Consider the following 130,654-nt stretch of genomic DNA (forward strand, 5'->3'; position numbering starts at 1 on the left):
GCAGTCATACTGTTGGTTGCACTGACGACTTCCGTGGATGCAGCTGCCGTCACCGCACTGAAACTCATCAGGGCGGCAGGTGGGACGAGCTGGAGATTTGCAACATGCAGAGGGTTAGGGTTAGTTTGTTAATGAGTCCAAGAGATGACTGGAGATGAAAAGATGGTGAAAATGCTGATATCGTTCGTACCACAGTCAGTTTCATCTGACCGATCGAGGCAGTCGGCTCCTCCGTCACACTTCCAGCTGCCGTGGATGCACTCTCCGCTGCCACACTGGAACTCTAGCGATGAGCACTGATGAGTGGCAGCAGAGGCCGGCCTCTTTGTTCCACAGGTCTGTGCCCACTCATCGGAGCCGTCGGAGCAGTCAACGTCACCGTCGCATAACCACAGACGAGGAATACAAACCGTGCTGTTGCACTGGAAAGACATAGAGCTGCAGGTGACAGGTGGGCAGGAAGCTTCGTCACTGCCGTCGTCACAGTCTGCCTCATCGTCGCACACGAAGGAGGACGACACGCACTGACTGTTCCTGCAGCTGAACTCTGCAGCTGTGCACTGCTTTGGTGCTGAAATGAGGAGACATGATGACGAGGAGATGAGTACCACATCAGACCAGGAAGAAAGCTGCAGATTTCTACGATGAGGAAGTAAATCCAGTGTGTTAACTCACCACAGTTCACTTCATCAGCTCCATTCTCACAGTCAGCTTTTCCATCACAGCGCCAGGAGCTGGGTATACACTGGTTCAGACGGTCTGCACAGCTGAACTCTGTCGGTCTACAGGTTTTGACCGCTGGAGGGGAAATGAACAGAAAACAGATATAATAGTGTGAGATGTGAGTTCCCACAAGAAAAGTTGGTCTAACTGATTAATGCACATTGATGCAAACAAAAACACATGTGCTTCATTATTTCCCAGGTTATTAGTTTAACAGTGTCGGCACTTTGGGTCCATTCAGTGAGGTACTGAGTCTTGAACAATTAAAAAACTATATTCTTATATAAAGTGACACTCAAACTCACAGCAGGTACCAGGAAGTTCGTCTGTGCCGTCTCCACAGTCGTCCGTACCATCACACACCCATCTGACCGTGATGCATTTCCCATTACCGCACTGGAACTGGTTGGTTCCACATGTTGTCAGTGCATCTGTGACACACGATATAAACACAGCGTTCAGTTACTGGAATAGTCTCTAAACACAGACACGGCTGCAAATGGAAAGAAGTGAAGACACATTGAATATTCTACAAACAAAAAGTCTGCAGCAGAGCCAGCAGCTCCGTGAGGTTCTCTGCAGAACAGCTCTAAACAAACAAAAGACAAAGGCACGGTTTGATTTCTGCATATATCAGGTAATCTGATAAAACACAGACGTGATCTTTCATGTCTTTAAACATAAATAAATAAGAATGGAGGTGTGGTTTAGAGCTACCTTAAAAAAGAGATCTCTGTGATCAAGAGTTTTTAATTTGCATGTAGCTGAGTTTAGTTCATCAGTCTACAGTTTGACAAACTGTCTACGAATCTGATCCTTGATCCTGTGAAGTGGGCGTCAAGCCGAGATCCTCAATGTTCAATGAGATAAAAAAAAGAGTAACGGAGCTGGTGAACGTCTCTGTTAATGAGTCAACGATACATTAACCATTGAACAGGTATGGACTCCACAGAGGAAGCCATTGCTCTTCAAACAAAACACTGCAGAACAACTGAACTTTGAACTTTTTATACCCATCATGAGACAGACATGTCCAATAACACGACATAAACTGTCAAATATTAAGCACAGTTTCATAATGAACCTGCTGGTGGCACTAGAGAGTATTTTGAATAGAGCAGATAAATGATCTCCCAACCCCCCACTGGCCCCAGTGAAGCCACTGAACTGGAAAGACCAATTAAAACAATTAGACCAATCAGACCAACTCATGGAGACAGTACTTCATGAAAACCTACTGGAGGCTGTTTGTCCACCACCTGTTTCTGATGCAGCCAGAGGGAAAAGTTTGACGCTAACAGGACGAGCGGGAGAAAGAAAGGCAACGAGTATGATAATTATACCGACCATTCAGGACACAGGTGCTTACAAAGTTAAGAGGGAAATCAACTGTATTCCTCGGGGTTTTCCTGTAGCTGAAAAATAATCTGAATAATCAAATATTTATGTGTTTACAAGTTTGTGCTCCATGAAAATAGATGAATATATTTGTTTATGGGTGAAGTCAATGGGTTCACACTAAATGGTTGACACTAAAAGACTAGTTAAACAATGAGAGGTTTAATCTGCAGGTTGGGGAAATGGTTTTTACTGCTGGTTGTAGTATTTTATATGAGCCAGCGGTGCTCGAGGCTGCTGCCATAAAGATAACGAGCAGATTCTTGTTGTCAGACCTGTTTTTAATCTGTTTAAAAGAAGAAAAACTTGATTTTCCTCGAATGTGTTGAAGAACGAGAGCTAGTTCCATAGATTACTGAATACAGCCACTAATTAACAGATGACTGATGAAACCAAACCTCTTCCTCAGTCTGGAGATCCTCTAAGAAGAGTGGGAGCCATGAAATATGAAATAAGTCAGAACAGTTCCTTTTCTCAGATTATTCAGACTTTAAGACTGATTATAAACTTTATTTTTCTGTAAATGCACCTTGTGTGTGTTTTTACTTAATACATCAGTTCAGCTCTTACTCCCTGGAACGATGACTCGTCACCCAAATGTAAATTCATGCTGGTTATTTACTTATTGGGCTTAAAGTTCAGACCATGAACGACAAACTGGACCAAATGTACAGATCAGTAACAGAAAATTAACAGATTCTCTGCTCTCTGGCTGTTTCATTGATTGACTGAAACAGGACAGGACGTAACTCAGCTCCCAGATATTTGGGACAAGTTTAAAATAATGACACTAAAACGTTTTCCTGCCCAAACATGCACGAGAGACTATTTCACAACACAGTTACAGAAGCATCACGATACGACCGGTTCCAACACGTTTCACCCCTGGGAACAGGTCTGACAGAGGCCGTGAGTAAAACCCAAGGAAGCAGGACTACGTCTGAATTAGCTGGGGGCTCACTGACATTTATCAAACATTTATTACATTACATCTGTTTTATAGTCATTAACTTGGTTTTAGTATTAGTTGTAGTATTTGATATGCAGCAGGTATTTCAGTGGCTCCATGTGAAAGGCTGCGTTTGTTACCCTCATCAGAACAATAAAGATAAATTCATGTTAACAACACTTCCACACAGTAACTTCCCTGTCAGTGATATAAAGGAAAAATAGTTTTTAAATAGTCTTTCCTTAAAAAATATTTTTTTCTGTAAATGTTACACTCTTTACATTAAAATATTGTTTTTTGTCCTTAAATAATTATATTTGTACAAAAATAAACTATGTTCCTTAAATTAATCAAATTTTTGTCCTTTTTAAAGATTAAATCATCTTTTTCCTCTCAAATAATTTTGTCAAAATATTCAGATGTTTTTTTTCTTTCATATAAATATTAAAACTTATATAATTATATAAATAAATATATATAAATATTCTGACTTAATATAAGTCAGAAATATTTGAACTCATAATATTTGTAGATTATCTGGAAACACTCAGTGTCAAAGCCTCCAGTACAGGACCGTGAAAAACCAGGACTGGAACTGGTTTTGGAACTGTCCCCCTTTGCGGTGCAGGTTCAGGTTACGGGTTGGAAAACGCCTTCTGCAAACACGCTGCATGTTGCATCATGTGGGACAAACATGAGGCTGTAAATCTGGAAACTGTGTGCAGGGATTTAAACGCAGGCTGCAGCGGGTCCCACACGATGAACAGCAGCAGCTCCAGAAACCGGCTCTTCAGAAACCCCGCTCGGCCCCTTTCAGCCTCGGACTGTCTCCTCATTGGCTGCAGAAGCTGCAACGAGCAGCTTCATTCAAACTCAGGCAACAAGACAAAGGATGAAATGCACAAAGAAAACGTGCAGCACACGAAGTTCAGCTGTTGAACCGTGGTGGAACAGGAGGGACCGTCCAGACCTCAGAGACCAGAGACCAGAGCTGACCTACATTATAGGAACATGAGCCCCCTCCCCCATAACTTACATCCGGTGCTGTCAGAGGAGTTTAAACCCCCCCACACTCAACTCTCTGCTCAAATACATATTTCAAAATAAAGAATCAATGTTTTCCTTTGAAACTTCACCGCAGCTCGGGTTCAGTTCACAACCTGGACTCAGTAAACTGGAGGAACTCACAGGTCTGAGGAAGGAACCAGGTGAGAAGCAGAAGGAGCCACAGTCCCATGTTGGTCAGTGTCACTGGAAGATGCTTCTGATGTCAGTGATGTAGCTGCAGCACCAGGTGGAGGAGAGGCTCCGGGTGGATGCTCCGCTCACTGTACTGTTTGACAACAACCATCAGACCTACTTCAGTGTGGTCCAGAGGAGGGTGGCGCCCAGAGGGGCCCCGGAGGGGTGGAGGGCGGGATCTGGAGTGGTGTGATTTCTGAGGCACACCGCCTCGACAATTGGGAGGTGGAGCTGCCTGCAGATGGAGTTCCCTCTGACTTTAACCCTTTCAGAATCCTGCACATCCAGTATTTAGACACATCCAGTATTTAGACACATCCAGTATTTAGACACATTCAGTATTTAGACACATCCAGTATTTAGACACATCCAGTATTTAGACACATCCAGTAATTGGACAGATCCAGTATTTAGACACATCCAGTATTTAGACAGATCCAGTATTTAGACACATCCAGTATTTAGACAGATCCAGTATTTAGACACATTCAGTATTTAGACAGATCCAGTATTTAGACAGATCCAGTATTTAGACACATTCAGTATTTAGACACATCCAGTATTTAGACACATTCAGTATTTAGACACATCCAGTATTTAGACACATCCAGTATTTAGACACATTCAGTATTTAGACACATCCAGTATTTAGACACATCCAGTATTTAGACACATCCAGTAATTAGACACATCCAGTATTTAGTCTTAGACACATTCAGTATTTACACACATCCAGTAATTAGACACATCCTGTTTGACTCCCTGGAGGCAACTGTGACCTTAAAGAGCCTCAAACAGGAGCCAGAAACCTGGAGACCTGGATCAGGTTTACTGATCTTAACACCAGGAAAATGTGAGGAGAAGAAGAAAACTCTGTAAAGAAGTTTAAATACTTCAACTACATAAAACAGGATTAATAAGAGTAATAACTCATATTCTGAATTCTAAATGTAAATGAACTATTTAAATAATTAGTTTTAAAAAGTTTATTTTTAAAATTAATGTTGATGTTAGAGAAAATTTGTTTTAATTATATTTTAATAATAAACATTTCAGGAATATATCAAATATTTAAATATTTATAGAATTAAGATATCCTAGAAATAAATATTCCCAAACAAATTTAATTAGTTAAAACTTTTTTTTTCCAAATTTTACATAAAAAATGTAATATAATATAAAAAATAAACAAAATTATAAAAATAAAAAATAAAAAAGATTTTTCACTTCACTTCATTTGTACCAGGGTGTTTTTAGTTTTCCTTGAAATATTCACATGTATCTTTCTTTAAAAACATTTTAAACATTTCTTTTTCCTCATAAAACTACTTTATCTTAAGAATAAGATAATGTGATTTATTATTAATTATTGTCATTAGATCCAAAGTCAAGACCACAAACTAATTCAATGAATGTTCGTTAAAGACTGACGTCCTCAAACAGGCTTGAAGTGAACAATCTGTTTAGTTTGTGTTGTATTTATTAAACCACGTTTCCCCAAGAAAACATGACGTCCCCACTCACCTGGTCTGAAGTCCACACTGTGTCCCACATGTGTCCTGGGACGGTTTGTATGTTTGGCAGCTGGCCGAGTGCAGCAGAAACTTCATAACGTTCATTAAACAGGAAACTGGACTTTTTACTCCACAACTTATTATTTTATCACTTCAACTTCAGTAAAGATTTAAAGTGTTACTTGTACTTTTATGTGAGTTTGTGTACTTTTACCACCTCTGACTAGAAACTGTGCAGTATAAGTACGTGTTCTAATAAAATACTACAGCAGGTAATGAAAGTCATTAGCACAGCTTTTATTTTCCCACCACCACTTCTTGAATGGAGGTTTGTCACCTCTCATAAACACACACACATTATTTCAGGCTGAAACTCGTGGGTCTATAACATAATTTACAATGAGGCGAACGATGAAGCAACAACCTGAGCCGACAGGGAACGTTCCAAACACCTCAGAGACGGGAACTAATCCAGATGTGTGACTGAAAACACATCTGCAGGTATGAACAGAAAAGAAGCTTTTTCAGTTCTTTAAGGGACACTGGTCGTAGTTAGTGTTGAAGTAACTCAGTTAACCAAGTTACTTTCTACATGCAGGTAAGATGAACCCCTGCTGTGCGACCTTTAGTATCACTCTGATAAACGTACACAAACAACTGAAACGTTTGAAGTATTTGTACTTCAAGTGACTGCAGTGGCTCCTTCCTGCTCAGTAACTTGAAGTAACTTACATCCATCCACACACCATAATCCATGATGACGAGTCTCTAGTAGCTTCTCACACTGTATTCAGACAGTTTGTCCCGGTCTTCCTGACAGATCCTGTCAAACTGTTTGTTATTATTAGTTATTAGGTGTAGACTGACTTTTTTTATTCATTAAATAAATATATTCAATAATAAATAAGCAAACAGTGAATGAAGACACTACAGGAAGGAAAAACAAAATCCTAGAGAAACAAGTGAAGATAAAAATTTCTCCATCTGTTCTTATTTTTAGCAGATAAACACGTCTTTACCTGAACCGACCGTGTTTCAGCCTCTGGAAACTGTTTCTAGTTAAAAAAGTACTTTCACTTTTGGTATTTTGATGTAATGTTTTGAAAGCAGGATCTTTATATTTTAATAGATGTAATTTATATTGTGCTAAAATGAACTGAAAATAAAAACGATCTATTTTAACAGAATAGTTAAAAACCTGCACGTCGTCTAACAGCAACAGTAAAAAGCTGCTGATACATTAATGCAGTAGAAATAAACAACTCAGTACATCAGTAAAATTTCTGTGAATTATCAAACATTGTTTATTCTGTATTAAATTTTCCTATTATATCTTTTTAAAACTCATTTTACTTGATGAAAGTATTCAGTAAAGAAGTATTTCTATTCAACTTTGGTTACACTGTGCTCTCTCATTTTGCACTCGATTACTTTATGTTGTTTATTCAGTTTTAGTTGTTTACTTTTATTTTGTAATTTGAGTTAAATTAAAAAACTCAGACTTTTTTTTATCTTAATGTATAACAGTATGACGATACATTTCAATTACAAGATGAAATCTCCATTGACTGGAAAAATTAAATTACAGTCTATTCAAGTTTATTCAACTAAAAGTCACAAAATGCAAAACAATGTAGGTGCATTTTAATTATCTTGCAGAGAATATCACTTCAGTTCTACTAGTAAGAGTCATCATGTCAGTATCAGAGTTAAAGACAGGACAATGTTCACACACTGTGTAACGCTGGTTTCTCTCCAGTATAATTTCTCCTGATTCTGTGAATGAACTATATCATTATTCATCTACACAACATGTCAAATCTGCAAAATCTATTATACATCAAATGTAATTGTGTGACCTGAGGAATGAATGTGTCATAATAAGAAATAAAAGTCCTCCTGCAGGAATGATGTTCTGTATCGTTCATTATTACAACAGAGCTGCTCCACTGTTTGATCAGCAGGTTGGGGAGAGGGAGCTGTTCTCCGTGATGATCAACAGTTTGTGCAGCATCCTGCTCTCAGAGTTCCAGTGAAGTCCCAAGAACAGAGCAGCAAAGAATATTTACTGCCTGACACAAACCTAACTACACGTGTTCTGACAGCCACTACTACAGTTAAAGTTTGATAAGAGAATTAAGTAATAATGTTGAAACTTGTGTCTTTGCAGAGCTCGTGTTAACTTCAATGTGTGGAACTATTTTCTCACATATTGTTCATGTTTCTCTGTCGTCATTTGTTGTTTTCATCAATCCATCATGCATTGAAAATACCAGCTGCCAGCTCAAAGACACATTTCTGGATTTCCCAGCTGTCATTGTGGCTCTGTGGTCAGAGAGTGCAGCTCAGGAAATAACTTGTTTCTTGGGGAGAAACTACATTTACAGCTTTTACCTTGGACCTGAAGAAGAAGATAAGACTGACTCTGTGTAGAAAGGAGATGGAACATGGAGGTTAGGACTGGGAAGAGGAGTGGGGCTGCAAATCCTCCTGTCTGTTAGTTTCAGTTACTTAGTTTCCTGACCGTCCAGTGTTCTGGGTCAGTGATACAAACAACAATACACAAAGAGTTGGTTATTCATGATGAAACCTTTTCATTTAGAGCTATTTATGTGTTGTTATCTTGTGGATGAACGAGATGTTTGTCATGACACAGAAATAAAAAAACACCACACAATAATAATAAACATAATATTAATGAGATAAACTGTCACTGGGTCCTGAACAGTACACACACAAGGTGAGTCAGAGTCAACATGAAGAGACTCAGTACAGAGACTGTTCTCACTGAGTACTGAGGAGAAACAACATTAGATTTAGGTGTTTGTTCATTTTGACTGAACTATCTCAACCACTACTAAACTGATTACAGTGACACTGTGTCTGCTGAGTTTTTATCTAGCGCCACCATCTGGTCAAAAATTGAATTGTTTTCTTTGTTTTATGACCAAAACTGACTTCATCCAAATCAGCCTCAGCTGTCGCTAACGTTTACGGCTAATTCACAAAGGATAGTTCCTGTATCTGTGAAGAGTCTCATCCAAGTGGGATCACAGTCCGGTTCATAAGTAATGGAACAACATAAGATTGTTTTGTCATGTCCTGAGCATGAAACAGTCAAGACATGAGCAAAAACATAAAACTTTAATTCGAGGAGTTTGACAAATATGTTGCATTAATCATTTACAGTGTTCAAGATTTAAGACTTTACAAAATACAACTATATACAGAATTATATAGAAAACCCAACAACCCCACTGAGCAGCACCAGGAGACAGTGGAGAGGAAAAACTCCCTTTAGAGGAAGAAACCTCCAGCAGAACCAGGAACAGGGTGGGCGGCCATCTGCCTCGACCAGTTGGGGTGAGTAGAAAGAGGAGAAAAGAAAAAAAAAAAAAAAAAAAAAAAAAAAAAAGGCAACAAAAATCAACAAGCAGAAAAAAAATTTGGCTGGTCAACTGGACTCTCTACATTTGGAAACTCTACAAGTAACCCTGCAGTCTGAGAACGGAGAGTTCTGCAGGGAAAATGTGGAACTATGAGGTCTTTAAGATAAGATGGAGCCTGATTATTAAGCGATTTATAAGTGAGGAGAAGAATTTTAAATTCAATTCTGGATTTTACAGGGAGCCAATGGAGAGAAGCTAACATTGGAGAAATATGATCTCTCTTACTAATTCCAGTCAGAACTCTGGCTGCAGCATTTTGGATTAACTGGAGGCTCTTTAATGAGTTATTGGGACAAACTATTAATAATGAATTACAATAGTCCAGTCTGAAAGTAACAAATGCATGGACTAGTTTTTCAGCATCACTTTGGGACAGGATGCTCCTAATTTTAATGTTTCTAAGGTGAAATAAGGCAGTTCTAGAGATTTCTTTGATGTATGAAGTGAAGGAGATATCCTGGTCGAAGATAAATTTCTTCTGATTAATCGATAAGTATCATCTGCATAGCAATGGAATGGAGTGTTTTCTAATAATATTGACATGTATAGAGTGAAAAGCACAGATCCCTGTGGAACTCCATAGCTGACTTTGCTGTGCATGGAAGACTCACCATTAACATGTACAAAGTGAAATCTATCTGATGGATGCGTCGAATAGGATAGGTCAAATGCAGCACTAAGATCTAACATGACGAGTATAGAGAGTAGTTCATTATCTGATGCTAATAGAAGATCGTTAGTGATCTTTACCAGTGCTGTTTCTGTACTATGATGTACTCTAAACCCTGACTGGAAATCTTCATACAAGTTATTGCTACATAGGTGGTCACATAATTGCTTAGAAACTACCTTTTCAAGAATTTTAGAGATAAAGGGCAGATTGGATATTGGTCTATAATTGGCTAAAACCCCTGAGTCCAGAGTAGGCTGTTTGAGTAGAGGTTTGACTACAGCAACCTTAAAAGCCTGTGGTACGTAGCCCATATGTGAATGTTGTACCCTACAAAGTGGTTTAGAATTCCAAATGTTAAATGTTAACTTCCGGATCATCACCATAACTGTCTCTGCTGGTTCTCTGAATCTCCACAGCAGCTCACACGCAGACCTCCACACTCACCTGACGCTGTCTCCTCTCAGCTGGTGTCTTGCAGAACTCATTTATTCCATCACTTGCTCTTTTTGTTGCAGGCAATGGGTCCCAGTGTTACAAAGCGGACAGACAGGACTGACAGGGACCAAACAGGTACGAACAAAAGTAAATTTATTAGTAAAAGGCAGGGCAGGGGACACATGGGACTAACAAACACGAACAAAGTACCAAACGAAAGAGACCCGAACACACGGTGGCAAGTACAAAGTGACAAACAAAAAACTGCAGCGACGCAGGCAAAAGACAAACTAATGAAACAACAAAACATACAAAGTACCAACTAAGAAAGGACTAGACAAAAATACAAACTACAACTCACTAAAAGAAATACAAAGTGACAAACGAAAATCACTGCCGAGGGCAGGAAAACGAGAACAAAACATACAAAACTAACAGGACAAAGTATCAACTGAAAAACACTGCATGAGCGCAGACCAAACAACTCAAACCAACAAACCAAAAACAGAACAGTGCCTCACAAACAAACCAACAAATAGACAGACAGACTAACTGACCAGATTGTGGAGGAGTAGTGTGCTGCATGAATGAAATCAGGGTGACAAACCAGCACCGAACTGAGGACTGAGGGGTGCTTTTAAAACAGAGGGATGCACAGGTGAATTGAGTCTGTAATTAGTCTGGTGTGTGGAGTGGAGGCAGTCCATACAGGGGTGTGGCAGGAGAGTGAGACTGAACAAAACAAAACCAAACCAAAAGACCAGGCCAGAGGGAGGAACTGTAAAACCCAGAGACTTGAAAAGACGTCATTATAAGTTAAAACGTTGAAGATTCACACAATTATATCAAAATAAAACAGCTTTTTAAATCCAGGTAACACCTTTTTATTCAGCGTGTGCAACACATGAAAGACTGAGGCTTCAGCACGGTCCACCCATAAAAAAATGACTCCATTTTTGTTGAAGGCCCTTTGACCCCTGCCTTTTCCTCCTGTATGCTGGAAAGGTCAGACACTCAACCCAGTACAATCCTGCCCAACTACACCAAAAAGTTTCCCAGAGTTGAGTGTTGACTTAAAAGATGAACTCAAAACCTAATAAAATCGACTGAGGAGTTTATGGACCCAAAGCAGCGTTCAGGTGCAAATGTAGTTTCATGTTTGACAGAGAAAAACTTTTGATCTGAAAGATCAATTCAAATAGAGTAAAATGAAACACTTAAAATGATAATTATAATATTAAAAGCTACCAAATAAAGATTAAAACCAAATAAAAACAGAGTCCCCAAATGTCCAAAGTGTAGAACTCAGTGTTTCAGGAAAATAAGTGTATTCAGTCCCACAATTTTCTTGGCCTTGTCCCACCAGTAGTCGTTCAATCTGAAGTGAAAAGCACAGCGACATTCAGCAGTAACTTTGTGAAACCCAGTTCCACCAGGAAGCGCTGTGGGCTAAATAGAAAACATACAAGCATGCAGTTAAACAAGTCAAACATACATGAAACTAAAGTATCAGTTCTAAGAAACAAAAGAGAAACAGCTCTAACCTTGGAATAACTAATTCTGCATAAGGTTTTCATAAGAACAACCTGCAAAAGGTTGTTCACCTTTAAATAAGGTGGAACAAACAACACTGTCAGCAGCAGCTCCTCACACTGTTCCCACCACATGAACAGACATCTGCTGAACACTCAGCATCAGTATTACCAAAGCTTTTATTAGAATTACTTTAGAAATATAGTCATCAATATTTTATTTTCCCACTAACACCTATAACTATAATTCTTCTCTCTCTTTGAATTGGCCTCCCTCTCTGTCTCCCCCTCACCCCCATTGATAAAGTACTGTAACATGTAGATTTGTTTTTTAGAAACATTCTTCTCTGTTCCTGGTCTATCTGATGTACGTATATCAGCCTGATTATTAAAATGCTGAAATCTGTCATATGTATATTAATAAAGTGTAAAAACAGGCATCATGGTTCATATTTCCAGTTGTTACTCAGGACGCTCTCCTTCATGTGGTGTCATGGACAGTTTGTCTTTTCTAAGGTATATTAATAAACATGAAGCACATGTAGAGTTGTTCTTTAGAAAATCTGTTTTTGCCACATACTGATTCACATTAGTTAATAACCTGCAAAATCCGCTTTTAACTATTCCCTGTTTTTATAATCATTACCTGTAATTTATCACAATGTGAATTTAGTCTGGTCGACAAACTGTCAGTACTGCAACAGACCATACATGACACCCAATATTTACCACTGACAGAGGTTCATGCAGTTCTAATCACTCAGGTGAGGTATTAGTACTTGATCTGCACCATATTAACAGTAGATAGTTACTTATCATAAACACCTGGAACAACTCAGCATTTCAAGTAACAAGTGTTCAGCGCTGCCGGTGGTTTATTGTTGACATCATATAGTGTAAAACGAACCATCAACTTCCTCTAAGTCATGTCCTCGGGGAAATCTCAGAGAGATGTTTTACTTTCAGTTTTTCTCATAGTTTGTCTGTCACGCCATCTTTACGTCACCTGATCTCTATAAATGGATGAGGACTGACAGGATTTGCAGTGAGGCAGCCACATCTGTACAGAAGAAGCAGAGGATAGAAAATACTTAACAGGTGAGTCTCACCAACATTTTCATACTTTCATGTGTTACTGACTTAATTCTTACAGAAACTGTTTTATTTTGTGATATTTCATCTTTAAATCCCGATGACTCTGACTTATGGAGAAGAGGTTTTATTACGTTGACTGTATGTCCATGTTTTACAGAGAAACAAATGTAATTTGATGTATTTATGTAATTTTATTATATCTTATGTTGATATAGGAGGAAAGTGTTCAAACATGCAGTATTAATAGTAAGTTTGTTTAAACCAGGGATACTTCAGACATTATGTCTAAACATACAACTTACAGTATTAAACTAGGTAAAAGTCAGTGAAGTACTTTTTAAGCTCTAACTGTCTGGTGGTGGTTTTCCTGCTACTGTCACTTCATGACACAGTGATTCAGTGCTCAACATGTTTCACTCTCGTAGCCCTGAAAGACCCAAATCATTTCCCCAGTTTCTTTTACTGTTATTAAATTTCAACATTTAACTTTATTTTAAAGATTGAAATGAAATTTTAAATGTAATAAACTGATCATGAGTTTTTCCAAAATGTCCTATAAATTAGATACTTTTACATAAACCAGGTCTGTTGACTCTTCTTCTACTGTAGAGATGTGAATAGTGACTAAAACAAGATGAACAGCAGATGAGATGGAAATGGAAAACCAAGATAACACTGAAGAAGCAGGAGAAGAGTCTGCAATCAAAGCTGTAACACCATCTGTGACATATTGCAAAGGCAAATGTCCTCTCTGTTTTCCAAAATGTTCTGGTGTCTTCTCTGACGTTCCAGTAAAAGAGGAACGTTCACCTAAAGCCAAGGTAAAATCTCTCCAGTCTATTTATTCTATTGAGTTTTTATAACTATGTCAGCATTTGTCATAACATTAAATGTAAAATTATTAATATATTGGGGGCAGCAGTAGCTCAGGTCGTAGAGCAGTCGTCTATGAACCTCCTGTCTTTGGACAAGACGCCAACACCCCGTAGTAGCACCGACATACCATCTGGCAGCTGTCCAACCACAATTTCCAATCAATAAAGATCAATAAAGTCTTCATTATTATTATATGAAATGTTCAAACTCATTATAAACACCCTTTTAAAATTATTTTTTTCTACAACTGGTTTCTTATTTTGCAGCAGATGCATTAGTAAGTAAAATAGTTTAACAGCAGTTTAACATGTTGGTTTCATGTCACTAAGAAACCTCATAAATTCTACACAAAGTCACAGCATCAGTCTGACTCGGTGGGACCTGAATGTTTCTGTAACGTTTCTGTAACTTGTTCAGCACAAGTCAGAAACTTGAACAGAGAGAGAAATGACGTGTGTCCTGTTCCAAGTATAAGATAAATTCTATCTCCATCTATTACAGTATACATGAAGAAATTAATATTAATGTCCTCACAGTTCTTCCTTTTTGATTACAAGACAATATTAAACCAGCAGCAGATCAGTTTAGTTTCTGCTGAGGTTAAATTACAGAATTGGAGCAGAAATGTTTGTGTATGTGTGTGTGAACTGTGAGACGTAGTGGGGTTGTTGGTTTTTTTAGTATAAATCTGTATACAGTTATATTTTGTGAGGTTTTAAGCCTTTAACACTGTAAAGTCTTGTAATTTGGCGCCATACAAATAAAAATTGATAATGATTAATTGATAATAATAATAAATGAATAGTACTAAAAATAAAATGAATCTCCTGTTTTCTCAGTGTGATCCATTAAATAAACCTGGTGATATTGAAAACTCACATAGTAATGATGAAAGGACATCAATAGGAGGTGAGTCTGAAATTAAATCAGTAAAACCATCTGTAACCAGAGAGATACTAAACATTTTAACCCTTTGTTTATTCTACAATCCCAGGACCAGGATGGACAGCATCTGTCATGTTCATCATTGTTCGAATCATGTCCACATTTCTGAGATGGATGTCCAACATGTTCACTTCTCTTTGTAAAGGTCTGTTATTACTATTAGCTATCTAATCTATAAAACTATCTGTAAACATCTGAGAAACTAAACATTTTAACACTTTGTTCATTCTACAATCACAGAGCCTAAAGCAAATGAAGTTCCAGTGATAACAAAAGAAATTTTGATCAGGATCAACAGAATTGAACTAGTCCTGGTCAACAGCTCAGAACTAACAGGTCAGTGCCACAAAGTATTTATAATACATACAAATATGTACAGTACATAGTTTTACTTATGCTAGTTCTAACCTGTCCTGTAGCTATAAGCTCTAAGAAGCTACTTTATAGTTACAACACTTTGAGCTCATATAGCAGCATGTTCAAAATGAGAACATTAGCACGATGATGGTCTGAATATAATATATATTATCTATCTATGTTTAATGAGCTGACATCTTAACATTTGCTCGTTACTGAAGACCAGTGTTTTAGAGATCAAGTGTTTTGATCCTGAATTTTCTATAACTGTGTTTTCCCAATGAAATATGTCTTTATTATATGACTCAATGCCAACTAAACTGTGTAATAAATTATTTGTATCAGATTTTAACATTTTGCAAAAAGATTTTTTTAATTTAATGGATCTTTTTAATGGATAACATGTAGACCACCAGTCCAACATTTGGACACATCATGTTGAATTATAATGTTGTTCATGTCTCATTATTCTAAAGATCAGTTCTCCTTTTATATTAATAAACTGTCATTAGCAAACACAACACTGGAACACAGTAGTAATTTTGCTGATGATATTCTTCTGTACATTTATGTAAATATTTATTTTAAAAAACAGCTGTTTTCAGCTACAAAACCCATTTACAGTATGAACAATGTCTACAATGTGTTTCTGATCAATCTTAAAGCCAAGAAATCTATGAAAGTTCATCATGTTTGGACTGTTGAGATGTGAATAAACAGATTCACACCAAGAGAAAATAAAAAAAGACAAACTAAAACTAACTTTTTTTTCCAAAACATGTTTATTTCCATTCTGTGACCAAACATTGGACTGGTAGTGTATGTAAAGAATCAAGGGACCAATCAGGTTCTTTCAAGATTCTTTATTGTCATTTCAATTCTATTATTCTATATACAAACATCAGCAACTTCAAATAGTTGATCAGTAGGTAAAGAAAGCCAAAGACAGCCAGATAATTTACATGGAAAATATTAATTAACACATAAAAACCTTTATAAAGAAGAATATCTGTTGACTGTATGTCCCTCCAACCTGAGAACTGTCTTCAACTGTCCTTCAGCCAAACCAGGTCTTCATCAGTGTAGTACTTTGTACTTTGTACTCGGTGTAATTGTACTTAAATGATGCTCCACATTCAACCACCAAGTAACATCTGTAGCAGGTACATCAGGAACATGAATTCATCAAGGTTCTTTATGTCGCAGCCTGTGTAGGAAAGTTTACAGACTCTGAGAACATTCATTATCACAAGAAAACAAAGTTCTTCTGTTTACAGATAATGAAACATCAGAATTAACAAAATTAACTCAACATCATTACACTTATTGTCTTAGTGAAAACACTGGAAAGTAGTTGACAAAGGCTTCTCACATGTACTTGGGTTCAGATGACTCACAACCAACCATTGAAGTGACTGAGAGATCACAAAGTTCACTCAGTAGCACAGTCTGGTTCATTGTTGTCCTGCAGGTGCCACAGAGATGGATATGATTGGAGGAAAGGATGAGGTAAAGAACTCTTTACGATACAAGGACTTTTTACTTTATCACACTGTACAACACATTAACATATGCTACATGTTTACTGATTTATTAACAGCAGTTGGTGAAGATTGAAGAGATCAACACAAAGAACCAACGGTCAAGAGAAACTAAAACACTGTTCAATAGACTTCATCTTCAAGACAAATTTCCACAGAAGTTGTCTCCTGCAGATTTTCTTCAAATATCTTCAACTTTGAAACAGGATCATGAAACATCAGAGAAAGATCTAGCTCATAGTTTTCTGCAGAGGTTGATGATGTTAGACTACAGAGCCAGATATATTCCTGTAAAACATGAGAATGCAGAACCTGATCCACTGTTTCACAATGTTGACACAGAAGACATTGACTTTGAAGATTTTTTCAGCACCAGTAAAAACAACGACCAATCAAAACACAGTCACGTGCATCCGATGGATGTTCAGATGGCAGTATTCCACTGCTCAGACAGTTTCCTTAAGCAGAACATGATTACAAAGCTGTCACAGTGTCAGTACGCCTTACCTTTGCTTGTCCCTGACCCAGTCTCCAAGGATATTGAGTTTCCTCTGTGGACATTCAGACAAATAATTAAAACATGGAAGAAAACTCAAACCAAAGACAGTTCAATCACTGTCACCATGAAGAGTATGCCCATCTACAAAGCTCAGACTCCCATGGTGTCATTTTTCCGCCTGGGTTCACTGTCAGTGTCTAAATCTCAGCTGATGAACACTTTGATCAACGACCGTCACAGCACCTTCTTCCACAGAAACTGTCCAGGTAGCACCAAATCTCGCCTTTTGATGGATGGTGTGGCAGAGATTGCCTGGTACTGTCCTGCTGGAAAACCCAATGATGCCTTCACTGACTGCGTGGCCTTCTGTAATCTTCATGGTGATGCTCTGTTGTTTGAACAACAGCGTGACATACTGACTGAAGGATCTTCCATCAATGTTGTTTTTGTACCAACTCTGGAAAAAAGAAACAAAAACTGGGCAGTTATCTCAGCACTTCTCAAGTCTCCAAAGCCCTTAATTTGTCTCATTACTGATACTGATTGTGATGCAGGTCAGATAAAAGAGGGAAAATACGGAATGGGCTTAAAAGATAAAAGCCAAGCACATGTTTCTGAAGAACTAAAAAGAATCATTGTAATGATTTTGTCTGAACCACATAAAACCTTCCAGCTTGAAGCCATGGCTGACGTCTCTGGAATCAGAGTGGATGAAAATGATGAAGTCTGTCTAGACGGGAAATCTGCTGCAATGAAAATAGTGAATTTGTTTCAGGGGATGGACGTGTCAAAGATCAAAGACACATTTCTCCCTTGTCAAGGCAAACTGTGGCACGACTGGTGCAGAATAAATAAAGAACTGTATCAGCTCAAAGGACACATTGAGAAGGAGAAATGTAAAAAGAAACAGGAGATGATGAAAATAATTTAATTCAATTCAATTTTATTTGTATAGCGCCAATTTACAACAGAAGTTATCTCAAGGCACTTTACAGTGTAAGGTTTAAGACCTTACAGAAAATATTTATACAAAAAATTATAGAGAAAACCCATATGAGCAAGCTTTAGGCAACAGTGGAGAGGAAAAACTCCCTTTAGAGGAAGAAACCTCCAGCAGAACCAGGCTCATAGTGGGCGGCCATCTGCCTTGACCGGTTGGGGTGAGTGGAAAGAGAAGAGAGTCTGCAGGATGTCCTGCAGACTGTTGTTCAGGCTTTTATGAGGATGAAGAAAGTGAAACTTTCTCCAAGTTGTGTGTTTGTTCACCAGAATGTTACAGATGTTGCAGCTGCAGAGAAAAACATGGACGGAAAAAGACGCCTGCAAGAAAAACTGGACCAGATGGCTCAACTAGCAGCTAAAGAGGAGGGTTGTGACGCTGAGTGTTTCAGTGACGTCATTGCATTTGATGTTCAGAAAGATGTGAAATACTTTGCCCAACTGTGGGAGGGAAGTCCACCTATGGCTCCTCCAAATCCAGGTTACAGTGACAGTGTCCAAGATCTGAAGAACTTCATCCTCTGTAAAGCCTCCCAGTCTGCTGGGGTTACTCTCTCCCAGTTCAAAGGTAAAATCCAGGACCTGTGGAATGCCCTGATGAATAAACACTTTGTTTTGAGCTTCAAAAACACACTGGAAATCTCAGTGTACAGAAAACTTGAGGTCCAGTATGGTAACTGGACCTGGACCCTGAGGACCAACATGTTAACTATTGAAAACCAACTTTATACCAAAATAGAAAATGGAAAACTTGAAAAGGTTAAGCACAGTTATGTTTTAAATAAAATGAGAAAAACAAATATAGTAATCCAAAAAGATATGACGACGTACTTTGATGAGGACAAAGATAAAGAAATGTTGGTCCAGTTGGAAGATCAGAAAACAGAGTTTGAGAACAAGCTGCTAGAAAAGAGCAAAGAACTCGCTCAGCAGTTAAAAGACAAGAACAAAGATGAAGAGGAACTTGAAAAGCAGTTCAGCTCTGTTTGGAGACACTGGGTTAGTGAATTAACTGCAGATATTAAACCTACTGAGGACATCAACTTGGAAGAGGATCAGTCAACAATTGTCCAAGAGCTCGGTTTTAAATGGAAACTGATAAATGACAGAAAAATCCAAAAAACATACAAAAACATGGCACATCTGACAGATTATAATGAATATGTAGGTAAAGTCTGGTGGAACACCAGCTGTCTACCGCAAGAAGAATAACATCTGATCAATGACTTCATTAAAGATGTTAAGAAACAGTCCATGGACACATTCAAAAGCAAACCTGTAGCTACAAAAGGCTACAGTCCAACTTATTTACAAGAAGTGGCCAAAAATGTCAAAGATAAAGTGACAGAATTTGAATCAGAGAGGAAATGTACTCTGAAGAAAGAGTTTACAGTTGATCTCTTATTGTTCATATTTGACAGAGCAGGAAGTTGGTTTTTAAAGTCCATCAAAAAATTCAAGATGAAGAATGATCCACAGATGTTTTTAGAAAACAAGAGAGATCAATATTCCAACATTTTCAGAAGCTTCTGCAGAGGAAGTTCATCTGCTGTTGTTCTTGGAGAACTGATCTGTGAAAAACTGAAGGTTTCCACTGTTGAGGCTGTTTGTAACAAGACTGCCATTGATCTGGCTGGAGAGATGAGGTGCAGTTTCCCAGCATTCAGTGGGAACAGGCTGAACTTGGAGAAACACGTGTTGAAATCACTGGCAGAGAAAGAGAAATTTAGTGGTTTCATGAACTACATCCAACATCCAAGGAAACATGTGGAGAGTTTTATAAAAGAAGAAGTAAAGAAATACATCTTCACAGAACACAAAGATAAAACTCTGAATATACTCAAGAAAAATGTTGAAGACATTAAAGAACTTGTGAGTCGAGCTTTATTTACAGCAACAGAGAAAGTCAAAGTCCAGAGAGGAGACACAGACATGTGGCTGAAGGAATTCTCCAGTTTACTAAAAGACAAGATGACATTTGATACCATCTGTTCTCAAAACTTCAGTGACATCAATGATTTTGAGCTTCTTAAGAAAGAGGTAGAGAAAGGTCTGGTGTCCATCGTTACAGAGACGAGCAGCTTCTCACTGGAGAAGATGAAGGAATTCAGGCTGCAGCCTGATCAAATCCTCATTGATCAGCTGTGTAGGTGCTGCTGGGTACAGTGTCCGTTCTGTGGAGCTGTTTGTACCAATACTCTGGAAAATCATGATGGAGATCACAGTGTTCCTTTTCATCGAGCCACTGCAGTCTATGGTATGCACTATAAAGACACAGTGGAAATGAGCTTTGAGTTTTGCACGACAAAAGTTGCAAGTGATGGACATTTTTACCGTAGTCAGGATTCAGTTAAGTCCATTCTTTTTAAACAGTACCAAACTGCTGGACCAGAGCTTGCTAACTGGAGAATTACTCCTGATGGATCTAACCTACCATACTGGAAATGGTTCATATGTCAGTTTCAAATCAACTTGGAAGATTACTATAACTTCAAATTCCAGGGTGTTGGTGAAATTCCCAGCGAATGGAAAACATACTCTAAAGAAGAAGCGATTAAAAGTCTGGATGAAATTTAAAATCTGTGAATCAGCAACTACAGCTGAAAATCATGATAGTTCTTTAATTGAATTTGATTCCTTGATTCAAGTTAACACTTTCTGAAAATAGTTTTCATGAAGGTAAAACAGAACATAAATGTGTCAAACTGAAAATGTTGCATGAGTAATTTTGAGTAAATTAAAAAATGTGAACTTTAATCGTCTGAAGTTTAATGAACATGGAAAAAGTTTTAAAAAAAGTGGAGAAGAACATGTGGTCTGATCTTTTTACTTTTTTATAATAAGTAATGGAAGATAAAGTTCTTTATTAATATTATAAATACTAGAAAGATCACGAAAAGAAAATGCCTTAAAAACCTTTAAACCTTTGCACAACTTCTTGTCTAGAGTCAGATCAATTCTGATCAGTCTTCAGATTCAGTTATTTACTGGATATCCGTTATAATGAAAACACTATCTAACACACTTCTATCAAGTTGAGTTTCTGTCAAACTGAAGGAGTTGTTTTTACACAGCTCAAAGCTTCAGCTCTTAGCATCAAACAGAATTAGTAACTGGTACTGGTTTGTTGGCCACTTATCCACCATTATCACACCATGGCCATTTTCCTCTGACAGTCTGATCAGAGTAGTTTCTCAAAAGGCAACAAAGGTCAAATCACTGTGTTGAAGGTTGAGGGAATCTGACAAACTTTACTATTTCTCTTTCCAAAAGATCACCAATAAGACAATGGTTAGTGAAAATCCAGAGGGACATCGGGCCACCTTTTAAGGTTTAACAGCATTTTTGACAACCTGTTATTGAACATTATCTTGCTAAGTGACGGCATAGCACTTGATTCATTCTCCTCTGTTAATATTCCGAAGTGACACGTTCCCTGTTGTTTTATTTAATCTGAATCTGTAAATTCACATCAGTTTTTTTATAACTTTCTCCGCAGTAAGAAAAATAAATGGCTTCAGTTGATTTGTTAAATTCATGTAAAAAAAATTGTTTGGGTGCCTCATTATAGATAGATAGATAGATATCTACAGGATTTTACTACACAGTTCGATGCTGTGAGCACTGAACTATGGTGCCTCTGTCCACTTTTACTTTTTAATGAGACTTTTGGAAGTCTCAATGGGCAATCTCTGAACATTTAGTACACATTTTGTTTATTAAGAATCTAATTAATTTTATGATTCATTAATTTAACACTTTAGTGTTAGTTTTGATGTTTCCCCGATCAGAGTCCTGTTCTTGCTACATCACACAGGTACTAAAGTCCATAATGACTCAGAGAAGAAAAAACTGTGACAATAGTAGTAATTAAGTAGTAATAAACTAAAAATAACAAAATAACATTTGTTATTAATGTGCATTTTAAGGAGACCAGGTCAAATGAAGAGGTCAATGGTGCTTTCACTGACAGCAATGGACAATTTATATTCTGGAACCTCTGCCTCTTGTGACTTGCTAATGAAATTAAATAAAACAGTTAAGATGTGAGCTAAGACATTCAGCTTTAATTAACTGTTGGATTAACCATGCAGGATATTACAACATACACACACCTGTGGCTGGCAAATAATAGAACAATTGGCTAAAAGGCAGTTGCATGGTGAGCAGGTGTGGCCTGTTCCCTCATTACCCCATCACTAATGAATCAGATAAAATGATTATGCACGTGAAGGAGGCCATGATTAGGCTGCAAAAACAAAATAAACTCATCAGAGAGATGTCCAGAAAAAGTTTTATGATATTCTCCTGACTGGAAAATTTCAACAGGTTGTTTTTGCACAGGTGGTCACAGAATTACTTTGAAACTACTTTTTCAATGATTTTAGCGATAAAGGGCAGATTGGATATTGTTTTATAAATTACTAAAACCCCTTTTTGAGTAGAGGTTCAACTACAGCTAACTTAAATGCCTGTGGTACGTAGCCTGTTAGTAAAGATTGATTGATCTGATCTAATATGGATGTACCTATATATTTCCTAAATACCTATAACTACAACTCTTCTCTCTCTTTGAATTTGCCCCTCTCTGTCTTCCCCTCACCCCCATGATAGAGCAATGTAACATGTAGATTTTAACCAGCAATGTGAGACACAACTGACACAAGTTGATCCTTGTGTGTCACTTTCATTAATGCTTCTGTATTTAATACATGACCAATACTAGTTGTATCTTCAACCCTCACTCTAGCCAACCTCATGTCCTCTGTTAACACATTATTTACCACTGACAGACGTTCATGCTGTTATAATCACTCAGGTGAGGTATTAGTACTTGATCTGCACTGTATTAACAGTAGATAGTTACTTATCATAAACACCTGGAACAACTCAGCATTTCAAGTAACAAGTGTTCAGCGCTGCCGGTGGTTTATTGTTGACATCATATAGTGTAAAACGAACCATCAGCTTCCTCTAAATCATGTGTTCGGGGAAATCAGAGAGAGAAGTCTTACTTTCAGTTTTTCTCATAGTTTTTCTGTCACGCCATCTTTACGTCACCTGATCTCTATAAATGGATGAGGACTGAGAGGATTTGCAGTGAGGCAGCCACATCTGTACAGAAGAAGCAGAGCATAGAAAATACTTAACAGGTGAGTCTCACCAACATTTTCATACTTTCATGTGTTACTGACTTAATTCTAACAGAAACTGTTTTATTTTGTGATATTTCATCTTTAAATCACGATGACTCTGACTTATGGAGAAGAGGTTTTATTACGTTGACTGTATGTCCATGTTTTACAGAGAAACAAATGTAATTTGATGTATTTATGTAATTTTATTATATCTTATGTTGATATAGGAGGAAAGTGTTCAAACATGCAGTATTAATAGTAAGTTTGTTTAAACCATGGATACTTCAGACATTATGTCTAAACATACAACTTACAGTATTAAAAAACTAGGTAAAAGTCAGTGAAGTACTTTTTAAGCTCTAACTGTCTGGTGGTGGTTTTCCTGCTACTTTCACTTCATGACACAGTGATTCAGTGCTCAACATGTTTCACTCTCGTAGCCCTGAAACACCCAAAACATTTCTACAGTTTCTTTTACTCCCTTAGATCAGGCTGAATACTTTGAGGAACTGAAACGTTTTCAAATTTCAACATTTAACTTTATTTTTAAAGATTTAAATAAAATTTTAAATGTAATAAATCATGAGTTTTTCCAAAATGTCCTATAAATTAGATTCTTTTACATAAACCAGGTCTGTTGACTCTTCTTCTACTGAAAAGATATGAATAGTAACTTGCTTTTCCAGTAACAGGTAATTATGTCATTTTGTCTTTTTCTTGTGACAAAGTAAAGATGAACAGCAGATGAGATGGAAATGGAAAACCAAGATAACACTGAAGAAGCAGGAGAAGACTCTGCAATCAAATCTGTAACACCATCTGTGAATTATTGCAAAGGCAAATGTCCTCTCTGTTTTGCAAAATGTTCCACTGTCTTCTCTAACTTTCCAGTAAAAGAGGAACGTTCACCTAAAGCCAAGGTAAAATCTCTCCAGTCTATTTATTGTACTAAGCTTTTATAACTATGTCAGCATTTGTCATAACATTAAATGTTAAATTATTCACATCTTAGATCATATTCTATTAAATTTCCAAACTCTTCAGAAACATCCTTTTAAAATGATATTTTGTTACAACTTGTTTCTTATTTGGCAGCAGATGCATTAGTAGGTAAAATAGTTTAACAGCAGTTTAACATGTTGGTTTCATGTCACTAACTCTGTAACGTGTGAATCTCTCACTAAAAACAGAGTAAATCAAATCAGCAGGTTAATCTGTTGTTGCCCTTTTCAATGAAATCAGAAAAACACGTAGAAACAAGGAATTTAACAGTAAAACTAAAAATGTTGATCATTTTTCGCTGCTGTTGCAAACACACAACCTACATTACCTACCTCTCTTATATGAGAACAGTCTCTGGTGTTAAAGGGGCCTCCACCATAAAATGTCAACGACATATCCAGTTTTACTTTTTTTATTGTTCCTTGAATATGGACATTGCTGTATGGTGTTGATACATTTTTACAATGATCTTGATGCTTTTTCTTGGATTTGGTTCCAAATTAAAAAGATGTTCTTGACTTCACTGGCTCCAACCTGGAGAACTAATTGTTAAATTAAATAATTTTTAGTCTGAGTCACTGAATAAACCTGGTGAAGCTGAACAAGTGGAGCAAAACAAAGTGTTTGAAGTAACATCTACCACCATGTTATCTACCATCCTCAAGAAAGGTAATATTATAATATAATTATTAAAGACAGATTTTATACTGTAGCCTATTTAGTAGAGTTTTAAAAGAATCAAGGGAAAGTTAGACTTAGACAAGAACACTGACAATGATGTGTCAGTTATTAGAAAAGACAAATTACAGTAAAACAGTAGAATGTGAGTCAGAAGTCAAATCTGTGGGACCTGCTGAAGCCAGTTAACAAGGTCATATATTTATAGGACAATTGTATACTAATATACATTTTACTCTACATGCAATGCTGAACTAATGTCTGATATCTGTCTGACTTGAATCTGCCAAAAGAAGAGACTACTGGAGTAATAAAAGTCACCAGGAAAAGCAGCAATAACATAATTAATGGCTAAATAGAGGAGAGTCACACACTCCAACATCTCAGACTGTTTCAACAGATCTATGAGAAAGATGAATATGAGAGAGAGAGAGAGAGAGAGAGAGAGAGAGAGAGAAACTAAATCTATTATCTCTATTAGGTGTACAGGAGATGAGTGGTTGAACATTATTTGTAATTCTAATCAGATTGACAAGGAAAGACTTTAATTGATTAAGGGTCCTGGATAATGATATATAACATAATCAGATACATATAAAATGAAAGCACAGATTTTATTATTTGAAATCTCTAACCAAGATATGTATTGTTAAATTACTCTGCAGCAAATGAAGAGGAGAAGTGTGCAGCTAAAACAGAGGTGAGATATTTTCCTAACTCTTTGTCATCAGTAAACCTTTTTCAACTCGACCCTTCTGCCCATTATAAATAATACAACATTACCTACTGTATATCACCCACGGACTAGACTCAACTGACAAGGGGAAAAATTTTAAGAGCTTTACTTTTATTATTTACTATAATACAAATGAAATACTTAATTTTAGTTTGTCTTCTTTTATTCTATTCTATTTTTGTATTCTGAATTGGTGTAAAATTGGTGTAAATCTGTATATTCTTCTGTGTTCTTAGTTTGGTAAAGTGAATGAACCTGATCACTCACATAAGAATGATGACAGCACAACAGTAGGAGGTGAGTCTCAAATCAAAGAACAGCAGCTGCAACCAGTGAGAAATATAGTTCATAGATCATTTATAAAAACAGACTTTTCTAAAGGTTTTTTTTTTCTCTGAGAGCATTTAAATATCAGCTCTATGAGAATGAACCATGTTTAATATCTGACTTCAGAGTCTAACCATTCAACAAGAGAAAGTGGTGTTACAGAGGTCAGCAGTGAAAGCAGCAGAAACATCAGTGATGGCTCCGTGGAGAACAGAGATACAGTGGAGACATCAAGTCTAACATCTCAGACTGTTTCAACAGAGGTACAACAATGTGAGGAAACAATAAAATGCCTCCTGTTTTTGTTTTCTTTATTTCCAAGGTACAGTGAAACATACAGACGTGGACAAAATTATTGGCACCCTTCTATTAAAGAAAGAAAAACCTACAATAGTCACTGAAATAACTTCAAATTGACAAAAGAAATAATAAATAAAAATGAACTGATGAAAATCAGACTTTTACTCAGGTCGCTAAAAAACTAACTAATAACGAACTAATAAAACAGGTCTGAACAAAAATGATAGCACCCTTAACTTAATATTTTGTTGAACAACCTTTTGAAGCAATCAAACGATTTCTGTAGCCGTTAATGAGACTTCTGCACCTGTCAACAGGTATTTTGTTTTGCTCCTTGTGAGCAAACTGCTCCAGCTGTCTCAGACTGCATGTTTCAGCTCTTTTCTATTCCACAGATGTTCAATGTGATTTAGATCAGGACTCATAAAAGGCCACTTTAAAATAGTCCAGTGATTTGTTCTGAGCCATTCTTGGGTGTTTTTAGCTGTGTTTTGGGTTATTATCCTGTTGGAGGACTATGACCTGTGACAACGACCAAGCTTTCTGACTCTGGGCAGCACGCTTTGCTCCAGAATGACTCAAAAGTCTTGAGATTTCATTGGACTCTGCATAGATTTAAGAAACCCTGTCCCAGGTGGAACAAGGCAGGCCCAGAACATGACCAAGCCTCCTCTGTGTTTCAAAGTAGGTACAGTTTACTTTTCTTGCATTTGTCAACATAGAACTGATTAACTTTGAGGGACTTGTCTAAAAGTTCCAGTTCTGTCTCATCTGTCCAAAGGACATCCTCCCAGCATTTTCTTTTTTTTAACCATTTGCTTTCATCAATGGAGTCCTCCTCGGTCGTCTACTATTTAGTCCACTTTGGCTTAAACAGTGATTGATGGTGTGACCTGACTCCAATGTACATTGACCTTGGATTTCACCTCTAATCTCTATGGAAGTTGTTCTAGGTTCTTAAGTTAACATTTGTAACATTTGACTTCAATTTGTCATCACTTTTCCTCTTATGGCCACGTTGTCTCCTGAGACATCTCTCTCTTTAGTTTTCTGTGGTCCACGTTCAGTGTGGTTCACACCATCATACCAAAGAGCACAGTGACTACTTTTCCCCTTTAAATAGGTAGACTGACTGATTACAAGTGTAAAGAAACCTGTGATGCTAATTACAGGACACACTTTAGTTTAACATGTCAAATTATTTTACATGTATTCCAGAGGTACCATAATTCTTTTCCAGACCAGTTTGTTTTTTAATGTTGAACCACAACTCAAAAGCTACGTCTTTTAGTAAATTTTTATTTATTAAGACTTTTGTCCATTTCAAGTTATTTCAGTGACCTTTGTGGGTTTGTCTTTCTTTAACAGAGGGGTACGAAAAATTTTGTCCATATGTGTATTATGTCTAGCATCAATTTTTTTATGAAGAAGATAATAATGCTGTCAAACATAGCAGTTTTTAATGAAACAGAATAGATTCTGTAATAAGTCCAATTTCTCTGGAATGATAATATGATCAGAAACACGTTGTGTTATGTTTGATCTGTCTGTTGTTTCACTCTGCAGCAGATGAAGTGAAGGAGAGTTCAGCTACAACACAGGTAAATAGGACATCTTTTCATCCTCAGTATTGAATGTCATCCAGTAGATTTTTACCACCAACCTTAAGTCAGTCTGACTGTTTCTTACTCATTTTACAACATCAGCTACATCACAGCTTTAGATTTATCTGAAAATATGAGATGTTTCCATTTTTTTTTTTTTTTTTTGCAGTTATTTAAACCTGTGTCTCCTTCACTCTTTATTTGTAATAAAGAGTTGGAATTATATAAATATTTATGTTTATAAAAAACACTTGTTTGCATTATGCTTACATTTGTAGGTGTTGGTCTTTCTGATATCTAACACTTGCATTCACTCAGCCAATTAGGCTTTTGCGGAAAAGGCAATATGGACTCTTAGGTTTAGGTTTCTTAACCTTGAAAATATTTTGATTTTTTTCAGCAAGCCACAATGGAGCCAGGGGTTGTTCCAGAGAATGTAGACGAGTTGGGAGAAGAGGAGTTCAGGACCTTAAAATTCTATCTGAAGGAAACTGACATCATCAAAGGAAATAAAGGCATCCCACAGAGTCATTTGGAGGCAAACCGCATGGACACAATGCAACTCATGACATGTGTCTATAAAGCCAATGAAGTTCCAGTGATAACAAAAGAAGATTTGATGAGGATCAACAGAATTGAACTAGTCCTGGTCTACGGTTCAGAACTAACAGGTCAGTGCCACCAAGTCTTATAATACATACAAATGTGTACAGTACATAGTTTTACTTATGCTAGTTCTAACCTGTCCTGTAGCTATAAGCTCTAAGAAGCTACTTTATAGTTACAACACTTAGCTCATATAGCAGCATGTTCAAAATGAGAACATTAGCACGATGATGGTCTGAATATAATATATATTATCTATCTAAGTTTAATGAGTTGACATCTTAACATTTGCTCGTTACTGAAGACCAGTGTTTTAGAGATCAAGTGTTTTGATCCCTAATTTTCTACAACTGTGTTTTCACAATGAAATATGTCTTTATTATATGACTCAATGCCAACTAAACTGTGTAATAAATTATTTGTATCAGATTTTAACATTTTGCAAAAAGATTTTTTTAATTTAATGGATCTTTTTAATGGATAACATGTAGACCACCAGTCCAACATTTGGACACATCATGTTGAATTATAATGTTGTTCATGTCTCATTATTCTAAAGATCAGTTCTCCTTTTATATTAATAAACTGTCATTAGCAAACACAACACTGGAACACAGTAGTAATTTTGCTGATGATATTCTTCTGTACATTTATGTAAATATTTATTTTAAAAAACAGCTGTTTTCAGCTACAAAACCCATTTACAGTATGAACAATGTCTACAATGTGTTTCTGATTAATCCGATCTTAAAACTAAGAAACTTATGAAAGTTCATCATGTTTGGACTGTTGAGATGTGAATATACAGATTCACACCAAGAGAAAATAAAAAAGACAAACTAAAATAAACTTTTCTTTCTAAAACATGTTCATTTCCACTCTGTGACCAAACATTGGACTGGTAGTGTATGTAAAGAATCAAGGGACCAAACAGTGATTTTCAAGGTTCTTTATTGTCATTTCAGTTCAATACATTTTTGTAGAGAGTTAAATGAAACAATGTTCCTCTGGGATCACGGTGATACAACGATGACAAAAAAACAAAACAACACATTTACACAAATATACAGTCTTATAGAGATTAAGGTGCAAGAATTGTTAGCAACTTCAAATAGTGCAGCAGCAGACAAAGAAAGCCAAAGAGAGCCAGATTATTTAGATGGAAAATATAAATTAACAAAAAAAAAGTCCCTCCAACCTGAGAAACATGCTTATAAATTTAGATCTCATCCCTTAAAAGACTCAAACTGTCCTTCAGCCAAACCAGGTCTTCATCAGTGTAGTACTTTGTACTTTGTACTTGGTGTAATTGTACTTAAATGATGCTCCACATTCAACCACCCAGTAACATCTGTAGCAGGTACATCAGGAACATGAATTCATCAAGGTTCTTTATGTCGCAGCCTGTGTAGGAAAGTTTACAGACACTGAGAACATTCATTATTTAAATTCACTATAAAACAAAGTTCTTCTGTTTACAGATAATGAAACATCAGAATTAACAAAACCAACTGAACGTCATTACACTTATTGTCTTAGTGTAAGAAAATTGTCTCTCAAAAACAAACAGAATGATGATCTGTTCAGAAACACGTTGTGTTATGTTTGATCTGTCTGTTGCAGCAGATGAAGTGAAGGAGAGTTCAGCTACAACACAGGTAAATAGGACATCTTCTCATCCTCAGTACTAAATGTCATCCAGTAGATTTTTACCACCAACCTTAACTCAGTCTGTTTCTTATTCATTTTACAACATCAGCTACATCACAGATGTAGATTTATCTGAAGATATGAGATGTTTCCATTTTTATTGTCCAGGTTAGACAAACTGTGGCTCCATGATCCTCCTAGTTTTACACTGGATGAATGAACATTAACAGAGTTTTCGTTCTTCTCGCTAAAGTATAAACCTGTCTACATTAAGTTTCCATCCATCCTCTTCTGCTTGTCCGTGGCTGGGTCGCAGGGATTCCTTGTCTGCCCTAGACACCTCCTCTAGTTTAGGCCAGCCGAGAGACATAGTCGTCCAACGTGTCCCGGGTCTTCCTTGGGGCCTCCTCCTGGGCACATGTTACTGACCCGTAAATCAAGAGCTGAGCCAAAGGGCGAAGCTCCTTCTTCACCACGACAGGCGCGTACATTAACCTCATTACTGCTGCTAATGCGGCACAAGACCCCGTGATTAAGACCCCAAAATACTTAAACTCCTCCACTTGAGGCAGGATCTCTCCTCCAACCTGGAGAGAGCAAGCCACCTCTTTCTGGATGAGAACCATGGCCTCAGACTTGAAGGTGCTGATTCTTATCCCAGCCACTTCACATTTGATTGCAAACCGCCCAAGTACACACTCAAGGTCCTGGTCTGATATAGCCAACAGGACAATATCATCTGCAAAAAGCAGGGTGGAAATCCTTTGGTCCCCAAACCTGACTCCCTCCGGCCCCTGGCTGTACCTAGAAATTCTGTCCATGAAAATAGAGAAGAGAGAGAAGAGAGAAGTCCAACATGCACTGGGAACAGGTCTGACTTAATGCCGGCAAAGTAAATCAAACTCCTGCTCCAGTCATACAAGGACTGGACAGCCCCCAACAGAGGGCCCCAGACCACTTACTACCAAAACATCCCCCACAGAATACCATGACGGACACAGTGGCGGTTGTCTTCTGCAAGTCCATAAGGCAAATGTGGAAGCCAAATTGTTTCTCCTGAATCCAAGGTTCGACTATCACCCTAACTCTACTCTCCAGCACTCTGGCATAGTAGTAATAGTCCAGGAGAGACCAAGGAGGGTGATATCCCTATAGTTGGAACACACCCTCTGATCCCCCTTCTTGAAGAGAGGGACCACCAGTCCAGTGGCACTGTCCCAGACCACCATGTGATGTTGCAAAGGCCATGACAACCCCACAACATCCAGAGACTTAAGGTACTCAGGATGAATCTCATTGACCCCTGGTGCCTTGCCACCGCGAAGCTTACTGACTACCTCAGTGACTACAGCCAGGCCAGTCATCGTGCTCTGCTTCTCGCAGGATTAAACTAATCCTTGAAATTTTCCTTCTGCTGTCCAACAATGTCCCTAGTCAAGGTCAGCAGCTCCCCACCTCCACTGTAAACAGTGTTTGCAGACCACTGCTTCTCTTTCCTGAGGTGCCGAATGGTTTGCCAGAATTTTTTCAAGGCTGTCCTCCATGGCCTCGCCAAACTCCTCCCAGGTCAGAGTGTTTGACTCCGCAACCGCCTTGCCTGCTAATACTTACAGCTGCCTCAAGAGTCCCACAATACTCTTTCTTCAGCTTAATGGCGTCCCTTAATTCTGGTGTTCACCACCTCTAAACACCGGCAACTCGAGAGTAGAGGAGGGTCCAACCTCTCTCAAGAGGTTGGGTTCCAGAGCCCAAGCTCTGCGTAGAGGCAAGCCTGATTCAAATCAGGTTCAAATCCCGGCTGTGACCTACCTCCAGCAGGGTGTAGCAAGATCTCCTTACACTTACCCCGTCTTTGCCTTGTACTTATACTACAACTGTAAGTTGCATTGGAATTACTAAAATGTGATAATGTTATGTTAAGTTTCTTGGGTTTTTTCATGGGTTGTTTTACTGCTAATTATGTTTACATTAATAATCTCATCTGTCCTGACCTGATGAACTAAAGGTTAAATGGAATCTCCTGTTTTCTTAGTGTAATAAGGTAAATGAACCTGATGATGTTGAACACTTACATAAGAATGATGACAGCACAGTAGGAGGTGAGTCTAAAATGAAATGTATAAAACCATCTTTATCCAGTGAGAAACTAAACATTTTAACCTTATTTAATCTACAATTCCAGGACCAGGATGGAAAATATCGATCAAGAACATGATTGTTCTAATCATGTCCATAAGTTTGACATGGATGTCCAGCATATGCAGCTCTTTTTGGAAAGGTCTGTTATTACTATTAGCTATCTAATCTATAAAACCATCTGTAACCAGTAAGAAACTAAACATTTTAACCCTTTATTCATTCTACAATCCCAGGACCAGGATGGAAAATATCGATGAAGAACATGATTGTTCTAATCACGTCCACATGTTTGAGATGGATGTCCAACATGTTCACTCCTCTTTGGAAAGGTATGTTATTACTATTAGCTATCTAATCTATAAAACCATCTGTAACCAGTGAGAAATTAAGGATTTCACCCTATTTCATTCTACATTTGCAGGACCAGGATGGACAGCATCTGTCATGATTAAGATTGCTCTAATCACGTCCACCAGTTTGAGATGGCTGTCCGACATATTCACTTCTTTTCAGAAAGGTTTGTTGTTACTATTAGCTATCTAATCTATAAAACCGTCTGTAACTAGTGAGAAACTAAACATTTAAAACTGTTTCATTCTACAGTCCCAGGACCAGGATGGACAATATCTATCAAGAACATGATTGTTCTAATCACGTCTATAAGTTTGAGATGGATGTCCAACATATTCACTTCTCTTTGGAAAGGTCTGTTGTTACTATTAATTCAATTTTCCATTCAATTCAATTCAGTTTTATTTGTATAGCGCCAATTCACAACAGAAGTTATTTGAAGGCACTTTACAGTGTTTAAGGTTTAAGACCTTACAGAGATTAATTATACAAAACATTATAGAGAAAACCCAACAATCCCATTTGAGCAAGCTTTATGCAACAGTGGAGAGGAAAAACTCCCTTTAGAGGAAGAAACCTCCAGCAGAACCAGGCTCATAGCGGGCGGCCATCTGCCTCGACCGGTTGGGATGAGTAGAAAGAAAAGAGAGAAAAGAACAGCAGGCAAAAAAACAACAACAAGCAGCAGGAACATTGGGCAGATGAACTGGATTCTGGAGATAACAGCTCCAGGCCGAGGATACCTGCAGAAAAGAGAGAGAGGACAGAGAGGAGGAAACACAACTACAGGAGAGAGAAGACACAAAGTTAATGACATGAAATGGTAGAATTAGAATGGATAGAGGAGAAAGGAGAGAGGAGAGGAGCTCAGTGTATCAGTAGAGGTCCCTCAGCAGACTAACCTATAGCAGCAGAACTAAGAAGAAAGCCTTTAATTATCATATGTCACATTTACATGTTACAATGAAATTGGTCCTCTGCATTTAACCCATCCCCTGGGGGTACCAGTGGGCAGCTAAAAAAGGAAAGCTTTAAGTCTAGTCTTACATGTGGAGAGGGTGTCATCCTCCAGAACCTGAACTGGGAGCTGGTGTCACGGGAGAGGGGCTTGGTAGCTAAAGGCTCTGCCTCCCATTGTCCATACATTTGGAAACTCTAGGAACCACAAGTAAACCTGCAGTCTGAGAACGGAGAGTTCTGCTTGGAAGATATGGAGCTATGAGTTCTTTAAGATAAGATGGAGCCTGATTATTAAGAGATTTATAAGTGAGGAGAATAATTTTAAATTCTATTCTGGATTTTACAGGGAGCCAATGGAGAGAAGCTAACGTAGGAGAAATATGATCTCTCTTACTAATTCCAGTCAGAACTCTGGCTGCAGCATTTTGGATTAACTGGAGGCTCTTTAATGAGTTATTGGGACAAACTATTAATAATGAATTACAATAGTCCAGTCTGGAAGTAACAAATGCATGGACTAGTTTTTCAGCATCACTTTGGGACAGGATGCTCCTAATTTTAACTTTAATGTTTCTCAGGTGAAAAAAGGCAGTTCTAGAGATTTCTTTGATGTATGAAGTGAAGGAGATATATTGATCAAAGATAACTCCGAGATTTCTTACAGTATTACTTGAGGCCAATACTAAGTCATCAAGGGAGAGAATGTGATTAGACATAGTGTCTGAGATTTTTAGGTCCAAACAGTATAACCTCTGTCTTGTCTCCTTTCATCACCTCCTTTCCAGCTTACGTGATTTCTGCTTTAAGCTACAGATTTGTGAATTGTACCATGGAGCTAACTTCCTCTGATTCACTAGCTTCTTTTTTAGAGGAGCAACAGTATCATATATGTATTATTCCGAGTGGAGCAGCATGACTATTAACAAGATAGTCCACTTGTGCTGGAGTAAAGTTAGGAGGACTGCCCTCCTCTGTGTTGGTACATGGCTCTGAAATAAAAGATGGAACCAGTTTCTTAAATTTGTCAACAGCATTTTCACATAAACATCTACTGTAGTGAATCTTATCAGTAGGTTTAGTAAAGTTTGGTACTGTAAATTCTAATGTTATAAAAAAATTGCCGCTGGAGTCTCTAACTTCACGTTTCTCACTATAGAGCTGCAAATGACCAGAGTGGGTTTCTTAGCGGGCGAGTTGTTGAGTGGGGAAAATCTGTTAGAAACGTGAACCTGGTCGTGGTGAACCTTGGGCAAGTGTCTAGGGTTATGCTTCCTACAAACCGTCACCCACCTGGCCTGACTTCCCAGCTGCTCGGGAACTGCTGGGGGACAGCTAACGGGAGCTAGCTGGCACCACGGTGCGCAGCCGAGTCTCCAAATCAGTCAGCCTCGCCTCCAATGCTGAAAATATGAAAATTTATTACAGATCCCCTTCTCACTAAAGAAGGCCGAGGAGAAACTAAACATATGACAAACCGAGCAAGAGAGAGCAGAGGAGAGGGAGAAGCAGCCATGGCTAACAGAGCTAACAGACCTCACAACACAAGAAAAGAGTATTGAGCACCAAGCACCAAACTAGGACAGGAGATCTACTGAATAAGTAAGGGTTGTTTGAAATTTGTTTGTTAGTTTCAGAGGTAGCAGAGTTTGTGTCATTTCTCTCTAGTCTGCTGATTTAGCCTGTTTGTTAGTCTGTTTCAATAAGTATTAAGAACTGTAGTTAGAGAGTTTTGGTCTATTGTTGGTGGTAGTTTCAGCTTAGTAATCACCGAGCATTCACACCTTTGACCTAACAAAAGCACACAAATTAGATTGGTTTCTACCAGGGGGCGGTTTCAGCCGTAGCCCATTCCGACCATATTTACTCTTGCTGGAGTGTCAGCGGACGCGTCAGCCCTTGTGTTCAGCCCTCTTTGTGTGAAGACCGAGCTGGCCGATTCTATTAGATCTATCTGCAGCCTTTGACACTGTGAACCATCAGATTCTCATGACTGCACTCTCAGACCTGGGCATCTCTGGATCAGCTCTAGCCTGCCGTCGGTCACACTTGTCCAAACTAACCTTTAAGGTATCCTGGCAGGGGCGTGTCTCTGACTCTCATAACCTCTCCACCGGTGTACCGCAGGGCTCAGTCCTTGGTCCTCTTCTTTTTTCAATCTATACTTCTTCTCTAGGCTCTATCATCCATTGTCATAGCTTTTCTTATCACTGCTATGCAGATGACACACAGCTCTTCCTGTCTTTTCTGCTGGATGACTTAACTGTCTCATTTCGCATCTCTGCCTGTCTCTCTGACATCTCTGCCTGGATGAGAAAAAGACACCTTCAACTCAGCATACCCAAAACTGAACTTCTAATCTTCCCTGCCAGACCTTCAACTCAACACAACATCAGCATTAACATTGGATCTGCGGGGATTGTCCCTAATAAGTCAGCCAGAAACCTGGGGGTCATCATTGATGACCAGCTGACCTTCACAGATCACATCGCCACAGTCGCTAGGTCGTGTAGATATGCCCTCCACAATATCAGAAAGATCAGACCCTATCTGACGGAGTACACAACCCAACACATTGTACAGGCGTTGATCTTATCTCGCCTGGATTACTACAATGCACTACTGATGGGTTTACCGGCATCCACAACCAAACCCCTCCAGATGATCCAAAATGCGGCAGCACGCCTCATTTTTAATCAACCAAAAAGGTCTCATGTCACACCGCTCTTCAGATCTTTGCATTGGCTTCCTGTGGCTGCAAGGATCAAGTTCAAAGCTCTGTCTCTTGCCTACAGAGTGGTCAACTCCACAGTGCCATCTTATCTCAGTTCAATCATTCAGGTCTACATCCTGTCCCGTCCACTGCGCTCAACCAGGGAACGTCGTCTGGTGGTACCAGCACCACACAGTCGACACCAAGGAAAACTGTTCAGCTCAGTGATCCCACGATGGTGGAATGAGCTGCCTATCTCTGCACGATCAGCCACCTCACTTTAATCTTTAAAAAACTGCTGAAAACAGAACTCTTCATCATCTTCATCATCTTCATCATCTTCCTTTGCACTTAAAAAAAATAAATAAACAAACTTTTCTACTCTCTTGTTCTCACATCTCTTGAAACAGAAACACTTTTTCGATAGCACTTTGCTTTGATGTTGTTTCTTCTTGACTTAGATTTTGTTTGCTTGCCTTGTTCCTCACTTTTAAGTCGCTTTGGATAAAAGCGTCTGCTAAATGACTAAATGTAAATGTAAATGTATTGAGTATTATGAACGATCCTTAAGTAACACAAGTGTATGTTACAACTCTCACGCCAGAAGTGCTGTTCACTAAAATCTATGAATTTAGTTTTAAGTTGGTTAAAGTTAGCAAAACAAACACAGAGCCAGCGTCGACAACAGGAAGTGATGCAATACGCCTACGGTAGGAGGAGCAGCCAACAGGATGAGAAGGACTCCAATTAGCTATCTAATCGGTAAAACCATCTGTAACCAGTGAGAACTAAACATTTCACCCTTTATTCATTCTACATTTGCAGGACCAGGATGGACAGCATCTGTCAAGAAAATGATTGTTCTAATCACGCCCACACGTTCGACCTGGATGTCCAACATATGCAGCTCTCTTTGGAAAGGTCTGTTATTACTATTAGCTATCTAATCTATAAAACCATTTCTAACCAGTGAGAAACTAAACATTTTAACAATTTGTTCATTCTACAATCCCAGGACCAGGATGGACAGCATCTGTCATGATTAAGATTGCTCTAATCACGTACACCAGTTTAAGATGGATGTCCAACATGTTCACTCCTCTGTGGAAAGGTCTGTTATTACTATTAGCTATCTAATCTATAAAACCATCTGTAACCAGGGAGAAACTTAACATTTCAACCTTGTTCATTCTACAATCTAATCTATATTCCTGTTGAAACCAGTGAGGACTGTATCAGTTGTTATAAATTAAATGTATTTATTTAAATTTACAGTTATTCTTTCAATATTCAAAATCACAAAAACACTGCAAACATGAAAAAATGTAGTGATTCAGTAGCACACTCATCAGTCATCGTTCATTGTTGTCCTGCAGGTGCCACAGATATGGATATGATTGGAGGAAAGGATCAGGTAAGGAACTCTTTTTTTTTTTAAGATCTCAAGGACTTTTTACTTTATCACACTGTACAACATATTAACATATGCTACATGTTTACTGACTTATTAACAGCAGTTGGTGAAGATTGAAGAGATCAACACAAGAAACCAACGGTCAAGAGAAACTGAAACACTGTTCAATAGACTTCATCTTCAAGACAAATTTCCACAGAAGTTGTCTCCTGCAGATTTTCTTCAAATATGTTCAACTTTGAAACAGGATCATGAAACGTCAGAGAAAGATCTAGCTCATAGTTTTCTGCAGAGGTTGATGATGTTAGATTACAGAGCCAGATATAAACATGACAATGCAGTCCCTGTTTCAGTGTTTCCCACTGTTGACACAGAAGACATTGACTCTGATGTTTTTTTCAGCACTAGTAAAGACAAGGACCAATCAAAACAGATTTGTGTGCATCCAATGGACGTTCAGATGTCAGTATTCCACTGCTTGGACTATGTTCTTAAACAGAACATGATTACAAAGCTGTCACAGTGTCAGTACGCCTTACCTTTGCTTGTCCCTGACCCAGTCTCCAAGGATATTGAGTTTCCTCTGTGGACATTTAGACAAATAATTAAAACATGGAAGAAAACTCAAACCAAAGACAGTTCAATCACTGTCACCATGAAGAGTATGCCCATCTACAAAGCTCAGACTCCCATGGTGTCATTTTTCCGCCTGGGTTCACTGTCAGTGTCTAAATCTCAGCTAATGAGCACTTTGATCAACGACCGTCACAGCACCTTCTTCCACAGAAACTGTCCAGGTAGCACCAAATCTCACCTTTTGATGGATGGTGTGGCAGAGATTGCCTGGTACTGTCCTGCTGGAAAAACCAATGATGCCTTCACTGACTGTGTGGCCTTCTGTAATCTTCATGGTGATGCTCTGTTGTTTGAACAGCAGCGTGACATACTGATTGAAGGATCTTCCATCAATGTTGTTCTTGTACCAACTCTGGAAAAAAGCCACAGTAGTACTAGAGTCATCACATCCCTTTACAAATGTGAAACACCTCTCATTGTCCTAGTCACTGATGATAGTGATTGTCGTGCAGTTCAGATGGAAAAAGGAATATATAGAATGGGTGTGAAAGACAGAAACCAGCCAGATGTTTCTGCAGAACTGAAGGAAATCATTGTAAAGATTTTGTCTGGACCACATAAAACCTTCCAGCTTGAAGCCATGGCTGGCATCTCTGGAATCAGAGTGGATGAAAATGATGAAGTCTGTCTAGACGGGAAATCTGCTGCAATGAAAATAGTGAATTTGTTTCAGGGGATGGACGTGTCAAAGATCAAAGACACATTTCTCCCTTGTCAAGGCAAACTGTGGCACGACTGGTGCAGAATAAATAAAGAACTGTATCAGCTCAAAGGACACATTGAGAAGGAGAAATGTAAAAAGGAAACAGGAGATGATGAAAATAAGACAAGACCAATGCACAGCTTCCTGTAGTGAACTGATGAAGTTGTTCATTGAAAGTCTCTCATCATTAACATCAACAGACAAAGAGTATTTCCTGAAATGGACTCAGATCCTAATAGATGCTCTCTCCACAGATGATCTTACATCAATTCTCCAAAGTTATGATAAAAAGTCGTCTGAAATCTTGTCTCTGAAGAGGAAACATGACAAATCTGATCCGTTAAGAAACAAACAAACTGAGCTTGAAGAAATATCAAAGAAACTCCAATCAGCAACCTTTGGCTTGGAGCACATCTTTAGAGAAATGGGACAGATCTATGAAGCCCATAAATCTCTGCAGAAACAGCCAGAGAAGGTTCAGACTGACTGGTCTAAATACCCTGAGCTGGCTGCACAACTGATGATATCAGGACACCCGATGGAGCTGATGGATGGTGATGCAGATCATGTACCTTTATCATGGATCTCTAGTCTTTTAGATGAAGTCATCAGGAAACTGGGCGACCGGAGAGTTTTTGTGTTGTCAGTTTTGGGCGTACAAAGCAGTGGAAAGTCAACAATGCTGAACGCCATGCTTGGATTGCAGTTTGCAGTGAGTGCTGGCAGGTGCACCAAGGGCGCCTTCATGCAGCTGGTCAAAGTGTCAGAGGAGATGAAGAAAGACTTTCAGTTTGACTATATTCTAGTGGTGGACACTGAAGGACTGCGTGCTCTGGGGCTTGAAGGCACATCCACTCTTCACCACGACAATGAACTGGCGACATTTGTTGTTTGTCTGGGAAACATGACATTGATCAACATCTTTGGAGAGAATCCAGCTGAGATGCAGGATGTCCTGCAGATCGTTGTTCAGGCTTTTATGAGGATTAAGAAAGTGAAACTTTCTCCAAGTTGTGTGTTTGTTCACCAGAATGTTTCAGATGTTGCAGCTGCAGAGAAAAACATGGACGGAAAGAGACGCCTGCAAGAACAACTGGATCAGATGGCTCAACTAGCAGCTGAAGAGGAGGGTTGTGACGCTGAGTGTTTCAGTGACGTCATTGCATTTGATGTTCAGAAAGATGTGAAATACTTTGCTCAACTGTGGGAGGGAAATCCACCTATGGCTCCTCCAAATCCAGGTTACAGTGAGAGTGTCGAAGATCTGAAGAACTTCATCCTCTCTAAAGCCTCCCAGTCTGCTGGGGTTACTCTCTCACAGTTCAAAGGCAAAATCCAGGACCTGTGGAATGCCCTGATGAATAAACACTTTGTTTTCAGCTTCAAAAACACACTGGAAATCTCAGTTTACAGAAAACTTGAGGTCCAGTACCAGAACTGGACCTGGATCCTGAGAAACAACATGTTGACCATTGAAAACAAACATTATACCAGAATAGAAAAGCTCAGTGATCTTTTTGAAGAAATTAGCAAAACATATGAAGGAATCCAAAAAGATATGATGACGTACTTTGATGAGGACAAAGATAAAGAAATGTTGGTCCAGTGGCGAGGACAGTTTGAAACTAAAATTAAGGAGTTTCATGAAGAACTGGTGAGAGGAGTGAAAAGAAAACTGGATGAAGTTCTCCAGCAGAAGAAAGCTCGCAAAAAGCTGGAAGACCAGAAAACAGAGTTTGAGAACAAGCTGCTAGAAAAGAGCAAAGAACTCGCTCAGCAGTTAAAAGACAAAATAAAAGATGAAGAGGAACTTGAAAAGCAGTTCAACTCTGTTTGGAGACACTGGGTTAGTGAATTAACTGCAGATATTAAACCTACTGAGGACATCAACTTGGAAGATGAGAATGATCCACAGATGTTTTTAGAAAACAAGAGAGATCAATATTCCAACATTTTCAGAAGCTTCTGCAGAGGAAGTTCATCTGCTGTTGTTCTTGGAGAACTGATCTGTGAAAAACTGAAGGTTTCCACTGTTGAGGCTGTTTGTAACAAGACTGCCATTGATCTGGCTGGAGAGATGAGGTGCAGTTTCCCAGCATTCAGTGGGAACAGGCTGAACTTGGAGAAACACGTGTTGAAGTCACTGGCAGAGAAAGAGAACTTTGATGATTTCATCACCTACATCCAACATCCAAGGGAACATGTGGAGAGTTTTATAAAAGAGGAAGTAAAGAAATACATCTTCACAGAACACAAAGATAAAACTCTGAATATACAGAAGAAAAATGTTGAAGACATTAAAGAACTTGTGATTCGAGCTTTATTTACAGCAACAGAGAAAGTCAAAGTCCAGAGAGGAGACACAGACATGTGGCTGAAGGAATTCTCCAGTTTAATAAAAGACAAGATGACATTTGATACCATCTGTTCTCAAAACTTCAGTGACATCAGTGATTTTGAGCTTCTTAAGAAAGAGGTAGAGAAAGGTCTGGTGTCCATCGTTACAGAGACGAGCAGCTTCTCACTGGAGAAGATGAAGGAATTCAGGCTGCAGCCTGATCAAATCCTCATTGATCAGCTGTGTAGGTGCTGCTGGGTACAGTGTCCGTTCTGTGGAGCTGTTTGTACCAATACTCTGGAAAATCATGATGGAGATCACAGTGTTCCTTTTCATCGATCCCAAGCAGTCAATGGATGGCACTATATAGGAACAGTGGATTTTGTTGTCGAGTTCTGCACAACACAAGTTGCAAGTAGTGAAAGTTTTTACTCTCCTCATTATCAAAATAAGTTATTTCCCTATAAACTGTACCGAACTGCTGGACCAGACTTTGCTAACTGGAGAATTACTCCTGATGGATCTAACCTACCGTACTGGAAATGGTTCGTGTGTCAGTTTCAGAAGCAGCTGGAGGATCACCATGATCTAAAGTTCCAGGGCAGAGGAGAAATTCCCAGTGAATGGAAAACATACTCTAAAGAAGATGCTATTAAAAGTCTGGATGAAATGTACAATCTGTGAATAAGCAACAAAACCACAGCTGAAAATCATGATACATGTTTTATATAGTTATTCATGAATCAAACTTGTATAAAATGACATTCAGAGACTTTGATTGTATCATTAGAAAAACATTTAGTTTTAAATCAAATCACATGTCACAACTGGCGTTGCTTTTATCTCGTCTTGACTACTGCAATGCACTACTGATGGGTTTACCGGCATCCACGACCAAACCCCTCCAGATGATCCAAAATTCAGCAGCACGCCTCATTTTCAATCAACCAAAAAGGTCTCATGTCACACCGCTCTTCAAATCTTTGTATTGGCTTCCTGTGGCTGCAAGGATCAAGTTCAAAGCTCTGTCTCTTGCCTACAGAGTGGTGAACTCCACAGCTCCATCTTATCTCAATTCAATCGTTCAGGTCTACATCCCGTCCCGTCCACTGCGCTCAACCAGGGAACGTCGTCTGGTGGTACCAGCACCACACAGTCGACACCAAGGAAAACTGTTCAGCTCAGTGATCCCACGATGGTGGAATGAGCTGCATATCTCTGCACGCTCAGCCATCTCACTTTAATATTTAAAAAACTGCTGAAAACAGAACTCTTCATCATCTTCCTTTGCACTTAAATAAAAAAAAAAAACTTTTCTACTCTTTCGTTCTCACATCTCTTGAAACAGAAACACTTTTTTGATAGCACTTTGCTTTGATGTTGTTTCTTCTTGAATTAGATTTTGTTTGCTTACCTTGTTCCTCACTTGTAAGTCGCTTTGGATAAAAGCCTCCGCTAAATGACTAAATGTAAATGTAAAACTGATCTTATTCATTTAGAAAAGTATTAGAATAAAGGAGAACTCAGTTTATTTCATCTTTGTTGTTGTTTCTTTTTATTTTCAAAATAGGGATGATTTTGTTTTTTAATTCAAACTAAATACATTAAAGGTAAAAATTAAAAATGTAACGGTTCTGGAAGAAGTACAAAATTAGAAAGAATACTATTATCAGAAATTAACTCTCTTACCTTAATTATTTTTAAGTACATGTCTTTGTTTCTTTGTTTACCTTCTTCTTCTTCTTCTTCTCTTTCGGCTTTTCCCATCAGGGGTCGCCTCAGCGAATCATCATTTTCCACCTAACTCTATCATGAACATCTTCTACCCTAACACTAGCCAACCTCATGTCCTCTGTTATAACATCCATATATCTCCTCTTTGGTCGTCCTCTTGTCCTCCTGCCTGGCAGCTCCATCTCCAACATCCTTCTACCAATATACTCACTATCCCTCCTCTGAACATGTCCAAACCATCTCAGTCTGGCCTCTCTGACTTTGTCGCTAACACAGGCAACGTGAGCCGTCCCTCTGATGTACTCGTTCCTTATTCTGTCGTTTCTTTGTTTACCTGTTTAACTAATTTTTAAATAATCAGTCTTTAAATGATGGAGTATTTGTTGTATTTTCTGTTTCTCTGTATTTAAATTATTATTAATCTAATGTTAAGGAACATTTAAAACATACCTGATGAATGATGCTTTATGTTTCTAAAGTTCAGTGTGTGATGTGTTCTGCTTTATTATATTAATCTCAGTTCAATCAGCCTGTTTTTAATCGTCTCATGAGCTTTATTGTTTTAATTAAAATCATGTTTATCTCAACAGTACTGAAATTATTTTACAACTCAATGTGATTAATGTAAGTCCTATAAACAAACTACTGTATCAAAGGAGTTAATGATATTAGAAACTCAATTAATTTTCATGTTATTATTAATCATAATCAGATTTAATAAAAATATCTATACTTCATCTATTGAAAGACTGATTTTTCTTTTTGTTTCTAAAATGACAAAGTCTCAATTTACTCCTTTAGGACCTGACATGGACCGCAGTCCATTTAAACGTATTAATGTATATTCTCACTACTTTTTTCACAGTATCATTAGATATAAAGTACGTACGCTGTAAAATGGGAAAGGTTGAGGAAACTTCAGCAACATGTAGAGTTTGGTGATTTAACTTAATTATCTAAGTTCAGATTTTAAACTCAGAATTTTGTTTCTATTAGAGTTCAAATAAAATAAAAAAAGTTTTTGTGTTTTGTGTCTTAAACATTTTTTTCAAACAAATGAGCAAAAATTTCTATTAAATTCAGTTTTATTTGTAAAGCAGAAAATTGCAATACACACCTATACCAATGCAAGTCCACCATTACGTGTCATTAACTTTGTGTCTTCTCTCTCTTTTAGTTGTGTTTCCTCCTCTCTGTCTCCCTCTCTCTGTACTTTTCTGCAGGTATCCTCGGCCTGGAGCTGTACATCTCCAGAATCCAGTTCATCTGCCCAATGTTCTTGATGCTTGTTGTTGTCTTTATTGCCTGCTGTTCTTTTCTCTCTTCTCTTTCCACTCACCCCAACCGGTCGAGGCAGATGGCCGCCCACCCTGAGCCTGGTTCTGCTGGAGGTTTCTTCCTTTAAAGGGAGTTTTCCCTCTCCACAGTTGCCTAAAGCTCAAATAGGATTGTTGGGTTTTCTGTATTATTTTTGTATATGTATTCTCTGTAAGGTCTTAAACCTTCAACACTGCCTTGAGATAACTTCTGTTGTGATTTGGTGCTATACAAATAAATCTGAATTGAATTTAATTGAACAACGCACAAAGAGTTGGTTGTTCATGATGAAACTTTTCAATTTAGAGCCTTCAGCTTATCGTGCATTTATGTGTTGTTATCTTGTGGATGAACGAGATGTTTGTCATAACACAGAAATAAAAAAACTAACATAATATTAATGAGATAAACTGTCACTGGGTCCTGAACAGTACACACACAAACTCACACAGCAACATTAACACCTCATGTTTCCTCAGGTGACGTGAGGATGAAGGTGAGTCAGAGTCAACATGAAGAGACTCAGGACAGAGACTGTTCTCACTGAGTAGCCTACTGAGGAGAAACAACATTAGATTTAGGTGTTTGTTCATTTTGACTGAACTATCTCAACCACTACTAAACTGATTACAGTGACACTGTGTCTGCTGAGTTTTTATCTAGCGCCACCATCTGGTCAGAAATGGAATTGTTTTCTTTGTTTTATGACCAAAACTGACTTCATCTAAATCAGCCTCAGCTGTCGCTAACGTTTACGGCTAATTCACAAAGGATAGTTCCTTTATTTGTGAAGAGTCTCATCCAAGTGAGATCACAGTCCGGTTCATAAGTAATGGATCAACATGAGTTTTTATGTCAGCACATGAGCAAAAATATCAAACTTTAATTCAAGGAGTTTGACAAAAGTGTTGCAGTAATTATTTAGGTATTACAATAATTTCTCTACACACACCTTGATTTTTGGTGGCTCACAAATAAAGGATTTCTTTTATTATTTGTGAGCCATCAAAAATTAGGGTGTGTTGCATGGTGAACAGATGTGGTCTGTATATGACTAATGAAATCAGGCGCAGGTGCGAGCCTTGCTGCAGCCGATTTACCGCTGTTCTCATCTTGTGTTTCTTTTTCTGTATTTTATCTTATTATTTTTATTCCTTTTGTGTAGATAAGTAACTAGTTTTTGAAATTGAGTTTTACCCTCTCACATCATGTTGTTCGAGAGAGTTTTTATCTCCGTTTTTACCTTTGGATTCATTCTCTCACTAATCCGAAAGACCGGAGCACAACAGCTGCTCCATCACCATGGAGACAGCTCCTTTGTTTACACCCGGGATCAGCTGATCTTACTGAGGACGGCAGGAGTAAAGGATCAAACTTTGTCCGGGACTTTAAACATTCCAGAAGAGATCAGAAGAAGGACAACGAGGGGATGTAGAGGAGGCAAAAAACAGCAAAAAGGAAATAAGGAACGGAGAAGAGCGATGCTCAGAGAGAAGGTGAGAAGATTCAAACCTCATCTCCCCTCTGTGATTATGGGTAATGTGAGATCACTGGACAATAAGATGGACGAACTGACAGCTCTGGTGAGGATGGAGAAAATCTTTACAGAGTGTAGTTTGATGTGTTTCACAGAGACATGGCTGCATGATGGTATTCCTGACTCCAGTGTTAATATAGACGGTTTCAGCACCGTGACCTGGGACAGGAGGAGAGAGGAGAGCGGTAAGAGGAGAGGAGGGGGGCTCGCCGTTCTCATTAACAACAGGTGGTGCCATCCTGGCCATGTCACTGTGAAAGAGCGTGTATGCAGCCCTGATATTGAACTTTTGGCTGTGGGACTTCGTCCATATTATTTGCCCAGAGAGTTTTCTCACTCCATATTAATCTGTTTACGTTCCTCCATCCGCTAACGCCGCTGCTGCGTGTGACGTCATTCAGACGGTCACCTCCAGCCTGCAGACCAGACACCCTGACGCCTTCTTGATGATCTCTGGAGACTTTAATCACGCCACCCTCAATAAGACACTTCCTACCTTTACCCAGTTTGTGAGCTGTCCCACCAGGGGGGAGAGGACATTGGACCTGATGTATGCTAATGTTAAAGATGCCTACAGCTCCACTGCCCTCCCCCCTCTGGGAAAGTCGGATCACAACCTGGTACATCTCCTCCCACAATACACACCTTTGGTTCACAGGCAGCCTCCCACCATTAAAACTGTAAAGAGGTGGACAGAGGGGGCACACCTTGCCCTGCAGGGATGCTTTGAAGAGACAGACTGGAAGACTCTCTGTGAACCTCATGGTGAGGACATCGATGGACTGACAGACTGCATCTCTGACTACATTAATTTCTGTGTGGACACCCAGGTACCTACAAAAACCATTTGCTGCTTCCCAAACAATAAGCCCTGGGTCACTAAGGACATTAAAGCCATCCTGAATGACAAAAAGAAGGCATTCAGATCAGGAGACAGGGAGGAAGCAAAGAGGGTCCAGAGACTGCTGTCTGTCAGGATCAGGGAGGGGAAGGAGGTTTACAGGAAAGAACTGGAACAACGCCTTCAACAGAACAACACCAGGGAGGTTTGGAGGGGCATGAGGACCATCACTGGCTACAAGTCCAGCAGCCAGGAGAATGTGGGGACAGTGGACCGAGCCAATGAATTGAATAATTTTTTCAATCGATTCCAGGCTGATCCACTGAGCCCACTTCAGTTCACCAACTGCTCCTCAGTCCCTCCCCCACACGACTCAGCCACCACCCTAACAGTCTCAGCTGAGCAGGTGAGAAGAGAGCTGAACAGGATTCACCCCACAAAGGCTGCAGGTCCTGATGGAGTCAGCCCAAGGGTGCTGAAAGCCTGTGCTCCTCAGCTATGTGTTGTTCTCCAACACATATTCAATCTCAGCCTGCACCTGGAGAGAGTTCCTCTAGGGTGGAAAAAGTCGTGCCTGGTTCCAGTGAATAAGACGCCACGTCCCAGAGTCCTCAATGACTACAGACCTGTGGCTCTGACATCACACATCATGAAGGCTTTTGAGAGGCTGATCCTGGAGTCCCTCCGACCTCTGGTCAAACCCTCACTTGACCCCCTCCAGTTTGCTTATCAACCCCATATTGGAGTGGATGACGCCATCATACACCTTCTCCATCACACCTACACCCACCTGGACAAGCCTGGGGGCTTAGTGAGGATCATGTTTTTTGATTTCTCCAGTGCATTCAACACCATCCGGCCTGCACTGCTGGGAGAGAAATTAAAAAACATGCAGGTCAACACTCCCCTGATTTCCTGGATCATGGACTACCTCACTAACCGCCCACAGTACGTCCGCCTGCAGAACTGTGTGTCTGACACTGTGGTCTGTAGCACAGGTGCTCCACAGGGGACAGTTCTGTCTCCATTCCTCTTCACCCTGTACACCTCAGACTTCAGGTACAACTCAGAGTCCTGTCATCTTCAGAAGTTCTCTGATGACTCTGCAGTTGTAGGATGTATTAAGGGTGGAGATGTCACAGAGTACCGTGGAGTGGTGGACAGTTTTGTGGACTGGTGTGGACTCAACCATCTGCAACTGAACATCAATAAAACAAAGGAGCTGGTGATGGACTTCAGGAAATCTGGGAGTCCTGTCATCCCTCTCTCTATACAGGGGGAGGAGGTGGAGGCTGTATCTGAGTACAAATACCTCGGAGTGTACTTGGACAACAAACTGTACTGGACCAAAAACTCATCAGCATTGTACAGGAAGGCTCAGAGCCGGATGTACTTCCTGAGGAGACTCAGGTCCTTCAACGTCTGCAGCACCATGCTGCGGATGTTTTATGAGTCTGTAGTGGCCAGTGTCATCTTCTATGCTGTGGTCTGCTGGGGCAGCAACATGAAGGTGGTACACACTAACAGACTAAACAAGCTGATTAGAAGGGCTGGCTCTGTTCTGGGGGTGGAGCTGGACCCTCTACATGTTGTGGCTGAAAGGAGGATGTTGTCCAAACTCCTCTCAATCTTGGACAATCCCTCCCACCCACTGCACAGTGTGTTGGCTGGACAGAGGAGCACGTTCAGCCAAAGACTTATTAACATTAAATGCTCCACAGAGCGCCACAGGAGATCCTTTCTACCTGTGGCCATCAATCTGTACAATTCCTCCCCCCTCTGTAAGGGGTTGGGGAAGTGAAACTGTCATATACTTGTGACCCAATTTCATCATCTATTTTCTATTTTACATATTCTGTATATATATTGAGTTTTTCGGTATTGATGTTATTGTGTATTTATGTTTGTGTATTTATGTTGGTGTATGGATCTTTCCTGGTTGTGGTTCCTTTTCTTTCTGTCTGTTTTGAGAACAATGGTAATGAGGCAAAACAATTTCCCTCTGGGATTAATAAAGTTTTTTGAATCTTGAATCTTGAATGAAGCAGATATAAAACTTAGCTCCATGTGAAGGAGGTCATGATATAAACTAATATACTAATCAGAAAGATGTTCAGAAAAAGTTTTAAGGTATTTTATAAATCTCTTAAAATGCAATAGCAAACACTTATTTTAGGTCATATATTATGACACAACAAGTCTTTCCCTATAACTTTGCAGGCTTTGGTTGCAGGGTCCACTTGGTAACCCTCCTCACACTGACATTTGTAACTGCAGATCTGATTAATACGGATCTGGCTGCAGGTGTCCGGATTGCCACCATATCAATTCAATTTAACTAAATTCAGTTTTAATTGTATAGCGCCAAATTCCAGATTCAAGATTGAAAAAACGTTATTAAACCAAGAGGGAAATTGTTTTGCCTCACACAGTTCAATTCAATTCAATTCAATTTTATTTGTAGAGCGCTTTTTACAATTGACATTGTCACAAAGCAGCTTTACACAACCAAAGAACAGTACATGAACAGTGTATGTGTATGAGTCATAATAATGTGATTGTCCCTGATGAGCAAGCCGAGGGCGACAGTGGCAAGGAAAAACTCCCTGAGAAGGCAACAGGAAGAAACCTTGAGAGGAACCAGACTCAACAGGGAACCCATCCTCATATGGGTGATTACATGCTGTGTAGGCAGCAGTCCAGTATAACAGTTAAAGTCTTTTAAGTTAATATGGAGTCCAGTTAGTTATTGCAGGCAGACTAGTTCCATTCCTTGACTATCGAGCGTTGAGTCGAGACCTCCAAGAAACAGCTTCCGACGTCCGCCGAGGCCGGGACCGACATCATAGTAGCTTGTGACCAATCCAGTCTCCAAACGCGTCCCAAAGGGCAAACGGTGGATTCAGGCGACGAGGTCTCCAGCCAGAAGTTGGGCATCAGGACGAGTCAGACAGGTCCAGAGGGCAAAGGGTGGAATGACGTGTAGCTCGACAGAGAGACAGGAAGAGGGAAAAGAGAGAGGGAGAGGGAAAGAGAGAGAAGAGGAGAGATTGCAGTTAGTTGTATTCACACTCAGATAAAGTTTGAGGTGAATGTATATTTAGTGTAGTGCAGCAGGGACTCCGGCAGGACTAATTATGACAGCCTAACTAAAAGGGTGGGTTCAGAAGGAAACACAGACATGAGGGCGCACTGGGATGTAGAGCAACCAAACACTTCACCATCAACAAACCCGAGTGATCAGTGAGAGTTGGGAAGACAGCATCTAAACATACCAGTTCACCATAATGCTCTACGTCCATGAGTCCTTCCCAGATCTATTTACTCAAATGCTTGACTAAATAGGTAGGTTTTCAGCCTAGACTTAAACACTGAGACTGTGTCTGAGTCCCGAACGCTATTTGGAAGGCTATTCCATAACTTTGGGGCTTTGTAAGAAAAAGCTCTGCCCCCAGCTGTAGTTTTTAGGATACGAGGTACTGACAGGCAGCCAGCATCCTTTGAGCGAAGTAGGCGTGGTGGATCATAAGACACTAGCAGTTCACTTAGATAATGCGGCGCAAGACCATTTAATGCTTTAAATGTCAAAAGTAGTATTTTAAAATCAATGCGAAATTTCACGGGGAGCCAATGAAGTGTAGATAAGATAGGCGTGATGTGATCGTATCTTCTGGTTCGAGTGAGGACTCTCGCTGCTGCATTCTGAACTAACTGAAGCTTGTTTATGCACCTGGTTGAACAGCCAGACAGTAAGGCATTACAGTAGTCCAACCTAGAGGTGATGAAAGCATGGACTAATTTTTCTGCATCATTTAGTGACAAAATATTCCTTATCTTGGCAATATTTCTGAGGTGAAAGAAAGCTGTCCTGGTGATATTATCTACATGAGCTTCAAATGCAAGACTGGAATCTAGAATCACACCAAGGTCTTTGACTGTTGCACTAGATGTAACGGAAAGGCCATCTAGAGTTACGGTGTGGTCTAACATCTTGCTTCTAGCTGCAGATGATCCTATAACTAGTACTTCTGTCTTATCAGGATTTAGCAGAAGGAAGTTAATTAGCATCCAGTCTCGTATATCCTTTACACATTGCTCAACTTTATTAAGCAGTTTGATCTCATCTGGTTTTGATGAAACATATAACTGTGTGTCGTCAGCATAACAATGAAAGTTAATACCATGTTTACGGATAATGTTGCCCAGAGGAAGCATGTAGAGGGAAAAAAGCAGGGGGCCTAAAACTGAACCCTGTGGAACACCAAACTCCACTGGAGAGCATGTGGAGTAATCGCCATTTAGATCTACATACTGATAACGATCAGTCAAATAGGACCTAAGCCAGGAGAGGGCCGTTCCCCTAATTCCAACAACATTTTCTAGTCTGTGAAGGAGAATACTATGGTCAATGGTGTCGAAAGCTGCACTGAGATCGAGTAGCACAAGCATAGAGACACTACCCTGATCAGCGGCCAATAGGAGGTCATTTACTACTTTAACAAGGGCCGTCTCTGTGCTGTGATGAGACCTAAATCCTGACTGATAGAGTTCATGTATGTTATTTCTATGAAGATACGAGGATAGCTGCCCAGCTACTATCTTTTCGAGAATCTTTGAGATAAAGGGGAGGTTTGATATCGGCCTGTAATTTGACAGCTGACAAGGGTCGAGATCAGGTTTCTAGATTAGCGGTTTAATAACTGCTAATTTAAAACACTTTGGGACAAACCCACAGCTGAGTGAGCAATTTATGATTGTCAGCAGGGGTTCTATTATTTCTGGAACTATCTGTTTTAGAAAGTGTGTCGGTATAGGGTCTAATGTACAGGTTGAAGATTTTGCAGAAGAGATGAGTGAAATTAGTTCATTCTCTTCAAGAGGAGTAAAGTAATCTAGGTACTGATCTGCTGTGGTTAGCTCGTCACCTGCGTCAACTAAATTGTCTGGTTTTAAAGCTTGAATTTTCTGCCTTATATTTACAATTTTGTTATTGAAAAAGTTCATGAAGTCCTCACTACTGCACAACGTTGTTGTGGAGATATCTGCAGTAGTTTTCTTTCTAGTTAATTTGGCTACTGTATTAAATAAAAATCTAGGGTTGTTTTTGTTGTTTTCTATAAGAGTGAAGAGATACGTTGATCTAGCTGCACTAAGAGCTTTTTTATAGTTCAGGATGCTCTCCTTCCACGCTATCTGGAATACTAACAGTTTAGTTTGGCGCCATTTACGTTCTAACTTTCGAGTAGTCTGTTTTAAGACGCGCGTGTCATCGTTATACCAAGGAGCAAGTTTCTTATCTCTGATGACTTTTCTTTTAACTGGAGCTACTTTATCTAAGGTATAACGTAATGACGACTCGAGATATTCAGTCGCCTGGTCTAGTTCTGTGGTGTCAGACGGTGATCCAATCAAAGTTGATAACTCTGGAAGATTACTAATAAAGCTCTGTGCGGTAGTTGATGTAAATGTACGTTTAATGCGATAGCGCGGCGCTGAGTATACATTATTAATATGACAGACTGTAGTTGAAACAAGATAGTGGTCTGAGATAACTTCAGACAGTGGGAGCGTAAGTAAATTTCTTATACTTAAACCGAATGATATTATTAAATCTAAGGTGTGACCCGCTTTATGAGTGGGTCCTACTACACACTGATCTACTCCTAGCGAGTCCAATATGGACATAAATGCTGTTCTCAGAGGGTCTTCTGGATTCTCAAAGTGAATATTAAAATCTCCAGCAATTAATGCTTTGTCTACAGAAACAACTAGGTTAGAAAGGAAATCTGCAAATTCACAAAGAAATTCAGAGTAGGGCCCTGGGGGTCTGTAAATGATAATTAGCGGGATCGGCTGAGCAGACTTTATATTTGTATTTATACTTGTTATGTTACTATAAAGACATTCAAAAGCTTTAAATTTGTGTACATGCTTTTGTACGATAGTCAGTTTATCATTATAAATAACTGCGACACCTCCTCCTCTACCAGTCAGACGAGGCTGGTGAATGTAGCTGTATCCAGGAGGAGTTGCTTCATTTAAAGCTACATACTCGTCCTGTTTAATCCAGGTTTCTGTTAAACAGAGTATATCAAACTCCTGATCTGTGATAGTTTCATTAACAGTAAGAGCTTTAGATGTCAGAGATCTAATATTTAACAATCCTAACTTCAGGTCAGAGGTGCTGGCTGCACAATCAGTGTGCTCTGAATTTGAGGTCTGTATGTTAATTAAATTATTAAAACATACTTTCTGGGTTTTTCTAGCTTTTTGTTTAGCTCGAGGAACAGACACAGTCTCAATATGTTGAACCCTGAGTGACGACTCTGTGCAGCTAGCAGACACTTGGTTTAGCCTGTTTGTCTGCTCCCTGGCCTGGACTCTGGGTAGTCAGCGACTAGCTAGGCCTGATCTTAGACTATGAGCTATACTGCAAGAAATGAGAGCAGCACCTTCCCGAGTGGGATGGACACCGTCCCGCCCTAACAGGCCAGGTTTGCCCTTAAAGGTACTCCAATTATCTATGAAGCCCACGTTGTTTTCGGAGCACCACCTGGACATCCAGCGGTTCAGCGACCATAACCTGCTGTAGGTTATGTCACCTCGTCTCATTGGGAGGGGGCCAGAGAAGATTACCACTTCGGACATCGCCTTCGCTAATTTAAACACCTCTTTAAAGTTATTCTTGGTAACCTCAGACTGACGAAGGCGTATATCGTTAGCTCCGGCATGTATCACTATCTTTGAAAAGCTATGCTGTCCTAAGGCCCTGAGATTGCCTTCAATGTCCGGTACCCTGGCCCCCGGGATACACCTGACCACAGCCGCTGGAGCCCCTAAAGGTCTGGCTAATTCCACGTGTCTCATGAATCTCCTATAACCAGAGTTCTTCCAGGTTTCTCAGCGGGTGAATCACTGAGAGGGGCAAACCTGTTGGACACGTGAAGCGCGGGGGTGGTGTGCTCCGGTGGGCTAGCTTTAGCCTTAGCCTTAGCTTTGGCTGCGCGAGTATGCCGCCGAGTCGTCACCCACTCGCCCCGCTGTGAGGGCTCTAATGCCGGAGTCGGGGACTGGCTATCACCGCCCGCGGCACCCAGACTGTCTTCTAAAGAAATAACACTACTCTCACTCTCTCTAACCCTCTCTAAAGTCTGGATGCGCTCCTCTAACGCTGATATCTTCTCCGTCAGAGTGCTAACTAACACACACCTGTCACAGGTAAAATTGTCGCTAACGACGGAGGAAGACGGTCTAAACATCCTGCACTCCACACACTGAACAAGCTGAATATTAGTCATCTTAAACGTACCTGAGTTGTAGAAATGTAGAAGAAATGTTGTGTAGAGTTTAAAAATCCCGCTGTTGTTCTCAGACGAAAAAACACACGCGTGTCCTCCGAGAAGCACAACACAGTTGTTCTCAACACAGACAGAAAGAAAGGGAACCACAACCAGGAAAGATCCAACCCCAACATAAATACACAGTAACATCAATACAGAAAAACTTCATATATATACAGAATATATAAAATATCTAAAATAGATGAATGAAAATAGATCAATATTTATGGCTATTTATTATCTTGGATTGACAGCAAGTATACAACACAACTGTCACTTCCCCCACCCCTTACAGAGGGGGGAGGAATTGTACAGATTGATGGCCACAGGTAGAAAGGACCTCCTGTGGTTCTCTGTGGAGCATTTAATGTTAATAAGTCATCTGTCCAGCCAACACACTGTCATCAGGATTGAGAGGATTGACCCTCCTGATCAGTTTGATCAGCCTGTTCATGTCTGACACCTTCATGTTGCTGCCACAGCAGACCACAGCATAGAAGATGACACTGGAACCACAGACTCATAGCACATCCTCAGCATGGTGCTGCAGACCTTAAAGGACCTGAGCCTCCTTAGAAAGTACATCCGGCTCTGAGCCTTTTTATACAGTGCTGCTGAGTTCTTAGCCTAGGAGACAGTGGAGAGGAAAAACTTACTTTAGAGGAAGAAACCTCTAGCAGAACCAGGCTCACTGGTTGGGGTGAGTGGAAAGACGAAAGAGATACGAACAGCAGGCAACAAAGACAACAACAAGCAGAAAAGAAATTTGGCTGGTCAACTGGACTCTGGAGATGTACAGCTCCAAGGAGGAGGATACCCGAGGAGAGAACAGAGAGAGGGAGACAGAGAGGAGGAAACACAACTACAGGAGAGAGAAGACACAAAGTTAATGATGTGCAATGGTGGACTTGCATTGATACAGGAGAAAGGAGAGAGGAGAGGAGCTCAGTTTATCAGTAGAGTTCCCCCAGCAGACTAACCTATAGCAGTAGAACTAAGAGATGGTTCAGAGTCACCTGATCCTAAAGGCTCTGCCTCCCATTCTACATTTGGAAACTCTAGGAACCACAAGTAAACCTGCAGTCTGAGAACGGAGAGTTCTGCTGGGAAAATATGGAACTATGAGGTCTTTAAGATAAGATGGAGCCTGATTATTAAGTGATTTATAAGTGAGGAGAAGAATTTTAAATTCAATTCTGGATTTTACAGGGAGCCAATGGAGAGAAGCTAACGTTGGAGAAATATGATCTCTCTTACTAATTCTACTAGTACTACTAATTCTCTGGCTGCAGCATTTTGGATTAACTGATTAAATATAGCTGGGTATCATCTGCATAGCAAGTTAAATTTACTGAGTAGAGTATTCTCTAATAATATTGACTAAGGGGGACATATATAAAGAGTAAAAAGCACAGATCCCTGTGGAACTCCATAGCTAACCTTGCTGTGCATTGAAGACTCATCATTAACATGTACAAACTGAAATCTATCTGATAGATACGATTTAAACCATTCTAGTGCTGTTCCTTTGATTCCAATGACATGTTCCAGTCTGTGTAATAACATGTTGTGATCTATAGTGTCGAATGCAGCACTAAGATCTAATATGACGAGTATAGAGAGTAGTCCACTGTCTGATGCTAATAGAAGATCATTAGTGACCTTTACCAGTGCTGTTTCTGTACTATGATGTACTCTAAATCCTGACTGGAAATCTTCATACAAGTTATTACTGCACAGGTGGTCGTATAATTGCTTAGAAACGAAGTCATTATGAGTACAGAAGTTGAAGATTCACACAATTGTATCAAAATAAAACAGCTTTTTAAATCCAGGTAACACCTTTATATTCAGCGTATGAAACACATGAAAGACTGAGGCTTCAGCACGGTCCACCGATAAAACAATTGATCCATCATTACTGAAGGCCCAGCGACTCCTGCATTTTCCTCCTGTATGCTGAAAAAGGTCAGACACTCACCCCTGTACAATCCTGCCCAACTACACCAAAAAGTTTCCCTGAGGTAGGTGATAACTTCAAAACAATTTAACCACTGCAGAGAAGGAAAAGGAGACTGTCCAAAGCGTAGAACTCAGTGTTCCAGGAATCTAAGTGTATTCAGTCCCACAGGCTTCTTGGCCTTGTCCTACCAGTAGTCCTCCGGCCTCTTCTTCCTGAATCTCTCACTAAAACAGAATAACTCAAATCAGCAGGCTAATCTGTCACTGTCCTTTCCACTGAAATCAGAAAAACACACACAAACAAGGACATAAACTATGTGAAACCAAATACAACTAAGAAGTGCTGAGGACCATATAGAAAACACACAAGCATGCAGTTAAACAAGTCAAACATACATGAAACTAACGTTCTAAGAAACAAAAGAGAAACAGCTCTAACCTTGCAGTATCTAACCCTGCACCACTTTTTAAAAGGTGGATAACTTCAAAACCATTGAATCACTGCAGAGAAGGAAAAGGAGACTGAAGCGTTTCTCCCTCCTTCCTCCAACACCCAGCTGAAGTGGAGCTAAGTCCTCTTTTAATTTACTCTGGCTGCCTGTCGATGTCTTTCTTTACCATCTGTTTACTCGTGCCTCAGCCCATCTTTCTGAGCTGCTATGTGTGCACTTCCCCTCGTGGTTGCTCAGGTCAGCTGACCAGCTTCTTCTGTATGTGCCAAAGACGGAAGCTCAGGGGAGACGGGGCATTTGCTGTTGCAGACCCTAAGTTGTGGAATGCATTGCCTCTGCAAGTTAGACAGGCCTCCTCACTGACTGTTTTTAAATCAAAGCTTAAAACTCATTTCTTCTCCTTGGCTTTTGCGCCAGTATGAGCATTTGGCTTTAACATTTTTATTGTATTTTATTCCTTTTAGTTCTTTTACGTTTTCAATTTTATTTAAATGTTTTGTTGGTAATTTTTATTGTGATTGCACTTTTTATTATGTTCTATTTTTTTATTTTAAATTGTTAACAGCACTTTGGTCAGTCTGCTGTTTTAAAGGTGCTTTATAAATAAAGTTGACTTGACTAAAAGATGAACTCAAAACCTAATAAAATCGACTGAGGAGTTTATCGGTTCAAAGCAGCGTTCAGGTGCAAATGTAGTTTCATGTTTGACAGAGAACAACTTTTATTATCTGAAAGATCAATTTAAATGTAATGAAATTAAACAAAACTATTTAAAATGACAATTATAATATTAAAAGCTACCAAATAAAAACTAAAATCAAAGAAAAACAGAGTCCCCAAATGTCCAAAGCGTAGAACTCAGTGTTCCAGGAATCTAAGTGTATTCAGTCCCACAGGCTTCTTGGCCTTGTCCTACCAGTAGTCCTCCGGCCTCTTCTTCCTGAATCTCTAATTCAAGAAGAAGAGGTCTAAGGCTAATCTGTCACTGTCCTTTCCACTGAAATCTGAAAAACACACACAAACAAGGACATAAACTATGTGAAACCAAATACAACTAAGAAGTGCTGAGGACCATATAGAAAACACACAAGCATGCAGTTAAACAAGTCCAACATACATGAAACTAACGTTCTAAGAAACAAAAGAGAAACAGCTCTAACCTTGCAGTATCTAACCCTGCACCACTTTTTAAAAGGTGGATAACTTCAAAACCATTGAATCACTGCAGAGAAGGAAAAGGAGACTGAAGCGTTTCTCCCTCCTTCCTCCAACACCCAGCTGAAGTGGAGCTAAGTCCTCTTTTAATCTACTCGGGCTGTCTGTCGATGTCTTTCTTTACCATCTGTTTCCTCGTGTCTCAGCCACTGGTCGACTGCACCTTCTTGTCAAAGTTCAGTCTTTCTGTGTTCAGGCCGTGGTTTCAGTTCAGGCTCTCTGGATGGTCACGTATCAGCCGTAGACTGTTCCTGCAGTAGCGTCTCTCCATTCAGCTGACAAACACTCGTCTTCTATTCAAACCACAACCTCAGTCTTCCGTGCCTTTTGAATCGCCACATATCAGCTGTAGACTGATGTGTCTACTGTAGTCCTTCCTCCTCGGCTCACTTAGCTCATGGACACTTATATTCACAAACCCCCGGCCTTTGTCTGTGCTTGTCTCCCACTTCTCTCTTCCTCCTCTGTCTTAATTGCTTGGCAGGTACATTAGCCCACTGAGCTGTCTGCTGCTACTAATCATTGCTTAACTCCACCAGGTGTCTCTACAGGTTAATGTCAACTCTGTGAAAATTAAAGGAAGCCCTCTGACACCCACAGTGCCACCGCCAAGCCTGGACCTCATATATGCAGCTGTACCATGGCACCGTGACACTCCCCCCAACCCAAAGTGTTCTAGTCTCTAGAACTACTGTAGGTCAACAGGGCCATCTCTTAGGCCCATGGTAAGTTGGTCCTGTAGCAGATCGCAGCCCACTCCCAACCCTGTGGAGTCCTTCTGCTTTAACCTGTCAGACAGTGCCAAAAAGTTTCCCTGAGGTAAGTGTTGACTTAAAAGATGAACTCAAAACCTAATAAAATCGACTGAGGAGTTTATGGACCCAAAGCAGCGTTCAGGTGCAAATGTAGTTTCATGTTTGACAGAGAACAACTTTTATTATGTGAAAGATCAATTTAAATGTAATGAAATTAAACAAAACCATTTAAAATGACAATTATAATATTAAAAGCTACCAAATAAAAACTAAAATCAAAGAAAAACAGAGTCCCCAAATGTCCAAAGCGTAGAACTCAGTGTTCCAGGAATCTAAGTGTATTCAGTCCCACAGGCTTCTTGGCCTTGTCCTACCAGTTTTTTTTCCAGGTTCTCTCACTAAAAACAGAATAACTCAAATCAGCAGGCTAATCTGTCACTGTCCTTTCCACTGAAATCAGAAAAACACACACAAACAAGGACATAAACTATGTGAAACCAAATACAACTAAGAAGTGCTGAGGACCATATAGAAAACACACAAGCATGCAGTTAAACAAGTCCAACATACATGAAACTAACGTTCTAAGAAACAAAAGAGAAACAGCTCTAACCTTGCAGTATCTAACCCTGCAGCACTTTTTAAAAGGTGGATAACTTCAAAACCATTGAATCACTGCAGAGAAGGAAAAGGAGACTGAAGCGTTTCTCCCTCCTTCCTCCAACACCCAGCTGAAGTGGAGCTAAGTCCTCTTTTAATCTACTCAGAAATAACTTTGTTAAACCCAGTTCCACCAGGAAGTGCTGTGGGCTAAATAGAAAACATACAAGCATGCAGTTAAACAAGTCAAACATACATGAAACTAAAGTATCAGTTCTAAGAAACAAAAGAGAAACAGCTCTAACCTTGGAATAACTAATTCTGCATAAGGTTTTCATAAGAACAACCTGCAAAAGGTTGTTCACCTTTAAATAAGGTGGAACAAACAACACTGTCAGCAGCAGCTCCTCACACTGTTCCCACCACATGAACAGACATCTGCTGAACACTCAGCATCAGTTTTACCAAAGCTTTTATTAGAATTACTTTATAAATATAGTCATCAATATAGTATTTTCCCACTAATACCTATAACTATAATTCTTCTCTCTCTTTGAATTGGCCTCCCTCTCTGTCTCCCCCTCACCCCCATTGATAAAGTACTGTAACATGTAGATTTGTTTTTTAGAGACATTCTTCTCTGTTCCTGGTCTATCTGATGTGTATCAGCCTTATTATTAAAATGCTGAAATCTGTCATATGTATATTAATAAAGTGTAAAAACAGGCATCATGGTTCATATTTCCAGTTGTTACTCAGGACGCTCTCCTTCATGTGGTGTCATGGCCAGTTTGTCTTTTCTAAGGTCTATTAATAAACATGAAGCACATGTAGATTTGTTCTTTAGAAAATCTGTTTTTGTCACATACTGATTCACATTAGTTGATAACCTGCAAAATCCACTTTAACTCTTCCATGTGTTTATAATCAATACCTTTAATTCATCACAATGTGAGTTTAGTCTGGTCGACAAACTGTCAGTACTGCAACAGACCATACATGACACCCAGTATTTACCACTGACAGAGGTTCATGCAGTTCTAATCACTCAGGTGAGGTATTAGTACTTGATCTGCACCATATTAACAGTAGATAGTTACTTATCATAAACACCTGGAACAACTCAGCATTTCAAGTAACAAGTGTTCAGCGCTGCCGGTGGTTTATTGTTGACATCATATAGTGTAAAACGAACCATCAGCTTCCTCTAAGTCATGTCCTCGGGGAAATCTCAGAGAGATGTTTTACTTTCAGTTTTTCTCATAGTTTGTCTGTCACGCCATCTTTACGTCACCTGATCTCTATAAAGGGATGAGGACTGAGAGGATTTGCAGTGAGGCAGCCACATCTGTACAGAAGAAGCCGAGCATAGAAAATACTTAACAGGTGAGTCTCACCAACATTTTCATACTTTCATGTGTTACTGACTTAATTCTAACAGAAACTGTTTTATTTTGTGATATTTCATCTTTAAATCCCGATGACTCTGACTTATGGAGAAGAGGTTTTATTACGTTGACTGTATGTCCATGTTTTACAGAGAAACAAATGTAATTTGATGTATTTATGTAATTTTATTATATCTTATGTTCATATAAGAGAAAAGTGTTCAAACATGCAGTATTAATAGTAAGTTTGTTTTAAACCATGGATACTTCAGACATTATGTCTAAACATACAACTTACAGTATTAAAAAACTAGGTAAAAGTCAGTGAAGTACTTTTTAAGCTCTAACTGTCTGGTGGTGGTTTTCCTGCTACTTTCACTTCATGACACAGTGATTCAGTGCTCAACATGTTTCACTCTCGTAGCCCTGAAAGACCCAAATCATTTCCTCAGTTTCTTTTACTGTTATTAAATTTCAACATTTAACTTGATTTTAAACATTTAAGTTAATTTTTAAATGTAATAAACTGATCACGAGTTTTGCCAAAATGTCCTATGAGTTAGATACTTTTACATAAACAAGGTCTGTTGACTCTTCTTCTACTGAAGAGATGTGAATAGTAACTTGTTTTTCCAGTAATAGGTAATTATGGCAATTTGTCTTTTCAAGTTCACCTAAAGCCAAGGTAAAATCTCTCCAGTGTATTTATTCTAAAGAGTTTTTATAACTATGTCAGCATTTGTCATAACCTAAAATGTAAAGTTATTCATACATTATATCATATTATATGAAATGTCCAAACTCTTCAGAAACATCCTTTTAAAATGATATTTTATTCCTACTTGTTTCTTATTTGGCAGCAGATGCATTAGTAGGTAAAATAGTTTAACAGCAGTTTAACATGTTGGTTTTATGTCACTAACTCTGTAACGTGTGAATCTCTCACTAAAAACAGAGTAACTCAAATCAGCAGGTTAATCTGTTGCTGCCCTTTTCACTGAAATCAGAAAAACACGTAGAAACAAGGAATTTAACAGTAAAACTAAAAATGTTGATCATTTTTTGCTGCTGTTGCAAACACACAACCTACATTACCTACCTATCTTACATGAGAACAGTCTCTGGTGTTAAAGGGGCCTCCACAACAAAATGTCAACGACATATCCAGTTTTACTTTTTTTATTGTTCCTTGAACATGGACATTGCTGTATGGTGTTGATACCTTTTTACAATGATCTTGATGCTTTTTCTTGGATTTGGATCCAAAATAAAAATATATTTTTGAGTTCACTGGCTCCAACCTGGAGAACTAATTGTTAAAATAAATCATTTTTAGTCTGAGTCACTGAATAAACCTGGTGAAGAACACTGACAATGATGTGTCAGTTATTAGAAAAGACAAATTACAGTAAAACAGTAGAATGTGAGTCTCTATTAGGTGTAGAGGAGACAAGTGATTGAACATTATCTGTAATTCTAATCAGATTGACAAGGAAAGACTTTAATTGATTAAGGGTCAAGGGGAAGTGTACAGCTAAAACAGAGGTGAGATATTTTCCTAACTCTTTGTCATCAGTAAACCTTTTTTTTATAAATAATACAACATTACCTACTGTATATCACCCTCGGACTAGACTCAACTGACAATGGGAAATATTTTAAGAGCTTTACTTTTATTATTTACTATAGTACAAATGAAATACTTAATTTTAGTTTGTCTTCTTTTATTCTATTCTATTTTTGCATTCTGAATTGGTGTAAAATTGGTGTAAATCTGTATATTCTCCTGTGTTCTTAGTTTGGTAAAGTGAATGAACCTGATCACTCACATAAGAATGATGACAGCACAACAGTAGGAGGTGAGTCTCAAATCAAAGAACAGCAGCTGCAACCAGTGAGAAATATAGTTCATAGATCATTTATAAAAACAGACTTTTCTAAAGGTTTTTTTTTCTCTGAGAGCATTTAAATATCAGCTCTATGAGAATGAACCATGTTTAATATCTGACTTTAGAGTCTAACCATTCAACAAGAGAAAGTGGTGTTACAGAGGTCAGCAGTGAAAGCAGCAGAAACATCAGTGATGGCTCCGTGGAGAACAGAGATACAGTGGAGACATCAAGTCTAACATCTCAGACTGTTTCAACAGAGGAACAACAATGTGAGGAAACAATAAAATGCCTCCTGTTTTTGTTTTCTTTATTTCCAAGGTACAGTGAAACATACAGACGTGGACAAAATTATTGGCACCCTTCTATTAAAGAAAGAAAAACCTGCAAAGGTCACTGAAATAACTTGAAACTGACAAAAGAAATAATAAATAAAAATGAACTGATGAAAATCAGACTTTTACTCAGGTCGCTAAAAAACTAACTAATAACGAACTAATAAAACAGGTCTGAACAAAAATGATAGCACCCTTAACTTAATATTTTGTTGAACAACCTTTTGAAGCAATCAAACGATTTCTGTAGCCGTTAATGAGACTTCTGCACCTGTCAACAGGTATTTTGTTTTGCTCCTTGTGAGCAAACTGCTCCAGCTGTCTCAGACTGCATGTTTCAGCTCTTTTCTATTCCACAGATGTTCAATGTGATTTAGATCAGGACTCATAAAAGGCCACTTTAAAATAGTCCAGTGATTTGTTCTGAGCCATTCTTGGGTGTTTTCAGCTGTGTTTTGAACTACTATTTAGTCCACTTTGGCTTAATCAGTGACTGATGGTCTGACCTGACTCCGATGGACCTTGATCCTGGATTTCACCTCTAATCTCAATGGAAGTTGTTCTAGGTTCTCAAGTTAACATTTGTATTTTCTGTCTCTTCAATTTGTCATCAGTTTTCCTCTTATGGCCACGTTAGTTTTCTGTGGTCCACGTTCAGTGTGGTTCACACCATCATACCAAAGAGCACAGTGACTACTTTTCCCCTTTAAATAGGTAGACTGACTGATTACAAGTGTAAAGAAACCTGTGATGCTAATTAAAGGACACACTTTAGTTTAACATGTCTCCATGGTCAAATTACTATGTTGATGTTTGATCTGTCTGTTGTTTCCCTCTGCAGCAGATGAAGTGAAAGAGAGTTCAGCTACAACACAGGTAAATAGGACATCTTCTCATCCTCAGTACTGAATGTCCTCCAGTAGATTTTTACCACCAACCTTAACTCAGTCAGACTGTTTCTTATTCATTTTACAACATCAGCTACATCACAGCTTTAGATTTAACTGAAGATATGAGATGTTTCCATTTTTTTTTTTTTTTTTTTGCAGTTATTTAAACCTGTGTCTCCTTCACTCTTTATTTGTAATAAAGAGTTGGAAATATATAAATATTTATGTTTATAAAAAACACTTGTTTGCATTATGCTTACATTTGTAGGTGTTGATCTTTCTGATATCTAACACTTGCATTCACTCAGCCAATTAGGCTTTTGCGGAAAAGGCAATATGGACTCTTAGGTTTAGGTTTCTTAACCTTGAAAACATTCTGATTTTTTTCAGCAAGCCACAATGGAGCCAGGGGTTGTTCCAGAGAATGTAGACGAGTTGGGAGAAGAGGAGTTCAGGACCTTAAAATTCTATCTGAAGGAAACTGACACCATCAAAGGAAATAAAGGCATCCCACAGAGTGATTTGGAGGCAAACCGCATGGACACAATGCAACTCATGACACGTGTCTATAAAGCCAATGAAGTTCCAGTGATAACAAAAGAAGATTTGATGAGGATCAACAGAATTGAACTAGTCCTGGTCTACGGTTCAGAACTAACAGGTCAGTGCCACCAAGTCTTATAATACATACAAATGTGTACAGTACATAGTTTTACTTATGCTAGCTCTAACCTGTCCTGTAGCTATAAGCTCTAAGAAGCTACTTTATAGTTATAACACTTAGCTCATATAGCAGCATGTTCAAAATGAGAACATTAGCACGATGATGGTCTGAATATAATATATATTATCTATCTATGTTTAATGAGTTGACATCTTAACATTTGCTCGTTACTGAAGACCAGTGTTGTAGAGATCAAGTGTTTTAATCCCTAGTTTTCTACAACTGTGTTTTCACAATGAAATATGTCTTTATTATATGACTCAATGCCAACTAAACTGTGTAATAAATTATTTGTATCAGATTTTAACATTTTGCAAAAAGATTTTTTTAATTTAATGGATCTTTTTAATGGATAACATGTAGACCACCAGTCCAACATTTGGACACATCATGTTGAATTATCATATTGTTCATGTCTCATTATTCTAAAGATCAGCTCTCCTTTTATATTAATAAACTGTCATTAGCAAACACAACACTGGAACACAGTAGGAATTTTGCTGATGATATTCTTCTGTACATTTATGTAAATATTTATTTTAAAAAACTGCTGTTTTCAGCTACAAAACCCATTTACAGTATGAACAATGTCTACAATGTGTTTCTGATTAATCCGATCTTAAAACTAAGAAACTTATGAAAGTTCATCATGTTTGGACTGTTGAGATGTGAATATACAGATTCACACCAAGAGAAAATAAAAAAGACAAACTAAAATAAACTTTTCTTTCTAAAACATGTTCATTTCCACTCTGTGACCAAACATTGGACTGGTAGTGTATGTAAAGAATCAAGGGACCAAACAGTGATTTTCAAGGTTCTTTATTGTCATTTCAATTCAATACATTTTTGTAGAGAGTTAAATGAAACAATGTTCCTCTGGGGTCACGGTGATACAACGATGACAAAAAAACAAAACAACACATTTACACAAATATACAGTCTTATAGAGATTAAGGTGCAAGACCTGTTAGCAACTTCAAATAGTGCAGCAGCAGACAAAGAAAGCCAAAGAGAGCCAGATTATTTAGATGGAAAATATAAATTAACAAAAAAAAAAAGTCCCTCCAACCTGAGAAACATGCTTATAAATTTAGATCTCATCCCTTAAAAGACTCCAACTGTCCTTCAGCCAAACCAGGTCTTCATCAGTGTAGTACTTTGTACTTTGTACTTGGTGTAATTGTACTTAAATGATGCTCCACATTCAACCACCCAGTAACATCTGTAGCAGGTACATCAGGAACATGAATTCATCAAGGTTCTTTATGTCGCAGCCTGTGTAGGAAAGTTTACAGACACTGAGAACATTCATTATTTAAATTCACTAGAAAACAAAGTTCTTCTGTTTACAGATAATGAAACATCAGAATTAACAAAACCAACTGAACGTCATTACACTTATTGTCTTAGTGTAAGAAAATGGTCTCTCAAAAACAAACAGAATGATGATCTGATCAGAAACACGTTGTGTTATGTTTGATCTGTCTGTTGTTCCACTCTGCAGCAGATGAAGTGAAGGAGAGTTCAGCTACAACACAGGTAAATAGGACATCTTTTCATCCTCAGTACTAAATGTCATCCAGCAGATTTTTACCACCAACCTTAAGTCAGTCTGTTTCTTATTCATTTTACAACATCAGCTCCATCACAGCTGTAGATTTATCTGAAGATATGAGATGTTTCCATTTTTATGGTCCAGGTTAGACAAACTGTGGCTCCAAGAACCTCCTAGTTTTACACTGGATGAATCAACATAAACAGAGTTTACTGTCTTCTCACTAAAGTATAAACCTGTCTACATTAAGTTTCCATCCATCCTCTTCTGCTTGTCCGTGGCTGGGTCGCAGGGATTCCTTGTCTGCCCTAGACACCTCCTCTAGTTTAGGCCAGCCGAGAGACATAGTCGTCCAACGTGTCCCGGGTCTTCCTTGGGGCCTCCTCCTGGGCAGATGTTACTGACCCGTAAATCAAGAGCTGAGCCAAAGGGCGAAGCTCCTTCTTCACCACGACAGACGCGTACATTAACGTCATTACTGCTGCTAATGCGGCACAAGACCCCGTGACCAAGAACTCAAGATACTTAAACTCCTCCACTTGAGGCAGGATCTCTCCTCCAACCTGGAGAGAGCAAGCCACCTCTTTCTGGTTGAGAACCATGGCCTCAGACTTGAAGGTGCTGATTCTCATCCCAGCCACTTCACATTTGATTACAAACCGCCCAAGTACACACTCAAGGTCCTGGTCTGATATAGCCAACAGGACAATATCATCTGCAAAAAGCAGGGTGGAAATCCTGTGGTCCCCAAACCTGACTCCCTCCGGCCCCTGTGTACCTAGAAATTCTGTCCATGAAAATAGAGAAGGGAGAGAAGAGAGAAGTCCAACATGCACTGGGAACAGGTCTGACTTATTGCTGGCAAAGTAAATCAAACTCCTGCTCCAGTCATACAAGGACTGGACAGCCCCCAACAGAGGGCCCCAGACCACTTACTACCATAACACCCTCCACAGAATACCACGAGGGACACAGGTTGTCTTCTACAAATCCACAAGGCAAATGAGGAAAACAAATTGTTTTTCCTGAATCCAAGGTTCAACTATCGACGAATCTCATCCACCTGTGATGCCTTGCCACCGAGAAGCTTACTGACTACCTCAGTGACTACAGCCAGGGTGATGGACAAATTCCCCTGAGTCATCGTGCTCTGCTTCCCGCAGGGTTGAAGAAATCCTTGAAATTTTCCTTCTGCTGTCCGACAATGTCCCTAGTCAAGGTCAGCAGCTCCCCACCCCACTGTGTTGGCAGACCACTGCTTCTCTTTCCTGAGGCGCCGAATGGTTTACCAGAATGTTTTACCAGACCGATAGTCCTCCATGGCCTCGTCAAACTCCTCCCAGTTCAGAGTTTTTGACTCTGAAACCGCCTGGCCTGCAGTGTGCTTAGCCTGCTAATACTTACCCCTGCCTCAAGAGTCCCACAAGACTCTTTCTGCAGCTTGATGGCGTCCCTTAATTCTGGTGTTCACCACCTCTCAACACCGGCAACTCCTGAGTAGAAGAGGGTCCAACCTCTCTCAAGGAGTTGGGTTCCAGAGCCCAAGCTGATTTTAATCAGGTTCAAATACCTACTACCTCAAGCAGGGTGTAGCAAGATCTCCTTACACTTACCCCGTCTTTGCCTTGTACTTATACTACAACTGTAAGTTGCATTGGAATTACTAAAATGTGATAATGTCCTATGTTAAGTTTCTTGGGTTTTTTCATGGGTTGTTTTACTGCTAATTATGTTTACATTAATAATCTCATCTGTCCTGACCTGATGAACTAAAGGTTAAATGAAATCTCCTGTTTTCTTAGTGTAATAAGGTAAATGAACATGATGATGTTGAACACTTACATAAGAATGATGACAGCACAGTAGGAGGTGAGTCTAAAACTAAATCTATAAAACCATCTTTATCCAGTGAGAAACTAAACATTTTAACCTTATTTAATCTACAATTCCAGGACCAGGATGGACAATATCGATCAAGAACATGATTGTTCTAATCATGTCCATAAGTTTGACATGGATGTCCAGCATATGCAGCTCTTTTTGGAAAGGTCTGTTATTACTATTAGCTATATAATCTTTAAAACCATCTGTAACCAATGAGAAACTAAAAATTTTAACCCTTTATTCATTCTACAACCCCAGGACCAGGATGGACAATATCGATCAAGAACATGATTGTTCTAATCACGTCCATAAGTTTGAGATGGTTGTCCAACATGTTCACTTTTCTTTGGAAAGGTCTGTTATTACTATTAGCTATCTAATCTATAAAACCATCTGTAAACATCTGAGAAACTAAACATTTTAACAATTTGTTCATTCTACAATCCCAGGACCAGGATGGAAAATATTGGTCAAGAACATGATTGTCCTAAATATGTACATAGGTTTGACACTGATGTCCAACATGTTCACTTTTCTTTGGAAAGGTCTGTTATTAATATTAGCTATCTAATCTATAAAACCATTTCTAACCAATGAGAAACTAAACATTTTAACCCTTTATTCATTTCACAGTCCCAGGACCAGGATGGACAATATCTCTCAAGAACATGATTGTTCTAATCACGTCCATAAGTTTGAGATGGTTGTCCAAAATATGCATCTCTCCTTGGAAAGGTCTGTTATTACTATTAGCTATCTAATCCATAAAACCATCTGTAACCAATGAGAAACTAAACATTTTAACCCTTTATTCATTGTTCAATCCTAGCACCAGGATGGACAATATCTCTCAAGAACATGATTGTTCTAATCACGTCCATAAGTTTGAGATGGTTGTCCAACATATACAGCTCTCCTTGGAAAGGTCTGTTATTACTATTAGCTATCTAATCTATAAAACCATTTCTAACCAATGAGAAACTAAACATTTTAACCCTTTATTCATTCTACAGTCCCAGGACCAGGATGGACAATATCTATCAAGAACATGATTGTTCTAATCACGTCCATAAGTTTGAGATGGTTGTCCAACATATACAGCTCTCCTTGGAAAGGTCTGTTATTACTATTAGCTATCTAATCTATAAAACCATCTGTAACCAATGAGAAACTAAACATTTTAACCCTTTATTCATTCTTCAATCCCAGGACCAGGATGGACAATATCTCTCAAGAACATGATTGTTCTAATCACGTCCATAAGTTTGAGATGGTTGTCCATCATATTCACTTTTCTTTGGAAAGGTCTGTTATTACTATTAGCTATCTAATCTATAAAACCAACTGTAACCAATAAGAAACTAAAGATTTGAAACTGTTTCATTCTACAGTCTAATCTATAATACCCGTTGAAAACAGTGAGGAATGTGTCAGTTGGTATTATTGAAATGTATTTATTTAAATTTACAGTCAAACTTTCAATATTCAAAATCACAAAAACAAACAAAACCAAATGTAGTGATTCAGTAGCACACTCATCAGTCATTGTTCATTGTTGTCCTGTAGCTGCCACAAAGATGGATATGATTGGAGGAAAGGATCAGGTAAGGAACTCTTTTTTTTTTAAGATCTCAAGGACTTTTTACTTTATCACACTGTACAACACATTAACATATGCTACATGTTTACTGACTTAAGATTGAAGAGATCAACACAAAGAACCAACGGTCAAGAGAAACTGAAACACTGTTCAATAGACTTCATCTTCAAGACAAATTTCCACAGAAGTTGTCTCCTGCAGATTTTCTTCAAATATGTTCAACTTTGAAACAGGATCATGAAACGTCAGAGAAAGATCTAGCTCATAGTTTTCTGCAGAGGTTGATGATGTTAGACTACAGAGCCAGATATATTCCTGTCAAACAAGACAATGCAGAACCTGTTCCACTGTTTCACATTATTGACACAGAAGACCATGATGTGCATCCGATGGACGTTCAGATGGCAGTATTTCACTGCTCAGACAGTTTCCTTAAGCAGAACATGATTACAAAGCTGTGGCAGTGTCAGTACGCCTTACCTTTGCTTGTCCCTGACCCAGTCTCCAAGGATATTGAGTTTCCTCTATGGACATTCAGACAAATAATTAAAACATGGAAGATAAATCAAACCAAAGACAGTTCAATCACTGTCACCATGAAGAGTATGCCCATCTACAAAGCTCAGACTCCCATGGTGTCATTTTTCCGCCTGGGTTCACTGTCAGTGTCTAAATCTCAGCTGATGAACACTTTGATCAACGACCGTCACAGCACCTTCTTCCACAGAAACTGTCCAGGTAGCACCAAATCTCGCCTTTTGATGGATGGTGTGGCAGAGATTGCCTGGTACTGTCCTGCTGGAAAACCCAATGATGCCTTCACTGACTGCGTGGCCTTCTGTAATTTTCATGGTGATGCTCTATTGTTTGAACAGCAGCGTGACGTACTGATTGAAGAATCTTCCATCAATATTGTTTTTGTACCAACTCTGGAAAAAAGCCACAGTAGTACTAGAGTCATCACAGCCCTTTACAAATGTGAAACACCTCTCATTGTCCTAGTCACTGATGATAGTGATTGTCGTGCAGTTCAGATGGAAAAAGGAATATATAGAATGGGTGTGAAAGACAGAAACCAGCCAGATGTTTCTGCAGAACTGAAGGAAATCATTGTAAAGATTTTGTCTGGACCACATAAAACCTTCCAGCTTGAAGCCATGGCTGGCATCTCTGGAATCAGAGTGGATGAAAATGATGAAGTCTGTCTAGACAGGAAATCTGCTGCAGTGAAAATAGTGAATTTGTTTCAGGGGATGGACGTGTCAAAGATCAAAGACACATTTCTCCCTTGTCAAGGCAAACTGTGGCACGACTGGTGCAGAATAAATAAAGAACTGTATCAGCTCAAAGGAGACATTGAGAAGGAGAAATGTAAAAAGAAACAGGAGATGATGAAAATAAGACAAGATCAATGCACAGCTTCCTGTAGTGAACTGATGAAGTTGTTCATTGAAAGTCTCTCATCATTACCATCAACAGACAAAGAGTATTTCCTGAAATGCACCCAGATCCTAATAGATGCTCTATCTACATATGATCTCACATTCAATCCTAAAAAGTTATGATGAAAAGTGGTCTGAGGTCAGGTCTCTGAAGAGGAAACATGACAAATCTGATCTGTTAAAAAACAAACAAACTGATCTTGAAGAAATATCAAAGAAACTCCAATCAGCAACCTTTGGCTTGGAGCACATCTTTAGAGAAATGGGACAGATCTATGAAGCCCATAAATCTCTGCAGAAACAGCCAGAGAAGGTTCAGACTGACTGGTCTAAATACCCTGAGCTGGCTGCACAACTGATGATATCAGGACACCCGATGGAGCTGATGGATGGTGATGCAGGTCATGTACCTTTAACATGGATCTCTAGTCTTTTAGATGAAGTCATCAGGAAACTGGGCGACCAGAGAGTTTTTGTGTTGTCAGTTTTGGGCGTACAAAGCAGTGGAAAGTCAACAATGCTGAACGCCATGTTTGGATTGCAGTTTGCAGTGAGTGCTGGCAGGTGCACCAAGGGCGCCTTCATGCAGCTGGTCAAAGTGTCAGAGGAGATGAAGAAAGACTTTCAGTTTGACTATATTCTAGTGGTGGACACTGAAGGACTGCGTGCTCTGGAGTTGGCCGGTAACACCACTGTTCACCACGACAATGAACTGGCAACATTTGTTGTTGGTCTGGGAAACATGACATTGATCAACATCTTTGGAGAGAATCCAGCTGACATGCAGGATGTCCTGCAGATCGTTGTTCAGGCTTTTATGAGGATTAAGAAAGTGAAACTTTCTCCAAGTTGTGTGTTTGTTCACCAGAATGTTACAGATGTTGCAGCTGCAGAGAAAAACATGGACGGAAAGAGACGCCTGCAAGAAAAACTGGACCAGATGGCTCAACTAGCAGCTAAAGAGGAGGGTTGTGACGCTGAGTGTTTCAGTGACATCATTGCATTTGATGTTCAGAAAGATGTGAAATACTTTGCCCAACTGTGGGAGGGAAGTCCACCTATGGCTCCTCCAAATCCAGGTTACAGTGAGAGTGTCCAAGATCTGAAGAACTTCATCCTCTCTAAAGCCTCCCAGTCTGCTGGGGTTACTCTCTCACAGTTCAAAGGTAAAATCCAGGACCTGTGGAATGCCCTGATGAATAAACACTTTGTTTTCAGCTTCAAAAACACACTGGGAATCTCAGTGTACAGAAAACTTGAGGTCCGGTATCGGAACTGGACCCGGATCCTGAGAACCAACATGTTGACCATTGAAATCGAACTTTATACCAAAATAGAAAATCAACAACTTGAGAAGGTCGAGCTCAATGATCTTTTTAAAGAAATGAGCAAAACATATGAAGGAATCCAAAAAGATATGACGACGTACTTTGATGATGACAAAGATAAAGAAATGTTGATCCAGTGGCGAGGACAGTTTGAAACTAAAATCAAGGAGTTTCATGAAGAACTGGTGAGAGGAGTGAAAAGAAAACTGGATGAAGTTCTCCAGCAGAAGAAAGCTCGCAAAAAGCTTGATGACCAGAAAACAGAGTTTGAGAACAAGCTGCTAGAAAAGAGCAAAGAACTCGCTCAGAAGTTAAAAGACAAGAACAAAGATGAAGAGGAACTTGAAAAGCTGTTCAACTCAGTTTTGGGTGACTTGGTTAGTGAATTAACTGCAGATATTAAACCTACTGAGGACATCAACTTGGAAGATGATTAGGTCAACATCCTTGAAGCGCTTGGTTTCGAATGGAAACTGATACTTGACAGGAAGGAAGAGGGCACCTACAAGAAAATTGCAGATTTGAGGGATTATAGTGATTATGTAAGTAAACAGGGAACCTCTCCGTTTATTCATAAGCAACCACTTCTGATCAATGACTTCATTGACGATGTTGAGAAACAGTCCATGGACACATTCAAAAGCAAACCTGTAGCTACAAGAGGCTACAGTCCAACTTATTTACAAGAAGTGGCCAAAAATGTCAAAGATAAAGTGACAGAATTTGAATCAGAGAGGAAATGTACTCTGAAGAAAGAGTTTACTGTTGATCTCTTATTGTTCATATTTGACAGAGCAGGAAGTTGGTTTTTAAAGTCCATCAAAAAATTCAATATGAAGAATTATCCACAGATGTTTTATTATTATTCCAACATTTTCAGAAGCTTCTGCAGAGGAAGTTCATCTGCTGTTGTTCTTGGAGAACTGATCTGTGAAAAACTGAAGGTTTCCACTGTTGAGGCTGTTTATAACAAGACCGCCATTGATCTGGCTGGAGAGATGAGGTGCAGTTTCCCAGCATTCAGTGGGAACAGGCTGAACTTGGAGAAACACGTGTTGAAGTCACTGGCAGAGAAAGAGAACTTTAGTGGTTTCATGAACTACATCCAACATCCAAGGAAACATGTGGAGAGTTTTATAAAAGAGGAAGTAAAGAAATACATCTTCACAGAACACAAAGATAAAACTCTGAATATACAGAAGAAAAATGTTGAAGACATTAAAGAACTTGTGATTCGAGCTTTATTTACAGCAACAGAGAAAGTCAAAGTCCAGAGAGGAGACACAGACATGTGGCTGAAGGAATTCTCCAGTTTACTAAAAGACAAGATGGCATTTGATACCATCTGTTCTCAAAACTTCAGTGACATCAATGATTTTGAGTTTCTTAAGAAAGAGGTAGAGAAAGGTCTGGTGTCCATCGTTACAGAGACGAGCAGCTTCTCACTGGAGAAGATGAAGGAATTCAGGCTGCAGCCTGATCAAATCCTCATTGATCAGCTGTGTACGTGCTGCTGGGTACAGTGTCCGTTCTGTGGAGCTGTTTGTACCAATACTCTGGAAAATCATGATGGAGATCACAGTGTTCCTTTTCATCGATCCACTGCAGTTAATGGATGGCACTATATAGGAACAGTGGATTTTGTTGTTGAGTTCTGCACAACACAAGTTGCAAGTAGTAAAAGTTTTCACCCTCGTCACGACTCAGATGAGGTCATTCCTCATAAACAGTACCGAACTGCTGGATCAGACTATGCTAACTGGAGAATTACTCCTGATGGATCTAACCTATCTTACTGGAAATGGTTCGTGTGTCAGTTTCAGAAGCAGCTGGAGGATTACTATGATCTAAAGTTCCAGGGCAGAGGAGAAATTCCCAGTGAATGGAAAACATACTCTAAAGAAGATGCTATTAAAAGTCTGGATGAAATGTACAATCTGTGAATCTCCAAAAAAAACCACAGCTGAAAATCATGATACATGTTTTATATAGTTATTCATGAATCAAACTTGTATAAAATGACATTCACAGACTTTGATTGTATCATTAGAAAAACATAGAAACTTATTTCTATGAGAGTAAAGGAGAACTCAGTTTGTTTCATCTTTGTTGTTGTTTCCTTTCATTTTCAAAGGAGGGATGATTTTTTTTTTAATTCAAACTAAATACATTAAAGGTAAAACATTGAAATTTAATGGTTCTGGAAGAAGTTGTAAAAGTAATTTTTTTATTTTTACCTGTTTTTTTATTTTTACCTGTTTAACTAATTTTTAAATAATCAGTTTTCAAATGATGGAGTGTTTGTTTTATTTTCTGTTTCTCTGTATTTAAATTATTATTAATCTAATGTTAAGGAACATTTAAAACATACCTGATGAATGATGCTTTATGTTTCTAAAGTTCAGTATGTGATGTGTTCAGCTGTATTATGTTAATCTCAGTTCAATCAGCCTGTTTTTAATCGTCTCATGAGCTTTATTGTTTTAATTAAAATCATGTTTATCTCAACAACACTGAAATTATTTTTCATCTTAATGGGATTAATGTAAGTCCTATAAACAAACTACTGTATAAAAGGAGTTAATGATATTAGAAAGTCATAAATTTAGTGACATCACTGGGGTTAATTTTCATGTTATTATTAATCATAATCAGATTTAATAAAAATATCTATACTTCATCTATTGAAAGACTGATTTTTCTTTTTGTTTCTAAAATGACAAAGTCTCAATTTACTCCTTTAGGACCTGATGTGGACCGCAGTCCATTTAAACGTATTAATGTATATTTTCACTACTTTTTTCACAGTATCATTAGATATAAAGTACGTACGCTGTAAAATGGGAAAGGTTTCAGCAACATGTAGAGTTTGGTGATTTAACTTAATTATCTAAGTTCAGATTTTGAGTTCAGAATTTTGTTTCTATTAGAGTTCAAATTTTAAAAAAAAAGGTTTTGTGTCTAAAACATTTATTTTAAACAAATGAGCTCAATTTTCTATTCAATTAAATTTTATTTGTATAGCGGCAAATCACAACAGAAGTCATCTCAAGGCACTTAAGTTACGTAAAGTATAAGTCCTAACAAAGCATTGGGCAGCTCAACTGGATTCTGGAAATATACATCTTAGGAGGAAACACAACTACAGGAGAGAGAAGACACAAAGTTAATTAAGTTAAGCTTGATAGCTAAAGGATCTGCCTCCCATTCTACATCTGGAAAGTCTAGGAACCACAAGTAAACCTGCAGTCTGAGAACTGAGAGTTCTGCTTGGAAAATATGGAACTATGAGGTCTTTAAGATAAGATGGAGCCTGATTATTAAGGGATTTATAAGTGAGGAGAAGAATTTTAAATTCAATTCTAGATTTAACAGGGAGCCAATGGAGAGAAGCTAACGTTGGAGAAATATGATCTCTCTTGCTAATTCCAGTCAGAACTCTGGCTGCAGCATTTTGGATTAACTGGAGGCTTTTTAAGGAGTTATTGGGACAAACTATTAATAATGAATTACAATAGTCCAGTCTGGAAGTAACTCGCCCCAACCCAGCAGATGGCCGCCCACCATGAACCTGGTTCTGCTGGAGGTTTCTTCCTCTAAAGGGAGTTTTTCCTCTCCACTGTTGCCTAAAGCTTGCTCAAATGGGATTGTTGGGTTTTCTGTATCATTTTTTGTATAATTATACTCTGTAAGGTCTTAAACCTTAAACACTGTAAAGTGCCTTGAGATAACTTCTGTTGTGAATTGGTGCTATACAAATAAAACTGAATTAAATTGAAATGAACTAGTTTTTCAGCATCACTTTAGGACAGGATGCTCCTAATTTTAACAATGTTTCTCTGGTGGAAAAAGGCAGTTCTAGAGATTTATTTAATTGTATGAAGTAAAGAGATATCCTGGTCAAAGATAACTCTGAGATTTCTTACAGTGTTACTTGAGGCCCATACTAAGTCATCTATGCTAAGAATGTGGTTAGACATAGTGTCTTTGAGATTTGTAGGTCCAAACAAAATAACCTCTGTCGTGTCTGAATTTAGAAGATGGAATCTTTGTCTCCCTCTCTCTGTACTTTTCTTGGGGATTGTTGGGTTTTCTATATCATTTTTTAAATTAATTACACTCTGTAATGTCTTAAACCTTAAATAATAATCATAATTAAATACTTTAGAAAAGTGGACAGTGAGTTTTTAATCCAGAATGAACAGACTCCTTTCTGTTCATATTACCACTGGGAGCACTAAACCAGTGTCTGATATGTTCAGAAACTGTGGCTCTTATTAAAAGAGTCAATGTCAAACGACATTATGAGACAAAACACAAAGGTTTTGAACACACATACCCACTGAAATCTGAAGTGCGATAACAGAAAGTTGCTAGTCTCAGAGCCCAGTATGACCAGTCCACCAGGATCTTGAGCCACATGCTCAGTCTGATGTTACATAATAATAAATTTGTCAAAAGGTTTTTGAATTGTACTGAATTAATTTGATTTGACAGTCAAGTATTGATTACATGCAGGCTACTTAATAATATATCACAGTAAATAGTTAGACATTATATCTTCAGCTAAACAGCATAGCAACTGTGATCACTGAGGTATTTGGTTATAAGATCAACACAAGCCATAAGGTGCAGTATCCTCCATGCAAACTGAGGTTAGAGGCTAAGGTCAAGGCAAAACGGAGAGAAGTTAGCCAACTATCAGAACTACAGAAAGGCATCATGAAGAAGAACCAGGTACGTAAGAAGTACAGTAACATGACCATACCTGAGGCCTTGGAGACTGCCAAGCGAAGGCTCACAGCCCTGGCTACCTGGCTGAAGAGATACACCAGAGAGAAGTTGAGACCAGGAGAATAAACAGCTGTTCTCCACTGAGCCGTCCAAGGTGTACTCACAGTGGCAGGGTAATAACATGAGAGCAGACCCACCAAGACTGGAGACTGAACAATATTGGAAAAGCATATGGGAGAAGGAGGCATCATATAACAGCAATGCCCAGTGGCTGGTGGACTTGGGATTAGACCACAGCAACCTTCCTGAGCGAGATCCAGTAACCATCACAATGGCAGACATCCAAGAAAGGGTCCAGCTGGACAAAGCTGGACTGAAAGACAGTGGGATTCAAGATGCTAGCAGGCAGGGCATACATGGAACGCCATAACCAAGTGGCCGGCATAGTGTACAGGAACATCTGTGCTGGCAAACTTCTTTGGCGTGTACCACGCCAGAGTGCTCCAAAGGTGGTTGAGAATGACAGAGCTAAGATCCTGTGGGACTTCCAGATACAGACTGACAAACTGGTAATCCAATCCAAGCCAACCAACCCGACATAGTAGTGGTGGACAAACAGGAGAACAAGGCTGTAGTGATAGATGTAGCAATCCCAAACGATAGCAACATCAGGAAGAAGGAGCACGAGAGGATCGAGAAGTACCAAGGGCTGAAAGAAGAGCTGGAAAAGATGTGGAAGGTGAAGGTCCAAGTGGTACCGGTGGTAACAGGAACACTGGGGGCTGTAACTCCCAAACTGGTAGAGTGGCTCCAGCAGATCCCAGGAACAACATCTGAGATCTCTGTCCAGAAGAGTGCAGTCTTAGGAACAGCTAAGATACTGCGCAGGACCCTCAAGCTCCCAGGCCTCTGGTAGAGGACCCGAGCTTGAAGGAATAAGACCGCTCCAAGGAAGGAGCGAGTGGGCAATTTTCTTTGTTTTGTAAAGTAAAATATTCAAATGTTTCTAGAATAAAGTTGACTTAAGAAATAAATATTATTAATATGGCCAGATTTACCACGCCAGAGCGCAGTGCCATTACGTGCAACCACTTTCATTAAATCACAAACAATGACAGATGTCTGGTTCAAAACAACCACACACAGATCTTCAAACACCGGACCAGTCGGTCTTAAGTATTCTTCCTGTTACTAAATTACTGGAGCCCTTTAGTCCTGCGCTTCCTGACTAGTTTTTACAACTTCCTTTACAGTTTCAAAGGTATTGTCCTCCAATACACAGAGTTTGAAATAAAACAGTCAACATGTGAGCAGAGACATTCAGTAAGTGTAGCAATTACAAACCTTCCTCACACAAACCTGTGGCTCACAAATAATGGAAAAAATGGCTGACAGGCAGTTGCATGGTGAACAGGTGTGACCTGTTCCCTCATTACCCCATCACAAATGAAGCAGATAAGAAGCTCAAAGGGGGCCTCTGAGGGTTAGATTTGCATTTGTCAGTCGTTCTCTGTAGCTCTCAAACATGAGGTACAATTAGGCATCTATGCATGTGAAGGAGGCCATGATCAGGCTGCAAAAACCAAAATACACTCATCAGAGAGATGTCCAGAAAAGATTTATGGTATTTTATAAATGGAAAATCATAGGCAATAGTAATATATTAATAATAATTAAAATTAAATTATTATTATATTCATATTATTTTAGATGATAAATGACTAATCTAAACCAGGGATATATGAAGGAGTTTACTGTGTTTTCATAAAGTCTAAAATCAGACCTTCACCTTGACTGGGACTAATGCAGCAAACTCAGTGGACAGGACACAGAGAACTGATATTTAGTCCACTTGGTAACCCTCCTCACACTGACATTTGTAACTGCAGGAGTCCAGATTGGCACACTCGAACAAAAAAAAAGAAACCTGAGAGATCATCCTGCTTCACAGTAACCAGATTATTGCCATAATTTACTGCAACTGAAATTCTTATTAGCATGAAAACAGACGGACAGTGAGACCATTTCTGTGTGTTGGGCCCTCGCAGTGGGTCGATGTGCAGGTGACATAAAACATGGGATCAGGTGACAGAGATTCTGCATTTCATGTGGCTGCCAGTAACCAGGGAGGATGAGCAGCGCTTCACTCATATCAGTTCATCAATAACATCCCTGCAGTCATACTGTTAGTTGCACTGATGACCTCCGTGGATACAGGTGACGTCACCGCACCGAAACTCATCAGGGCAGCAGGTGGGACGAGCTGGAGGGTTGCAACATGCAGACTTTGTTTATGAGTCCAAGAGATTATATGAAATGAAGAGAATTTAGTTTTTAATCATTCTTCCCACACTTGGCTTCATCTGACTAATCTTTGCAGTCGAAGTTTACACTGCCACTCTGGAACTCCAGGGATTAACACTGATGAGTGGCAGCAGAGAAACTGCACCAAGACTTTTTCTTGAAAACATTTTTTTTTTCTTTAAGTATTTTTTGAAGTACTATTTTTTTATTATAATATCCAGCCTTCATGGAGACTCAGACATGTTCCCAGTTTGTGTGGTCCTGTACCAGGACATGTACCCCTCATGGCACAGCCAGGGGGAGGAGAGTGTCTGGTTTGGGGACCTCAGATTTTCTAGGTGATGTGGTTCTTTCAGTTCTTTATTAGACTGGAGTGTTTCACAGCTGAGAGTGAAATTCTGGGATGAAGATTGATGCAGCGTCTGCAGAACTGTGAGCTTTGTTCTGAATCGTTGTGGTAAAGAAATAAATGAGTCGATGTGTGTTGCAGATGTAGAATAGATTCAAATATTTTTTTGAGTAAACTAGTTTAGTTTAGTTTAAAGGTGGGACAGATTTTATGTATAATCATATTTATTTACTTTTTGAACCACCGGATGTTGCTGTAGGCTCATGACTATGTTAGAATCCCTGAAGCTTTGTTCACTAAATCACCAATTTAAAACTTAACTAAAAACATTTAAACAGCAGTGTTCACACCTTCAGCTTAAATAAAAGTTTAGTTACCACAGAGTACAAATACAAGTTACAAGTAGAATCATGCTTCAAATAAAAGTATTTAATCCTTAAACTGGAAAAACTTTAATGAGCCTCAATTTTGTGGTTTCTCCGTTCTATTGTATCAAATTGAAATATTATTATATTAATATTTTTTCTCATATTTCCTCAATTTTCAGCAGTTGTCTCGATTCTGAATCGAAGGTAACTACAGCTTATTTAAATGTGGAGTTAGGGACAAAAGAGCGTGAAGACTAATTCTTTAATTACGAGATGCCTTTATTGTATTTCTTGGAATCCAGTGACACTGACACGAGAAAAAGGTCCCATCCCTCCCTCCCCCTGAACACACACAGCCTGAGAGGGAGGAGCTGCAGGGTGGGATGTACCGTGATCCCGCTTGTAGTCTTAAATTAAACACAGAGATAATAGTGAAGACACATCCAGGTGCATTTCCACAGACATGCACGACATGCATTCAAAAAGGGACTTTAGGGAACGCAGTGACTCCTGGTTCACGTTTGCTTTGTCTCAAAGTAAAAGACGACAAAATTAATACCACTTAAAAAACAGTTAACTGTCCTCATGGTCCACGATCAGTCTATAATTCAGGCTCTGTCGATTTTCCACTTACAGGAGAAACAAAAAAGGCAAAGACACACTACTATTCATACTTGGAAAATGGTTTAAATATGGAAGTGGAAGGTTCATTCGTTTTCATTTTTATTGGTTTTTAATTAATAGTTTAATGAGAATACAATAGTCTCACTAAAAATCAGCTCATCTAGGTAAAACTAGGCCTCTTCCACCGACTGTCTCCCTGCTGTATCTAAGTAAAATATATAAAGTCCAGTCAAGAAGCTCAGTGGGCTGTTGGTTCGATCAGGAGTGGTTCACTTCAGTCGTCCTCGCTGCCGCTGGCCGAACGCTCCTGAAACAAGAGAAACGGATGAAACCACTTTAAAGCTGATGATCGACAGCTTTAATATTGACGTTAGTGCTGTGTATATGTAGAATCTGAATTTACTGAGTTCTGTAGTTTGTTGTATGATCACATGACTGATATATGTTTTCTTTATGAGTCATTAATATTTAAAACGTCCTTCAAAGTTTGGGAGATTTGAACTCGACTTTTCTCGTCTCACCTCTTCTTGCTCCTCCTCGCTGTCGTCGTCGCTCACCACAGGTTTAGCTCGGGAGCCGCGGCCTCTCCGTCGTTGGCCTTTCCCCCCTCGATCCCCTTTTTCTTTCCGGCTCAGCTTAATCTTCACCTTCACTGAACGAGCTGAAAGAAATCAAACATCACACACAGCAAACTAGTTACTCAATAACTAACCCACTGTAGAAATAATGGGTTGAGGCGATGATTTGGACAAAAGTGTGTCAGTTTTAAAATCCACCCTGCACTACTAGTTGTGTTACTTGTGTTTGTTAATAAAAGGCTAACGGCTCCATTCTGGTTTCTAAGGTTTGAGCTGTGTAGATCATCTGTGTTTAGCTCTCAGAGCCTGATAAACAACACTGTTATGTACCAGACTGGATTTAAAGAACTGTCTATACTTATAATTCTTATCTGTGTCAAAAACAGTTGATGCTCACATTCAGACTCTGAGCCTTCGTCCGCCTCCTCCTCCTCTTCATCGCTCTCCTCTCCTTCACTCTCGTCCTCTTTCTCGATCTTCTGTCTCACGCTGGTAAAGACAGACTGGAGCACAATGGAGTCCTCGTAGATCTGTTAAAACCAAAAGTCGGAGATCATCGCTGACTGATCCTGACTTCATGTAAATCCTAACATCGTGTTTCGGACTCCACTCACCAGAGACCCCTCCAGGTTGAAGGTCTGAGCGTTCTGACACAGCAGCATCACATCCTTCTCCAGGTCGTTCAGGCTCCGGTACTTATGGCTGCGGATTCTCTCCTGATGGAACAAACAGCAGCAGTGAAACTCGGTCGACAGTCAGATGGAAAAAGCAGAGACACTAGAAGCCTCAGTCTTCACTGTACCTTGATCTTTCTGAAGTCCACGGGTTTGCGGATGAGCTCATAGTACTCGGGCAGCTCCTTGCGAGATGGAAGCTGGATGAACACTTCGCTAAGCTGTCGCCCATTTCTACAGACAGGAAGAAGCTGCGACCTCAGTACCATCATGTTAGATGAATTCATCACGAACAGACGTTTCTTTGTGTAACTCACCCGTCTTTATATTTAATGACTGCATCAACGATCTTCTTCATCTTCTTGGTCAGGGAGGGAGGATTGGGGGAGAGCTTCTCCGCCGGTGGGCGGCCGCGTTTCTTCGCTTTCTTCACCTCCTCGTCTTTGTCTCGACCTCGGCCGCCGCTGGAGCTCGGTGTGGCCGGTCCGCTGTCATGGTCGCGCTCTCTCTTACGCTTTCTAGTCGTCTTTTTGTGCCGCACTTCCTCCTCAATGTCCTCTAGATTTCCCTCTTCTATGGCCTGAAGAGAGGAGAAACCAGATTATATAAGTGCCTCAACACTACTCCTGTCTCTTGAAATGCTAAAGAAATATTCTCTTCCGCACCTTGAGCCACTGTTTCTCAGTGAGGGAGTCGCTGTAGTCCACCTCCTTCCGTTGGCGGGATCCTCGACCGAACATCTTCTCCTCCTCCTCCTCGCAGGTCAGCCTCTCCACCTCAGCGTCGTCTTTCAAAATCCAGCCGGGCAGATCGTCCTCCTCCATCAGACGCGGTTTCCTCTTAGGGTTACGAGCCTCCTCACGACGTCTGTCAAGATCCATGCGCTGGAATAAATATTTTTTAAAAAGGGGTCAAAGTGGTGGTTAGTGGACTCGGATTATAGAATTCAACTAGCTGTGAACTACGAAGTGCGACTGACCATGAACTGTTCAAACTCCTCTTCACTTCTGGCGATCATCTGATTCACAGTCTCATCATCGGGCACCTCGTCTTCCTCCTGCAGACAAACGAGACGAAGTGAGTGAGAAGAAGCAAACAGCAGATTAATGTGGCACCTCAGAGCCAAGTCTCTGAACTAACGAACGATTATTTTATTAATCAAGTACTGACTTCATCGCTTAATCAGGTAATTGGATAAGAAATGATTCCGCTTTATTAAAGAGCAGCAGTAAATGCACAGATGAAGACACAGGGCAAGTGAAGGCTTAAACCACAGATAATAAAATATGTCACAACTAAACCTGTGACTGCTACTACTACTACTACTACTACTACTACTACTACTACTACTACTACTACTACTACTACTACTACTACTACTACTACTACTACTACTACTCATGAATTCTGCCTTCGAGTTGTGCAGCTTTTATTTTTCAACCTAACTACAGCTCAGACGTAGCATCAGCCTTTACTGTCTTGCTGGACGAGTTGTGGCCTCTGTAACGAGTACCGTGTGGGTCTAATTTTACAAAACTGAACACAACCTGAAATTATCCCAGACTTCAGACACTTTCTGTAGTTTTTCTTTTGAACCTCTCTCGATTTATCTATCCACATCACATCATGTGTGGGAAACACAAACTGTACTTTTAGTAATAGTGTTATTTGAGTTTCTCGAGGAATCATTTCAGCCCCATTAATGACAACAGGACCGTAAGTAGATCAATAGACAGTAGAATCCATAATTCTGTGTTTTCATTTGAATCTGGAAATATGCAGAAGGTTTAAATGGTTCGTGTCAGAAATCAAACTGAGGATAATTCATGTCATGTTACCTCCTCTGTACAAAGATTGGATCTGCTTGAGTTTTATCTTGTGAAACTTATGTTGACGCTTGTTGAAGATCAGGGGGTTATTAACACGTTCAATGACACGAATTTGATTTCTGATCTAAAAACATCCTCCTTCAGTTTACATCTCAGAACTTCTTGTTATTTCCAGATTTACAAATGTGGTAACAGACCTCTGGACCCCACTGTGCATCACTCTTAACTTGATGTAGACTCTAAATCACAGCTTTGCATATTCAACAGTGGAAACAATTTTAAACATTCATAAAATGGTTAAAAACTTTAAATACGCACAAAAAGTCAAAAGCAGAAAGAAGAAACAAAGAGGAATAAAAGGTCAAAGTTATGTCAGTGAAGAAGATAAAGTGTGATATTAACCATCAAAGGTTTGAGCAGAAGCGGAAATACATAAAGGAGAAAAGTCTGGATTGATGAAAGCTCACAAATCCTGAGAAAAGAGGGAAGTAGGGAGAAGAGAGAGGAGGAGGGAAAAAAGGAGAGAATGAAGAGGTGGGGCAGCGCACAGGCGGATGTGGGTGGGTGGGCGATGTGGGGACATGTTCAGATCACACCCACCCACGCCCCCCTAGTGCGGCAGCCTCCTCGAGCCCCGACCTCGTCCTGCTCCTCGTGCTCCAGAATGGCCTGTAAGAAGGCCCGACGCTCACAGCCTGAGGACTTCTGGTCGAACATGCCGGCCTGGATGACCTTCTGGTCCACGTTCAGTTTGTACTTGGCCGCTGCCAGAATCTTCTCCTCCACGCTGTTGACGGTGCAAAGGCGGAGCACACGCACTTCATTCTGCTGACCAATACGGTGGGCTCGATCCTGAGCCTGCAGGTCCTGTAGTGGGATATAAACATGATTAGTTTAGGTGGATGGATTATGGAGAGAGAGGAGGCTCTGTTACCTTTACACACATTAACAGTTTAACTTTGTTGTTGTCAACATATATTTGCATGTGAGAACCTGATGTGGGTTCCAGTCACTGTCAAAGATGATGACTGTGTCAGCCGACTGCAGGTTGAGCCCCAGGCCTCCTGCCCTGGTGCTGAGCAGGAACACAAAGTACTCAGAGGCTGGGTCATTGAATGTCTTCAGCAGCATGCCACGGTCCTCTGCCTTGGTGGTTCCTGAGGCAAGAAAGAGTATTAGAGTATTATTAGAATGTGAATCCCAATTGTTCTATATGTTCAGGCCCCACAGTCATTTAAAAGTCAGCTACAGCGTCTCACCGTCCAGACGCAGGTACTTGAAGTTGCGGTAAGCAAAGTAGTCTTCCATGATGGTCATAAGTGAAGTCATTTGACAGAAGAGCAGCACTTTGTGTTGGGTGGCCCTCAGCTTGGGCAGGATACGATCGAGCAGCTCAAACTTCCCAGACGCGCGGTACAGATCAGGTCTAGGAAAATATAAAGAATGAATCAGTGTGTGTGTGTGTGTGTGTAGGTCCACATGTTCACAGGAACACATGATCTGTAGGTTTCACATACCCAGTGACGATCCCACCAGAATAACCGAGATGCTCGGAGAAAGACTCCTGTAAAAGAGAAAAATCATCATTTAGCTCTTTATTCTGTTTTACTTTGATCTAAATGAACAAAAATATTTAGTGATTAATGTGGTGGAGCTTTTGTTTCACACCTCAATGTGCTGGAACATGTAGGGGTGGTTGCAAATTTTCCTCAGCTGCATGATAGTGTTCATCAGGGTCTTCGTGCCACCTTTACCCTGGAAGATTAGAAGGGACAGAAAACCCCACAGTGTTAGATAATGGAAATATTTCACCTAGAAATTTGTTTTAACCTGTGAAATCCTCTGCTTACCTTCTTATCTTTTTCCGACCCATCTGTGAGCAACACTCCCTTGGCCTGCATGTGTCGGTACAGAACCCTCTGTAAGGCTGACATGTCGCATTTGATCACATACTCCACCTGGAAATCAGAGTGTTCAAAACGTCAGGTGCCAAACCAGCACATTTTCACATTTTAAAACATTTTCTGTCACAGCTGAGAGTATGAAACATCTGGAAAAATCAACATGTAGAATAAATAACTGAAACTTCATACAGTATTTTAACAACTAAACTAGCTGGATAAATGTGGTTGCAGCTCGACCTTCTCGGGCAACTGGGCCTCCACTTCTTTCTTGAGTCGGCGCAGCAGGAATGGACGCAGCACTTTGTGTAAACGACGAATGATCAGGATGGTCTCTTCTTCATTCAGGTCGACCTGGAGGAAAAACAGAAGGGAATTGGAGGATGAATTCACTGTTTTTGTTGTTTTTTAACGATTTTTATTTTTATGACTCAGGTGGTAACTTACCTTCTCTCCAGTCATGGCAAACGGGGCATTGAACCACTGTTCGAAGGTGCTGCAGCTCTTGAAAATAGTCGGCAGCAGGAAGTTGAGCAGGGCCCAGAGCTCAGGTAGTTTGTTCTGCAGAGGAGTTCCTGTGAGCAGCAGACGTCGCGGGGCCAAGTAGTGCGTGTTCAAGACCTGGGTCAGCTTACAGTGGTGGTTCTTCATACGATGGCCCTCATCCACTATCATGTACTTCCAACGGAGCTTTGGGAGAAAATAATGTGAATGTGGGTGAGAGAGACAAATATCAAGTATTTCCTACTCCAGCTTAACGTGTGAGGAGGTTTTTTTTACCTTTGCAAGAACGTGTTTATCTTTGATGATATACTCGTAAGTGGTGAGCAGCACGTTGAACTTTCCACTGCGCAAGATGGGAACAAATGAACGACGAGCAGCTGGAGACCCCTGACAGTGAAGAGAGTTGACATGTTCAGTAAGAACTCTGCACAAATCAGGAAACAATCTTTCAGTAGGTGCCACTAACCTTGTAGGAGACCTTCACAACAGATGGCGCCCACTTATCAAACTCGTAGACCCAGTTTGATAGAGTTCTAAAAACAAAAAATAAGTCTGGTTATGACATGAAAACGCAGTCAAAACTGAAATGAAGTGACGAGGACCCGAAGAAGAAGTGTCAGGACTCACGAGAGAGGTACAATGATGAGGAAGGGCCCGTTGAGGCGCTTGTACTCCATGAGGTAAGTGATGAGGGCGATGGTCTGGATTGTTTTTCCTAGACCCATCTCGTCGGCCAAGATGCCGTTCAAGTTGTTGTTATAAAGTGACACCAGCCACTCCAGACCTTTGATCTGGGCAGAAAATGGCCACAGTTAGTTTTAGTTTACTCAGATCATTAAAGCATCCAGTTGGATTTATTCCATGAATGAGGAACTTGTTAATGTTACATTTACAATAACTGGAGACATTCAAAATTACAATTAACCAATGGATTCATGAAGGTCCAAAGGAAATTAAGTGAAGTAGAATCCAGCGTATTTCTTGTACGTCTAACAGCTGCAGACACCCGACACTCTGCTACCTTCAGTTCACACATACATGCAGACTGTTTGGTTGTGTACCTGGTATTGCTTGAGCTGCCCGTTGACCAACAGCGACGACTGTTTGTCCACTTTCTCAGTGACAGCGTGAGCCACAGCATAGTAGGACTGCAGGCCTCGGTTGAAACTTGCGTTGCCATACTCATCGTCAACATCCTGTTTGGCGTGTCTGGTGAGAGTACAGAAAACACAGGTACAAAAAGTTTAAGTTAAAGGTGTCTTGGTTTGACATGAACTGGGTTAAATAATAGAAGAAGTTAATAACTTCTACAGACACAGATAACGAACGACAAACACCAAAATCTTACTCGATGATATGCCGGACGTCAAATTCCGACACGTCTTCGCTGTCAGGATCAGGAATCTTCTTCTTATCATCTGCTGGAGCTGCAGAGGGGTGAGGCTGCTCCTCTTCTTCATCCTGACAGAAAAAAAAACGATCAGGAAAATGTTCCCAAGAAATAACAACTGATTATTTCGTTCCGAGTGTGTCGGTACCTCCTCCTCCTCCTCCTCTTCTGAACCACTGTCTTCACTGTCTGAGCGCGGCGCTACTTCGTATCTGCACCGGAACATTTTATTTTTATTACGCGTTATTGAGATCAAGTAGCTCTTGATATTTAGGTGTGACTTTCTAATCCAGGCTGTGATCATGATTCGACACTCACCCTGGGTTCATCTCGAGCCAGGCCTCCAGCTGGCCGGCTTTAGGTGCATCGACACCTGTCAGGATCTTTCCACTGTCTGCGTGGATGACCTTCACCGGCAGATCGCTCATCTGACTGGTCTCATCTAAAGGCTGAGAAAAGAGCAAATGACAAACAGGTTGATGTACACTACATAAAGCTGTTGGGGCAAATTTGTATAGATGATGATGATGTATACATGCTTTGCTATACGAAAAAAAAAAAAAGACTTTAAAAAACATTACTGCACAATAAAATCATAAAATCATGTGATACTTTTTTCTCTAAGCTCTATTTAGAACATAAGAAATCTCCAACCCAGTGTCTCACACTGGGTTGGAGATTAATTAACTAATATACATTAGTTATACATTAATTAACATTAATTAATTAATATAATTAATTAATTAACTAATATAATTAGTTATACGTTAATTAACATTAATTAATTAATATAATTAATTAATTAACTAATATAATTAGCCATTTTAATTTAAAGACAGCCCCTAAATTATTGTATTTACGGTTCTTTAATACTTGTATGTCTCTAGGTGGAACAGACACCTGATACTAGTAAAGTGAATTGTTATGAATTATTACAGTCAGAATATTTTGCACATTGTTGCGTCGCCGTAATGTGGACACATTTTCTAACTTACCTCTCCATCAGGTCCCAGAGTAGGAGCTCCACCTTCAGCAGTCTCAGGCTTCTGGAAATAATCAATAGATTCAAAGCATGTGTTAAAAAAACTCCAAAACTTAGAGACATATTACAAACGTCTGTGGCTACAAACGTTTACCTTCTTTTTCTTCTTCTTTTTCTTCTCTTTGAGAGCTTGTGCAGCTTTATGGGCTCGCACCAGCTCAGTGAGGTTGGCCACGTACTCGTCTGTCTGCTGCAGCAGGTAGGCCAGACGCTTGTCTTTCTTCTGGTCGATGAGTTTACGGTAACCTTCTTCATCTTCAGCCTGGGAAAAGATTCACACACAGGTCAGATGCTGATTTCTGTAACTGTCCACCTCAGTACAAATACAAACATCTTTGCTACTGAACCTCACCATCAGCCTCCGCATTCTCTCCTTTTCAATGCGTTCATTCTCCTTCTTCTGCTCACGCTCAGTGTTGGCATGATAGGTGGCCACAGCTTTAGTGGCCTTCTGGCTCTTGGCTGTGATGGAGCGGTGGTACTCCTTAAAGTCCTTAGCGTGCTGCAGGATGCTGTTGAGGTATTCCTGTCAGCAGAAGAAACATTTCACCACCGCTGTTAAACTCACACGTCACAAAAACAAATGACAGTGATAAGAAACTGAACCTCGACTCCTCACCTGGTGTTTCTGGCGACGTTTGCGCTCCTGTTCGATCTTCTGTTGCTTCTCAAGCTTCTCAGTGATGCGAGCTTCACGCAGGGACTGACGTTTGCTGCGCTTGTAGGCTTTAGCGTTGAGGGCAGTTTCCAAAGCAGTGTCACGACGCATGCAGACCACCACCTCCTGACGCAGCTGCAGGTACAGATCAGATCAGATACTCGAGACAACAAGGACAAGTGACAAACCAAAACATCCAACACTGGTTAAACAAGCTCGTCATGTTTACCTGTCTCTGGAAGTTCAGCAGCCTCAGGGCCTTCAGCTCGATGGTGGCCTTTGTCCGCAGGTCTCCTGCCAGAGAACCAGGGAGGTTCTCCAGTTCCTGGATACGATGAGCAATACGGGCCTGTAGCCTAAAGAAATCAGATCATGTTTCTTGGCCTTGAACCCAAACCGAGTCTGTTAATACCAGGTACTTTTCGATACCAAGCCTCCTCACAGTCTGACTCAGGACATCTCTCCTTCAATATGGATAATAAAACATCTTAAACTGATGTATTCTGACCTGTACTCTCTCTCCTGGAGGATCTCCACTGGGTCCAGCCCACGAGGCTTTTGGATGGGGGTTATGCGGTTCTGTTTCTGGTGTAGCATCATAGGAGGGGGCTGGGCAGGCTGTCCTGGGGACTGCGTCTGAGGGGGCATTACTGGGGAGGCAGCTGGGGGCACAGAGGGAGGAGCAGGAGAGGGTCTGCCTGTGGGCTGAGGAGGAATCAGCTTCTGAGGAGGGTTGGATGGAGCAGCAGCGTTCACCATTGGTCCTGGAGGAGAAGGATCGGATTATTTACTACTCATGGACATAAGAACACAGTCCTGCCTGAGTCCATCTTCAAATCTCAGTTTACCTTCAGGCCATGTTTTGGGGGGTCCGTTGGTAGGCTGGCCCTGCATACCTGGGGGGACTCCAGCAGGTCCCGGAGGAGCCATATTGGGGCCTACCATGCCTAAACGGAGACAAACAGTATAATAAGTTAAAACCACATGCAGCCACCAGGGGTCTCTGAAGAGCTGCTAAATATCTTCCTTTGTTTAAGGCTTCTGTTACAAACATGAGGATTTAAAAAGAGGCACATTTCAAAATCACACAAAATACAGCCTGCAGTCCTTAATTAACTCACCATGTGGTCTGTTGTAGTTGGCCTGAGCTGGTCCTGGACCAGGCCCAGCTCCAGGTCCTGTAGATGGGGGCATGTTAGGCATTGGCGGTTGCTGCATCCCAGGCATGGGCCTCTTCCCCTGCACAGCCATCTGCAGGTGCTCGGGTAAGGCCTGGTTACGTGCCAGCATCTTGTACGCCATAATCTGAGCCCGGAGCTGGTGCAGCTGGTTCTGGTTAAAAGGAGTGGGTCCACCTGCACCACCCGGTCCGCCTCCTGCAGCACCTGGTCCGCCCGGTGGAGGGCCTCCACGGTTTGTCTGACCAATGCCCTGACTGGGGTCGCCACTGCCTTCCATTGGGCCAGCCCAAGGGCCAGACGGACCTCCAGGCATCATGGGGCCAGAGGGGGGGCCATTGGCTGGGACAGGGCTGGAAGCGTGCTCTGAGCCTCCCAATGGAGAGGGGTAACCTAGGGTATCAAAGAACAGATGCATTATGGGTATTGAAAGGGCATTATGCTTTGTAGGATTTTAACAAGTAAAGATGATCAACTGATTCTGGCGTCACTGAACCGACTGTTCTGGATAACTGGTACCACGGAGAGAGAGAAGAACTTACTCTGTAAAGCCTAGGTCCAATTAGACTACAAGAATATTCATGTGAAAGAATTGGAAGTTGGAAACAACATCACACCAACTCACAGTCCTTTGTTCAACTGATGAGCCAGTTCTTTACAGGTGTGAAGTGAAGCCTGCATCAAAACGTGGCTACAGTGATGCTCCTCTGGATGAATAATATAATCATCCAACTAGAACTTAATAAGAATCAGTAAAAATGCATTAGCATCCTCCTGAAGCCAATTACACTGGTTGTTTTTATAATAGTATAATATTTAAAAGACCAATAATCATTATAATGTCTGCTTATTCTGAGCTGCAGCGACACAAGAGTCAAAGGATCAAATCATGTTCATTTTGTTATCATCATTATACAATTATTTTGTGGCCACTGTCAGATTAAAATATATCAGTTTATTATTTGTCACTTCATTGTAAACTCTTTTGTTCTTTTTGTTTTAAACACAGTTGTAGCTTCACACCTGTGTGCTTTAAATCACCCGTTTCATTTTCACACTACATGTCTCTTTCTCTCCATTCTTTCTGTCAGACTGTGGTTTAGTATCCGCAGATGCCTTTGTTGGTGTCGGAAAGGGGAAACTCCCTCCCATCCCGCTCCTCCCATAGTCCTACCCACTGCCGTTTGCTCATGCTGCCAGTTGAGCAGCAAGAGGAACCGGCTGGATGGGTTCTCTCTCAATCACACACTATACTTGTTCCTACTTTGTTTCTGTGTAACTGAGTTCTCTGATTTTTCTGTAATCAGTCTCCAGCCACTGTTTGTTTAAAAATTAATTGAACAAAAAGGTGCCAAAAATTGCCAGTGTGAGTATAATGGGGGTCGTGAGTTGACTTTACTTCACTCTGTATTTAGTGTTCTGTAATTTGTCTTGTGTGTTTTGTGTTTAGACCAGGAGCTGTAGATAAACATCATAGATACTATGAAGTGTGTAAACCACAAAAAAACCTTATTAACACAAACTTGGTGCTAGTTCTGGGCTGGTGCTGGAGTTTCAGAGGTTTAGGCTAATAATGATCTGACAGGTTTGAGTTTACTTCCTGTTTGCAGAGCTGACAGAAATACAACAGTACAATTTTCATACTATTATTGCAAAAATCATGACATATTGATAAACTTATTAACTTTTAACTTACAAACTATACAAAGCTGGTTTTGTTACCTTGGGAATGTTGGTCCATTGGGCTTGGAGGGGGTCCCATCCCGCTGTGTCCCCCTGGTCTCATTCCCATGCCCTTCATCTGGCCATAGCGAGGGTCGTCAGGCATTCCCTTCTCATGCATGGCTTCCATGGGCTGATTGAAACACAGATTATTTAAAATGAAAACATTACTGGTTTATTTACTGGAGTTTAACAGGATAAAATATATCATGAAAGCAGAGGAAGCTAATAATTAATAAAATAAAAAACACTACTTTGTGCATCTGGTGCATGTTGTCCTGAGGATATCCTGAGGGCCCCTGTGGTGGGTGGGGATGGCCAGATCCTGGAGGTCCTGGGCTGGGCCCCATCATACTGTGGGCTGAACCCGGTGAGGGACCCGGACTCGGGCCCATCATGCCTCCTGGAGACGGACCTGGGCCTGGGGAGGGTCCAGGCCGAGGTGTCCCTCCCATCGGGGGGTCAGGAGTGGACATGTCTCAGGAGAAACTGGGAATGTGTGCCAGCAGCAAGTAGCAGCAAGTACCCTGGAGAGGTGAAACGACAAGGGAGCGTAAGACATTGAGCTGACAGGTGCACGTTTGGTGAGCTGAGGCAAAGGAAATAAAGAAAAAAATAAAAATATTTCCTGAAGCAGTTCGATGTGATCTGCTGAGGCCTGCAGAAAGACTAATGGCTTTTACTCTACTTATGTTCACAATCACACATAAAAGTGTACAGCTCAGACTGCTGGTGCATCCATCAGGTGATATCTTGTGGTCAACACTCTCTTTTAATGATTGTCTAATCCTAAACACTTATTAGTTAAAACTGTGTCAAATCACAAAGAAACTACTCTAATCTAAACCGTTTTAACCCAACAAAACCTGCAATAATTCCTCATTCATGTAGCTGAAAATGTTGAAACTCAGTGCAGTTAAATCGAGTGTGTTGTGTTTTACTGAACTGAGTTCCTGTTGCTTTGTTCAGCCCTCAGCTATCACTAGTTAGAACAACAGTAAGACCTCTCTGTGGAAGAAGAAGCCTTTATTTGTCATATGTCACATGTAACGTGACATGTTACAAACTGCATTTAACCCATGCCCGTGGGGGAAGCAGTGTGTCTCAAGGACACACCTGGAGACAGAGACGGTTTGAATGAGGAGCGTTCTGCATCAGACTGATGTTCAACCCACTGAGCAGCCGGACCAGTCTGTATAACTGCAGCACAGTTTAACGTGAGTAAATGTAATTATTTATCTTCATGGTTTGCATGCCTCATTAAATGTGAGTAGAAATTCAAATGAAGGCTCCTTTATTGTTCTTGACGCAGGATGAACAGATAAATACAGATTATTTTGTTTGACAGGTTTTTATCCAGTCAAACTGAAAACCTCTAATTAACTTAGTAAAGTTTAACATCAGCATCAACTTCATCATCCACAGTGCTCGTACTTGAATAATGAATCTCTGAAACGGTTTGAACATCGTCTCCTTCATGAAGGAGGATTTCATTTAACATTAGACTGAACTCAGTGGAACTGAATCACTGAACATCTTGTAAAACTTCACTTTGTGGACAGGAGGTCTTTATGGGTCAAAAACCCTTTGATTCAGAACGAGGCTCTATTAAACAAGATAAATCTCCAGCATACAGACAGAAGTTTGTAAAAACGATGGAAGCTGAAACTTTCTCACAGTCCTGATGTTACAGTGTTTACATTTACACACAAATAACTATTAGCTATTATTAGCATTCTTAGCTTAGCTAGAATTCATCAGGCCTAGCCGGTTTCCGTCAAATTGTGCCAATTAAAACCCATCATTATAACATTTTCTTTCTTAAAACGTTACACGCGTTTGCTGGAGGTCACCACAAAACCGACTGAGCTTTTAAATTACACTGAATTTAAGTTAAAGCCACAAAGAGCCCGGCTCAGGCTAGCCTGCTAACTAGCTAGCTAACATAACAACACAAGCTGGCTGCTGACGGTAGCAGCATGCTAACGAGCTAGCTGAGCTAGCTTAGCCCCGGCCATGCTCTCCGAGGCCAGATCAACGAAAAAGTGTAATTTAGTCAAATGTTCGTCCAGATGCAGAAACATGCGAGCGGGTTCAGCACCGGTCATCTCCGGGCTGACTGATCCGACGCGCCTCCCGTACCTTTGGCTCGGAGCTCCGTTCATTCATTGCCCGCTGTCGCGCCACAGCAGCGGCACCGTAATGTCGGTGTCACCGCTTCACCCACAACTAAACACCGATAAAAGCTCGTTAATTCTCCAACAGCAGCGGAAAACTCCCACAAACTTCCACCGAGCCGACGACAAAGTATCAGCGGACTTACACGAGTGGTGCACGGGGATGTTTGTCTTCACCGGGTCCGACGTCTCTCGGTTTTCCTCCCAGCCAGAAACAAAGAGCGACCCGTCGGTTTTTTTCCTTCCCCTCCTCCTCCTCTCTCTCTCGGCGTGTGCGGCTCCGCAGCGCCCCCCATCCACCGCCTCGGTCCCCGCACGCACGGTGGAGGCTCCGGGGAGGAAACAACGAGAAGCCGGGGTGGGGGATGGGTGAGCGGGGAACAGCACGGTGAAGGACACGGTCATTTAAAAACGGAGGAATATATGAATTAAATAATCTATAGATCTACTTCTATTCTGTAAAGGAACCTTTACAGGAGCTTTAGCTAATATCTGTTTACATGTATTGTTTATAATAAATGATCAAATGATTTAAACTAATTATATGTATATTTATCTACAGTGGTGGAATAAATACTCTGATCTATCACAGGTAGAAACCATGAACTGGAAATGAGACGTTAGAAATATTAGGATTCATCTCTACATAATGTATTAAAGTAAAGGTACTCATGCAGAATTATGGATTACATATAGTATAATGATGCGATGTAATAACATCACTAATGTGGCTGCAGGTAAAGGTGGAGCTGATTTTAACCATGTCATGTATTTTTACACATATCTGCAAAGTAACTAAAGCTGCTACACAAGTAGTAAAGTTACAGTTACAGTACAATATTTACCTCTATACTTTAATCTAGTACAAAATGAAATAGAAAATTCAATTGATCAAGCATGTCAGAACTGCATTTATGTTCTTTATTTCTGGTCTATCATCATAATCTTACAGAATTATATACATATGACATATTCAAAAAATTGTTTATTCAGACAATTCAACTCAAAAGAACATTTTCAGCAAATCTAGTCACAATTCACTAATTATCTGGTAAAGTTATTTTTTTATCCTTCTTTTAATCCAATGCGTTAGAGTCAATCACTTTGTCAGTGGAAGAAATGAATTAATATATTTATTCATTTCTACAGATTAACTCTATTTTATGACTCATGACCTTTTGGATTTTATGGATAAACACAAACATTGACGCGAAAAACTACAGCAAACATCCAGCTAATTCTGTCAAGCAAATGGTTTTCTTTCCTCTCAAACAATAAATAAAAAGTACAAATGAGAATATAACTACAGCAATGTTCTTAACCAAACTGAATATTTCACGAGTCCCTCGAGGACACGGTCAGTTCTTAGGCTCAGCAGTTTCCACACAGTCACGTTTATTGTGCGATTATTGATCACGTATCGTCTCGGATTTCTTCTCTTCACAACAGAACAAACTCGTCCATGCTGCCGCTGGTGTCGACTCTTTTACGCTCTTTCTTCCTCTGGATGTAGGCGATGCTGTTTGTGGGTGTATCGCTTCCCTGCTCCTCCCGACCGGGTCCCTCTGCAAATATAAACATGGGGTATGTCTGTGCAGACATGGAGAGAACCTGTGAAAGAAAAAGAACCACACAATCAGTACTGAGCCCGAGTCTCCTAAACTCTGATAACAACGATTTTTGGGTGGTTCTTCTTCACACTTGGAGTCAGAGTAGGAGGCTTTTTATGTTCTAATCTGAAGTAGGTGTGTTTTCAGTTAAAGTAGGTTCTAAGAGTGGTTCTGAGAGTCATGCTATAATAATAATAATAATTTCAGCTTCTAAAGACTCATCTGCAACAAGACAAATTCACACCAGGTATAACACAAATGTTAGATGAAGCATTTCAACTAATCCAACTCAGCCCACAGTCACTTCCTGTACCTCATTAACATCCACGCACAATGACTCAAAGTCATTTTGGTTCTTAGCATAGAAGCCGATGGTGCAGCTGGGGTCCATGCGAGAGAAAGACATTTTCCTCGGATGTTTACAGTGAAACGACTGAAGGTGGTGTGGAGAGAAGAGAAAGTAATGGATGTCAGTGTTAAAAGTTATAACCAGTAAGACATAGTTATTATGAATTATAAAATTATTTGAGAAAAACATATTCGATGGGCTGAAAGACCAGAGTGCATGAAAGCAAGTGAGGAGCAAAGTCTAATTACTGCAGTTCACTTAAAGTATCAGAGAACTGATCATAAGATCATAAAAATTAGTAATGTTACATGTTTAAAAAACATTTTGTTTAAATGTAAAAAGTGTTTCAAAGTTTAGTTTATTCAAGATTAATAAATAGTTTTTTGTGAACTGCTTAACAATAAAGTTAATAAAGTTTGATCTTAAATTGTTGGAAAATGTTAAAAATGTAAAATTGTTGACAGATAAATGACTGAAACCCTTGTTAAAATGTAAAATGACTGACAAACTAAAGCAGTGGATGAGTTGTGAAATGAAAGGTTTAAAGAATTGAATCCAGTCAAAACAGCTTGAAACAGTTAAGAACTGCTAAAAGTAATTTTAAAATTAAATCAGTTTTACAGTATTAAAAGAAGTAATTAGTATGTTTTTAACATCCACATAAAAACTTAACAGAACAGATGGTGCTGATGTGAGGATACTTCCGGTCTGGTTTACATGACTGACCACAGGAGGAAACAGGACTGAAAGCAAAAAGAAGAAGACAAAAGCTGCTTCCTCATACCTCCAGGGGAAAGTTCTCCTTTGTTGTATCCACTGTGGGCTGACAGTAGTGAGGGTCCATGTACAGCAGGTGGTCTCCTTTAACAGAGCAGGACAGAAAACAGGTGAACAGGCCGACATGAGACAGCTGAGCACAGTAATGATCATGTTGTCTGAAGAGCACGTACCCTGGAAGCCAACGAAGAACAAAGAGTGCTTTGGTTTCCCCCCGATGATTCCGATGCAGCATTTTAACATCAAGAGTTTCTACACAAAGAAAATAAAGGATCTGTGTTTATATAGATGACAAACTCACATCTACTTGTTCACAGAAGATAAAAGCTGCTGTTAAAACAGTGTCAGGAGTAAAAACCTGCCCAGTGAACAACTCCGACTACACACAGGAGAAAAAAGTGCACAAATATTGTTTGGATACTTTGACACAGGAGATGTAACTGGGATTGAGATCTTGTCCCCCGAGTCGCACAGGAACCAGGATGATGACAGACTTCCAGGAGTGAGGTGGAGGCCGCTGGCACAACTTCTTCACGTCTTCTAAGTAAACTGAACACACATAGAATAAGAAACACACACGTTGACGTGTTCACGTGGTTCAATGAATCCTCTATTCAGTGAACTCCTCAAGTCAGACATAAACATACTGTACGTAGTTAAAGGACAGATTCACAGTGTTTCAGCTCTTCGACAGTCAGGTGCCCAACACTCAGACTGGTTTTACTTGCTGTAATTAATCCTCCCGTCTATGAATCACAGCAGTCAGGAAGCCAAATGAAACCAAACCACTAAACATATATTAACCAGCTCATCCATGAGTTCAAGTGGACGTTTGTGTCCAATTTGAAATAGATGTTCCTGAGGTACTGTGTTCACTAGAATGGGACAAACTACACAGATGTGGCTGGGTTTCTCTGGTCACAGCAGTAAAACACATCAAGGAAACTAAATCAGCTTCTCTCCTTGACAATACACGTGATCACGATCGTGTTTGAGAGTGCTGATCACTGTGGCTGACTCACTGGTGCAATCTTGTGCTACATACACAACCAGATCAGGAAGGTCCACCGATGCTGCCACAGCTTTCCTGAAACAACATGATATTTGTTCTGTTGTGATAAAAGCTGACCTGGATCACTTAACCTAGAGTTTCATCACTTCAAATCTCACCTGATGATATGTGCCACAATGGAAGGACCGTACCAGTCCCCGGCTTTCTTCCCTGAGCTTTTTCCCAACTCCACTAGCTGGTGTATCCCAAACGGGGCTGTGGGTCGGTCTGCAAACCACGACACCACCCGTCTGTGTGTAGCCTCCATGGGTCTGTCCAGCCGGGAACCCAAGCTCAGCGTTCGACTTATCTTTTTAGTCCCTTCATTAAAACTCGGCCTGAAGTCTGCGGGTTGACTCTCCAGGTCCATATCGTCTTTGAACACGTGGTGGCTCACAGACCAAGTCCAGCCTCAAAGAGATGGAGAGATGAAACAATAAGAAGATTGTAACGTACATGTGTGACACTGCAGTGTATGAGTGTGAGTGGTCACCTGGTGGCAGCAGGTGTAGCAGCAGGCCCTGTGCCAGCATCATCTGCCCCGTACGTAAAACACATCCCCAGCCGCTGTCGTTGGTCAGAGTGCAGCCAGCCAGAGGTGGGAAACCTCGTCTGTACGTCAGCCACAGGAGGGAAACAAAGGAGCAATGGAAACTCTCTCTCTCCCCTGATACAATTACACACCTGGAATTAAAATCATGAATGACATGGTTTCAGATGTATGACGGTTGAATGCTCAGAGCCTCACCTGGATCTTTGAGCTTGTAGGACTTTCCGAGCATGACAACCGGGGAGCTCTTGCTGAATTTGGATTTCTGCTTCAAAGACCAGCCTAAAAAATTTAAGAGAAAAGAGACACAGGTAACCGAGCAAACAAAAGAGAACAAACAGTGACATCCTGCGAACTGCGTCACTCTGAGAATTTTGAGCCATTAGATTTCTTACATTTGATAAATACAGCTTCAGCTCTTAAGACACAGGCACAACATTAAAAAAAGGAAACTGACCATATTTGACACTGTTCCATGCTGAGACCAACTTTGTTTTGAGTTTGCCCTTGTCCACTGCCTCCTGGCCATCCCTGCTCGCTTCCAAGACCTCAGGTTCAAGAGATCCATAGGAGAGGAAGAGCCAGTCATCCATGAGCTCGTCCGCAGTGTCCTCACAGCGAGCCAGAGAGGTGCTGGGATTCATTGTAGCTGTAGTGATGAGAAGTACTGCTGATCTCCATGGCAGCCTGCGCAAAACAAGACAGATCCTTCACTTTTTAGACAGTGACAGTGAAAGTAAAGTTGAGTCATGGTTCACGGTTTTGTGCCAAATTTCCAAGAATTTAGATATTTCACCATTTCCAATCAGATTATTGTAAAAAATTCAGGGACTGTCTTAAAATCCTTCTTTGCAGTTACTCCTCGTGAATCAGATGCAGCTCTTCCATTTTATTTTTTAGTTCTTCTCTCTTGCTTAGATATTTTGCCTTGAACCTCACTTGTAATTTGCTTTGTGTAAAAGCGTCTGATAAATGACTAAATGTAAATCTCAGTGCATCAAGGACAAGTGGGGACACCACTGCTGAATATGTGTACGTTCAAACCCTCAGGCTGCACAGTGCTACCAGTGACAGAAGACAGTGAAATCAAGACATTTTGTTTTATTATTCTGTTAAAAACTACAAACTGTTTTTATTGTAAAACTTTACATCGCTCTTTTAATTCATAGGATGTCTCACATGAATCTGGAAACAGAAAGATAAAAACCTATTCATGTTTATAACTAAGAAAAATAAAGTGTAACCCTAACCCTGCTGTTACTACATACTGTAGGTAATGTTAACCACAGTGAGGTCAATAATTGTCCATGACGGTAAGTAAAAAGAGAAACCATGTGACGGCACCCTGTGACTCAAGGAATTTCAGAAATGTCTGTTTAGCTGCACCCGGTCTCTACAACATCACACTAGTAGATAGAAGCAGCAGCAGACGGTGAGTCTATACTTTAATTTAATAAGTGATGTAAGAAGCACTCAAATCCTCTTCTTCTCTGAATACCTCCAAGTAAAACTGGGACATCATCAAATAATACACCATGAAATTGTTAATACTGATGCAACAACATGTGGGAGGCATGATGACATGATGATTAGGCAAAAATCTAAAAGTGCTGATGCATAGATTAATTCTAGTTTTTTGTTTTTGCTAGTATCTTTTTTTTTACATGTGAACTTTATTACTTGTTAATAATTGATCATCTCATGTTTATTTGATGTAATATATGAAATCCGGGAATTATAACAGAGTCAAAGACAATGAAATAAAACTGCACTGAAATTTAGACAAACTTTAGTGTAAAGTAGAATAACACAGTAATGAACTCAAACCTGTGCTTAACTACAGTACACAAGTAAAAGAACTTTGGTACTTTCCACCACTGAGAATATATATATATTCAAAACTATTTGACTAAAATTACTTTTAATGAAACCGTGTAAAAATGCCTTTATAATCAACATTACTAAATAAATTATCCCATAATAATCATACGTGACATTAACTTTCTGTAGTAAGTAACTTATTCAATTCAACGATATTTACTGAGACACGATGGATTCGGATTCACGTTATTAATCAATAAGACATCGATCTAATTAACTGATTAATTGATTTTAAAGCACAGTTACGCCATTTATTATTGTAACACAGCGTATAATGGTAAAGGACTACTGACAATAACTACTTCACTACTTTAGAACCACAAACAAAGGAAATTCGAATAACGTTGATTTTATGGTTTAATTTAAAGTAAAATCAAAACTTCTGATCGCAGAAACTTTATTTATGACCATCGCACTTATCTCACCTTCATTAACACGTCTTCATTGTGTCTCCGTTAACTAAAGAAAATCTTTGTCTGGATTTCGCTGCAGATTTTCGTCTGTTTTCGTGTCAGTCAGTAAAAACTGATCGATCTTTCTCCAGGAGCTCAGAAGCTAATGGTGGCTAAGCTATTTGCTCCCACTTCCTGTTTATATTTGTCACGTGTTAGCGCTGCTGTGATTGGTCAAAAGAGAACGAATCACAGCGTGCTCCCTGTTCTTCTTCTCTTGATATTTATGGTCTGTTGATAAACAGCGCCACCTTCTGGACTGAAGAGCGAATCAAACAGCCACCAGGATCCGAATCAGCTTTAACAATTCCTAAAACTTTAAGATAGATCAGTCTACATTTAGCTGAATATATTAAAATATTATTATTATACTAAATACTTAGATCCCCAAGGGGCTGAAGTTTGTGAATTTTCTCTTTTTCTGTGTAAACGGGACATAAAATGTGTCCTAAAATTAGATAACAGGAGCACCATTAAATAAATGACAGATCATACTTACTTATGAATGTAGTAATTATATTATGTTATATTATATTATATATGTGTGAAGTGAAGATCACAGTCTGTTTTAGTCTCTGCTGTGTCTGATGTGTCTCTTTTTGTGCGTGTGGTACATTTGCTTTTTGGTGGTTTTGTTTTTGTGTTGGTTGATCGTCTCTTACTGGTGATTTTTCAATAGGTTTGAGACCATTTGGTTTTTTTTAACTGAGCTGTGGCTCTTGACCACATCTATAAATGAGCTTATACTGTAAATGTCATGTAGTAGTGAAGCAGGCCAGACAAGACGAGGGGTTTCTTTGTATTTTATTCCATTTCTGCACTACGGGCCAACAGTGGTTAGTACATACTCATCAATGTCACGGACAACAACAGCCAGTCATGTTGTTGTTGTTAAAAAAAAAAAAAAAAGTCAAACACTTGGACAGAAATGGACGTGACAGCAACAATACAACCTCAGATTTATGGAACGACAGCGTCACAACTGCACGAAATAGGGCCACACACACTTCTGTTGGATTCCTCTGTATATATGTAATTAAAGTTAATGAATGAACATTTACAACAGAAATGTTCTAACTGATGAAAAAACACTGGAATCAATAGAAAAAACATAATAAATAGAACAAATATAAAATAATATAATAAAAATATCAGACAAGTAAATAAAATTATTTGACACAAAATAAAGTGCAATTTTCTCTCGAGACACAAATACATCAGAGTCTAAAAACTGAATAACTACACATCTGATTTATAATTTATGAAATGTGCAGGCAGAAGATGTCGGGCTTCTCCTTGAATCTACACTAATTTATCTTTGATACTCAGTGAGTCCAAAAACTACTGAGTTAATTTTTTTTTATGCACAACAACAAACAAGCGCTCAGCACTAAGACGCTCCTGACTTTGTGTCTGATGATAGTGCTCAGGTTTATGGAACTGGGCACTGGTGGATTGCATATTATTACACATTTAAGTAAACTACAAAAACTAATCTTTAACTAAAAACCCCAGCAATTCCCTTCACATGTGACAATAAATTGTCTGCATAAATAGAAAACAGTGAATTAAAGAGCATTTCTAGTCTCTAGGTGCCACTTTCATCATAGTTCTTTACCTCAGTGGTTCCCAACTCGACCGCCACGAGCAGAGGGTTAATGTGAGGGGGCAGGAGATGATTGACAGGAGACAACAGCAGAAGAAAACTAGAACTTTCCTCTATTTTTATTATTTCTAGTAAGGTCCTAAATATTTTAATCGTTTTCATAAACAACAAAAAATAAGTTCCTTAGACTTTTATTTGAATCAGCACATTTCCAATGAAAGTTCTACAGTACGGTATATAGTAAACCAAGTAAACGGAAGATTTTAAACAAACCTATTTTAAATCTAAATTTCTGCTTTAGATTTAATTCAGTTTGTTAATAATAAGTTGGTTTTATAAGAAACAAAATGAAGAACAAGGATTTAGTTTAGTAAATTATTCTTTACACTCGTGACCGTATTCAATCCTTCATACTGTCAATTCAAACGATTTTCAACTTATAAATTTGCAGCTAAAATATTTTTAGTTACATTTAGTTAGGACCTGATCACTAATGTGAATTTTTATGCAGATGACACGACTTTTTATACCTCTGAATCCACGCTGACCCAGACTCGTCGTTCAAATGACTCTTTTTTATCTTAGACTTGTTATAAACACAGATCAAATCAGTTCCATGTTTATGTTTTTCGGTTTTAAATCTCCCTTCTTGTTCTCGGACACTCTGATCCACCTGAATAAATAAAGCTTAAAATAAAGTTTCAGCTCGACTGGTCTCATTTTCACAGGTTGTAAATTAATTAAATCCGGTTGAGAACCACTGTTGATCAGACTAAAACACATTTCACTACGCTCAGTGGAGACATATTTTAAACTAATGCTTGGCTTATTGCAACCCTCCCCTCTGTCTTCTCTTCTTGTCTACAGCACAATGTAAACAGATTAATAGGGGACACCAAAAAAGTGGCACATTGCATAGGGTCCCTGTGCAAGTTCATCTTTCAGTCCCTCTGAAGTTCAGCCCTTAAACAGCTCTGAAGCAAACCAGCTCACTCTCCCTCCAACTCCATCAGTGCAAGCGTTTTGGTATTTTGGTCCAGTTTCCAGTTACAGTTTGTTCTACCCGACCTGAAGTAGATCCCTCTGGGCCTGATCCCTTCTAGTAACTGAACATTAAGGAACTGCTGTGTGTGTTGTTCTGTGGCTCTGGAGCCACGTCTGAATCGAAAGTAATGCCCATTTATTCCTGTTTCCATGTTGAAACGTTGTTCACAGTGTTCACTACCTTAAGGTCTGCTTTAGATTTTTATCTTTGTTTTAACTTTTCTTTCATTTCAGACATGCATTAAGACATATATATATTTTTTTACCAGTATACAACAGGTTGTGATGAACGTACACAGGCAACATTATGATAACAGAAGCTGATGCGTCTTCGGTCACGTGTTGCATCACATTTGATCCGTTTGCTGTTGTTTCTTCTCCCCTTCATTCGAAGCCATGCCAGAATGATGCTACAGTAAAAGGCATTACATGGGAGAGAGTCTGGCTCTTTGTGAAGCGCTCGTATCACCAGTGATGTTTGGAGCTCCGACCGCTTCCTTTATCGGACTGGACGGTTCCTGCGCTCGCTGAGGCTGCTGTCTGACCCCCCCGCCGTCCGGCACCAGACGAAGCCTCTGCTTTCCCTGCTGAGTGGCTACGCTTCTCCTCACTTGTCTTGGAAGTGTCTTTAACCTTGGCCCCCTCCTGTGACCCCCCTTTCATAGGCCCCAGCACTGTTTTAGCCACGCTGGTGAGCTGGGTCACAAAGCTGGCTTTATCTCCTGGAGACAGGGGGCGAGACTTGGAGGAGGGAGATGTGGGATTCTCCTCCAGGACTTCCAAGTGCGTCCTCTCCTCCTTGGCCCCACGGTTGCTGCTTGATGCCTTCTCTGCTTTGGATCTGAAAGCAACTGGCAAAGGATCTGCAGCGTGGGTCTGAACCTGTGTGGGAACCGGGGGTGCAGGTCCTTTGGCCTTGGTTGTCTCTGTTGCTTTATCACTGCCTTTCTCTGCTGCCTCTGTGACTTTATGAGGCTTGGACTGTTCTGCAGATGAAGCTTTCTGCACATTACCTTTGTCAGCACCTGCAGAGTCTTTTACTTTCTCCTCACTCTCCTGAGCTTTAGCTGCAGCTCCACTGTCTGTCTGTGCGCTCTGCTGCTTACTCTCCTGTTGGTCGAGGCCCTTTGAGGAGCTTGGAGTTGAGCTCCTGCTGCCAGCGACCTCAGATTTTGGAGAGGCTGCAGTTAAAGGTTTGGTCTCTGAAGTAGCTGGAGCAGACTTTCCCTCCACAGCAGCAGGTCTTACGTTACTCTTCAGAGCCTCGGAAGTGGAAAATGTCGTACTCGAGTCGACGGTTTTAGTAGCTGTGCTCTCAGTTTGCAGTCCGATGGTGTCAGACGCTGACGTTTGTGTGTCTTTCTCTCTTGCTGTGAGCAGTGTGTCACGGCTGAGTGGTGACTCCTGCCTTCCCAGCCTCCTCACAGGCTTCAGGCCTCCAGTCTCCCCTCCCATTGGAGGAGAGGGGGAGGAAGATGATGAAGGAGAAGGTGGGGCTGGTCCGTTCTCTCCCTCCATCTCTAGCAGGCTCTGCAGGCTGTGCTCACAGTGGAAGGACTCTCTCCTGTAGTCCCCGTGCGTCACCTCCAGACTGTGCTTACGCAATGACACCCCGCCAGTCAGGGGAGACGGAGACGATGATGATGAAGAGGAGGAGGGCAGGATCGGCGCTCCCAGCTTCTCTGCCGACTGCACCCGCTGCAGCAGGGGGGATCTGGGTGGCTCGGCACTCTTGGGACGGGGGCGGGCGACAGGCGGCGAAGAGTGCAGCTTGGCGGGAAACATCTGTGTGGTGTTGGAGCTCCCGACGGTGTGACCGGTGAGAGGCGGGGGAGAGGAGGTGGTGGGGGAGGGAGTGTGAGCCAGGGGGGACAGGGGGATGTTGCCGGCAGATTTGCAGCGTGCGGAGCGGTACTGGCGGTGAAGTTTGGGAGACAGGCCGTGCAGGGAGCTGGGCCTCATGTGGTGGGAAGCTGCTGGGGAGTTGGGGGTGCTGGAAGCTGGGGAGCTGCTCTGGGAGGAGGTGCCTGAGGAGAGAAGGAGACAGATCAACCACAGTTTGTCACTTTTCATTCTGCTGCTGTGAGGAATAAAGTTTAGAGGACAGAAACTCCTCTTTGTGTGTTGAGACTTTGTGTTCATCCTTCCTTACTAACCCAGATAAGGAGATTCAAGTGTAGAGCGGTAGGTCTGAGTAGGAGAGCGGGCGGAGAGGCTGTGGGTGGGGGAGCCTGGCAGACTGTCTCCAGATGACAGAGAGCGATTTAAAGAGGAGAGGCTGCGGCTGGTGTGAAGCAGGTTGGACTGTTTGGTGATTTTCCTGAACAGGGAGCTGCGTTTCTTACTGAAAAGGCAAAAACAGAAATATGATGATGAGAAAACAGGCACAGGAAGGAACAACGTGCTTGTGACGTGGTGATGAAACGTGTTGATTTTGCAGTAACTCACTCTTGTCCCTCTTTGGGTCCTGTCCTCTTGCTGCGTCGCGCCATCTTGGATTTATAGCTGGACTTGCGGGCAGGACCCACCTTTATAGAGGTGTTCTCAAAGGGAGTGGTCGTGACTGTCACCTTGTTTCCGCTCTGTAGAATATTCAAATTCCATGTGTGTCAATCACATCATGTTAAGAGCAGAGAAAAGAATCTTACATCTAGATTTCTCTCTCTTTCACCTTCAGGATGAGCTCCACCACCTCTGTATGGACCAGACCGTGGACCGACTCCCCGTTTACGTGAGTGATGAGGTCTCCAGCATTAAGTCCGGCCTCCTGGGCCGGACCTCCGTCCTCCACATGCTGCAAGAACAACAAAGAAATCTTTCATTTTAAAATTCAGAGCTTCTCCCTTCTGTGCTGCAGTTACTGTGGTTTCTCATTAAACCACATCTCCGAGTGGTGTTTTAGTAGTTTTACTAGTTTTAGTAGTGCTCACCCAGACCATGTGATGGACGCTGTAAACATCACTGTCTCCCATGTAGACTCTGATGGCTCGCAGGGTGAAGCCGTACTTCTTTCCGGAGCGATGGATGGTGATGGGCGAATGCAGCACATTGACCATGGGAGAGTAGTCTCGGCTGGGAGAGGAGTCACGTGACGAGGGGTTGGATGAGAGAGAGCGAGGAGACATGGGGCTCGCCAGAGGTGACGCGGCGTGCTGCTCCACTGAGAAGAGAAAGACGAGCGTTGAACGAACTTTACAGGATTTTATCTGAAAAACTTTTTCACAGCTGCTGTGTTTACGTCTTCACCTGCAGGGATTATGACAGACAGAGCAGTGGCAGAAGCAGACTTGATAACTTTTGTTCCTGGTCGTGAACTACGTTTTTCTCCTTCAGCTGAGAGCTGCTGGTGGCGAACCCTCCTCAGCACCAGGTCAGTGGTGGCCCCGCGGGGCCCCTGTGGGTCTGGAAGCCCCAGAACAGCAGCACTGCCGGGCAGAGGCAATGAGGCATCAGCAGGTCTCAGAAGCTTGTCTGTGGAACATGACAGAGACCCAGCAGAGAATAAATGCTCTTGTTATAAGCTGTGATCTACTATACCATCATTGAGATTGAACAGACACACTGAGGAGAGCGGGACGTAGAATATTTAACTCCGAGTGTCGTACCTCCAGCTGTGCTCTCTTTGAGATAAGCCCTCAGATCACAGGAGACGGCGCCCGTGGCTCCTTCCAGTGACGTCCCTCTCACCTTCACTGGAGCCTGCCTGCTCGATGCCTGCAGCTCCGAGTCGACTTCCAGAGGCGAGGCCAAGCGGTGCGTCTCCATGAGAGCGGAAAAGCGTCTGCGGGTCCCAGATGGAGGGCTGGAGTCGCTCTCGGTGAAGGAAGACTCAGAGCAGGACAAACGTTTCCTGAAAAAAGCAAAGCAGCTGCAGTTTGGCATCAATCATTTCTGGATGCTTTAAAACCCACAGTTTGGTGACTCTCCTCACATCTCAGGAGATCCAGTCCTCCAGGTCTTGTCTCTAAGGGTGACACTTCCCAGACTCTCTCTCTTGGCCACCCGGTCCTCCCTGGGGACCTTGTGCTCCCGTAGAGTCACGGTGTGGGGTTTATGCTCCAGCTGGGACAGATGCTCCATACTGCTGTACACCTGTAAACCCACACAACATGATGTTACGTGCACCAGTGAGGAGCCACTGCTAGTTTAATACAGAAACTCAGGGAGAGCCGACCTTGCTGAAGCGAGGGGAGCAGGACGAGAAGCGATGTATCTCCACAGGTTCATCATCATTGGTGTCATCTTCATCATATGAATGTACGTGATGGTAGCGCTCAGAACGGGCTGAGGAGGAAATGAGACAACAGGAAGCAGGAAATCAGTGAACAGTGAACTTTCAGATCTTTTTCTGTCCTCTTCACGTCTCTGTTTGTTTGGACATTTTGCTGCTTAACGTTGTTAAAACTTTAAAACTCTAAAAAACTTTCCCCTTAAAGTTCTAGCTGTACATGTGTGTATCTATCGTCACATTTACCATCGGCGGTCATTTGATCCACAGGAATACGAGTTCACCGTTAGCTGCACCAGGTTGCTCTCCAATCATGTTTGGGGCCTTAATACACATGTTGTGACAAAGACAGTGATGATTCAGCCGACGCTGAGGCGTCTTGATAAGTTTCCAGCTGTAGACTTACTGTCAAAATAACTGGTGTCCTCCTCTGACTCGAGGTGAGGGATGAACTCTGCTTTCTGTCTCAGCAGGCTGTTCCAGTCCACCTCTGTGAAGAATGAGTGCTGCTTCACTTCAAAAGCACCACCTATGGGGTGGAGGAAGGCAGGAGGAGAGAAGTGCATATATATATATATAAAAAAGGAAGACAAAGAGACAGGTAGCTAATGCAAAGTACAGCCTGACAGGAGTTGATTTATTTGGAGAAACTGATTCTTGGGACAAACAGTGCACCGCAGGAACAAGTCTGTATTTACCATGGGGCATATGGAAAAACTGTGAAGCAGCTCAGCTTTTAATAAACGGAAATGATTCTTACTTACATTACAAAAATACACTGACTGAGTCAACTGTAATGTTGTTAATGTTGTAAATTATATAAAACATAACGAGTGAGTCAGCAGAGAAGTTTAAAATGTTTAAAATAATCTAGTTTAGTTAATAGTAGGATTTAATGAACTCTTTAGGTTGAAGGTGTTGCTGAACTCTTTATTTTAAAATACAGTACATATAATGTTACCTGTTCCCAGTCGAACTAGTGGGTTCGTCTGCAGGAGGGAAGAGATCAGGTGCTGGGCATCGACAGGTAGAGCCTCGTCTCCTCCTGGCCAAACTATGTCATCTAGGAGACAGCAGAGAACGAGGACGTGAGGCAACAACAGCAACATTCAAGACCAGTCCAGTGTTGTGTGTTCCGCTCAGACCTTTGACCCCTCACCTGTTATGACCTGTCCAAACAGCTCCTCTGGGGTGTCTCCGAAGAACGGGACGCAGCCCACCAGAAACTCATACAGGATGATGCCCATCGCCCACCAGTCCACCGGCTTTCCATAACCCTGACGAAGAATAACCTCTGGGGCGATGTACTCGGGAGTTCCACACACCTACAGAAAAACAGCCTTATTTCATTTATTCAGTCTTTTTTTGTGAAATTCAAGTTTTTCTAATAAGTTAATTTGTAAAAAAATAAAATAAATAAAAAACTAAGAACATGTTTCCAGTTTGTCTTTGTGGGTTTTTGAGTGCAGACTATTACAAATGTGCTTTATTCCATTCCCAATTAAATCTACACCACAGTAAAGAGGAGAAAAACGGAAAGCTGCTCTGCTCCACGTCTTTCCAGACGACATGAAAGCCCCAGCGAGTGTTTTCATGTGCAGATGGATTTTTACTGAATTCACTCACAAGAAATAATGAGGCTTAGACTCAAAGCAGGAGCACTGAGAGAATCAGCTCTGGGTAATTATAATATCCGAGGAAATACTGCTCTATTGTTCTGCCAACTGTCAACATCAGACAGTGGGCTCATATTTTCCTGCTTCACGGATCTGGACACGGATTATCTTTGGATAGGAATGAAGCCAGCAAAGGATTTTTCCCTTAGCTTGGATCATACCGTAGTTTAACGCTCTAAGCTTTAATACTGACTGAAATGTATCTGCCACTTACGTCTAAATACATGGATGAACTATTTATAATATAAAGATAATTCAGTCATTCCTTCAGGCAGCTTAAGGAGTAAAGTCTGACATACTTAAATGGTTTCTACCTCACCGGGTCATCACTGGGTAGAGACAGTAAAATTACAGACGATAAACCAGAACTTATAAATATTGAAATCGCAGTGAAACAACCATCATTATTAAATTAAAACATCAACAGTAACAGTAAAAGGAAGATTTGGTGCTTCTGTGTTGGTGCCACAGTTACTGACCAGGTAAAAACCTGTAACCAGGGCTGCAGTCAAGTCCACCTTTTACTCATCAGTGGGAACTATTATATTATATTTGTGATGCTCAGCTTATCACCCAACGTTGACTGTGTGGCAGAGATGCTTCACCTTAACATCAAAATAATTATGAAGCTGTTATTTTAATGAAACCTGTTACATACTGACTCTTCATGTTACATACTGACTCTTCATGTTACATACTGACCCTTCATGTTACATACTGACTCTTCATGTTACATACTGACTCTTCATGTTACATACTGACCCTTCATGTTACATACTGACTCTTCATGTTACATACTGACTCTTCATGTTACATACTGACTCTTCATGTTACATACTGACTCTTCATGTTACATACTGACCCTTCATGTTACATACTGACTCTTCATGTTACATACTGACCCTTCGTGTTACATACTGACTCTTCATGTTACATACTGACCCTTCATGTTACATACTGACCCTTCGTGTTACATACTGATCCTTCATGTTACATACTGACCCTTCATGTTACATACTGATCCTTCATGTTACATACTGACTCTTCATGTTACATACTGACCCTTCATGTTACATACTGACTCTTCATGTTACATACTGACCCTTCATGTTACATACTGACCCTTCATGTTACATACTGATCCTTCGTGTTACATACTGACCCTTCGTGTTACATACTGACCCTTCGTGTTACATACTGACCCTTCATGTTACATACTGACCCTTCATGTTACATACTGACCCTTCATGTTACATACTGACCCTTCATGTTACATACTGACCCTTCATGTTACATACTGACCCTTCATGTTACATACTGACCCTTCATGTTACATACTGATCCTTCATGTTACATACTGACTCTTCATGTTACATACTGACCCTTCATGTTACATACTGATCCTTCATGTTACATACTGACCCTTCGTGTTACATACTGATCCTTCATGTTACATACTGACGCTTCATGTTACATACTGACCCTTCATGTTACATACTGACTCTTCATGTTACATACTGACCCTTCGTGTTACATACTGACCCTTCGTGTTACATACTGACCCTTCATGTTACATACTGATCCTTCATGTTACATACTGACCCTTCATGTTACATACTGACCCTTCGTGTTACATACTGACCCTTCGTGTTACATACTGACCCTTCATGTTACATACTGACCCTTCGTGTTACATACTGACCCTTCGTGTTACATACTGACCCTTCATGTTACATACTGATTCTTCATGTTACATACTGACCCTTCATGTTACATACTGACCCTTCGTGTTACATACTGATCCTTCATGTTACATACTGACCCTTCATGTTACATACTGACTCTTCATGTTACATACTGACTCTTCATGTTACATACTGACCCTTCATGTTACATACTGACCCTTCATGTTACATACTGACTCTTCATGTTACATACTGACCCTTCATGTTACATACTGACCCTTCATGTTACATACTGACCCTTCATGTTACATACTGACCCTTCATGTTACATACTGACTCTTCATGTTACATACTGACTCTTCATGTTACATACTGACTCTTCATGTTACATACTGACTCCTTCATGTTACATACTGACTCTTCATGTTACATACTGACCCTTCATTTTACATACTGACCTTCTGTTACATTACTGACTCTTCATGTATATACGACTTTCATTTACATTACTGACCCTTCCTGTTAAACACCTGATTTCATGTTCTATACTGACTCTTCATGTTACATACTGACTCTTAGGTTATATACGACTTTCATGTTACATACTGACTCTTCATGTTACTTACTGCTCTTATGTTCCATACTGACTCTCATGTTACATACGGACTCTTCATGTTCTATACTGACTCTTCATTACATACTGATCCTTCATGTTACATCTGACCCTTCATGTACATACTGACCCTTCATGTACATACTGACCCTTCATGTTACATTCCTATCCCTTTTCATGTTACATACTGATCTTCCTGTTACATACTGACTTCATGTACCTATGCCCTTCATGTTACATACTGACCCTTCATGTTACATACTGACCCTTCATGTTACATACTGACTCTTCATGTTACATACTGATCCTTCATGTTACATACTGACTCTTCATGTTACATACTGACTCTTCATGTTACATACTGACTCTTCATGTTACATACTGACTCTTCATGTTACATACTGACTCTTCATGTTACATACTGACTCTTCATGTTACATACTGACCCTTCATGTTACATACTGACTCTTCATGTTACATACTGACCCTTCATGTTACATACTGACCCTTCATGTTACATACTGACCCTTCATGTTACATACTGACTCTTCATGTTACATACTGATCCTTCATGTTACATACTGACCCTTCATGTTACATACTGACCCTTCATGTTACATACTGACCCTTCATGTTATATACCGACTCAGATCCTATCAGAGCAGCAGTTTTCAATCTACTTCCTGATTGAAACCTGGTTTTACTGCATCAGTTCCATGTTGTCTTTCCATACCTGTTTATCCAGGAACTCCCGAGTATCCTTCTCTATGTGTCCTTCATACAAGTTGGTGGTCAGACTCATCAGACCCATCTTTGACAGGCCGAAGTCAGTCAGCTTGATGTGACCCATGGAGGTAATCAGGAGGCTGAGAAGAGCAACGACAAAGTAGAGTTTGAGATTTACGAGCTTCATTTAGCTTCTTTTGAAATCCAGCAGCAGTGTAATATAATGAAAGTAAGAAGTAAAAGTCTGATGAAAACTAAATCTGTCTTACTTGTCAGGCTTGAGGTCACGGTGTACTATGCCGTAGTTGTGTAAGTACTCCAGTGCTAGAACGGTCTCTGCAAAGTACATGCGAGCCATCTCCACCGGCAGAGGCCCAATGTTCTTCAGCAGAGTGGCACAGTCTCCACCTGGAGCACAAGTCATTATTTCATTAGTCTTGCTGCTTGACATTAGTAATTGCCACACCGTTCGTCCTACCTCTTATCCTGGACCATTTTTAGTTTCCATCTAGGCCCATGAGCAACACACACAACAGGATGCAATCATGCAATCTGTGACTGCAGCTCTGTGAATCGTGGTGCTTTGAGTCATTCTGCATAACACAGTCGAGGTTATCAGGAACATTTTACTTTCACAGAACATTCAGAGCGTATTCACCTGTGAGTAAGTCGACTTAAGCTCTAAAAATGTCTGAATGACTGATGGAAAGGTTCAGATATGACTAAGAAACTAAGTAGAACTCCTTCGTGCTACATGTTAAATGGTTTTAGCACAAGCACACTTTACACATGGAGGATAAATATTAAACTAAATCTCCAACATTGTGTGATTAGAGTGATTAAAGTGACCAGTTTGAAACACTTTCCACTGTAAATATGTGTAAACCCAGTGGGTTGTTTAGTTTTACTTATGATGTTTTTGGGTTTTTATGTGTTTATGAAAAGTCAACATGTATGTTTTTACATGTGTCTGTGATTTATGTATAACAGTGTTAAAGGAGAAAAGGGTGATTCAAACCTGCTAATTTAGAATGACACCACAAAATGCTGAGTGGGTTCTCAGTAAACAGGATATAGAAGCTATACTAAGAAGCACAGCTCACGTGGTGGTGAGCAAAACCTTTGCATTTGCAAACAGTGTAATTGTAATTTGATGGTAAAAACAGCTATAACTTTACATAGATTACCTCCAGCTGTAGATGTGGGCTGAGCACCTCAGTAAATATTAAGTATTTTCTGTGCTCTGCTCCAGCACAAGTCTCACCTTCTACGTACTCCATGACCATGCAGAGATGTCGACGGGTTTCGAAGGAACAGAACATGGACACGACAAATGGATTCTCTGCAAAGGTGAGGATGTCTCTTTCCACAAAGGCCTGCTGGATTTGGTTCCTCAGGATCAGGTTTTGTTTGTTGATCTTCTTCATGGCGAAACGCTGGCGTGTCTTCAGATGACGCACCAGGTAAACGGCACTGACAGACGAAAAGGCAAATGTTGTTTTCACTCTGTGGCTGTAGTGTTGCTCACACAGGTTTAAAAAGTACCCTGTTAATTCTGTACTCACCCATATGCTCCATTACTGATCAGCTTGATGGTCTGAAAGTCTGCTTCTCCTGGTGGTTTGATTGCTCTAATCTTACCCTGTGGATCCAAGATCACAATGCATTAAATATATCACCTAAATATTTATAATGCTAAACTGTACCAAGTACTTTGGTGCATAGAAAGCTAATGAAAGTGCAAAAACAAGCTTTTAATTACACATTAAAGTTTTAAGAAAAAATACAGGACAGTGTCATCAGCATAAAATGTGCATAAGAAAAAATAAACATTCATCATGTACAGAGTGAAAAGCAGTGAGCCTAATATTGATCGTTGTGGAACACCTTCATAGATTTCAAACTGTTCCCAGGTGGTTGACAACGAGTCCAACAAGGTGCTACTCTTTATTAATTGAGTTAACAATCTCACACCCTGCAGCAGTTCCATCAGTTACTGTACTGATGGATCAGGTCTGAGGCCTGACTACTGTGGTTGAAGGATGTGATTACAGTCACTTCAGAAAGCATTCAAACACTTTATGCTGTACGTTAGATTTTAAATTGATACATTTTTGGCCCATTAGTCTGTTAAAATTAAAAAATTAATTGTTAAACAATTACACTAATTAATTTAATTAATTTATAATTGAATTTAAACCCACAACACAGCAAGTGTGAAGCTGAGTCAGAATATTTTCTGAAGTGACTGTGGCAGTGGGAGATGGTGGGGTGTCCCATTTTGTTGTAGTCCAGCATGAATTGGCTAAATTATATGGATAAAAGCATGTAATTAGCGAATGAGGCAAACATTCAGAGTGAGCACAACAGCAACCTTGGCAGCATTAACAGATTATGTACTTGCCAAGCAGAGGCCCGAGGACTTGACTCTTTCTATTTCAAAGTATTGAATCATTATTAACAGACAGAAAATGTCCACAGATGTGCAAAATGATCCTAAAGAGTTTCACAATCTCTACAAAAGGATAAGAAACGACAAAAAGAGGCTCAAAGCAACAAACACAAAATGAAAGAAAACTACTGCTGGAAGACATAAAGACACCGACACTGAAGTGTCTCATTCAGTACAGAAGGCCTGTTGTCCACGGCCGGTCTTCTCCAGGCTCGACAGGCTTTTACATTCATTTGGGTCTCACCTCTGTGGAGTCGTCAGTTTCAGGTGTGAGTGGCCCCTCGCTGTCGTAGCTGTCGAGGTTTACCATCTCTGGTGACAAACACAGGAGTTTGAATCAGCTGACAGTTCACCTACATGTATTTCCTAATGAGTTCTGGACGTTCTTGTCACTCCCACCTTCAATTGGGTCTCTGGTCAGTCCCAGCTGGCTGATGATGTAACGGGGAATGTCTGTTTTCATCAGATGACCCTCTTTAGCGTGATCCTCTGCTGCCTCCAGCAGATGGTAAAACTCCTCAGGGTTGAACTCCTGGAAGCATCGAGGTTTGATTCATGACAGAAACAAGGTGGAAATGTTTGGAGCTTGAGCTTTAACATTCATAACATAAATAACTGGGATGTTTAAAAGGTTTAAAACCGTTTTATATTATCTGAGTCATTTCTACACCCTCTGTAAAAATAACAACATTTACATGCTGCAGTGACACCGTGGTCACGTTCTGTCTGAGTCGGACTGGAAGGCAGCCGAGCTGCAGGAGGGCCGCTACCTGGAGTTAGTCTGACTGTAGCAGGACAAATTTTAATCTAAATGCAAATGTCTTCACCGTCCAGACAGACCGGAGCGGCACTTACACTTTAGTGTTTGGATTTTCTGCCTCTGCTGTGAAATACGCCACAGTTCTTAAATGGTTATAACAGGATAACAAACGAGTATCTGTGCTCATGTTTATTTAAAGAAAATCAATTTGTCTTAATCACAAGACAAACTTCACTGTGAAATGCTCTGATGAAGACTGTGAGTTGATAAGCAGTGATGGGTGTTATCGTACCAGACACTCCAGAAGTCTGGCGGGTCGGGAGATGACGATGAGAAGCTTTTTCACCAGCTCAGTGACGAAGGCAACCTCGGAGCTCTCAGATCGCTCGAAGGCCTGAAACAAACACACATGAACATAAATGATCTTTCAGAAAATCTCAGTCTAAGGAGAGACGGGCGATGCAGACAGAACCAGCGTTTTAAGAAGCAGTGGAAATCTGTGATGATGAAAGAAAGAAAGCGCAGCAGATACCAGACACCAGGCAATCAATGCAACCCCAGCAATCTAATCAAGCTGCCACACGGAGCTGCTGATGAAATTCCCCGATACCCGTTATCTGCTCTCGCAGATCAAAAGCACAATTATCCTCCATTTATATCAGGCACTTGAATTTCATCTCTTATTAAAGGCATCGTGTGAACAAACCAAACCAAAGAACAGAGAGATGTATTAGTGTGTGTCTATTTCATAGAGGCTGCTTTATACCTGCTCTTTAAATTCATTCGTGTTTTATTCCTGCTCATCACTCACTGTGTTTAATTAGTTAAATATGTTTTTATTTCAGTACTAGTGTCAGTGAGGGATCTGATCAGTCCTTTAATATTCAGTATCTGCTATTAAAAAATCTGATCCTAACATTTAATTCTCATGTTAAACTAAAATATTTCCCCACAAACGACAGAAGACAAGAAAAGGAGAAATTCACATTCTGCTGTGTATAGACTTTAAAATGGTTTTAGATAAGATTCTTTTGCCTCGTTTGTTTTGAACAACTTACTGTGAATAAAACTGTACGATTTCAATTAGAAATAATCTGCTCAAACATAATTTAAATAGTTAAAGCTGAGCTCTGACATCCAGCTCTGTTGAGAACAACCTTCTTTGTTACAAGATCCATTCTGACGTCTTTACTGCTCCTCGTTTGCTTTATATGATTTTAACTCACATTATGAAGCAGCTTCTCCAGATTCTCCTGCAGCTCGAAGAAGTAGACCGAGGTGATGAGGCCCTCGCGGGCTTTGGCCAGGCAGTCTCTGGACAGCTCGGCTATCTGGTGGTGGATGAAGCTGAGGACTCCGTCGGCCAGCGGGAGAACGTTCTCAGGAGAGTACGCCTGGATGAAGTCGGCCAGCTTCTCCTCCATCTGTGCTGTGGCCTGGTAGAGAATGAAAGGTGGGAGCAGGTGGGAGGACATCAGGATGGAGACAAAGAGAAGAATATGGTGAGAGTGAGGAGAAGAAGGAGGGACATGAGATTAAAACAAAGACCCAGAGGAGCAGCAGGAGACTCAGTGTGACTTTTACACAATGTTATTTTTTCCCACTTGACATGAAGCAAGTTTTCAGCTCACCGACGGAGACGCATGTTGAATACATTTAATATTGAGTGTGGGATGATTTTACAGCTTCCACTGCTCATTTTAAACTGAGTGCAGATGTTTGATATCTTATTGATCGTCTTTTTTACAACGTACAGCTGTTCGACTGAGCGGCTGGATTAACGCTCTGCAAGTTTAAGGATTTACTTAGAGGACATAATGTATTGGTGTGTGTGTGTGTGTGTGTGTGTGTGTGTGTGTGTGTGTGTGTGTGTGTGTGTGTGTGTGTGTGTTACCTTAGGAAAGCGCTCCTTGTACACATGGTTCATCATGACAATCTCATTATCATAACAGGTGGAGGAGCGTCCTGGGCTGAAGGGACATAATAGAAAATAATAGAAGACAATCAGAAAGAATGAAACCAGCAGCATGGGGCGTCTCTGAGTGATGGTTAAGATCTGATGAATCCAAATATCGTAGCCCCCAGTAAAAACATGTTTGTTGCAATATATTATTATTATTAACATAAAAGTATTTATGTGCTTAATTCAGTACGTTTCCTGCAGATGGATTCAAATAAGATAATTAAACAAATATGAATTTTGTATGTTTTTCTACAGCTAACTTAAGATCCATAAGCAGCAAATTGTAGTTTTATGTGAGACCTGTTGTAGATAATACAACAGTGAGTCTGTGTAACATTTACTGAACAGATTGTGGATCTGTTTTTACATTTTAACATTTTACAGTAACAATAACTGGCATTAATTAATTATATATCCAACAACAGGACGAGTCCTTCTAAAAACAGCGCAGTGCTGTCGGCAGCTGGAGCTGCTGCTTCCTGACCTGAGACTGCGGGAGCGTGGACGCATGTGGGGAGAGCAGCGGCCCCCGTCGTCATCTGTGATGCTCTCGGTGCTGCCAAAGTGCTTCGATAAGAAGTGGAGCTCATCCATGGTGGGCTGGAAGGGCAGCTGGTGCAGACGCTCCTGAGAGGAGCTGGAGGACTGTGGTCAGAGAGAGGAAGAGGAGGAGAGGCGAGAGCCGTGAGGGAGGAGGAGGAAGAGGAAGCAGGTGAGGAAGGGGAGAGAGGGAAGATAAGGAAGAAACAATAATATTTCAATGGGTGGAGAAAGAGTCGGACCGATCAAAAAGAAAATGAACAACAACAACGTCCAGTGAGCGATTTAACTGTAACTGTCGTTCTCATTTAATCTAATTTAAACAAACCAGTGAGGATCCAGTAACTTTATTAACAACATGATCATCTATTAATCAAAGCTGATAATGCATAGTTTAGATTATACTTTATTCATTATTTTATTGCTTATTAACAATAGAAAAGCTCTGTTGGTTGAAATGATGCATTAAATAACTGTGAGCTTTCTAATTCAGTGTGACGTGTTTCTGTTTTAATCCTGTGTCTTTGCCCAGCAGAGATTTGATGTTGACACCGTAAATGTTTCCAGTATTTATGCTAAGCTAAGCTAACTTGCAGGTGTGTTGGTATCAATGTTGTCATCGAGCTTTTAAAAAAATGTAGTATAGTCTCTATATACAGAGAGTTCATCTCCATCAAACCATAATGGAATTTGTTATATGTAAATATTTAAGATTATTCATTTAAATGATGTCAGGATTCATTTTCATAAAGTCTGAGTGTTTATTTAAATCAGTCTTTTTTATTTCTAATGATAGAATCTGGCTAAATTTAAATTTGTAGTTAAAGGACTGTGGAACAGAACGTGCTTTATGTCTCCACTGTTCCCGTGACCCTCTCGTCCCACCAGCCTGGCACTCATCACTTTCCCCTCCTGCACCCCCCCCTTCCATCCACAGCCAGATGGAGAGTAGGAACCAGGCCGATGACGTTGCTGTTACACAACACACACATTAAAGATGGGAGGAAAACAAATGGAACTGACAACACGCTGGAGATGGATGAAGTCAAAATGTTTTATGTGTCAATCAAAGAAAGGAAAAGGGGAAAACTGGACAGAAAAACCAGGTGAAAAGGTTCAAAATGCAGGTTTGTACACGGAAATCAGTGAGATGATCCCTTCAATTTGGTTCTGATGGTTGAGTGGAGTGCAATCAGCCAGATTAGTTACTTATATCAGTGGTTCCCAGGTTTTCACCACATTATTAAATTAAATATTATCCATTACTTTGCTGACTCAATTATTATTTATTATTATATTATTGTATTTTAGTAAATTATTTTAACCGTAACTTATAGTTAACTATCACTAAAACTATTCACTGGAGCAAACGTCTTTAGTGTCAATTTATGAAATACCTTTAGTTAATAATTTCAGCTGTTTAATTACATTTAGCTGAGTCATTTTAAAGTCATTACAAAGTGTTCACCCAGTTCTTTATGTGATGGGACTGGAGTGGAGAAATTTACCGTGGAGCTGGGAGTGTTAGTACCATATCCAGAAGACGGCAAAGATGCCAAAGACCATCGCCGCCCATCCGCTCTGCAGAGAACATACATAGTATTATTATTAGGAAGTGTAACGCTCTGCATATTGTCCCATTATCAGAACACATTATGTTAAATATATGATGTTTTGTTGAGATGCTAAATATTCAGTTGAGCTGAAATGAATCACTTAACACCACCTGTGATTATTTCTGTTGCCCGTGAAATGATCCATGTGACAAAACCCAGATAATTTAATTCACAAAGTGTTTTATTCAGCAGATAAATTAATAAAACGTCTAGTTGGAGTTTTACGTAGAAGACCCAGAAAACTCATTCGTTGTGCTGCTGTCGCTCGGTGACAGACAGGGAGACGGAGCTGATAAACGAGGACAGAGGATTTACAGGAGCACAGGCTCCAGGAGTCTGGCTCAGAGGGACTGAGGTAAATGATGGTCTAATTGGTCCTGTTCACATACATCTCTACCTATAGAAGGTCTGACAGCCTGTTGTAGCCTGTTTATTTCCTTTTCTCTGATTCTAAATGACTGAAAGTCTTATATCAGTTCTATGACCTTTATCCCAAATGTCTTCAATGTACAACTAAAACAAATTAGCCTTAATGTTTAGTACTTCCAGTGGAGACAGCCGTGTGTTCATGAATTCAGTAACAAGCACATTTGCATTATAATAAGCATACAGACAAATTAATATGAAGGGAAACGCACAGTTGCAGCCCAGCCACCCGTCCACAGACACAAACACACTCGACCCTCGTGCCTCCTCAGCGCAGCAGCGTGAATAAACACAGAGCTGCTGTGGATGTAATGACTCGGCTCCGTCATTCATGAGTCAGACTGTTACACTGTGAGCAGCATGTGTGAGACCTGACACACTTCTCTCTGTCCAGCACCGCTCAGTCTCTCATTCTCACTTAGTTTGAATGTAGTTGATAATAGTTTAGATAATAATATTATTATCTACATACAAAGAGAGATGATTTCTATAGATGTAGTTCTAACAGTATGCTTCACCTTCGGGAGGATGCAAACGAGAAGTGTGCCGGGTTACCGGGGGAGAAGTTTCGTGGGCTGTCCAGGGGGCTGCTTCCTGCACAGGATGAGACACAGACGACAGATTCAATAGGATGAAACCACAGTTTCCACTTTTCCTGTAAAGTGCAGCACTGAATCTGACAACATGACTATTCCAAATATTTCTAATCACTCATTCGAGTTTGAGAAAGAAAATTGGTGTGAAATTGATTTCAATTTTTCCCTCAGACCATAAAGACCTGATGAATGCTGTGGTCTGTGGACAGCTCAGGTGTGATGTGTACGTACCGAGGTGTCCAGGGAGGGGCAGGGGGGAGTGTGGGCGAGGCAGCGTGGGGGAGGTGGTGGTCAGAATCAGACTCTTCCTGTTGCTTGTACGGCAGCTGCAGAGAAAACAGAGAGAAATGTGAACATCAGGAGGATGTTTGAGCTGCTGTGCTGGAGTTTCGTGCACAGTGTCTGTTTACAGCTTCACACGTGTGCACGTGCACGTGTCACTGCAGGAGCACAGCAGAGATAAAGAGGGTTCGATATCCCCAGTCATCCATCCCGGCCTCAGCCAAGATAAGACGTGGAGGCAGAGCGGGTGAGGAGGGAGGAGAGAGACATGAAAAATGGAACGATGTTCCCAGAAAGAAATCTTTTATAAACACATCAGCTTTTCCATGACCTCAGTTAATTGTGTTTGTGGCCTAATAGCAGCCACCACCACACTGAGTCGCTTCAAATGTGCCTGTGGCTTTTTATTTTGGAGATGCACTTACTTTGTTGGAACACGCTCACACACAAACACAGAAACACAATTTGTTCAGAGGTCTGTAAAACGTGTGCTGCAGGAATAAACACGGAGAAGAAACAACGTGCAAACAGCAGCGGCGGCTTCCCTCTGTCCCGTCAGCTGCAAACACACCTGATCAGACGCAAGGGATGTGAATTAGAAGAATTAGAGGTCAAACAATAAGATGAAGTAGTTCATTAACTTTCCTTGAATTACATCAAACTGACTTGATGCTACGTGTGATCCACATCTAACCAGTCAGACCAGAGTTTAAATAGAAGATTATTGTAGTTGGTTCACTCTGATGTTCCTGTCACGCACCACTAGTCAGTGAATTAAGCGAGTTTCTCTTTTTAACAGAAACACGTTCTCTGTCAGAGTACAGACGCTGCCGCAGTTTGTTCGAAGGCTTTTTAAATATGTGCAGAACAATCTGCTGCTTTCCAAAGTCGACTAAGCAGCAAAAACAAAAACACAACAACAGGACAAAGTGGTTTGAGAGGAGCGAGAGAAGCTACACAGGTACATGTGGAAAACCCCTGGAGGTCAGACACCATCTGTCTCCCACGTCAAATCCACCAGGAAGACTGCAGTGAACCTTTGAGGGAGGAAGACGTTAAACGACTCATCTCCTCCAGATGAATCTGAGCTGTGGTCAGAGCATCAGTGGAGGAGAGTTTGTAGTACTTTAAAGGTAAAGTTACTCTGTAATCTGAGGCCGTGGAAAAGCCAGAAAGTGCAAATTTGTTTCTGTATTTGAAAAAGTGCAAAGCAGCACTTAGCAGCTCATTGTCTTCACACCACTCTGTCTCATCCCACGGTTTACAGCTACTTCTAATCCAGAATATGATACGAAGCCGTAAACACCCGACTGTTGGTCTAGACACTTGAATTTAGCATAAACTAAAGCTATCAGACAAATATAAGATCAAAGTACTAAATTAAAGTACCTCAACCTTGTACTTCATTTCAGTACTCAGATAAATGTACTTTCCAGCCAGCATCAAGTCTTTTTATCAGTTTAACTCCACACAGCACGTCCTGATCGATCAGATCAATAACTAACATATTGATATTGATCACGTTGTTCAAAAGGTCGGATTCAACTTGCAGCTCTGAAAAATGCTCCGGTGGCATTTCTCCCTCCTTAAAGTGGATCGAACGCCGACATTGTTCTTTAACCTTCTGTTCCAAAGCTGCAGTAATCTAACCACAGCTGCTCCCAGTCAAACCAGTGTCACCAGTGTGTCTCTGCAGCTTCAGCAGCCTTCTTCACTTCAATACCTGCTTCTTCACAGCACAGATAAAGAGTAAAAGACAAACGGAGCAGCAGGACGGTTCTGGGTTAATGGATTCTCAGTGCTGCAGGAAATCAATGGAGGCTGTAAACACATGAAACACAGCGTGTGGCCTTGAATTTCCCCCGAACAGCTCGAGAAGAAAACGGCATCAGTACACAGAGCTGTGTGTGAACATGTAGACGCTAACCGGCCTCTATTTACTTTACACATCCTGCAAATCTGCTGCTGCTGAGTCCAGATTCACAGCGAAGCTCAGAGACTCGATGGTCTCAAGATCAAGAGGGGGGCAGGAGTGAGGGAGGGGGGCAGGAGGGGAGAGACGCACTCCACTGCACTCAGTAAATCTGAGCTGAACGGGCCCACGGCTAGAGAGAGGGATGAAGGTGTGGAGGACGAGGAGGAGATGCACAGATAGGAAAGATAAGGCTGTTAGCTGGTAGAGGCGTGACGTGAAAGCAGGATGAGGAGAAGAGGAAGCTTTGAAACAAGGAGAATTAGTGAAGCAGGTTTGTGCACGATAACGTGACCCAGTTTCACACAAACACACACAGACGTTCTGTAAATCTTCACACTGCACTGACACGTGGGGAAAATACGGTTCAACGTAAGTTCTAACAAAAAAACCTCCTCATGTTCCTCCTCTGTTCACTGAAACTACAAACACGGATCAAACCAACAGAGTTTAGGTTCAGACGCTCACAGTGCCGAGCGCTCGGGGACAACGTTGTCACTTTAGTTTTGTTAATCCTCAAATGTCCAGACATGCTGTTCATCTCTAAACTCTCACGTACGACCCACAGAGGTGTTCGCTCAGACGTCCCACCTGTGGTTAATTTAACGGATTTAATTCACACAGACTTTAAAATAAATAAACTAATGAAAACTATCTCACTGAATGTTTAGAGATGACGACGAATAACTTGAAATGTTAAATCTAAGTCAGCTCCATCTGTTTTATGAGGTTTTACAATACAACAGACTGCAGCTCTTTATTACACGAACAAAAACCAGAGGAAATGTAGCTGGTGTCTACGACCCTGGAGGGAATGTGAGGAGAGGAGGGAGTCGTGGTCACGTGACGGCTTGTTGCTACGCAGCGTGCGGTGGGGGATGCTCTGAAACCACCGACAGGGACCACAGAGAAGGAAGAGAAGCGCAGCTCATTATACAAGTCGCTCAAGTTCACTGTTGAAGGATGGAGGCAGAGACAGAGGGCGGACGTGCAGAACATGATCTTAAACAGTGCTCCAATGTGAATACGAGAAAGAAATCAGGGAAACAATGACCAGGCACCTGTACCCCTCCCTAAACTGACACCTGACACCTCAAATCAACACGACACGTTTTGACTCGGTCTCCTGTAGGAAAATACTGTGTTGATACAAACGTCCACAGCGAGCTGCTAAACACCACATGAGCGCCTGTAAATCTGGGAGACACCTCTAAATGTTCATACAGTCTCTTTATGCTGCTGATACAGACGAGCTACACAATCACATGTTCCAGTATTAAACCATGGTTCTCGGACCTTCAACACAGAAACTCGATGTCGCACTGTGAGATCTGATCTGGGCCCGTTTTGATCTGGTTATGTTCCTTCTAAAATGTCACCGTGTTGCATTCAGGTCATAAAGAAATGCAGTTCTTAGAAGACAGGACTGGGAATCCACATCTTTATCAGCTTATTGTGGACTAAGAAGGATTCAGCTTCTCCCAAACTCTCAACACGTTTCTTTGGTTCACTGACATGTTAACACGTCTGAGTGTCCAGGATCTAGATTCTGTCAGTAATGACGCTCATTAACGTCCACTGGGTCACACCAGCAGTAGTAAAAGGCCGGGACAGAAGCTGACCCGGTCATGGCCCGAGGCAGAACACCGTCTTCACTCGGCACCATCAGGTCTGCACTCGACTGCACTGAGCTGTGGTAAATGTCAAAATCATCTCCTGGTCTAACACCCCCACCCCCAGGAGGAGGTCAGACAGCCCCTTCCTTTTACCCCTTTCATCTCCAGGTTCCTGAGCTCCCTCACCCGACATCGTCAGTCACAGTCTGGGAAACAACGAGCAGCTCACGGCAGCAATATCTGGAAAGTGCGGCTAAATTTAGTGCGGTCGAGAAGCCGACGTCCTCAGATGTGTCTTCCCGTTAGAGACGCCCTGAGAGGGAGACGAGGAGGATCAAGGGACGTAACAGTCCCAGCTACAGGGAGCTGTAACTTCTATCTATTGACCTGTGGACTGAGAGGCTTCAGTCTGACTCAGGCTCCTGATTCTCTTCAGTTTTCACATAATTACTTAAGTGAAGAGCTTTTTAGTGACAGAGGACGTGAATATGTGCAGGGTTAGCTTGACAGGAGAAGCTGATTCATTGAGAAGATTAATACAGGAACGAGGACACATTTCTGGTTTCCTGGTTCTAGACGAGCAAAGAGTTGATTAACGTCTGACAACAGCAGCTGCTGATTGGTTTACTGAACAAATCCACCTGAGAATCACCTGAACAGGAGCTGAACGGCTGTTCGTGGAAGACATTTAGTGACATTTAGTGAACAGCCCACAAATACACAAGCTGAATAATGGCAATGGAAAATATACAGTATATCCTCACTTACATCGACGACCTCGTGATTAAATGAACGGTAATAACCTGTGACGTGCAGAAGAAAACAGGAAGAACGGATCCGAGAAAGGAGAACAGGGACTGAAGAGCCAGCGTGAGTGTTTGACTCGCTCACGTAACCTTGGTTAGCTGGTCTCTAATGGAACAGCAGACACAGATCTCCCCCCAGGGCCCTGCACGCTCAGCCTCTCCTCCGTTCACCTCTTGCACAACCTCTCCCTCAGTTTCATCAACTGAATCACTCTAGTTTCTGTCTTAGTAACAGATCAACACACGTGCACATTGACAGAAGAGACGGTTAAAACAACACGGGGGAAGAATCTAGAATTAAAATGGTGGAAAGTCAGAAGCACAAACTAGAAAACACGTGACGTAGCAGGTTTTGTAAAATAAAGAAGTAGACATGACACAGGTGAGACTCGCGCCTTGTTTCCATCGGTCGGTGGAGCTCAGGTGCGTCTGCTGTAACGGGACCTGGTTTAATCCCCGATCAGCAGGAGAGGATGAAGTCACTGAGAGACTCAGCCTGACACCTACTGCTGCTGCACAGAGGAGGAAACCCCCACCGCTCCAACGTTCAGACATCAGATTACTATATAAGTTTTTCATTTAAGAAAGTGTTCATATTTGGGACGGTACTTAGTTATTACAAGAATAAATAAATAAGTCTGAATGGGGTGGGGGGTTGTTAGGGATGAACTGTTAACTTCACCAAACCCAGTGATGGAGGAAGTATTCAAATCTTTACTAACACAATTTAATAAAAGATAAAATAGCAGTAAAAGTACTTGTTATACAAAATAATGAACATGATATTAATGGATTCTAATTATTGATGTCTTCACTTTAATAGAACCTCTTCTAACCCCTTAGACACTGTTGTGCTGATCATCATCTATTAATTATATTTGAAGTCATTTACTGATAAGTAGCTCGTTAATTTTACACCATAGATCAATAAAGTCTAGTCAAGTAAAAAATGTAAATACAGTAGAAATACCTCAACGATAGAGCAGCTTTTACGGTATAGTAGTAGTAATAATAATAATAATAATAATAATAATAATAAATGAATTAATACTGTATTTATATGTCATACACCAAAAGGCCCGACCACCATCGCTTTACCAGACACTGGTCCCATCTCCACCATTGTACATTAAAGTTATTTAAACTAAATCCACAGTTTTACGATTTGTGCACAGAACAACAGGTGAAGGCAGCACAGGAGCCATGATAGATCAAATATTCTGTACAGACATGTCACAGGAGACGATGTCTGTTAACGTCAGGAACTGTTTTTTATGAAATCAGGTTTCTGGAAGAGGATTTGTAGAAGTGCAGGAGAAATTGAAACAGGTACGTTCAGGTTGTTTGAACATAAATATTGTATTTTACACATGAAATATTCCATCTTCTGAATATGATGACACATAAAATACAAATCAGAGAGTAAAATGTTTGATTTTATTGTTATTTTTATTATTTTTCTTCTGAGCCTTAAATGTTTTTATGGTTTTTACTTATTGGTTAGATACAAATGTAAATGTTTAGTTTGACTCATCATCAGTGATCAGTGATTGATTATTGTCCAAGTGGTGATTGATTCTTTCTATGATTGATTATATTGAGTGATTATCTTCCATTAATTATTTGTATTGATTAACAGTTCTTTTTTCTCTTGCTTATCAAGTTGGTACATTTACATTTTATACAGACCTTTGACTTTATGTTTTTATTTTAAGTAAATTTTTTGCTAACACTTGATGGTCTTTGTCCAGCTTCTCATCCCAAATCTCTCCTTCCGCCTGCTGTTCTCCACAGTAAAATGTAAAACCTGTAGCAGGACTCAGTGTTTGCACAATGAAACTACAGCGGAGTTCAAACTCAGGAAAGCTTCACTCAGCACCAGTGAATCAGATCATCGATCGACCTCTTCAGACACTGAATCAGTCGACTCGCTGCTCTGCAGGAAACGTCACCGTGCTGAGTCACTGATGCTCTGTTTCAACAACTTCATATTAAATTCACATCAGGTTTAAACAAAACTACAACTGGACAAACGTGAACTGTAAGTGTGAATGTTAATTCTTTTACTGACATTTCAAACATTCAGACATGTCTCAGTTTATTGACACAGATACGAGCACTCGTTCTCCCTCATAAACTGACTTCTTTTACAGATGTTGTAGCCTCTGGTAAGTGTTTTGTAACGTGACGTGTGTGGGCTCTTTATCTCCATCAATTATATCAGTCAAGGTCTGTTTACAGGTGTCTAGAATGATAAAGAGATAATAAATAACCTCCTGTTTTTGTAGGGACGTAACCACTGGACTAAAATATATCCAATAATAACGTGAAACTCCTGATGTCACTGATGGAAACTGAGACATGGACGTTACCATTAGTCAACTGTGAAATACTTTGCTACTGAAGAACATGAGCAACACTCTCTCCGTCATCCTATCACTGTACCAACGTTCCCTTGATGTACGTATGAGGCGTTCAGGAACCGTACAGAGTGTTGGTAACCAACAAACCACCAACAAAACAACAACTCTGACACGTCAGAGCAGTGAAACGGTTTAACATTACATTCATTTAGATGAATACACTTAGACAACATGCTGTGAATACGTCACATCCTTTGTCAGGACTTTTTACCAGCTCCTTAAATTCAAGTGAACAGACATTATTCTGTAAATGAGAAACATCACTGAGCAGAAATGTAAAACTAAGTTAGACACAGTCACATTCACCACCACGATCCAGCCTCGGTGTGCTGCAGACACCGTCACTCAGACAAAGGGCTGAGCATCAGAAGCATTCGATGCAGGGAGAGAGGAGAACAAACACAAAGCCGGTCCTACCGCACCCCACATCACAGACAAACCGTACTTCTCTGTGCACGTCTGTACCTTTTAGTGCGTCGGAACATGCTCGTCGTGTTTCTAGGCGAAGCTCTGAGCAACAGCAGAGGCGGCTGAGGTGAGGGAGGGCAGTCAGAAAGAAGCAGGTCTCTGGGAAAATGTCATCGCAGCACTTACTGTAGCTTTGGACGTGTGCTGGTGTCTGAGCGAGTGTGGCCAAAACAGAGAGAGAGGGAGAGAGAGAGAGAGAGGGAGAGAGAGGAGAGAGGGGAGGAATATATAGTGATTAAGATATAGGTATATAGTTAGAGAGAGAGATAGAGAGGGAGGGGAAGAGGAGGTAGGGAAGGAGAGAGAGAAGGGAAGAGAGAAGAGGCGAGAGAGATGACACTGGTTCTTGGCTGAGTCCACGTGTCTGTGTATATGTGCACGTTTGCTTCTGCTGGAAAAGGAGAAGGACAGATTGAAAAGGAAATGAAGCTTTACTGCTGTGACCTTCAGAAACACTGAAGCAGCCACTTGTTGCTCTTTCTCTGAGGGAGGTGATTTACTGAATGTGGCTTTTTAACAGACTTTATATTCTGAATATTGGAGTTTATTTTGTGGCGTTAGTGACGTCCTACATACAAATTGACTGATACGAATGTACAATAAAAATATACAAACACACACCTTCAGATGTAGAAAAGCTATTTGTGCTTCTATCTGGAGAGTTAGTGCTGTATGTATCACATGAGCAACTCGAGCTGGGGCTAATTTAAACTATAACAGCATGAGAGTGGTTTCAATGTTGTCTTATTACTCTCAGCAAAAAGGCCAATAAAGTGTTTCTGTGTCCACACGTCAGTGACACTAGAAAGCAAATACACATTTTAAAAAGACTTAAAGCAGGTTTTTTATTTCCACTAGAAGTCGTCTTAAGATTAGTAAAGTTATAAAACAGTAATGAGTTATTGTCGCCACAGAACCTCAACACACGGGTACAGTGTGTGTAGAACAGACGTATCTGCTGTCAGAGAGGAACCGACTGTAGTTCACTGATATTAGAAGGTTACACAATGACAGATAGAAGCTGTCGGCCCCAGCTGCAGCCGCTCGGTCACTCTGTCCCTTTTTAAATCACCCAGCTGGCCCCTGCCCACTGAAGCAGGACCGAACCCTTTCATGCTTCAGAACCTGCGCTGTTAACCCTTTGTTTACCGCTCCCGACCACCAGCACGCTGCCTCCACAGCTTCTGACCTTCTGCAGCTCAAATGACATCTCTGGGCTCAGTCAATGGGATCCAAAGCTCTAACAGCTCCTCTGCTCCGGCAAAGACCTGAACTCTGCTCACATACTGAAACTCATCCTCAATACTGAAACAGCTAGTGACTATTTAAAGCTGCACACTGTGTACTGAAATACGATTCTTTATTAGAGGAACAAGACCGGAACATGTTAATGAGAAATATTATTATATAAAATTATTATCACATCAAATTATATTTGAAATGTGTGACAGTCCCAGATTACTGTATGTAGAGATCCAGTCTCAGATCACAACCTACCTGCTGATACTGAACACAGGTTCCAGTGCAGTTCTGTCCTCTGGGGTCTCTGGCCCAGTTACGAGCACAGGTCAAGTCCATCCTGCAGGCGTCAAACCTGAAGAGAAGGTGCAGTTCTCACCTTAATAATACTTATACCCACTTTTCAACACAGATACTTCATCACTCTTATGGTTAAAGATATAGCTATAGCCAGTAACATGTTAGCTTAGCATAAATGTCAGTGAAATACTCGTATGTGTTATTTTTCACATTTGAACAGAGCACGTGAACTGATTCAAAAAGGGGGTCATATTTAATATTAATTAAAATGAAATTAATTAAATTGGCAGTTTTATGAGATAATAAAATATATACTATTAAAAATGAACGATGCCGAATATGTAATTAATGTGTTGTGATATGATGAATATTTACTGTTAGAGGCATAAGTGGTGGCCAGTCAGATTTATTGGGGCCTGTACCACCCCGTCCACCCTCTATCCCAGCCCTGGGGGTGCTGTTTCACTGGGGACAGCTCTGTGTGCAGTTGTGCTGCTGGCTGTGATCTCTGTGTGAAGTGGGACAGATGGTGATTTTGATTTAGGTTTGTTGGCAGTGTGTTTGGCAGCCTCACCAGTCGCGGCAGAAGCTGTGGCAGAGGCGGG

The 130,654-nt window shown here is 40.4% G+C and overlaps 6 protein-coding genes and 1 long non-coding RNA gene across 12 annotated transcripts in view; 3 read left to right on the forward strand and 4 right to left on the reverse strand.

Annotated features, from left to right (window-relative positions):
* The window catches only part of ldlra (low density lipoprotein receptor a), an 11,980-nt gene extending 7,546 nt beyond the window's left edge, over positions 1-4,434 (reverse strand). Inside the window, exons 1-5 of the mRNA XM_026348391.1 lie at positions 4,259-4,434; positions 1,029-1,154; positions 676-798; positions 191-571; positions 1-89 (exon numbers count right to left, since the gene is read on the reverse strand). The exon at positions 1-89 is cut by the window's left edge and continues 34 nt beyond it. Of these exons, the coding sequence (XP_026204176.1) occupies positions 1-89; positions 191-571; positions 676-798; positions 1,029-1,154; positions 4,259-4,307 (768 nt within the window). The 5' untranslated portion in view covers positions 4,308-4,434. The remainder of the gene's footprint in view (positions 90-190; positions 572-675; positions 799-1,028; positions 1,155-4,258) is intronic.
* Positions 4,435-16,663: 12,229 nt separating this feature from the next.
* LOC113157885 (interferon-induced very large GTPase 1-like) lies at positions 16,664-20,966 on the forward strand. Its single transcript, XM_026353538.1, is given in 3 exon segments — positions 16,664-16,697; positions 16,789-18,144; positions 18,417-20,966. Coding segments are annotated over 3 exon segments (3,771 nt in total). The 5' UTR covers positions 16,664-16,670; the 3' UTR covers positions 20,805-20,966.
* Positions 20,967-23,290: 2,324 nt separating this feature from the next.
* LOC113154960 lies at positions 23,291-25,013 on the forward strand. 2 transcript variants are annotated; one of them, XR_003298083.1, is made up of 3 exons: positions 23,291-23,380; positions 24,099-24,285; positions 24,937-25,013. It is a non-coding gene; the product is annotated as an uncharacterized LOC113154960 (long non-coding RNA). The 2 variants fall into 2 exon arrangements; XR_003298082.1 differs by having other exon boundaries at positions 23,338-23,380; positions 24,094-24,285.
* Positions 25,014-25,022: 9 nt separating this feature from the next.
* LOC113154155 (interferon-induced very large GTPase 1-like) lies at positions 25,023-74,434 on the forward strand. Its single transcript, XM_033326086.1, is given in 18 exon segments — positions 25,023-25,036; positions 25,711-25,745; positions 26,018-26,078; positions 27,975-28,009; positions 28,413-28,683; positions 30,242-30,276; positions 64,165-64,435; positions 66,006-66,040; positions 67,859-67,925; positions 68,009-68,104; positions 68,390-68,485; positions 68,574-68,675; positions 68,770-68,865; positions 68,954-69,055; positions 69,150-69,245; positions 69,507-69,544; positions 69,639-71,084; positions 71,086-74,434. Coding segments are annotated over 14 exon segments (5,910 nt in total). The 5' UTR covers positions 25,023-25,036; positions 25,711-25,745; positions 26,018-26,078; positions 27,975-28,009; positions 28,413-28,421; the 3' UTR covers positions 74,254-74,434.
* Positions 74,435-80,329: 5,895 nt separating this feature from the next.
* Positions 80,330-92,641, reverse strand: smarca4a (SWI/SNF related, matrix associated, actin dependent regulator of chromatin, subfamily a, member 4a). Its single transcript, XM_026348220.1, has 33 exons — positions 92,420-92,641; positions 92,166-92,298; positions 90,387-90,836; positions 90,114-90,212; positions 89,774-90,029; positions 89,495-89,621; positions 89,227-89,400; positions 88,960-89,133; positions 88,702-88,869; positions 88,561-88,611; positions 87,884-88,014; positions 87,714-87,777; positions 87,524-87,636; positions 87,237-87,384; positions 86,803-86,966; positions 86,642-86,708; positions 86,452-86,562; positions 86,119-86,361; positions 85,912-86,025; positions 85,621-85,728; positions 85,439-85,525; positions 85,288-85,334; positions 85,030-85,196; positions 84,764-84,927; positions 84,410-84,637; positions 82,921-82,998; positions 82,607-82,825; positions 82,259-82,521; positions 82,070-82,175; positions 81,882-81,983; positions 81,665-81,797; positions 81,211-81,350; positions 80,330-80,996 (listed from the first exon to the last, which is right to left on the reverse strand). Exons 1-33 carry the CDS (start codon positions 92,639-92,641, stop codon positions 80,964-80,966), a joined length of 4,884 nt encoding a protein of 1,627 aa, XP_026204005.1. The 3' UTR covers positions 80,330-80,963.
* Positions 92,642-95,249: 2,608 nt separating this feature from the next.
* LOC113154554 (cysteine protease ATG4D-like) lies at positions 95,250-101,138 on the reverse strand. Of its 5 annotated transcripts, XM_026348823.1 has the most exons (11): positions 100,986-101,138; positions 99,137-99,366; positions 98,878-98,961; positions 98,623-98,796; positions 98,249-98,540; positions 98,101-98,165; positions 97,500-97,627; positions 97,252-97,330; positions 97,086-97,162; positions 96,266-96,385; positions 95,783-95,953 (listed from the first exon to the last, which is right to left on the reverse strand). In XM_026348823.1, exons 2-11 carry the CDS (start codon positions 99,321-99,323, stop codon positions 95,783-95,785), a joined length of 1,377 nt encoding a protein of 458 aa, XP_026204608.1. In that variant the 5' UTR covers positions 99,324-99,366; positions 100,986-101,138. The 5 variants fall into 5 exon arrangements, with proteins under 5 accessions (XP_026204625.1, XP_026204617.1, XP_026204642.1 ...); XM_026348840.1 differs by lacking the exon at positions 96,266-96,385 and having other exon boundaries at positions 95,250-95,953; XM_026348832.1 differs by lacking the exon at positions 100,986-101,138 and having other exon boundaries at positions 95,250-95,953; positions 99,137-99,323.
* Positions 101,139-101,809: 671 nt separating this feature from the next.
* On the reverse strand, positions 101,810-121,434 carry LOC113157894 (microtubule-associated serine/threonine-protein kinase 1-like). The gene is made up of 26 exons (XM_026353548.1): positions 121,385-121,434; positions 121,175-121,269; positions 120,866-120,941; positions 119,814-119,886; positions 118,250-118,410; positions 117,697-117,772; positions 117,029-117,238; positions 116,095-116,196; positions 115,442-115,574; positions 115,287-115,354; positions 114,156-114,232; positions 113,855-114,063; positions 112,860-112,998; positions 112,598-112,730; positions 109,050-109,215; positions 108,852-108,953; positions 108,297-108,419; positions 107,837-107,946; positions 107,594-107,754; positions 107,268-107,512; positions 106,909-107,133; positions 106,593-106,822; positions 106,334-106,456; positions 106,111-106,244; positions 105,819-106,006; positions 101,810-105,689 (listed from the first exon to the last, which is right to left on the reverse strand). The coding sequence occupies exons 1-26, from the start codon at positions 121,432-121,434 to the stop codon at positions 104,128-104,130; spliced, it is 4,971 nt and encodes a 1,656-aa protein (XP_026209333.1). The 3' UTR covers positions 101,810-104,127.
* Between the last annotated feature and the right edge of the window lie 9,220 nt (positions 121,435-130,654).

This window comes from Anabas testudineus, chromosome 8 (genome assembly GCF_900324465.2).
Source record: "Anabas testudineus chromosome 8, fAnaTes1.2, whole genome shotgun sequence".
In the NCBI taxonomy this organism is placed as follows: Eukaryota; Metazoa; Chordata; class Actinopteri; order Anabantiformes; family Anabantidae; genus Anabas; species Anabas testudineus.

Bases quoted from the DNA above. Each gene is read 5' to 3' on its own strand.
- smarca4a (XM_026348220.1), bottom strand. From the start codon at position 92,641: ATGTCCACTCCTGACCCCCCGATGGGAGGGACACCTCGGCCTGGACCC. The intron at 87,385-87,523 runs GTAAGATTTTGG...TACTCTCACCAG, and splicing joins GACGTCCGGCATATCATCGA to ACACGCCAAACAGGATGTTG. The intron at 84,638-84,763 runs GTTCTCACATGC...ATCCCACTACAG, and splicing joins GTGACTGGAACCCACATCAG to GACCTGCAGGCTCAGGATCG.
- LOC113154554 (XM_026348832.1), bottom strand. From the start codon at position 99,323: ATGAATCCCAGCACCTCTCTGGCTCGCTGTGAGGACACTGCGGACGAG. The intron at 97,163-97,251 runs GTACGTGCTCTT...GCTCTGTTAAAG, and splicing joins GTTCTTCGTTGGCTTCCAGG to GAGACCACCTGCTGTACATG. The intron at 96,386-97,085 runs GTATGAGGAAGC...CACCACCTTCAG, and splicing joins AGGAGAACTTTCCCCTGGAG to TCGTTTCACTGTAAACATCC.
- LOC113157894 (XM_026353548.1), bottom strand. From the start codon at position 121,434: ATGGATGACTGGGGATATCGAACCCTCTTTATCTCTGCTGTGCTCCTG. The intron at 107,947-108,296 runs GTAAGTCTACAG...TTTCCTCCTCAG, and splicing joins GGACACCAGTTATTTTGACA to CCCGTTCTGAGCGCTACCAT. The intron at 107,513-107,593 runs GTGAGGAGAGTC...TGCTTTTTTCAG, and splicing joins AGGACTGGATCTCCTGAGAT to GAAACGTTTGTCCTGCTCTG.